A 121,896-nucleotide genomic window follows, 5' to 3' on the forward strand; every position below is an offset into this window, starting at 1 on the left:
GTTGCTGGGGTGACCCAGCACTGACTGCCTAGGGGGCTGTGGATCAGGCCCAGAGAGAGGCCTGGAGAGAGACGCAGGGTCTGATCCACAGCCTCTGTGGCAGCTGTTGATCAGCCGTTGCCTCTCTCTTTCTCTCTGGGCTTCACCAGCAGCCACACATCTGTTTCTCTCTGGGCCTCCACAGGGGCTGCTGATCAGCCCCACCTCTCTAATCAGACCGGAGATAGGCCCAGAGACTCTGACTGACATAGAAACCAACGAATCAGAACCAAATCTGGGTGAAATGAGAGGAGCCAATGGCTGATTAGGATGCGGAGCTTTTGATACTGACTGGCATAGAAACTGACCAATCAGGACCAAATTGGCCGGCAGTGGAAGGCAGTTGGAGGTGAGATCAGGCCGGCAGGGGAGGGCAGTTAGGGGCGATCAGGCAGGCAGGCAGGCAGGTGAGCGGTTAGGAGCCAGGGTTCCCAGATTGCGAGATCAGGCCTAAACTGGCAGTCAGACATCCCCCAAGGGGTCCCCGATTGGAGAGGGTGCAGGCTGGCTGAGGGAACGCCCCCCTCCATGCACAAATTTCGTGCACCAGGCCCCTAGTAAAATATAAAATGGGTGTTTCCTGCATGTCAATAAGCCCTCCTCCAGGCAATGACTCGAGGATCTAAGCTTATTCCATGCTGTGGTTCAACAATTCATCAACAGGCTCACCCACAGAAGAGGAAAGATAATATAGGACCATTTTTAGGAGTTTTTATGTGCCAGCTATGGAAGTGGAACACATTACTTCTTCTCAGAGCTTATTCACTAGAACTCAGCCAACCTACAGCAAATGTGTCCAGGAAGACACAGTCTAATAGCTGTGTGTACCCAAGATGAAAAGGGACAAGTTTTGGGGAACAGCTAGCTATTCCCTGGGAGGGAAGTAAACAAATTATTACCAAATACATCAATTTAAAGGTAGCTGTGAAAAGATTTATAAAGGCATCAGCTCAGAGAACTATAAGATTATATAACAGGGAGACCTTGCTTAATTGGGATCAGGGATCATGAAAGGAGTCCCTGAGGAAGTGACATTTAAGGCAAACACTAAAGATGAAGAGGAGTTGCGATTTGCTAGGAGGAGGGGAAGAGGTTCAAGAAATCAAGGATGAGTTCCTGGATCAGCAGCAAGCAATAGCTGGGAACCAGAAAGAAAAGGCCAATTTAGCTTCTGCTGAGCCCCATTTTTATACCTTTGTCTGCCCTTCTGAAGGAAAAGATATAGTGTGAGTTGGTTCTCAAAACACCATCTAAATAAATATGGTGAATGGCAGCAACCTCAGGTCTTAGTCCTGAATCAGGACACATTCCCCAGGTCTGTCCCATCAAAGCAAGCCTGTATATGTATACTGATATGCTGAGTGGCCAGATTATTATGATCTCTGAACACACAATAATCTGACCACTAATATATATATTAGAGGCTCAGTGCATGAATTCATGCATGGGTGAGGTCTGGCCAGCCTGGCCAGGGAGAGGGGACATGGGCGGTTGGCCGGCCTGCCTGCTGGTTAAACTCCTGGTCAAGGGGACATTTTGCATATTAGCCTTTTATTATAGAAGATATACACTGAGTGGCCAGATTATTATGCATTCAGAGATCATAATAATCTGGCCACTCTGTGTGTGTGTGTGTGTGTGCATGTGTGTGTGTGTGTGTGTGTGTGTGTGTGTGTGTGTGTGTGTGTGTGTACCTAATAAAAGAGTAACATGCTAATTGACTGTACCTTCACGACACCCTCCAGCCAATCAGGAGTGAGTATGCAAATTAACCCAACTAAGATGGCTGGCTAATTTGTATACACAGGCGCTGAGCAGCCAGGGACAAGGTGGGATGCTTGGTCATCGCCATGGCAACGACGCAAGCGTTCCACACCACCCCAGCTGCTCCGGGCCTCTGGGCAGCATGGGAAAGCAGAAAGGCAGCTCTAGGCCAGATCAGAAAGGCTTCTCCAGGCAGAGCGAAGGCAGTGCTGGCAGCCAAGGGAACAAAGACCCATTCTTGCACAAATCTTCATTCATGCATCGGACCACTAGTATAATATATTACATATTAATATCATAAAGGGTAAAGTTTATCTTGAAAGGACAAATTATTTTATCTTAAGAAGAAAATATTTCTAAAATGTTCATCCTGCCCAAAGCAACTTATAGATTCAATGTATTCTCTATCAAAATACCAAGGGTATTTTTCACAGAACTAGAACAAATAATCCTAAAATTTATATGGAACCACAAAACACTCCAAATAGCCACAGCAATCTTGACAAAGAACAAAGTTGGAGGTATGACACTACCTGATATCAAACCATATTACAAGGCTATAGTAATCAAGACAAAGTGGTACTGGCATAAAAGGAGACACATAGATCAATGGGACAGAATAGAGAGCCCACAAATAAACCTATGCCTATTTGGTCAATTAATCTATGACAAAAGAGGCAAGAATATGCAATACAGTAAAGACAGTATATTCAATAAATGGTTTTGAAAAATTAAACAGATACATGTAAAAAATGAAACTAGACATCTTTCTTATACCATATACAAGAATAAACTCAAAATGGATTGAAAACTTAAAACATAAGACCCAAAACCATAAAACTCCTGGAAGAAAATATAGACAGTAAATTCTCTTACATTGCTCTTAGTAATATTTTTTTTCTGATATATCTCCTTGGGCAAGGAAAAGAAAAAATAAAATAAATCAACCAAAGACCTTGTATGCATATATGCATAAACCATGGACACAGATAATAGGGTGCTGAAGGCCTGGGGCAGGGGGCAGGGGCAGGCTGGAGGCAGTCAATGTGGGGAACAGGGGAACATATGTAATACTTTCAACATTAAAGAATTATTTTTTTAAATAGTTTAAAAATAAATAAATTTAAAAATAAAAACAAAATAAAAGTTTTGCACACCAAAGGAAATCAACAAAACCAAAATGGTAGAAGATATTAGCCAATGATGTATCCAATAGCGGGTTAATATCCAACATTTATAAAGAACTCAGACAACTTAACATACACAAAAAACACACAATCCAATTTTAAAATGGGCTGAGGACCTAAATAGACATTTCCCCAAAAAGGCCTTATCAATGGCCAATAGACATATGAAAAGATGCTCAATGTCATTAATCATCAGAAAAATGCAAATTAAAACCACAATGAGCTCTAACCTCACACCTGTCAGAATGGCTATCATCAATAAATCAACCAATTACAAGTGTTGTCGAGGATGTGGAGAAAAGTGAACCCTTGTGTACTGTTGGTGGGATTGCAAATTAGTGCAACCACTGTGGAATACAGTACAGTAAACTGAGATTTTGCAGACCTTGATTTAACAGACAAAATTTCTGCTCCATGTGTCAATATGTGAAAATTAACACCCTGTTAATTTTAAAAAGCTTTTAACCAAGATTTTATTATAATTAAATTAACAGGTTTTTTGTTATTAATTCACTGCTATTTTTAACAAAATTTAGCAAATAGGCCATAGTTGGAAAAAAAACACTGTAGTAATTTTACCAACATAAATATTACACATATATAACTACTAGAGGCCTAGTGCACAAAATTCGTGCATGGGTAGGGTCCCCAGCGGCTGCCGGCTGCCATCCGGGGCCTACCTTCATTCCGTGCCACCCCCTGGTGGTCAGTGCACGTCATAGCAAGCGATCAAACTCCCAAAGGGACACTTTGCATATTAGGCTTTCATATATATAGATAGTCTACATATTTAAATCGCTCGTAAACAACATTCAGGGAATGATTAGCATGTTATCACACCTCATCACATCACTGGTGGTAATTGGTTCTGTAGTTGCTTAGAGTGACTTTCTGCAGCAATTTTGTTGTTGTTGTTGCTGTTAGTCCTTCCTCAAGGATATTATTTCCATTAATTTTTTTTTTTCAGAAAGAGTAGAAGGGAGGGAGGGAAGGAAAGAGACAGAGAGAGAAACAGAGAGACAGAGAGGGAAAGAAAGAGAGAGAAACATAAATGTGAGAGAGACACATCAATTGGGTGCCTCCCACATTCGCACTAACCCAGGTTGGGGATTGAACCTGCAACCCAGGTATGTGCTCTTCACCTGGAATCAAAGCTGAGACCCTTCAGCCAATGTTCAAACCACTGAGCAACACAGTTAGGGCTTCTGCAGCAATTTTAAAGAGAGCCCTTGGATGTTCTCCCTCATGCTAAGCGATGCCCTAGCCCTGTGCATTTGTTTACTCTCAGTGACTGGTGAATGCACATATTTACTAGATCTATTCAGTATAAATTTAAAATTACAGTAATACATCTATAATAATAAAACCACAATATGCTAATTAGACCAGACAGCCGAACGACCTTCCAAACGACCTTCCAGATGAAGCCAAGCCCCTTGCATGAATTTTATGCATCAGGCCTCTAGTATAATAATAATTTCTGTTAATTTATTTTTAGACATACTTAATTTTAATTACACAAATGTGTCTACATAAGTAAAAACAGGTAAACTAACTAACTTGTCAACTTTTTAATATACACATTCAGAAAACCTACTTTGTTATATAATGGACTTTCAGATTTAACAGACACCCCCTTGCCTGAATTAGTTCATTATATTGAAGTTTTACTATATGGCATTTCCCCAAAAAATTAAAAGTAGAACTAGATTATGACCCATCAATTCCACTTCTCAGTATATACCCAAAAATACCCAAAACACTAATTTGAAAAGATATATGAATATCTATGTTCATTGCAGCATTATTTACAGTAGCCAAGATATGGAAGCAACCTAAGTGCCCATCAATAAGACTAAAGGTAATATGGCTACAGGCTCAGTTCCCAATAGGGGGTATGTAGAAGGCAGCCCATCAGTGTTTCTCAACAATGTTTCACTCTGTTAGATATTTCTATCTCTCACTCCCTCTCCCTTGTTCTCTCTCTAAAATCAATAAACATATTTTAAAATAATAATAAAATGAATAAGAAGTAATACAAGCCATGGCCAGGTAGCTTAGTTGGTTACAGCATTTTCTGGATATGTCAAGGTTGTGGGTTCAATCTTTGGTCGAAGGGAAGGGAACATTAAGAAGCAAGCAATGAATGCATAAATTAAATAAGTGGAAAACAAAGCGAGGTCTCTCTGTCCCCCCTCCCTCTCTCTAAAATCAATCAATCAATCAAGGGTAGCACATCTTAGGACAATGGAAACTAAGGAGAAAATAAGCAAATGGGACTGCAGCAAAATAAAAAGCTTCTGCACAGCCAAAGAAGCCATCAACAAAACAAGACAGCCCACTGCATGGGAGATCATATTTGCCAATGTTGCATTCAATAAGGGTTTAAGCTCCAAAATTTATAGGGAACTCATACAACTTAACAAAAGGAAGATAAACAATCCAATCAAAAAAATGGGCAAAGGACCTAAATAGACACTTTTTGAAAGTAGACATACAGAAGGCCAAGAGACATATGAAAAACTAGAGGCCCGGTGCATGAAATTCATGCACGGGGGTGGGGGGTGCCCCTCAGCCCAGCCTGTACCCTCTCCAATCTAGGACCCCTCAAGGGATGTCCTACTACCTGGACATCCCTCTCACAATCCAGGGCTGCTGGCTCCCAACTGCCAGCCTGCCTGCCTTCCTGATTGCCCCTAACCACTTCTGCCTGCCATCCTGACCACCTCCTAACCACTCACCTGCCAGCCTGATTGCCCCTAACTGCCCTCCCCTGCAGGCCTGGTCACCCCTAACTGCCCTCCCCTGCAGGCTTGGTACCCCCCAAATGCTCTCCCCTGAAGGCCCAGTCACCCCCAACTTCCCTCCTCCGCCAACCTGGTCACCCTTAACTGCCTTCCCCTGCAGGCTTGATTGCCCCCAACTTCCCTCCTTTGCAGGCCTGATCCCTCCCAACTGCCCTCCCCTGCTGGCCTGATCACCCACAACTGCCCTCCCTTGCAGACCTGGTCCCTCCCAACTGCCCTCCCCTGCTGGCCATCTTGTGGCGGCCATCTTATGTCCATATGGGGGCAACCATCTTGTGTGTTGGAGTGATGGTCAATTTGCATATTACTTTTTTATTAGACAGGATAGAGGCCTGGTGCATGGGTGGGGGCTGGCTGGTTTGCCCTGAAAGGTGTCCTGGATCAGGGTGGGGGTTCCCTTGGGGCATGGGGTGGCCTGGGCGAGAGGCCTGTGGTGTTTTGAAAGCCAACCTTGCCCCCCAAGCAGAGGCCCTGGTATCTGGGATTTATTTATCTTCTATAATTGAAACTTTGTAGCCTTACGCAGAGGGCAGGGCTGCGGGAGCTTGGCTTCCTCCATCGCCCAGGGCAACTCAAGCCTCCTGCTCTCTCCAGCTCTGTAGCTGCTGCCATTTTTGTTGGATTTATTTGTCTTCTGTAATTAAAACTTTGTAGCCTTGAGTGGAGGCCAGGGCTGCGGGAGCTTGGCTTCCTCCATTGCTGGGGAAACCCAAGCCTCCTTCTTGGTCTGTGGCTGCAGCCATCTTGGTTGGGTTAATTTGCATACTTGCTCCTGATTGGCTGGTGGGCGTGGCTTGTGGTGTGGCAGAGTTGTGGTCAATTTGCATATCACTCTTTTATAAGATAGGGTACTCAAAATCACTAATTATCTGAGAGATGCAAATCAAAACAACAATGAGATACCATGTCACACCTGTCAGAATGGCTATCATCAACAAATCAACACAAGACAAGTGCGGTGAGGATGTGGAGAAAAAGGAACCCCCGTGCACTGCTGGTGGGAATGCAGACTGGTGCAGCCACTGTGGAGAACAGTATGGAGTTTCCTCAAAAAATTAAAAATGGAACTCCCATTTGACCCAGTAATCCCACTTCTAGGAATATATCCCAAGAAAGCAGAAACACCAATCAGAAAGGATATATGCACCCCTCTGTTCAGAGCAGCACAATTTACAATAGCTAAGATTTGGAAACAGCCTAAGTGCCCATCAGTAGATGAGTGGATTAAAAAACTGTGTTACACAATGGAATACTATGCTACTGTAAAAAAGAAGAAATTCTTACCGTTTGCAACAGCATGGAGAGCATTATGCTAAGCAAAATAAGCCAGTCAGAGAAAGATAAATATCACATGATCTCACTCATTTGTGGAATATAATGAACAACCTGAACTGATGAACAAAAATAGATCCAGAGACATAAAAGCATTGAACAGACTGTCCAACCTCAGAGGGAAGGCAGGGGAGGGCAGGTAAGAGAACAACCAAAGGGTTTTTATACATGCATATAAGCATAACCAATGAACACAGACAGTGGGGGGGAGGGGGGAAGGCATGTGCTGGGGGGGTGGGAACAGCCAGGGAGAGGTCAATGGGCGGAAATAGAGACATATGTAATACTTTAAACCAGTGGCCGGCAAACTCATTAGTCAACAGAGCTAAATATCAACAGTACAACGATTGAAATTTCTTTTGAGAGCCAAAATTTTTAAACTTAAACTTCTTCTAACGCCACTTCTTCAAAATAGACTCGCCCAGGCCGTGGTATTTTGTGGAAGAGCCACACTCAAGGGGCCAAAGAGCTGCATGTGGCTCACGAGCCACAGTTTGCCAACCACGGCTTTAAGCAATAAATAATTTTTTAAAAAGAAGAGGTAGCACAATGGAATATTACTCAGCCATAAAAACTAAAATCTTTGTGACAGCATGGATGAACCTAGAGGGTACTATGCTAAATGAAATAAGTTAGACAGAGAAAGACAAATACCATACGATTTCACTTATATGTGAAATCTAAAGAACAAAACAAACAAAATAGAAAGAGATTCATGGATATAGAGAACAGACTGATAGTTGCTATGGGAGGGAAGTTGGGAAGCTGGGTGAAAAAGGTGAAGGAATTAAGAAATACAAATTGGTAGTTGGAAAATAGTCACAGAGATGTGAAGTACAGCACAGGGAATATAGTCAATAATCTATAATAAAAGGGTAATATGCTAATTAGACCAGACAAAGCTGCAGTGGGCAGGGGCTACAGCAGAGAGGGCGGCAGGGGCTGGGGCCAAGGCCCTTGCACGAATTTCGTGCATCAGGCCTCTAGTATTATAATAATTATGTTTGGTGCCAGGTGGCTACTAGAATTATTGGGGTGATCACTTCATAAGTTATATAAAAGTATAATCACTATGCTAAAACTAATATAAAATAATATTGAATTTCAACTGTAATTGAAAAATAAAAAGTGATAATAAAGCAAAAAAGAAGAAAGCATTCATTACATTAGGAATAAAAATACTTACCGAGGTAGACAATGCTGACCAGAACAGATTTTCTCTGATCGCCAGCAAGCAATTCCTCCTTCTGATGTGTGGGCTAGGGACCTGTGGGGAGGAAGTACTGGTACATTAAAAACCTTCAACAGCCCGGCTGGCATGGCTCCGTGGTTGAGCATTGACCTATGAACCTGGAGGTCAGGGTTCAATTCCTGGTCAGGGCACATTCCTGGTTTCAGGCTCAATCCCCAGTGTGGGGCAATGCAGGAGGCAGCTGATCCGTGATTCTCTCTCATCATTGATGTTTCTCTCTCTCTCTCCTTCTCCCTTCCTCTCTGAAATCAATAACATTTTATTTTAAGAAAATCCTTCAACAAACACTTGTTGAATAAATAAATAAGTGAATTTTAAAAAGTATTCTCTAATCTCACCCTGGTAAGTCAATTCCTTTGCACCTTCGTATCTTGGAATATTAATGAGCAATGGTATTTCATCTTTAAACTTTCATTCTCTCTCTAAAAGTTTGATAACAAAGAGTTTCACTCAACCTGAGTGTCCTCATAGGTTTTATTATTGGTGTATTTAAATATCATTTATTCTAAAATAAAATCTTTCTAGGAAGAGGACTTAAACTTGCTCGGGAGTCTTTTGTTCTGTTAACTCTATTCCTTCAGGGGTTGGTTCTTTTCAGCTGTTGTGGAGTTCGTGCTGTCTCTTTCCTAGTGTAGATTTTGGTCACTTGCCTGGTGACTCTTAGTTGCCTGCTCATCTTTATGTTTGAAAATTCCAGCTCTCCTGCCTATTCTATTTGCTATAATTTGACTCAGGAAAGGAATGCTGGCAACTTGATATTTTATATCCACTGACTTAGCCTCAGGGCAAATTAAACCATTGGATCAGCTTAGAATATGCACCAGAACAGAGAGTAAGCCTAACCCAGCCGGCTCCTGTGTTTCTTTCTAAGTAATCACCTTGATAAATGCCCCAGAACTTCCTCCCATTTTTCTGAATCCACGACACTACATTTGGAATTTCCTAAAACTGCCCCAGCTGCGAGCTCATGGTTTCCTCTTGTTTTATTTCTCACTAATCCCGATCTTGTCTGACTCAAATGAATACTTCTAATTTCTATTCACAACACAGTGGGGGAGGGAAGGGGAGAGAGCGGTAATGAAGCAAATGGGGTAAAAAAGTAACAATCAGTGAATCTGGGTAAAGATTTTACAGTGTTCTTTGTACTCTTCTTATTCATGTTAACGTTTCTTTAAATTTGAAATTATTTCCTACTACGAACTTGTTTTTAAGAAGCTGTCTATTGAGGCGATGCCAAGGTCTTCACTGGTCACTAATTTCTCAGGCCACACTAATTCACTGTCCACTCACTGAGTATGGTCTTTATAAAACCACCCCTGAGTCTGACGATTCAAACCAGCAAATATTTTCACTTCTCATCTTAACTAACTCTCAACAGGGTCAGACACCATCGACCATTACTTCCTTCTTGAAACAGATTCCTTAGGGTGCTGTTTCTCACCTTCCTGTCCAGCTGCTCCGGGTCAGGCTTCTGTGCAGCCTGGCCCCTTACCTTACCATTACTTATTGGAGACCCTCGATGCTTGATCTTAGACCCTCTCATCTGTATGTCTGTACTTGTTCTTCTAAGAGACCTCTTACTTGCCCCAAACGTCCATAATGTAAATACACCAACAACTCTCAAATTTCCATTCCCAGACAAAGAGTTTGCATAGCCACTGAATTAACTCAGTATTTCCAAACTGTCCCTTCAAAAGCACTTGAAAATTTTCACATATCCCAAAGTGACCTGTGATCTTTAGAGTCCCCCAAATTCACAAGTGCTTCCACTCTCTATCCAGTTGCATGAGCCAAAATTTTTGGCTTCTCCATCTCAACCACATTCAAAGCCTTGCCAAGTCCTATTCCTTTTATCGTGTATCTTTTGTCTGCATTCATTGCCTCTCCATCTTCAACGCCACACTCCATTTCAGACCTCCCACTATCTCTCCTTGGGATAATTCCATGGGCCTCCTTGCCTCCATTCTTTGCCACCTGTGCAAACTCTACACCCCTGACAGAGTTCTAACTAGCTAATGTGACTGCTTGTCTTCTTCATACTCTATCACCCTCAGGATAAAGCTTTAGGCTGGCATCCACAAGCTTGCATGGTCTGACCCTTTCATTCCCATCTCCACTACTCTAGCCACTCTCCTACCTCTAGCCTTCTGTACATGCTGTCTTCCCCACCGGGAGCTCACTTTCCAAATCCTCTCTTGAGGAACTTCATCTTCCACATATTGGATCAAATGCCACACACACACACACACACACACACACACACACACACACACACACATACACTGTGCTATTAGCTGACTTAATACTCCCAAGAGTCCATGAGCTGCAAAGTTTGTTTCCATTTTACAATTGAAGACACTAAGCCCAGAGACATGAAGGCATTTGCCCAAGGATGCACAGCTTAGCTAGCAATGGCAGGATCAGGGCTGGAACTCAGCTCTGTGGGACCCTAAAATGCCTGTTTTGTATGAGCCAGCAATCCCAGTTCTGGGAGTATACCCAAAAGAATTAAAATCTGGGTTCCAAAAAGATATCTACACTCCCATGTTCATTGAAGCATTATTCACAATAGCCAAGATCTAGAAACAACTAAATGTCCATCAACAGGTGAGTGGATAAAGAAATGAAGGAAATGTGATACATCCACATAATGGAATGTTACTCAGCCTTAAAAAAAAGAAAAGAAAAGAAAAGAAAAGAAAAGAAAAGAAAAGAAAACCCTGCCATATGCAATAACATGGATGAACCTTGAGGACATTATGCTCGGTGAAATAAGCCAGATCAGTTAGGAAAGATGAAGTTCTAGAGACCTGTTGCACAACATTGTGCCTATAGTTAGCAATACTGTACTGGACACTGAACATTTTGTTAAGGCAGATCTCACATTAAGTATCCTTAACACAATTTTTTGTTGTTGTTAATCTTCCGAGGATATTTTTTCCATTGATTTTTAGAGAGAGTGGAAGAGAGGGAGATATGAGGGGAGAGAGAGCGAGAGCGAGAGCGAGAGCGAGAGAGAGAGAGAGAGAGAGAGAGAGAAAGAGAGAGAAATTTGGATGTGAGAGAGACACATCGATTGGTTGCCTCCCAAACACTCCCCGACTGGAATAAGGATTGAACCTGCAACGCATGCCCTTAACTGGGAATTGAACCTAAGACCCTTCAGTGCTCAGGCTGACACTTTAACTATTGACCCACACCGACCAGGGCAACACAATTTATTTATTTATTTTTTTAATCTTTATTGTAGAAAGTATTACATAGCCCCACCCCCACCCCCAAAAAGTCCCCCATTACCCTCTTCCAGCCCTCTCCCTTCTTCCCTCCACCCCAGGCCCTCACCACCCCATTGTCTGTATCCACGGGTTATGTATATATGCATACAAGTACATTGATTGATCTCTTCCCACCCACCCTCACCTGCCTTCCCTCTGAGGTTCAACAGTTTGTTCATGCTTCTATGTCTCTGGGTCCATTTTTGTTCATCAGTTTATTTGGTTCATTACATCCCACATTTGAGTGAAATCATGTGATACTTGTTTTTCTCTGACTGGCTTATTTCGCTTAGCATAATACTCTCCAGGTCCACCCAGGCACACTTTTTTTAAAAAAAAGTATACTCTGCAGGTACATCTCCACTCCTTCCTCACTGGACTGCTGCCAGCTCACACATACTGCCGTGAGAATCTGTGTCTTGATCCACATTCCAATCCTTTAATAAATTCCATAATTTCTAATCCCAGGCCCTGGAAGCCAGAAATGTTTTGAAATCCAGAATTTGCAATGGTAATATGATATATGTCGCATATTGAGAGATAGCGTATACATATACACATATTGGTCTCTGTCCCAGTTCCTGACACAGGGCTCCTAAAGCCTTGTAAATTCCATAGTCATAAGAACACAAGGAGCATCGTTTGGTCCAATGAGGCAACTCTGGGTAGGCTCCTGGGTGACTCCTGGATGGGGGCTGTCACCAGAAAGACCAAGCCATGATTCGAAGCCGGGAAATTTCAGCTTCCCACCCCCTACCCTCCAGAGAGGGGAGAGGAATGGAAATGGAGTTAATAATTGATCGTGCCTATGTGAGGAAGCCTCCATAAAAATACTGACAGCAGGGGGTTCGGGGAGATTCCAAGTTGGCGAACACATCCACACAGGGAAGATGCGACTCCAAACTCCTCAGGAACGGAAGCTCTTGCACTCGGGACCCGGCCAGGCCTCTTCATCTGGCTGTTCACTGAATTCTTTCTCATACCCTTTGATACACTGGTGAATGTAAGTCAGTGTTTCCCTGAGTTCCATGAACACTCATAATTGAACCCAAGAGGGGGTGCTCATTGGAACCTTTGATTTACAGCTGGTTGGTCAGAAGCACAGGTTACATAACCTGGGCTTTCAAGTGGCCTCTGAAGCGGGGGTGGGGGAGGTGGGCGCAGGAGCAACAGTCTTGTGGGACCGAGCCCTTCTGTGGGATCTGATGCTATCTCTCACCAGCTAACTGGTATCAGTATTAGTTGAATTCTTGGACACCCAGCTGGTGTCTAAGAATTGCTTTTTTGGTGTGGGGAAAAACGTCTACGTATTTGGTGATCTGAACTGTCAGAAGCAAAATGTTTTGTGTGGGTAGTCAAGGAGACTTGCAGGAGAGAAACACACACTTAGGAAGAAGTGGGTTTTTCCCAAACAGGAAGGAAAAAACCTGAGAGTTTTAACTTTACACAAATATTAACCCCACCAGGGGTTTCTGGGGCAGCCCCCACAATCCAGCATACTAATACCTCTGCTTTATGAATATTTCGGCTAAGGAATAAAGAAAAACCATAAACTTATTCATATCAGTTCAGTCCATTTGGATTGCCAAAGGAGATTGGGGTGTGGGCAGGGTGTGAAGTATGTCCACACTTCACTTAGCACCTTCTGAGGGCTGTGAGGGAAGGATTTGTTCCAGGCCTGACTCCTTGGCTTGTAGATGGCCGTCTTCACAATCACGTGACAGAATTCTCCGTGTGTGTGTGTGTGTGTGTGTGTGTGTGTGTGTGTGTGTGTGTATCTCCAAATTTCTACTTTTTACAAAGACACCAGTTATATTGGATTAGGATTGAGTCCAATAACATCATTTTAACTTAATTACTTCCGTAAAGATCCTGTCTCCAAATACAGTCACATTTTGAGGTCTTGGGGCTTAGAAATTCAACATATGAATTGAGGGGAGGGCATGGTTCAACCTAAATTTTTATGTATACTATGAGGTCACTGGGAAGTGACCAGGGTTCCAGGAAATCTGGCTCTAGAACTTACACTGTCCACCACTCTACCTGTTATTGGATGTGTGAGTTGGGCTAACCTCCCTGGGCCTCTGTTTTCTTGCCTGTAAAATTAGAATAAAAATAGAATAGTACAGGCACAAGAATAGGCATATAGACCAATGGAACAGAACAGAGACCCCAGAAATTGACCCAAGCCCTACAAGAGCATACAAAGGAGTCAAGACAGACTCTTCAATACATGGTGTTGGACAGATACGTGCAAAAATATGAAACTAGATCACCAACTTACACCATACACAAAAACAAACTCAAAACGGATAAAGGACTTAAATGTAAGACGGGAAACCATAAAAATCTTAGAAGAATCCATAGGCAGCAAAATAGCAGACATATGTCGTAGCAATATCTTTACCTATACAGCTCCTAGGATAATGGAAACTAAGGAGAAAATAAACAAATGGAACTACATCAAAATAAAAAGCTTCTGCACAGCAAAAGAAACCATCAACAAAACAACAAGACCACCCACTGCATGGGAGAACATATTTGCCAATGTTACATCCAATAAGTGTTTAATCTCCAAAATTTATAGGGAACTCATACAACCTAACAAAAGGAAGATAAACGATCCAATCAAAAAATGGGCAAAGGACCTAAATAGACACTTTTTGAAAGTGGACATACAGAAGGCCAAGAGACATATGAAAACATGCTCAAAGCCACTAATCATCCGAGAGATGCAAATCAAAACAACAATGAGATACCATCTCACACCTGTCAGAATGGCTATCATCAACAAATCAACAAATGACAAGTGCTGGCAAGGATGCAGAGAAAAAGGAACCCTCGTGCATTGCTGGTGGGAATGCAGACTGGTGCAGCCACTGTGGAGAACAGTATGGAGTTTCCTCAAAAAATTAAAAATGGAACTCCCATTTGACCCAGTAATCTCACTTCTAGGAATATATCCCAAGAAAGCAGAAACACCAATCAGAAAGGATATATGCACCCCTCTGTTCATAGCAGCACAATTTACAATAGCTAAAATTTGGAAACAGCCTAAGTGCCCATCAGTAGATGAGTGGATTAAAAAACTGTGTTACGCCCTAGCTGGTTGGGCTCAATGGATAGAGCTTCGGCCTGCAGACTGTAGGGTCCCAGATTTGATTCCAGTCAAAGACACATGCCCAGGTTGTGGGCTAGATCCCCACTGGGGGGCGTGCAGGAGGCAGCCGATCAATAATTCTCTCCCATCATTGATGTTTCTATCTCTCTCTCTCCCTCTCCCTTTCTGTCTCTCTTAAAGAAAAAAAATCAATAAAACATTTTTTTAAAAAAAAGCTGTGTTACATCTACACAATGGAATACTACGCTGCTGTAAAAAAGAAAGAACTCTTAACATTTGCAACAGCATAGATGGATCTGTAGAGTAATATGCTAAGTGAAATGAGCCAATCAGAGAGGGGTAAATATCATATGATCTCACTCATTTGTGAAATATAATGAACAACATAAACTGATGAACAAAAATAGATCCAGAGACATAGAAGCATTGAACAGACCGTCAAACCTCAGAGGGAAGGCAGGGGGGGTGAGGAGGGTTAAAAGATCAACCAAAGGACTTGTATCCATGCCTATGAGCATAACCAATGGACACAGACAATGGGGAGGGGGAGCAGGAGTGGGCGGGGAGAGGTCAATGGAGGAAAAAGGAGACATATGTAATACTTTCAACAATAAAGAATTTTTTAAAAAAATAGAATAGTATGCCAAAACCGGTTTGGCTCAGTGGATGGAGCGTTGGCCTGCAGACTGAAAGGTCCCGGGTTCGATTCCGGTCAAGGGCATGTACCTTGGTTGCAGGCACATCCCCAGTAGGGGGTGTGCAGGAGGCAGCTGATTGATGATTCTCTCTCATTGATGTTTCTAACTCTCTATCCCTCTCTCTTCCTCTCTGTAAAAATCAATAAAATATATATATTTTTAAAAAATAGAATAGTACCTTCCTGATGGAGTCCTTGCAAAGCAATTAGTTTCTTGGCCCAGTAAGCAGTAATAAATTCCAACTATGGTTATTGTTACTACTGTAGAATTCCATCTGCATTCCTTGAGTCTTGGTAACATCCTACAGACACTTGGGATCCAAGCACTGTGGGATGCCCTCAGACTAACATAACCCAGAAAATAGGACAGCCTCTCAGATCCCAAAGCCACTAGGAAAGACACCAATGGCCTTGAGGACCTGCATCCTTGGGGACCACTATCTTTTTTTAAAATATATTTTATTGATTTTTTTACAGAGAGGAAGGGAGAGGGAGATAGAGTTAGAAACATCGATGAGAGAGAAACATCGATCAGCTGCCTCCTGCACACTCCCTACTGGGTATGTGCCTGCAACCAAGGTACATGCCCTTAACCAGACTCGAACTTGGGACCCTTGAGTCCACAGGCCGACTCTCTATCCACTGAGCCAAACCAGTTAGGGCAGGGACCACTATCTTAAAAGTCATTTGGCAGCACAGAACAGAACCCTCCCCAGAAGAAAAATCATAGGATGCTGAAGTTTCTCATTGCCCCCAAGGGGAGATACTAGATGTACTGGGTTGAAGTGTCCCCCCAAGATTCATGTCCTCCATGGAACCTCAGATTATGACCCTTTTTGGAAATAGGATCTTTGCAGATGTAATTAAATTGTTTTTTTATTGATTTCAGAGAGGAAGGGAGAAGGAGAGATAGAAACATCAATGATGAGAGAGAACCACTGATCAGCTGCCTCTTGCACGCCCCCCCACTGGGGATCGAGCCCACAACCCGGGCATGTACCCCGACCTGGAATCAAACCCTGACCTCCTGTTTCATAGATTGACACTCAACCACTGAGCTGTAATTAAATTAAGATGAGGTCATACCAGATGAGTGTGGGCCCTACATTCAATATGACTTGTCCTTTCAGGAAGAGAAGAGAAATGAAGACAGAGACACACAGAGCGAAGAAGGCCATTGAAGAGAGAGGCAGAGATTGGAGTAATGCAGCTATGAAGCAAGGAATACTGAGGATTGTGGGCAACTACTGGGAACTGAAAGAGACAGGTAAGGATTCTTCCTTAGAGCCTTTAGAGCAGTGGTTCTCAACCTTTCTAATGCCGCGACCCTTTAATACAGCTCCTCATGTTGTGGTGACCCCCAACCATAAAATTATTTTCGTTGCTACTTCATAACTGTAATTTTGCTACTGTTATGAATCGTAATGTAAATATCTGTGTTTTTCGATGGTCTTAGGCTCTACAGCAGCAGTTCTCAACTTGTGGGTCACGACCCACAGATTGAGAACTGCTAGCAGGGTCGCCCAAGACCATCGGAAAACACAGATATTTACATTATGATTCATAACAGTAGCAAAATTACAGTTATGAAGTAGCAACGAAAATAATTTTATGGTTGGGGGTCACCACAACATGAGGAACTGTATTAAAGGGTCGCGGCATTAGAAAGGTTGAGAACCACTGCGTTAGAGGAAGCATGGTCCTGCTGGCACCTTGATTTTGGACTTCTGGCCTCCAGACTTGGGGGACAATACGTGTCTGTGTTTTGTGTACTCACAACTGTAAACCTACTTTTGTCCCACCCTGTCACAGGGTTTTCCAATAGGCATAGGGCTTCCCATGTCACCAGGAAGGGGCAAGTAGAAAACCTAGGCCCCTCCTCAGTCTCTCCAGGGTTCTGTGGTCTCACCTGTGAATTCCTGTGCATTTTCCTCTACTCTCTCTCTCTTTCTCTCTGCATATGGGCCCTTTCCTGCTTCTCTCTCCCATAGAGGTGCGATTTCCTGACTAAGACTGCCTGTAAGGTCAAGCCCGCCCACTTTGTGGAGATTGGCCCAGCTTGCGGCATGAATCCATCCAATCAGCTGTGCCAAGGGAAGGCATCACCTGGTGCCAAGGGTGTTACTCAATAGGCAACAACCAGTGTAGCCAGACGCTGACCAATCAGATTTGACTGTGGTCCCTGGACCAAGAATTCTGGGGACTACCTTTCCCCACGAATTTTAGGGATGCACCAAGGGTTAAGGCTTTGGATGCTTGGTCACAAGGGCCATCCTAGGGGTCCAAAGGAAGTATCCAGGAATGGGGACTAGGAGTAATGGGTACTTGCCAACCAGTATGGAACTAATTTAGTAATTTAATGCCTAGTATGGCCATACTCATGGGTGTTAGCTCAATGTCAGTTCTGCCCACTCAGGAGAGACAAACCCCTTGAGGAGTAGAAATGGGCCAGGCAAATGCCATTCACCTTCACGTCCACATTTTTGCTGTCCATCCCGCACCCTCCTGTCTGACCACTGCAGACCAAACTCTCCTACCTCTGCCTCACTCACCCCGTCCTTCTTCTTAAGACCAATCAAAGTCTGCTCTGTGGAGACTTCTCTGTCCACCCAGCCCCTTTTGTCCTAGATCTGTAAGGAAAGCCAGGGTCCAGCCAGTTTATATGGACCAGTGCAGAAGTTCTGCATGGTGACAAAATTATGGGGCAGGGAGAACTGGGTAGGTCTGGAGAGAGGGACAGCATGGTGGTGCTGTGTTTTCAACCCATTATCTGATTTTGTAAAGAAGTTGCTCATGTTTTCACAAGCAAGTGAAGTGTGGACATATATCTTTGGTCCGTTTTATCTTAGTCTTTTTTTATTTTAATTGATTTCAGAGAGGAGGGGAGATGAAAGAGAGATAGAAACATCAATGATGAGAATCATTGATTGGCTGCCTCCTGCATGCCCCCTACCTGGGATCAAGCCCACAACCCAGTCATGTGCCCTTGACCAGAATCGAACCCAGGACCCTTCAGTCTACAGGCTGACACTCTATCCACTGAGCCAAACAGGCTAGGGCTTATCTTAGTCTTTAAAAAGAAAATACAATCTACATTACTTGTTTGTCACTTGCACGCAGGGTTGACTATGGGGGGAGGGGATGAAATTGTGTGTCTATTATAAATTTTGTAGGCATAAATGATTGTGTAGGACACCATTTATGAATAAAATAGAGAATACTCTTCATTGCAAATTCTATGTAGTTCATTGATTCTCTACAGAATGCCTAAAACAGTACCTGACACATCATAGATGGTCAAAAGACAAGTTGCACGAATGAAACTCACACAACAAAGAATTCTGCAGACCCCCTAAAGCTACCCCACAAATCCCAAAGGGGGAGGCTAGGAGTGAGTCTTTATTTCTCTTGTACCCATACTCAACCCTGCGTGCAAGGGACAAACAAGTGATGTAGATTGTATTTTCTTTTTAAAGACTAAGATAAGCCCTAGCCAGTTTGGCTCAGTGGATAGAGCGTCGGCCTGTAGACTAAAGGGTCCCGGGTTCAATGCCCGGGTTGCGGGCTCGATTCCCAGCAGGGGGTGTGCAGGAGGCAGCCAATCAATGAGTCTCTCATCATTGATGTTTCTGTCTCTTTTTCCTCTCCCTTCCTCTCTGAAATCAACTAAAGAAATAATAATAATACTAAGATAAAACGGGCCAAAGATGTATGTCCACACTTCACTTGCTTGTGAAAACATGAGCAACTCTTTACAAAATCAGATAACGGTTTGAAAACACTAGATGAAGACTTCCTTGGTATTCACAACATAACAGATAGAGACAAGATGCACTTTTAAGTCTAATCTACTTGTTTAACATCAGTTCCTCCATCACTTTAAGTCTAGATGACCACAGACAATAAAGCAAGCCCTGGCTGGTAGCATTTGCTGATTCCCGTGGCTGATTTTAAGTTACTGGCGTGATGGTACTGAACAGAGCTGGCAAGTGATTTCCTGCAGAACTGTATTCTACAGTATTTCCACCACCCACTTACCATAGAGGAAAATAACCTCAAGATAACCTTAAAATAACCATAATAGTAAAATGGAAAAAATAAATCCTTAAAGCATACAGTAGCTGTGAGTCTCAGATAACACTGTCTGGTGTACAGTAAAAGCTCAGTAACGTCATCATTAAATTTATAAACATTTTATTACCCAGTACCATCCACCATCTCACACTGCCCCCTGGACCAGGCACACCAGGTCACAGACAATCACAGTCACAGTGGCAAACCAGCCTATAAGACGTCAGCTTGGCAAAAGCTGGAGTTTTGGTCTGTTTTGTTCATTGCTGTGTCCTCAACACCTAAAACAGTGCCTCACACATCGTAGATGGTCAAAAGACAAGTTGCATGAATGAAACTCACACAACAAAGAATTCTGCAGACCCCCTAAAGCTACCCCACAAATCCCAAAGGGGGAGGCTAGGAGTGAGTCTTTATTTCTCACATATTAACATAAGTAAGGATTTTTTGAGGTCTGTTTTGCTTGCTGCTGTTTGTTTCTTTGTTTGTTTGTTTGTTTTGGTCTGTTTCTCCAGCCCTGCTGCACAGTACCTCGCCTGGGCATTCAATAAATATAAGTTAAACAGATAAATATGAAGTCCACTGTCTGAGCGCAGGCTCATAATAAATACCAAGGGTTTGACTTGGGGCAGGAGTGATAGAGAGACCAGGAAAGTCCTTGAGGAGGGGGTCAGCAGCCAGAACTCCTGCCCTGCCTGGTGAGGTAGAGAAGCCAGGGCCCATCACCAGAGGCCCCGCGGAAGAAAGGCAGGATTTAGTCTCCCTGCAGCGGGTGGCAACCCCGCCTGCCTCATGAAGGCTGTCCCAAGGGCAGTCCAGCAGGGACCTTGGTGGCCACTCGGTAGAGGCCCAAGACCGTGGCACCTTGCGCAAGCTGCCAGGTGGGGTGCACCCCAGCCGCAGCACTGAGATGGACACCCAGGCGCTGGCCAGCACGCAGGTGCAGCAGGCCACCCCGGAAACCAGCTGCTGAGTGCCGGGCTTCAGAGGATAGAGATGGCAGGTCCAAGGTCAGGGCCAGAGCTGCAGCCTCTGTGCCCAGCGGCTGTAGGTGCAAGGCAATGGAGACAGAGCCAGAGCCAGGTGTGGCCACCACACGTTGCAGTTCCAGGTGCAAGAAGACGTAGTAGATGCCGGCCTCAGACACCACCAGCTCCTGCGTGTGCTCATCGTAGCTCAGGCCGGGTGCCAGGAACACACCTTTCAAGCCAGGGTCACTGTACCAATGCAGGAGCCCTTCGGTCAGCAGTACTGCAAGAGGAGGGAGCGGAGAGGGGTTATTCTGAGCAAGGATGTGGCAGGGGCACAGCCTGGGGAGGGGGTGGAGGGGCTCTGAGGACGGAAGGGTTCTCAGAGGAAGGGAGGGTTTGGGGATGGAGGCAGGAAGGGACAGGAAGAAGGGGGGAGGCTGTCAGGAAGAGGGAGGGGGAGGGGGACTTGGAGAGGGCTGGGGGTGGAAGGAGACACTTCGAGGAACAGATACTTGCAAAAGGGGATGGGGAGGGGGAGTAGGCCTAGGGACTGGGGGGTGAAGGAAGGGGTTTAGAGAAGGAGGTGAGGGGAATGGGACAGCTAGAAGGTGGGGACTCAGAAGGAGGAGGGGGAGGGAAAGTGGGCGGGGTCTCAGGTAGGAGGGAGGTCTCTGGAAGGAAGGAGGGAAGCGAGTGGGAAGGAGAAGGTGAACTTCCCAGAGCCCAGTGTGAGAGACCAGACCAGGATGGGATTTGGGGATCCCGCCCTAGGCCTGAGAGGGTGGGTTTTAGTGGGCAGATGGAAGTCAGCTGAGGAGCAGCGGGAGTCCAGAGAGACAGGTTCAAAGAGGGGAGAAGACAGCTTCCAGAGAGGGAAGGAGTCGAGGGTCCGATTTGGTCAGAAGGAGGCCTCCAGCTCCCGGGACCCTCCCACTTAGTGTCCCCCGGGGGGAGGGACGGGGGGTAGAGGGAAGGCGCAGGACACTCACCATCTCGGGCCACCAGCTGCGCGAACACGCCCACATCCTGAGGAGGACAGGCAGAACGTGAATGGAGGGTCCCCCAACCGCTCCGCAGCCCCCAGAAAAAGGCCCCACCGCGTCTGCGCAGACCTTACGCTCTCCTTTCCCCCTGCTCCAAAAGAGCACCCCAACACCAACGCACAAGCACACCTCAACTTGGGGGCTCAACCGGCCCCAACCCGTGGGGTCCGCAAGGACAGCACCCACCAGGATTCAAGACCGAAAATAAGGGTGGTCCCTCCAGGTGGCCTTGGAACAGGGAGGTCTTGGAAGGAAGGCAGGAGTACCCCAGGGGTCCGGGAGAGAGTCTAGGTTCTCCGGGAGTTAGGGGAAAAGTGCGGGTCCCCTCAAAGGTTCGAAGTGCCCCTCGGGGTCCGCGATGGAGAAAAGGTCCCGCCCTAGGGTGCCGGATGCAGGTGGGGTCTCACGGGGGTAACAAGGCGAGAAGGGGTGCGCCCCCCGAATGTCCTGGATAAAGAAGGGGTGCTTTCAAGGGCTCGGGTGCAGAAGGGGGTCGGCCCGGGGTGCAGGGTAGAGAAGGGGTCCCAAGGAGGGGCGCATCTCACCTGCGGGGAGTCGGGGAGGCGGGCCCGGGCGTCGGGAGGGAGCTCCGGGGGCCTCCAGCCGGGCGCGGGGCTGGGGCCGGGCGAGGCGGGGCCGCGGGGCCGCTCCCAGGCGCGGACGGCGCAGGCGGCGCAGGCGGCCGCGAGCAGCAGCAGCAGCGCGGCGCTCAGCGCCCAGGGCAGCCGGCGGCAGGCGGGGCCGGGCGGCGCGGGCGGCCGCGGGGCCTCGGGGTCCAGGACGGCGTCCGAGCTGGAGCGCATGACCAGCGGCAGGCGGCTAAAACCGGGGTCCCGGGCTCCCCGCTTTATAGTGAACCCGGAAGCCCCGCTTTCCGGGGCGGAGACGGTGGGGATCCCAGCGCCCGCCCCCTCCAGCCAGACTTTCCCTAACTTTCTCTTCTCTGGATCTCATCGCTGGTCTCCTTTCTCTCTCTCTCGCCCTCCCATCTCTGCCCCACTGCTTCTTCTTTCTCCCATGTTCTCTCTCTCTCTCTCTCTCTCTCTCTCTCTCTCTCTCCCTCTCTCTCCCTCTCTCTCCCCCTCCCTCTCTCTCTGCCTCTCTGGATGCCTCTTTGTAATTCTGTATCTCTCTTTTTATCTGTGCGTCTCTGGCCATTTGTCCCTGTGCCCGCTGATTGTCTGCGTTGGGCTGGGTCTCAACTATGGTTCTGTCCCTTATTACGTCTCTGGCTCTCTGGCTCTGACTCTCCCCGTCTCTGTCTCAGTGTCTCTCCCTGTCCTCCCCCTCCTCTCTCCCTCTCTCCCTCTCTCCCTCCCTCTGCCTCTTCTTGCTCTCACTTTCTGAACCTCTTTGTCTCTTTCCCCTCCTTGTCACTCCCACCCAGGTCCCCCAAGGATCCCCTAAATCCAGTATTTCTGCAGAACGGTCAGAGGACAGCCAGGCCTCAGCTGCCTTCTCCTCTGGAGCAAAAACCCCCAGTGGAACCCTGAGTGCCATACTCTGGCCCCCCCTCCCTCTCTCGACTTCTCTGGGACCCTAGCCCTTCCTTGGCCTGCCCCCACCCACCCACCTAGACCGCTTCCTGTCAGGAGCCCCCTCTGGACCCCACAAGCGGAAGGCTGGAGAGTCCAGGTAGAGAAATTCCCCTTGTAGGAAAAGGACACTAGTGAGACAGAGGAAATTCAAATTTCCCTTCACTCAGGCGGGGGTGGGAGGAGGAGCAGAGAAGCTGCCATAACTCAAAACCCAAAAGAGGAAGCAACCCTGGATTGAGAGATGGGAAGAAAGCCCTGCTCTGCCCAGACCAGCGGGTGGACACTGGTCCATCCCTGAGCTGCTCCAGGACTCACTTTCCCAGTGGTCTCAGGCCTGTGCCAGCCGGCCAGGAAATGCGGGGGGGTTTTGGTATAGGATACCACCACGCTGTGCTCGATGTTCTAGCCTTGGGCCTTGCTGGGGAATTACAGAGAGAAAAACCATAATGATACTGGCTCAGGTTAACGCGCAGGTGCTAAATGCTTCCGTTATGTAAACGGTTTATAACGTGTGATGTCCAAACCAACAGCGACAGCATCACCCATGCAAATTCTAGCACCTCGGTCTATCGACACTCTGGGAACGGAAAAAGCCCAGCCGTCAGCCCAGCAATCGGTGTTTGAATGAGGCAACCAGAAGATTCCAGGATTTGCCCGAGTTGGAGAACCCACTGCATTGGACCAAGGTTGTTCCTTCACCCTTGCAGTCCCTCTGACTGGAATGTTCCTTCTCCACATTGGCAGCCAGCCTGGGTTCCCACCATCCTTCCGGGTAAAGGTGATGAACGGGACATCAGCCTTTCCTTTCACTCTTCTGAAACCCCACTGCAGCGACAGTCAGTGATGGTTTTAAAACCCAAAACAAAACGGCTAGCCAGCAGGGTGGAAAGCCAACTATGATTTGCCTCTTGGAATTTCACCAGCACCATCCCCCAAAGTTCAGTTATTGGTGACTCTCACCAGTGCTGAAGGAGGGGGTGATGGGCGGCCACTAAAATAGAAAAGTTTACTGAAAGTCAATTCCCAAAAGAGACATCAGTTTTTCTCCAGTTAACCAAAAAATAAAAGGCCTTTCAAAGCGAGTGGAAACAAGCATTTATTTTAAATAAGAAAGAATAGCTATTCGGGACGCACCAATTCAGGCAGAAAACCAAATAGTCTTTTTCCCACTTAGGATGCAAAGGCAAGGGGTATTTATGAGAAGGGAAGGGGGCCAATTACATCAATAGGCGGAAGGCATTTGTATTGGTACATTTAACATAGTGACGTTAATGCTAAACAGTGTTTTTAATTTTTAGTCCAGTAAGTCATTCTATCTGCTTTCTTTTTAAAATACTTTTTTTTTTATTATTGATTTCAGAGCGGAAAGCAGAGGGAAAGAGAGAAACATCAAATGATGGGAGAGAATCATTGATCAGCTGCCTCCTGCGTGCCCCCCACTGGGGATCGAGCCTGAAACCCAGGCATGTGCCCTGACTGGAATTCGAAGAACCGTGACCTCCTGGTTCATAGGTCAACCCTCAACCACTGAGCCACACCAGCCAGGCTATACCTGCCTTCTTTACAAACAGTTTTTTTGGGGGGAAACAAGGATTCTTAAGCCCAGCCCCAAGGTTATTTGGCCCTTTTTTAACATTCCAAAGGTTTGAGGCATAAGATGTGCACAGAAGTCTCTCTAGCATGGCAGCTCCAGCTCCATTTTGAAGTGGATCCGGTTTTTTTTTGTTTGTTTGTTTGTTTGTTTGTTTTGACACTTCCCATCAGGGTGGGAGAGTATCAGTTTTCTTTTGTCCTCCAAAGATCGGAAATAGCAGTGTTTCTGGTCAGAGGAACAGCAGTTATCGACAGAAGAATCTCTCTCTCTCAACACAGGACTATTGAGCAAACCTGTGAACCTGAATGCAGGCGCTAAAACTTCCCCACCTCAACCCTCGCCCGCCCATCGGGACCCAGGAGATGGGATGATGACAGACCCATCTCTGAGGAATCTGACCGACCAGGAAGAAAGCTTTAAACACACTGAGGCCACAGGGCCCTCCCCTCGATATCACTGCCCTGCCAAGAAGCCAATCTGTTTATTATTAAGCCCTAGCCCACAGCGGGCGACAGCCAACGATTGCCTAAGCTGACAAAAAGAACAAAAAGAGGAATTCAGAGGACTCCAAAGGTCACCATCTCAGACAACCCAAATGAAAGTGCCCCTCCCTCGGCCCTGTTACATCACCCGACAAATTTCCTTACTAGCCCTTTCTGCCATCTAGAATATTCTTGCTTACAATTACTTTCCCCACAAAAGTGTTATCTCCTGAAGAGGAGCATCTTCAATGGCTTGTTTCCAGTCTACCTCTCGTGCCTAGAGAATGACAAGCCTCTGTAATATTTATGGAATGAGTGACTACGTTAATGAATTACAGCAATTAACAGCATCGGCTCTAGAGATCAAAAAACTACAGTCTGAAAACGATGAATTTTTTTTTTGTTTGTTTGATTGTTTTTGCTTTTAAGTGGCTGGTAAAAGTCTAAAGAATAAGCCTATTTCCTGACATACAAATGATATGAAATTCAAATGTCAGTGTCCACCAAGAAACTTCACTGGCACACAGCCACGCTCCTTCATTTACATACTGTCTTATGGCAGCTTTTGCAATCCTACAGCAGAGCTGAGTAGTTGTGACGGAGATCGGCCCACACAGCCAATATTTACTCTCTCTGGACCATTTTAGAAAAAAATTTGCCACCTCAGCCCTCAAGTTTCTTGCTGAGGGCAAGCAGCTTCCCCTCTCCGAGCCTTATTTTTCACATCTGTCAAATGAGAACAATAGTAGACCTCAAAGGGCAGTTGAGAGTGTGCTGTAGGCAGTGACAGGCACTTTACGAGTGGTTCAGAAAAGGTGAGGAGCTGTCAAGCTCGGGCACCTTTTCGGCAACTCTGGCACACCATCATCCCAAGATGTGGCTGCAGAAACTGCCCAAGTTGAAGTCGCTTAACCAAGGCGGCACAGTGGGTGTTCTGAAACCCTCTTCCACACGGAGGGGCTTGGTGTGGCTGTGTTCACTCCCTCCAGGGAGGGGAAACAAAGTCTGGCAGCCTGGGGAAGGCTCAGGCCGCAGCCGGGGAGCACCATGACGTGCAGCTGTGGTTGGGACATCTGAGCCAGACAGCCCCACCCACCATGGAGCTGTGGGCATTACCTTCCTAGTACCTCTGTGCTCAGCTGTGTCCCTGAGGTGAGCGTGGGCCCATTTTCCTCATCTCTAGGGGTAGGGCCTGAATCCTCGTGCTCAACATCATAGGGCTCCAGGGAGGGATGGGGCAGGAAGCAGTAGAAGGGGGGAGCCCCTATCTTCTACCTCTGAGGCCCAACAAACAGGCACCTGCTCTAAGAGGTGTGCCTTAATTTTTTCTAGAAAACCTCATTTCCTTTTCTCTGGGTTTCCCATTGTCCCCATCCCCTGGATGTGGCCTCCCCCAGGGTCAGCTTTTCTGTCCTGGATCCTGTGTGTCCCCCAGGGCAGAGGCAAAGCCTAACAGAGGATGTTAGTGATGTTTGCTGAGTGAGTGTACAAGCCAGTGAGCAATGGACCAAATTGGGGGGGCAGGGGATGTGAATTGAGAAAAAGAGAAAAGGGGGAAGGAAAGAATTAAGAGTGGTAACATGTAGCCAAAACCAGTTTGGCTCAGTGGATAGAGCGTCGGCCTGCGGACTCAAGGGTCCCAGGTTCGATTCCGGTCAAGAGCATGTACCTTGGTTGCGGGCACATCCCCAGTAGGGGGTGTGCAAGAGGCAGCTGATCGATGTTTCTCTCTCATCGATGTTTCTAACTCTCTATCCCTCTCTCTTCCTCTCTGTAAAAAATCAATAAAATATATATATTTTTTAAAAAGAGTAGTAACATGTATTGAAGGAGGAAAGAGGCACAGAGAGGGGAATTGCATTGCCTACGTTAGTCAAGTCTCTCAAAAAGCTGGGTCCCAGATAGGCCAGGAAAACACAGGGCCGGCACATGTGCGCACCTCTCGTATTGTGGAAATGTTGCAAGGCATGGTGATGCAAAACACTGGAGCTTCGCCCTAGCTGGTTTGGCTCAGTGGATAGAGCATTGGCCTGCGGACTGAAGGGTCCTGTGCTCGATTCTAGTCAAGGGCACATGCCCAGGTTGCGGCCTCGATCCCCAGTATGGGGCGTGCGGGAGGCAGCAAATCAATGATTCTCTCTCATCATTGATGTTTCTATTTCTCTCTCCCCTCTCCCTTCCTCTCTGAAATCAATAAAAAATATATTTTAAAACAGCAACAACACTGAAGCTTTGTAGAGTTGGGGTGCATCCCAGGCTACTCTGGGCTTGTGTGTTTCCAATGTGATGATTTGTGTTCAGAGATGAGGAAAAGGGGTTCCATGTGTTCACAGATGTGTTTCTAATTGAGAAACAACAAATAGCACAAGATCCAGACTGTGGGGCTTCATCCCAGCTCTGCCTCCTGGTAGTTGTATGATTTTGAGCAAATTCTTTCACCTCTCTGTTCCTTGCTTTTCCTATCTGGGAAGTGTGGCTAACACCAGTGACCACCTCATAGGATTAGTGTCAAGAACAGGGAATCAGCCCTCACCGGTTTGGCTCAGTGGATAGAGGTCCCAGGTTTGATTCGGGTCAAGGGCATGTACCTTGGTTGCGGGCACATCCCGAGTAGGAGGTGTGCAGGAGGCAGCTGATCGAGGTTTCTCTCTCATCGATGTTTCTAACTCTCTATCCCTCTCACTCTCTGTAAAAAAATCAATAAAATATATATTTTTAAAAAGAATAGGGAATCAGCACAACAAAGTGACAACAAATACATATCTATCAACAAGTGAATCTAAAATCAAATGAATAAAAATCTGATGAACAGAATAAACTGGTGAATGTAATAGAATCAGGGGCGTGGAAATGGAGCGAACTAACAATTCTTGGGGGAAGGGGGTTTAGTGGGGGTGTGGGAAGAGATTGGACAAAGATCTTATAAGCATGTATGCAGTAACTATGGACGCGGACAGTGGGGTGGCGAGGGCCTGGATTGCGGTGGGAGCCGGGTGGAGGGAAGCTATGGGAGGGTGGGGGGGAAGAGGGACATCTGTAATAATCTGAACAATAAAGATTAAGCCGAAACTGGTTTGGCTCAGTGGATAGAGCGTCGGTCTGCGGACTGAAGGGTCCCAGGTTCGGTTCCGGTCAAGGCCATGTACGTTGGTTGCGGGGACATCCCCGGTAGGGGGTGTGCAGGAGGCAGCTGGTCGATATTTCTCTCTCATCGATGTTTCTAGCTCTCTATCCCTCTCCCTTCCTCTCTGTAAAAAATCAATAAAATATTTTAAAAAAAGATTAAAACAAACAAAGAAAAGAAAAACAAAAAATAGGGAATAAAAAAAGAATAGGGAATCAGAATAGCATTAGGCATACAGTAAGCATCATGGTTGCCAAAGGGGCTGACAGTCTGGTAGCTCTGTATGATTGGATGCAGGGGTTGATCTTGTGAATGAACAACCAGGGTCCAAAAATTAGTGCGGACATCTATTGCAAAGATGTTCTGATTAAAATAGCCAAAACAAATCATCGAAAGTGAAATTGTCTGTTATTGTTTGAAAATCAGTTCAGTAATCACAGGTGTGAAGGTTGAGTCATCTCTTTTGGGCTAACAGAAATCTCTCAGGGTTAAAAAATAAAGTGCTACATACCAAATGTGGGGTTTGTTTCAGAGCAGAGGTACATTTGCATACTGCATTTCTGGAAGGTATAAAAGAAATGTGGGATTTGGGCTGAGAGAATTTGGACCTTTTGCTATATGTACTTTCACCCACTGCATTTTTCCATGTGCTACTGTTTGTTTTGGGGTTTTTATATTAAGCACGGAATTGTGGTCAAGTACACACACATACACAAAGAAAGAAACCAGTGGCCTGAACTCTTTTGGAAGGGAAAATTTAGCACCAGTGACATCAAAGACAGGAAATCGTGTTTCCCTGATAAAAATAGAGTAATACAGAAATGGGGAACACCCAGGCAGACCAGAACAGGGCCCCGGGGACCCCTCAGAGGGGCTCCTTGTGAGAAGCCAGCTCATTCTGCTGGGAAGCAAGCCAGCCTGCCCTAGGAAGGAAGTCTCAGCTGGGCTACCACCTGGAAGGGACTCTCCAACTTGCCCTACGGCAACTGCCACTAAGACAGGTACAAGACACCCCTATTGCAGTTATACAAATGAAACGGGCACACAGAGACCTACACAAACTCTCTCTCTCTCTCTCTCTCTCTCTCACACACACACACACACACACACACACATCTGGGCACATATCTATAATTATAGATACACAGGAGCAGCCACCAAAGCTAGCCAACAAGCACACACAGGGACATATCTCATCAAGCACGTGGAGAATAGAACAGTTGCACACACTATCACACACAGACCAAAACAGACATGGAGACACACAAAACAGGCACACTCTGAGACAGATACCCAGAGACAATAATAGATACACAAGAGCAGACACACAAGCTAGCCACCAGCAGACACGAGGACACACTCATGGCCATGGTCACATATACCCACTAAAGCATAGCCTCAGAGAGACTCAAACACTCTCGGGGTGGGCAATCAGAGACACAGCAGGCAAATCTGGAGAGACCAGCAAGACACTTGAAATAAAGACACAAAATGCAAGGGAACACAACCAAAGGAACCCAGGCCTTCCCCACAGTAGAGACCCAGGCTCCATCCTTCAAACCGCCCAAGATCCACCACCTTCTAAAAGGAATCCAGGCTCTCCTTCTGGGTGCCCATCCCTCCCTCGAGGAACCTCAGGGTCCCTTACAAAGGAAGGGCTTAGTGTAGAAGAAGCAACAGGAGAGAGCCTAGGCAATACTCCGCTTTGGCTCTCAGGAAACGTTGGGGGGGGGGGGGGGGGCGGAGAATGAGCCATGGTGGGCTGCTGTCAGCTCACAGCAAAGTCAGAGAAAAGGGGGCCTTGGAGACAGGTTCAGGGTGTGAGCCCCGGGTGAGCTGCTGCTGCCTGTTGCTCCCCTGGTTGAAAGTTTTGTGGGGGCCCTTGGAGTTTAGGAGAGAAAAGTAAAGATGCACGCTTGAGAGGGAAGACAAGCCTGGGCCTGCTCCAGAGAGAGCCGGTTCCGGGGCCCTTTTCTGGTCAGCAGCACCCAGGGAAGGCCGCGGGCGCCCCCTGGTGAACCAGGAGCCACGGTCCAGAGCTGCACGGAGTTGGCGAGGAGAGGGCGTCTAGACTGAAAGGAGGATAAGATGCTTCTGGGTCGTCCGCCTCAAATGCAAGGCCTGCAGAGGAAAGAGAGTGCGGTGAGGGAATAGGGGGACGGTCGCCCGGAGCCGGAACAGGCAGGGTCCTTGGCGCCTAAATAGAGCTGCGTTTAGCAGGAGTGGGACAGAAGACCCTCCCCCGCCCCAGCTCCGCGCAGCTCCTAGACGGGCCGCCCGGTGCTGGGCTGGAACCCGAGAAGACACAGTGAGACCAGAGGCGGATTCCCATTGGTCCGCGCCCGACCAATGAGGCGCCGCGAGGGCACCCGGTAGGGCGGGGCGATCGCTGACTCAGAGGGAAGGATTCCGTCCCGCCCAAAAATGGATCTCGGCCAGAAAATGACCACCGAGGAATCGCCCAAGATGCGGCCTGTCCAGCACAGAGTTATCGCCAACTCCGACGTGACTTTGACCCGCAGGACCCTGAAAAAGGTGGGCCCGCCCCTTCCAGGGTTGACCCGGGTCCCCCCCCCAAGCCCTGCCCACTCCCCAGCCCCGCCTGCTTCCCGTCATTATCTCTAAGCCACGCCCAATTTGACAGCCTCCCCTCCCCCCCCCAGTACCGCCCACTTTCCTGTCATTCTCCCTGGGCCCTGCCCACCTCCCCAGTCAGGTGTCTCTTGCTCACTCTCCTGCCTCACCCACTTTTCTGTTTTCCTTGGTCCAGCACCCTCTCTCCCCAAGCTCCGCCCTTCCATTGACTCCCATCTAAAGTCCTCCCTCCTTTCTTTTTTTTTTTTTTAAATATATTTTATTGATTTTTTTACAGAGAGGACGGGAGAGGGATAGAGAGCCAGAAACACCGATGAGAGAGAAACATCGATCAGCCGCCTCCTGCACATCCCCAACTGGGGATGTGCCCGCAACCAAGGTACATGCCCTTGACCGGAATCGAACCTGGGACCCTTCAGTCCGCAGGCTGACGCTCTGTCTACTGAGCCAAACCAGTCAGGGCCTCCCTCCTTTCTTGGGTTCCACCTTTCCAGAGCCCAAAGCCTTCTTCCCAGTCTGCAATCCATCCCCAACCCTAATCTGACTTCCCTGGGGACTTAGCGGCCGGCGGGTCTGACCATTTTGTCTCATTCCTTTAGGCTCCTCCCCTTGTGTGCCGCCCTGTCTTCTCCCAGGCCCCACCCACACTTCCAAGACCTTTTTTTGTCAAGTTCCTGGTGTGGACGGAGCCTCCTAGCTAACGGAGAGAGAGAGGCCTCAGTTTCCCCAGCCCTGCCCTTCCAAGGGGAAGCCCCCTCCTCTTGGCCGTCTAACTACCGCCCCCAGAGGGACCCTGCCCCTGCCCACGTGGTCTTCACCAGCCCAGCCCGCCTCTTCCCGCCGTAGCCCCGCGGGGCTCCAGAGCTCTAATACCAGTCCCGGTGGGAGCGCCCCCACCCGCCCACCCACCCACCCACAGTCGATACATTTACCACACCGGGTGTTAACGGGCCTTGCCCGACATGGTGATCTGGTTACCAGTGCCTGTGGCTGAGGAACCCGCGCAGATCAGTCCCGTCCCATTCGCTGCCACACTCCACCGCCAAGGTGTTGGTGCCTTTGGACATGCTATGTCTGCTGCGGGGTGAGCCTCCTTCCGCCCACCCCCACCCCCACCCCGCCCTTACCCCCAGCTTTGAGACTCCCATGAGGCTGTGGAGTGGAGGAGGTCTGTCTGCCTGTCTTTCTGTCTTTATCCAAGGGCGGCTAGACTGGAGACTGTGGTGTGTCTTCACATCTGTGCATTCATCAGCGTATTTCTGGGATGTCTGGGTCAATGTGTGTTTGTGTGAACGGGAGAGAAAGGGATTCTACACAAAAGTGACTTCCTGGGTCTGGATGCTGGGGTCAGCAGCTGGCTGTGCGTTTTTTTCTTTTTTTCAGACTTCCATGATTTTATCTTCTCCCTTCAACCATTTTCTTTTTGTCTTTCATGCTGTTTTATGTATTGTATGTCTTTTTATATGGAATGTATTGGGGTGACATTGGTTAATAAAATTATATAGGTTTCAGGTGTATAATTCTATAACACATCTGCTGTATGACTTTTTGAGTTGCATATCTGGGTCCCTCTATATGTCTGGGGGTTGTCTGTGTTATATGTATTTCCATGTGAATGCACGATTCCATGTTTGTGCTCATGCATGTGTATTTGTGTGTGTGCGTACAACTAGGTCTGGCTGTAGAATGTATCTGTGACTCCGTGTGTGTGTGTTTGGGTCTCTGTGTTGTGTGTTGTGGTGTATTGACTTGGGGAAGGTATGGTTATTGTGTCCTATTCATACACTTGGTCTATGGGAGCCTTTTTATGCATCTGGGTTGGGGATGGATCCAATGGTGTTCGTGTAACTCGGTGTGTGTCTGGGTCTATATGGACCTATATTCACAAATATATTGTTACATTTTGTGTCTATGTGTATATCCCAGTGGGCAAAGCTAGTGACTAAAGCCCCCTTGCTGGGGAGGAGAGTCCAGGCGGACACTTTGAGCTCCCAGCCCAGGAAGGGAGTTGGGGGCTGTGAGAGGCTGGGTTCCAACTGCCTAGCTCCACCAAACTACAGTGGGCGAGAGAATGACAGGGTCAAAAGAAGGGTGGCAGGCCTGGCGGCAGGCTCATAGGGTGAATGGGTCTAACAGAGAGCCTGGCACCTGCTGGAGACAGGCCCCCCTGCCCTTCCTGACTTCAAGGTGGTGGTATCAGGGGCCTGGACCCTGCTCACACACATTCACACCAATATCTCCTCGATCAAGCATGTCAAACTCGCAGCCCGCGGGCCACATGCAGCCCACAATGAATATTTTTACGTCCCAGCCAATATAACGGTATGTAAGGAACGTTTTAATAAAAATTTTGTAACTTAATTTTTACAATATCCTCATACATAACTAGAGGCTCGGTACACAAAATTCATGCACGGGGGAGGGGGGTGTCCCTCAACCCAGCCTGTACCCTCTCCAATCTGAGACCCCTCCAGGGATGTCTGACTGCCCTCTCACAATCCAGGACTGCTGGCTCCCAACCGCTCGCCTGCCTGCCTGGTTGCCCCTAACCGCTTCTGCCTGCAAGCCTGATCACCCCCTAACCCCTCCCCTGCCAGCCTGATCAACGCCTACCTGCTCCCCTGCCAGCCCGATTGCCCCTAACTGCCCTCCCCTGCTGGCCTGGTCACCCTTAACTGCCCTCCCTTGCCAGCCTGGTCACTCCCAACTGCCCTCCCCTGCAGGCCTGGTCCCCCACACACACAACTGCCCTCCCTTGCCAGCCTGGTCACTCCCAACTGCCCTCCCCTGCAGGCCTGGTCCCCCCACACACAACTGCCCTCCCCTGCCAGCCTGATCACCCCCAACTGCCCTCCCCTGCAGGCCTGGTCACCCTTAACTGCCCTCCCCTGCCAGCCCAGTTGCCCCTAACTGCTCTCCCCTGCTGGCCTGGTCTCCTGCAACTGCTCTCCCCTGCAGGCCTGGTTCCACCCCCCAACTGTCCTCCCCTGCAGGCCCGGTCACCCCTAACTGCCCTCCCCTGCAGGCCTGGTCGCCCCCTACTGCCCTCCCTTGCAGGCCTGATCGCCCCCAACTACCCTCCCTTGCAGGCCTGCCCCCCCCCAACTGCCCTCCCCTGAAGGCCTGGTCCCCCCCTAACTGCCCTCCCCTGCAGGCCTGGTCCCCCACAACTGCCCTCCCCTGCAAGGTTGGTCCCTCCCAACTGCCCTCCCCTGCAGGCCTGTCTAGCTCCACCAAACTACAGTGGGCGAGAGAATGACAGGGTCAAAAGAAGGGTGGCAGGCCTGGCGGGAGGGCAGTCCCTCCCAACTGCCCTCCTCTGCTGGCCCAGTCACCCCTAACTGCCCTCCCCTGCTGGCTTGTTCACCCACAACTGCCCTCCCCTGCTGGCCATCTTGTGGTGGCCATCTTGTGTCCACATGGGGGCTGCCATCTTATGTGTTGGAGTGATGATCAATTTGCATATTACTCTCTTATTAGATAGGATTTCTCATTTATTTCAGCCCTTTGTATTCAGCATGTCTCTATCAAAATAAATCTACGTTCCTATGAAAATTGAAGCTTTTGTGTTTTTTTGCAGCCCACAGAAACTTACACCTTGTTTATTTGGCCCATGTGAGCCTTTAAGTTTGACATACTTGTCTTAGATCAACCAGCTACAGAGCCATAGAAATAGGCATGAACACACACACACAGATCCCAGACATGGATGTGTGGGTTGTGCACACACCAGCACAACCCACACATCTATGAACACACATGCATAATCTTACATACACCGAGATCACAAAAAAGAGCATATACTCCCACACATGCACCTATGTGCACCACAAACACCTATTCACAGATACATACACATAACATGATATGTGCATGTACCAATTCATGTGTGTCTGCATTCATGTACATCCCAAACACACAGGTGTGCATGCCAGAACAAACCACACACTTCCAAAAAGACATGGTCACATACATAGTCTCATACACACCAAGAAAGACACAAGAAAATTCACAGCCACATAGAATGACACATTCACCAGGAAACATACATCTACATATAATCATACAGCCACACTAGGAAACATACAAGCTCAGAGACATACTCATGTAGTAGGTGACATAGACCTAGATATCCATAAGCACCTACACACACACACACACACACACACATTCACAGATGCAAAGACATGCACACAGCCACAATCATCCTCACATACATCAGGACTGACACAGAAAAAGTGATCCCTTCCACCCTTGTCCCCTCATTATCCTAACTCCTTACCTACCTCATTCACAGGATCCACCCATGAATGAGGATTCTGTCCTCCTCTGGCCTTCTGGCCAGGCCACTCTCCCTACCTTCCCACCTTCCCACCATGTCCATGTTGTGGAGACACGGGGAGGACAAACTGCCCAGAATGCCTAAGGAGAGTAAGCTCAAGTGGCCTGTCCCTGAGTAGGGTCTTCTCTGTCCCCTGCAGTCAGCATCCCCACCAGACTGAGTGAGAGCAGCTTGCTAGTACCCCACATCCAGGTCTTCTTTTGCAATGAAACCACCATCAAATGCACCCTGGTGGTTCATTACATCGCTGAGCACTCATTACCATGGTCTTCTTCACCTCCATCTTCACGGTAAGGGGCTGGCCGCTTTCACCCCATGCAGCAGTGATGTGCCACCGGCAAGCTTCAGCCCTTTTTCTGGCCTAAGACAGGAGGAAGTACCACCTATTTTCCTAATGAAATGGGGAATCTTGCTGCTCGGTGGCATAGAAGAAATCTTTTCCCTGAGGAAAAGGTAAGGCTCACGCCCTGCTGACACAGAATAGGGGAAATGCCCGCCTCTCCGCCTTCAGCATGCAGCAAGAGCGCATCTCCTTCCCTCCAGTGAACAAAGAAGTCCATCTCTTACATGCATAACGCAGGAAGCAATCCTGCCCGCTTTGGGGGCGTTGGGAAACATCCCCCTTTCAAACAGAGGGAACGTCCTGCCTCTTTCTTCTGGTAAAAAGGGAAGTCCTACCATTTTCAGGCATTCAGGAGATCTATTCTTTTCTCCTGGTATAACAGGAAGTCCTGCCCCTTTCGGACATGTGACAAGAAACCCTGCCTATGTCTGACATAAACTAGGCGCCATCCAACCCTTTTCCTGGGTAACAGGAAGTCCCATCGCTTTCAGATCTGGAACTCCAGCCCCTGTCTGAGGTAAAACAGGAGGATGTCCCACCCCTTTGCTTGGTGAAATGGGAAGCCATGCCCCTTGCCTTAGTAAAACAGGAAACCTCGCCCATTTCAGGCACAGGGGCGGGAGAAGGCCCCTGTGTGCTGTGTGTGCGCGCGCGCTATGAAATGAGAAGCCTCCCCTTTTGCCTGGTTTGGTGGGAAACCATATCCTCCTTCCCATATGAAGTGGGATATGCAACCTCTCTGAAAAACAAGGGTTGGAGATTTTCTACTCTTATTGCTCCCCCCACCCCCCCTCCACTTCTCCCCCCTCCACTCCCACCCTGCAGATCAGCCTGGGAGAGATGATCCATGTCCTGGGCCTGCAGCTGAGCTCACCAGCCTTCATGAGCAGCACCTACATGGCCATGATCTACAAGCAACTGGGTACCTTCGTGTTTGGTGGCATGGCCAGCTGGTCCCAGACTGACATTGCCAAGATGACCACCAGTCACCTGAGGCCCCACTTCCTGACTGTGTGCCTGCCCAACCGGGCCTCCTTGGACTGAGAAATTGGCTACATCACAAACCAGACAAGCTGAAGACGTCCTCTATGCCAGGCGAGTGGGCGGCTGGGAAGGAGAACCCAGGAAGAGTCCCCTCACCCCAGCTGCAGCTGATATCGGCCCTCCCCTGCCCATCCCCCAGGAAATCCTTCTGTTCTGAGCACGCCTTTTACGGGATGTATGCCATGGTGCATCTGATGGTGAGTGCTGGCGGGAGACAGGCCACACACCCTGTAAGGTCAGAGAATGCTCCATTGTCCCCCGCCCCCACCCCCACTCCCACCCCATGCTTGGTGCCAGCAGTGCCAGGCACAGCTTCCATGGAGCTTGTGTGTGTGCCCCTGGAGTTGGGAGGGCAAGAATGGGGAGGGCCTCTCTCCTCTTAAGGCTCATTCAGTGTCCCTGTCCCAGAATGGCAAATTCCAGAACCCTGTCTCCTCCTCCCCGCAGCTGGAGACGGCCCGTGCCAGGCTAGGTCCATGCCCAGGGCTAGGTTCCACCAGGAGCGGGTGGAAGGGAAATCAGATCCAGCTGAGGTGTAGGTCCAAAGTTTTGGTAGTGAGGTGGCAGGAGGAGCTGGGGAGAAGGGAGCCCGCTGGGAAACAGGCGATGACCCACAGGCCCAGTGGACAAAGAGAGCACAGATTCTGGTGGTGGGATTGGATTACAAACATAGGAGCCAGCCCAGAGCACCTGGGCACATGGTGGACAGACACAATGACACAGACAGAGACCCAGGCCACGGGGCATGTGACAGTCACATGGATGTTTTCACACCAGCCACCCAGCAACATTTCTTCCTGAAAGACAACCCATTCTGCTGCCAGCCTTTGAACAAGAAAAAGAGCGCGTAACAAAGTAACTGCAGCTTCTGTTTGATAAGAGAACAGGGTCTTTGAAGCTGGATCTATCACAGCCTCAACTGTGTGTAACACTGGGTGAGATCCTCAACTTCCTTCTCAGGCCTCCCGTTTTGCATCTGTAAAATGGGCATGCAAACAGCAACTGCCTCCTAGGGGTGTGGTTTCACGTTAAAACATAAACAAGCTGATACACTCAAAGCACTTAAACCGGGTCTGGCCTAACTGTGACTATTATCTTTAATAATAGGCAAAACAAACCCCAGGGAGGATTGGGGCTGGGGTGTCTGTCAGCAATGCCTCGAGGTACACAGGTGGGGGTAGCAGCGTGGCCCCCCACATGGTGGACAGATCACTCACAAGTAGGCAGCAGGCATTTCCCTGGTGTTGCAGACCTGGTAAAGAAAGGGCAGTCAATTTCATGAGCAAGATGTTCTGGGTCTCCCTGAATTCCCTTGCCCCGAGTATTCCCCAAGTCCCCACACCTGATTTCTCCCAGAAACACGCAACAGCAACTTTCTCATTCAGCCTGCTAATTTCAAGGAAGTAAATTTAACCTATTATTTTAAAATTGGGTTTTTCTTACAGATGCTATAGTATAGGATTATACACTTGAAACCTATATAATTTTATTAGCCAATGTAACCCCAATAAATAGAATTTTTTTTAAAAATGGGTCGTTTTTTGTTTTTGTTTTTTTTCTGTTTTCCATTTCAAAATCAAGAGCTCAACCCCTGCTCTTTGAGAGGTCCCTCCCTGCTGAGCCCCACCTCGCTAGATTGGAGATCTGAGGCTGGCAGGAGGTGGGAGTTCCGGGCCACCACAGGAGCCTACCCATAGGGTCTCACCTGACTGCTTGGGAAATCGTCCCACATCTAACAATTCTCCCAACACCAGTGTGTAATTAATAGCATAAAGCTCTCTTACAATGATGGTGTCAGGGCCACAGCCCATACCCTCTCTAGATGCTGAAATCATTTTCCATCCAAAATGGCAAGATGAATGTCCTACCTCACACCGTGGCCACCCAGGATCAGGCAGGTGGGTGGGCACAGAAACCCAGCCTGGGGTGGATGGGTAGCTACTCTTGGGGCTTCACGGTGCCTGCCCTCCCCGCAGCTCTATGTGCAGGCTGGCTCCTGGGGATGGAGACCCAGCTCCTATGGCTCACCATCCAGCTCCTTTTCTTCTCTCTGGCTCTGTTCAGTGGCTACATCCAGATTTTGGACTCTTGGCACCACCCCTATGATGGGGTCTTTGGATTCCTGCAAGGAGCCTTGATGGCTTCCTGAGTGGCAGGTAATGCCATGGACGCCTGGCTCCCAGGGAGGGTCTGCTTGCCGGGGAGCCATGGGTATACCTGGCATTCTTCACCTCCCAAGAGAGGCCAGCTGGGGAGGCAGCAGCCATGGGGTGCAGATGACATCAGCCCACCTCAAACCCCTCCCCACATCATCCTTGCAGGTTTTCTATATCTCTGGTCTTTTACATCTCCAGCGATGCCAGGTCCCAGCAGCTCCAGGTGCTAGAGGCCACCTGCCCCCTGCTCTCCATTATCTTCCCCCTTGCCCTCCCTCTGTTCCCCCCCCCAACCCCACCCCGAGGGCCATCAGGGACCCCAATGAAGGCCCTGATGCAGAGAAAGGTAGAAGGCGCCCACTGCAGGGCCTGTACTCTCCAGGGAGCTATCCCTTGCCAAGTGGGCTAATCCAGAAAGCTCTGTCTCTCTGGAGGACAGACCACACCCCAAATCAGGCCGGTCCTCGGGGGTGGGAGGGGGGGGGCGGGATGGGGACACACAGGAAACCTGTTTTTTCTAGGGCTGAGACCCAAGTCAGCCCTTTCCAGCAGGACCCCCTCCATTTCTATTTCTAATACATTAAAAATTAAGAAATACCAACACAGCATGTATGAATTTTTTATGTATATTAGCATGGATTGGTGGCCTCCTATTTCAGTCTGGGCACCATGTCTCGGGGACCAATGCTAACAACATCTGCATTGGGTGAGAACCTCAAAAGTTTAAATCGGCTCTGGCCAGTTTGGTTCAGTGGTTAAAGCATTGGCTTGCAGACCAAAGCGTCGCGGGTTTGATTCCCATGTGCAGGAGGCAACCAGTCCATGTGTGAGTACCCTACGTTGGGCTGCCAGTTGCGAGTGACACCCCCCCCCCCCCCCGCCCCACGTCCCACGTGGTTCAAGGTTCACTTTCAGGGTTCGGGCTCTGGAGGAGGCCGAACGCAAATGAAAGAGACTAGAAAGTACTAAATTGCAAATATTGGGGGCCAGGCGGGAGCCCAACTCAAGGGGAAAGACTCCACCCCACTCTGGCCTTGATATCCCTTTTATGAACTGGAGAACATTATGCTAAGTGAAATAAGTCAGTCAGAGAAAGATAAGTATCACATGATCTCACTCATTTGTGGAATATAATGAACAACATAAACTGATGAACAAAAACAGTTCCAGAGACAGTGAAACATCGATCAGACCATCAAACCTCAGAGGGAAGGTAGGGGAGGGTGGGGGAAAAGGGGGAGAGATCAACCAAAGGACTTGTATGCATGCATATAAGCCTAACCAATGGACACAGACACCAGGGGGGTGAGGGCATGAGTGGGGGGGTGGGGGGATAATGGGGGAATAAGGACACATATGTAACACCTTAATCAATAAAGAAATTTATAATAAATTTAAAAAAACTATGAGATACACCCATAGCCTTTAGGCAGGCAATTCCAATAATAGCCAATCAGCAAGAATTTACATAAAACTAAAAGGTGGAAGTTGCTTCAGCTACCATTGTCTCAACTAAACAGTAGGTGATTGGCTCTGACCTTTCAGAGCTTCAAGGTTGACCAGCCTTCCAGGTTCCTTGTCCACACCCCTCTGCTAGTGAAGGCAATGGGCGGCTTCCAACATCCATGTCTCTCTCATATCAAGTCTCTCTCTCTCTCTCTCTCTCTCTCTCTCTCTCTCTCTCTCTCTCTCTCTCTCCCCCCCCACCCCCCCGGAAAAAATAACCTCCGGTAAGGATTTTTAAAAAGTCTAAATCAGCGTTCTCCATCTCATCACTATTGGGTAATTCTTGGCTGCGGGAACCATCCTGTGTATTGTAGGATGTTAAGCAGCATTCCTGGCCTCCACCAACCAGGTGCCAGTAACAGCTTCAAGTTGTAACAGACCAAAAATGTCTCCAGACATCACCAAGTATCCCCTATGGGGCAAAACAACCCTAGCTGAGAATTCCTGCATTAGGGGGTTCCACTGACACCCCTCCCCCAGGAAACTGCATTCCATGCTATTAGCTCACTGAAGTCAGAGAAAAGGGGGCGTTAGAGACAGGATCAGAGGATTAGCCCAGGACAACCTGCCATTGCCAGTTGCTCCCCTGGTTACAAGTCTCATGGAGACCCTTAGCGCTCGGGGGGAGGGGGAGTAAAGATGCACACTTGAGAAGGAAGAAAAGTGTGGACGTGCTCCAGAGCGGGCCCTCCCGGGTCTTTTTCTTGAGAGTTCTTACTTGTTTTCTAAAGGTGGGAATTTTAGGGAGGTCTTAGAGGAAGATCTCAATAAAATATTTATCAGCATTATGCTGACTCACCAACATGAGATTTATTCCCCTGACCTCATTCTTCCTAGGGTGTGGTTGGCACAAATGGCATTAGTTGGATTTCTGTTATCTCTCTCCCTGAGTAGGGTAATTTAAGCTGTTTATCCTCTGGTTGGAGAGAAGTGTAAACCATTTACTCTCCCCCCCCACTCTTTTATTGAATTTATTGGGGTGACATCTTACTAATAAAAGGGTAATATGCTAATTAGACCAGATAGACCGGATGTCTTCCCGATGTCCTTCCGGACAAAGCCATGGTGGTAGGACTGAGGCAGAGGTGGTTAGGGGCAACCAGGGAGGCAGGCAGAGGGGTTAGGGGCGATCAGGCAGGCAGGCAGAGTGGTTAGGGGTGATCAGGCAGGCAGGCAGATGAGCATTTAGGAGCCAACGGTCCCGGATTGTGAGAGGGATGGATGACTGCCAGTTTAGGCCCAATCCCACAACCAGCAGTCGAACATCCCCCAAGGGGTCCCGGATTAGAGAGGGTGTAGGCCGGGCTGAGGGACCCCCTCCCGTGCACAAATTTCGTGCACTGGGCCTCTAACTGACTAATAAAATGATATAGGTTTCAGGTATACAATTCTATAATACATCATCTGTATATTGTACAAGGGCCCAGTGCACAAATTCGTGCACCTTCAAAGGAACTGTGGGCCGAGAGGCTGCAGTAGGCACAGGGGCAGGTCTCAGCCCATCCTCCGCGCCCTCACCCAGCCCCTCCTGCCACAGGCCCACTCCCCCATCCCCTGTCTGCCAGCAGCCCCGCTTCCATCTCTGCTGCTCCCATGTACTGACAGCACCGGCCCCGCTCACACCCGTTGATGGTGTGGAGTGACTGGGGCTGGTGCCAGCAGTGGGTGTGAGCGGCAGCTGCTGCCCCCATCGCTCCTCAGGAGCAGGGGGAGGTGGAGAAGCCCTCATGGGTGATCAGGGCTGCTGATAGTGCCAAGTGATTGGGATCAGCTCTGAGCACCGGCAGCAGATGCCAGCGGCGGCTCCAGTGCTGGCTGTGGGTGTGAGCGCCAGGTGGGACCACTGCATGTGGGAGCAAAGAATTTTCAGTAACCACCAGAGGCTCACCCCAATGACAGCAACCAGCACCCCACCTTGGTCTGGTGCCCCTGCTCACCTGCTCCACTATCCCACCGCAGCCAACACCCACCATGTTCCACCCAACAGGTGCCAGTAACACCCTGGTGGTCAGCACAGGTCATAGCAACCAGTTGTTTGGTTGTTCCGGTTGTTCCGCCGTTCAGCCTATTTGCATATTAGCCTTTTATTATATAGGATTGTGGGTTCACTGCCCTAAGTCAAGTCTCCTTCCATCACAATTTATCCCCCTATACCTACTTCTATCTCCCCCATCCCCTTTTCCCTCTGATTATCACCACACTGCTGTCTGTGTCCATGAGGTTGTAGTTTTTTTTTCCCCTCACCCAAGATTATGGTTTTGTTTTATTTTTTAAATATTTTATATGTTTTCATTGAGTTCAGAGAGAGGGAGAAAGAGAAAGAAACATCAATCAGTTGCCTCCTCCATGCACCCCGACGGGATAACCTGAAACCTAGCTGTGTGCCCTGACTAGGATCTGAAGTCACAACCTTTTGGTGTATGAGACAATGCTCCAACTAACTGAGCCACCCATCCAGGGCCCATTTACTCTTGAGTGTTCTTGGTTAGGGAAGATAGAATTTTGCGACTTACTAGATGGCTGTAAACTGCTTGGTCGTTTAACTATCTGTCTTGGTTTCCCTTTTCCGCTTGTCTTGGCTTACTTATCTGTCTCACTAGGATTCTGTACACATTTAAATGGAATGGAGAGAGGAGGTGACTGACAGAGGCTAGGGGTCAACCTGGTTTATACCATCTGATCCATCAGGAATTTATTCTGGAGTCCAGTTAGCTGGGGGGCTAACTCAATTTTTCCCAGTTAATTAACACAGCAATTGTCAGCACTATTGACATTTGGGCCCAGATGAGTCTTGGGTGAAGGAAGGAGAGAAACTGTCCTATGCACTGTATATGTCTAGCACCATCCCCACACTAGATGCCAGTAGCACACACGCAACTGCCACCCACACATGACAACCACAAGTGTCTCCACATATTGCCAACTGTCCTCTGGAAAGCAGATTGCCCCAGTTGAGAACCACTGGTTAAAACTAGAGGCCATTGGTGAATGTGAAGGACCAGCCACATGGCTGAAGTGGCTGACTCATGGCTGGAAGCCCTAGGAGGCAAGGAGGGAGCTCCTGGATGGCAGAGCTGGAGGCTGCCATCAAAAAGGAGTCTGACCCCGCCAGTGTGACTCGGTAGTTGAGTGTCAACCTATGAACCAGGAGGTCGCCATTTGATTCCTGGTCAGGGCACATGTCCAGGTTTCGGGCTCGATCCCCAGTAGGGGGCGTGCAAGAGGCAGCCAATCTATGATTCTCTCTCATCATTGATGTATCTCTCTCTCTCTCTCTCTCTCTCTCTCTCTCTCTCTCTCTCCCCCCTTCCTCTCTGAAATCAATAAAAATATATTTTTTTAAAAAGCTTCTGCACAGCAAAAGAAACCATCAAAAAAAAAAAATGAAAAGGGAGCCCACAATATGGGAGAACATATTTGGCAATGATACATCTGATGAAGGGTTAATATCCAAAATATATAATGAACCCATACAACTTAACAAAAGGAAGACAATCCAATTAAAAAATGGACAAAGAACCTAAATAGACACTTCTCCAAAGGTGACATACAAGAGACACATGAAAAAATGCTCAAAGGCACTGATCATCAGAGAGATGCAAATTAAAACAACAATGAGGCATCACCTCACACCTGTCAGAATGGCTACCATCAACAAATTAACAAATGACAAGTGCTGGTGAGGATGTGGAGAAAAGGGAGCACTAGTGCACAGCCGGTGGGAATGCAGACTGGTGCAGCCACTATGGAAAACAGTATGGAGTTTCCTCAAAAAATTAAACATGGAACTCCCATTTGACCCAGTGATCCCACTTCTAGGAATATATCCCAAGAAACTTAGAAACACCAATCAGAAAGAATGTATGCACCCCTATGTTCATAGCAACACAATTTACAATAGCTAAGATCTGGAAACATCCCAAGTGCCCATCAGTAGATGAGTGGATAAAAAAGCTGTGGTACGTTTATTTATACCAGGGAATACCATGCAGTAGTAAAAAAGAAGAATCTCTTACCCTTTTGAGACAGCAGGGAGGGACCTGGAGAGTATTATGCTAAGCGAAATAAGTCAGTCAGAGAAAGACAAATATCACATGATCTCACTCATATGTGGAATCTAATGAACAAAATAGATCCAGAGACACAGAAGCATGAAACAGACTACAGAATCTCAGAGGGAAGAAAGGGGTGGGTGGGAAGAGATCAACCAAAGAACTTGTATGCATTTATGCATAACTCATGGAGACAGATAATATGGGGGTGAAGGCAGGGGCAGGGGTGAGCTAGAAGGGTTGAAAAGGGGATAGGGGGACATGTAATACTTTCAACAACAAAGATTTAAAAATAATAACAATAATAATCTTTAAAAGGGGTCTGGCCCTAGCGGTTTTGGCTCACTGGTTAGAGTGTCGGCCCATTTACTGAATGGTGGCAGGTTCAGTTCCAGTCAAGGTCATGTACCTCAGTTGCAGGTTTGATCCCTGCACCGGCAGGGCACATGCGGGAGGCACCAAGGGATGTATCTCTCATATCAATGTTTCTCTCTCTATGTCTCTCCCCCTCCTTTCCACTCCCTATCAAAATCATATCCTCGGTGAGGCTTAACAAAAAAAAAAACAAAAAAAGGATCTGGCCTTCACTTAAGGGACATAACAGGAAGTGTTGTACTGCCCCTGATAACAATTGTAATACTAATAGCTACAATTTATTGTTCACTCTGTGTGAGGGGAAACTGGGGCCAGCTTACTCACTGGGCCATCTCATCTGACATTCCCCGCGGGACTGGGGGGGAGGGGGGGGGCATTCCTGACTGCCTGTCTTGCAGATGAGAAAATTCAGCCAAAGAGGCAAAGCTGCCCGCCCAGGCAAGGTCAGATGGCCAACAGGAAGTGTGAAAGGTAGGGTACTAGCTTGTAATAAATTATAACACCGGAGCAGAGAGGTGCCGATCTGAAGAAAGCAAAGCAGTCCCCACAGCTCGCCATTCCCCCTCCCACTTGAAATCCAGCTCTAAGTCTGAACTCCCTGAAGTTCCAACCCAGGCAAGGCTAGGGTGACCCCGCCTGCTACAAACCCAAGGCCCAGCAGAAGTGTCCAGGGACCTATAAATCCAGGGCCCCCTCCAGCCTCCATCAGCTTCCACAAACATTCCCAGAAAACAGGGAAGGAAAATCTGGTTTTACTGACTATGCAGCTTCAAGTCCTCCAGGAACCTACCGCCCTCTCCCTCTCCAAGGCAAATCGAAACTCGGGAGCCACCAGTTGGAGCCCACAAGGAGTCCTCCCAGTAATTAAAGGGTTCTAGGAATGGTATCTACATGGAACGGTTCGGTCAGAGAAACTGAGGCAGGGCCTCCCGGGCCGGAGTGGGGTGTGGGGTGTAGCACAGGATGTCCCCATGCTTGTTGATCCCTTCCCCCGCCCAATCTCTGCAAAACGCGAGTCGCCAGACCAGGCTGGGGGCGGGGAGCGGCGGGAGTAGAAGGTGCTGAGAGCCCCTGACGGGTCTCCCCGCCAAGGCCCGGGGTGGGGGCGCACGGGCCCTGGAGAGCCCCAGCGCGTACCCCGGGAGGTCTCCAGGTGGCTCGCTCACTCCACCCCCGCCTGCTCTGTCCCAGGGCGGGACCAGGGGGCGGAGCGGGCCGGTGACAGGCTGTGACGCGGGCCCCACCCTTTCTTATAGAGGCACGCGGGGGGACTCGGGCACCGTGTTTCGTCGTCGCTGCCGCCGCCACCGCGTCCACCGCCTGCCCCGCCACCACAGCACCGGGCATCAGCGCCACCGCCACCGCGTCCGCCAGCAGCGCCACCGCCATGCGCGAGATCGTGCACCTGCAGGCCGGCCAGTGCGGCAACCAGATTGGGGCCAAGGTGCGCGGGGAACCGGGCCCCGGGAGGTGGCTGGGAAGAGTGGAGCGGGGCCCTTGAACTCCACGGAGCTCCCCCACCTTGGGCCTTTGGGCGAACGGGGTCTCCAAGAGGCCAGCACCCCAGGGACGGTGACGGGGGGGGGGGGGGGGGGGCGCGGGGGCTGGACCAGGCTGGGAACAAAGAGGCCAATGGGGGTGGGGCCCAGCCTTCTGTCTGCTGGCCACAGCTGGCTTCACAGCTGGCCCACTGTCCCCTGCACACGCACAAAGGGTCCCAGCCTCTCCCGCTGGCTGCAGCCAGGGTGCACTGACACCAGCAGGCTTGGCTGGCGACTCTGCCTCACCCTGCCCCCACCTCTCCCTTCTTGCTGTTTCATCCCTGCCTCCCCACCATGCCTTTAGGCCCCCCATTCACCTTGCTGGGGGACAGGTGGCAGCCAGGGAGGTGGTTGGGGGTCCTGAGCCCAGAAGATGGAGGCCAGGGCAGGCCTGGATCCCCTCTCCCTCTCTGTCGGTTCTTAACATCACCACCACCACCACCACCCCTCTAGTTCTGGGAGGTGATCAGCGATGAGCATGGCATCGACCCCACGGGCACCTACCATGGGGACAGTGACCTGCAGCTGGAGAGAATCAACGTCTACTACAATGAGGCCACAGGTAGGACGCAGGGGCACCTTCTGGAGTGGGGGTGGGAAGGACACGGGGGGACTGCATGCTGGTTCCTGGCCCGCACCCCAGCTGACCTCCATCTGCTTCCCTGCAGGGGGGAATTACGTGCCCAGAGCCGTGCTGGTGGACCTGGAGCCAGGCACCATGGACTCGGTCCGCTCTGGCCCCTTTGGCCAGATCTTTCGGCCTGACAACTTCGTGTTTGGTGAGTGCCAGGCATGGAGGACAGGCAGGGAAGCCCCCTCGCCCCTGTCTCTTCCAAATGCTTAGTGAAAACTCACCACCACGGCCCCTCAGCCCAGCGGGGGAGGCGGATAGGGCAGTCAGGGCTGTGCTGGCGACAGCCTGGCGGACTGTGGGAGCCCAGGGGAGGCAACTGATACAGTGGCAGGGGTGGGTGGGGAGGGTAAGGAAGCCTTCCTGCATGGAAGCCCCGGCTCTGCCACTCCATGCCTTCTACACATATTTACTGAGCACCTACTGCATGCAGGTCCTACTGTATCCCCGGTGGGGGGGGGGGGGGGGGGCGGGGTACACATGAGAACAAAACAGACAAAGCTCTCTTCTCCCCCGGAGCTGGCATCCTGGTGGACGGAGGCAGGATGGCAATATAAGCAAGTAACGCCCAGGCACGGATCCAGTCAGTTGGGTGACTCTGGGCAGTCTCTCTGTGCTTATCTCCTCCTCTTTAAAATAGAGATAAAAAATCTACCTTGCCCTAACCGGTTTGGCTCAGTGGATAGAGGTTTGGCTCAGTGGATAGAGCGTCAGCCTGCGGACTGAAGGGTCCCAGGTTCGATTCCGGTCAAGGGCAAGTACCTTGGTTGCGGGCACATCCCCAGTAGGGGGTGTGCAGGAGGCAGCTGATCGATGTTTCTTTCTCATCGATGTTTCTAACTCTCTATCCCTCTCCCTTCCTCTCTGTAAAAAAAAAAAAAAAATCAATAAAATATATTTTTAAAAAATCTACCTCACAGGCTTGTGTGGCTCAAAGCCATTATCATGTGTAAAGGATTTAGAACAATGCCTAGCACAGAGAAAAAGGTAAATAAGCACTCGTTGTTTTCATGATCATTATTGTTAGTAATGTCTGCGGCCTGAAAGATGATTAGGGCATTGACAGGCAGGGAAGATGTACAAGGCAGCAGGAACAGCCGAAGGGGGAGGGGCAAGGATGGAAGCAGAAAGAACAATGAATAATCGTAACCACAAAATTACAATAATTTGCCCTGGCCTGTTTGGCTCAGTGGATAGAGCATCGGCCTGGGGACTGAAGGATCCCAGGTTCGATTCCCGTCAAGGGCACATGCCTGGGTTGCAGGATCGATCCCCAGTGTGGGGCGTGCGGGAGACAGCCGGTCCATGATTCTCTCTCATCATGGATGTTTCTCTCTCTCTCTCTCTCTCTCTCTCTCTCTCTCTCTCTCTCTCTCTCTCTCCCCTCCCCTCCCCCTTCCTCTCTGAAATCAATTAAAAAATATATATTTTTAAAAAATTACAATGATTTATGTTATCTCTAATAATAATTTTGTTATTATTATTCAACCACTAGGATGGCTGGGGGAGACGCTGGGGAGGCTCTTCCCATAATGCCCGTGTGTCCTTCCCTCTCAGGCCAGTCTGGAGCCGGCAACAACTGGGCCAAGGGCCACTACACGGAGGGCGCGGAGCTGGTAGATGCCGTCCTGGACGTGGTCCGAAAGGAGGCTGAGAGCTGCGACTGCCTGCAGGGCTTCCAGCTGACCCACTCGCTGGGCGGGGGCACGGGGTCCGGGATGGGCACGCTGCTCATCAGCAAGATCCGGGAGGAGTTTCCCGACCGCATCATGAACACCTTCAGCGTGGTGCCCTCGCCCAAGGTGTCGGACACGGTGGTGGAGCCCTACAACGCCACGCTCTCCGTGCACCAGCTGGTGGAGAACACGGACGAGACCTACTGCATCGACAACGAGGCCCTCTACGACATCTGCTTCCGCACCCTCAAGCTGACCACGCCCACCTACGGGGACCTCAACCACCTGGTGTCCGCCACCATGAGCGGCGTCACCACCTGCCTGCGCTTCCCGGGCCAGCTGAACGCCGACCTGCGCAAGCTGGCCGTGAACATGGTGCCCTTCCCGCGCCTGCACTTCTTCATGCCCGGCTTCGCGCCGCTCACCAGCCGCGGCAGCCAGCAGTACCGCGCCCTGACGGTGCCCGAGCTCACCCAGCAGATGTTCGACGCCAAGAACATGATGGCCGCGTGCGACCCGCGCCACGGCCGCTACCTGACGGTGGCCGCCGTGTTCCGGGGCCGCATGTCCATGAAGGAGGTGGACGAGCAGATGCTGAGCGTGCAGAGCAAGAACAGCAGCTACTTCGTGGAGTGGATCCCCAACAACGTGAAGACGGCCGTGTGCGACATCCCGCCGCGGGGCCTGAAGATGGCAGCCACCTTCATCGGCAACAGCACGGCCATCCAGGAGCTGTTCAAGCGCATCTCGGAGCAGTTCACGGCCATGTTCCGGCGCAAGGCCTTCCTGCACTGGTACACGGGCGAGGGCATGGACGAGATGGAGTTCACCGAGGCCGAGAGCAACATGAACGACCTGGTGTCCGAGTACCAGCAGTACCAGGACGCCACGGCCGAGGAGGGCGAGTTTGAGGAAGAGGCCGAGGAGGAGGTGGCCTAGACCATCTCATTCATTCACCCCTGTCTGCCCCCACCCCTGCTGGGCTGCTTACCTTTGACCCCTTAGAGCCCCTCTTGGGCCCCTGAGAGCCCTGCATCATCACCAAGCCTGACTCAACTCTGACCCTCTGACCCTACAACCTTGACTCTTCCCCGATCTCAGCTGACCTTCGACCCCTGAGCCCCACTTTGGCCCACATTTAACTCCAAGAACCCTGTTTCACCGTGACCTCTCCTTTACCTATGACCTTACCCACCACCCCAGTGCACCCCCAGACAAATAAACCCCAGTGTACTTTCGACCCCCTCTCCCTCTGAGCCTCCCTTCACCTCCGACCATGTCTCACCTTTGGCCCCACAAGCCCACCCACCCTCTGACCCCACCTTCTTTCTGGCTTCTGTAATTCCCCTGTTTTATCCCTGAACTCACTCCCCTCAACTCCAACTGACCTTGGCTTTCCAGGGCTGGTGGAGGGCAGCTGTGTAGGGAGAAGCAGCCCTGGAACATGTGGACAAGAGAGGCTGTGCCCCCATCCCTCCCCACCTCCTCCCTCTGACTCACCCTCAATAAATAAATTGTTGTCTTGCCATGTTTCTGCTGAGTGCATTTTCCATCTCCCTGTGGGAAGGCCAACAAGCAAGGGCTCCCCCTAAAGGATGAAGGTGGGTGCTGAAGGGACATCTAATCTGGGGAGGAAGAACGGGGGCAGAAATTGTAGAGTCAGACAGAGGGGCTATGCCACTAACTGTGTGGTGTCGAGTAAGCACTTGTGCTCTCTGATCCTCGATTTGCTCACCTGTAAAATGGGATTGTATATTTCCCCCCATGATCCCCACACACACAAACTCCAGGAATGTTTGTGAGGATTCGAGGAGCTCTTATGGGCACAGAGCCGGGCACAAGGAGTGCTTGGCAATGGAGCTGTTGCCATTTTCTGTGGGGCATCTAGCAAGTATGGAAAGCAGAAGGGGTCTTTAGGGAAGGGCACTGGGGAGATGGCAACCTGGAGCTACCATCCAAGGGACAGTCCTATCAGAGTAACAGTCACTAACTCGGATGGAGCACTTGGAGGTCCTGACATGCCTCATCTCATGTAACTCTCACATGAACCCTGTAAGATCTGAGCCTTTATCTTCTTTCCAACCAAGGTTTAGAGATACAAAGCATATCCATTAGCTTTTCTTGTGTAACTATCCCCAAAAAGTTTAGGGGCTTAAAACAACAACAGTTACTTACTTAGTTCCCAAATCTGTCATTTGGGCAGGGCTTGGAAAGGCAGCTTGTCTCTGCTCCCCTTGGCATCAGCTAGAGAATCTCAACAGAGGGGTTTACTTCAAGGTGGCTCACTCCTATGGCTGCCAAGTTAATGCCAACTATCGTCTGGGGATGCAACAGGGGCAGATAGAATGAGGGCATCAGTACCTCTCCATAGTCTGCTTGGGCTTCCTCACAGCCGTCCCCCAAAGCAAGCATCCCAGGAGAGCAAGCAAAATGCATTGCGTTTTTCTGACCTGCCTGCAGGAGTCACTTGGTGTCCTCTGGACTCCTCGAAGTCGTGTCCATGTTCAAGGGAGTGGTATATAGACTCTACACACACCTCTGGAGTGCAGAGACGCAAGATTCCCTAAGAGCCATCTCACTTAGACAAGTGAGAAAACAAAGACACAGAGAGTGTGGAGATGGCTTCTAAGATGGCCCCAATGATCCCATTTCCTCCATTCATGCCCTTGTGTGACCTCCTCCCCTTGAGAGTGGGCTGGACCTGGCAATGGCTTCTAACCAACAAGTTATGGCAAAGGTGATGAAATGTCCCTTCTGAGATTGGATTACAAAAAGCTGTGCCTTCTGTCTTGACGAACTCCATTGCCTCCTCAGCTTGCTCGAGTTGGTAAAGCAAGCAACATGTTGGGAAGGTTTACATGGCAACGAGCTGAGGGCAGCCTTGGCCAATAGCCAGCAAGGAACTGAGGCCCTCAGTCCAACAATCCACAATGAACCAAATCCTGCCAGCAGTCACATAGGGAGTTTTAAAAGAGCTCCTTCTCTAGCCCTAACCGGTTTGGCTCAGTCGTCGGCCTGTGGACTGAAAGGTCCCAGGTTCGATTCCGGTCCAGGGCATGTACCTTGGTTGCAGGCACATCCCCAGTAGGAGGTGTGCAGGAGGCAGCTGATCAATGTTTCTCTCTCATCGATGTTTCTAACTCTCTATCCCTTTCCCTTCCTCTCTGTAAAAAATCAATAAAATATATTTTTTAAAATTAACAAATAAAAGAGCTCCTTCTCCAGTCAAGTCACAGTGACCTTCTTCATGTGCTCAATCATATCAAGCTTGATTCAAACTCAGGGCCTTTGCACATCCTGTTTCTACTATTTCTTTTCCCCAAATATGTGAATGGCTAGCCACAGCTCAACAGATGCGCTTTATTATAACTGAGACACCCTGTTGTAGAGGGCACAGCTTACCTGGGTCCAGAGTCCTGGTCCCCACAGAAACTGTCAGATCATAAATGTGTATTCTTTCAAACCACTAACTTAGGGACATTTAATACACAGCAATAGTAACTAATACATAGAGATCAAATGACTTGCCTAAGGTCACATAGACACTAAAGAACTGAATCAGGTCTTGAACCCAGGTCTCTCTGTCTCCAAAGTCATTCCCTTAACCACTTACCTGACCTGTCTTTCATAATAACAGAACATATCAAAAGCTTGATTCCCGTTTGAAAGTTTGTCTATGGATCCTTGTGTTTCAACATGACATCTGTATGCCTGTGTGTCTGTCTCTAAGTCTGCAGCTCTAATAGGGTGTGCCCAACTGTGTCTCTCTCCATGCATGTAACGATGTCTGGCTGTGAATCTGACTTGTGGCTGAGGCCTGACCTTGTCTGTCCCTTTGTTACTGCTCTAGCTATGCCTGTGCTCTATGTATTTCTGTCTGTCTTCCGAGTCTGTTTCTCTATCATCTTGCTTGCATTGACAGCTGTGATCTCTGCATGTATGCCCATCTGCCTGTTGCCCTGTCTGGAACTGTTTATGGCTGCATCCTTGTGTTATCTCTCTGCATCTATCACCTGTCTGGGTGAGGACTGCTCCTTGTGTGTTGCCCCTCTGAGCTTGTTGGTTTGTGTCCATGACTGTGGACTGCCTGAATGCCTTGGTATCTTTGTGTTTGTCTACTGTCTGTGACTGTTCTGGTCTGTTTATCTATGTCAATCACTTCCTGGCTGTATGTGTGTTATCTGTCAAGTGTTTGTGCCTGTGTTCTGATTCCGGGGAGTCCTGTGTCCATTCTGCGGCCCAGCTCCCTCTGGTGGTCCGACAAGGAATAGCTGGTGCAGATGGACCAAAGGAAAGAAGAGTTGAGGGAAGAGGAAGTACTTCAGGCAAATTGAATCATGGGCTGCACAGAGAGGGGAAGGCTTGGGTGTGATAGCAGGGACCACACTTGGCCTGGCCTGGCCTGGCAGGATGGGACTCGGGGTCCGGCCTCTGAGTCACCCATTGCCCACCCATCCCGAGGAAGGGCTAGGAGACAGGATGCCTGGTTTTCTCGAAGTGGGTGGGGGCAGGGACCTACCTCCGGGGACGTCACCCATGAAACTTCCTCTCTCAGCCACACAGGAAGCTGAGCCGGCTCAGGGCCCAGGCCCGAGCAAGCACGGGCCCCCAGAACCCTTGGGGAAAGGGCCCCACCGGGCCTGCCCAACAGGGACCATGGAATCCAGAGCTGAGTAAGAACATCCCCTCCTTCATCCTCTAGACCAAGATTCCTAGACCAGGCCTGGGCTGAGGCCAAGGGGAGGGGGGTCTGGGACAGGCTGGGGAGGAGGCCAGAGCCACAGGGGCAGGTGGCCCAAATCAAGGCTGGGCTCAGCTGGCTTAGAATACGGACTCCACTCTCAGACACACTTAGGCCACTTGCAGTCCCTCACCCCTTTCTTTACTCTCTCCCCCCACCCCACCCCTGTGCCTCTATGTGACTAGGTTTGTAATGCTGAGTGAGTACCTCACCTCTTGGCATATCATAGTTTCTGGGTCAGCAGAGTGAGGGAGGACTGTGTGTGCCCCTGTGTGCAAATGCTTGTGCAGGACTTGTATCAACATGAGGGTGAAGTGTTGGGGGTCTCTGGGTGAGGGACAGTGTGTCTGTAGTCAGTCCCACCATCTTCTGTTGTCTCCGGGTTTGCTATCTCTCTCCCTAAGCACAAGTCTCTGCGTCCTTTGTGTAGTGGGCGGAAGCAGGGGACAAGGGAGGTAGGCGTAGTCTGCAGGGCTCACAGAAGTACGAGGGCATGCTGCCCTCTCTCTGGTGTGAAATTTGAGGTCAGCCCCTGAGGCCTCATGAAGTCTCACATACAGAGATGCACAGGCCGGGCCTCTTGCTCTCAAAACCAGAGAGATGTTCACACATCTACCCAGTCACACTCACAGCCACACAAGAAAACATGGACTTATTCACCCTCACACTGGCTTGGCTTGATCACACTGTCACAGTCCTATGACATACACTGGACAGCCTCATCCTTTCAGGCCAACACGAGATAGTATCACAAACACACACACATCTGTATGCTCACACAAGCCATACACACACACACACACACCTTCTCACACAAGTCATGCACACACACACACACACCTGCTCAAGCAAGTTATGCACATACACACACAGTCACACTCCCTCACTCTGCTTCATACTCCCAGTCACACACACACACAATCAACACCATTCCATGCACACCCAGTCGTACAATCTACACAATCACTGCCAAAATCCTTGGGAGTCATGCACACACAGCCGCACAAGTCACACAGGCACACACAGTCACACATGTGCAGATACAACCACAGAAGCAAGTCCATGGACCCACTAAGCCCTTTCCTGTCCCACAGAGGGGGTCCCCCTGCCGTGTTTGACTGGTTCTTCGAAGCAGCCTGCCCGGCCTCCCTGCAGGAGGGTGAGTGGGGGAGGGCTTTGGGGGAGGGGAGTGGAGATGGAAGGTGGAGCCCTGAATGTAGAGGCCTGTTCTCCCTGCAGATCCTCCCATTCTGCGACAGTTCCCCCCAGACTTCAGGGACCAGGTATGCAGGCTGGTTCCTTGCTCCCTTGGGACCAGGGTCAGTCCCCTGGGGAGATTGTGGGGCCCAAAATGAGTGGCCACGCAGTGTGTGCTCTTCTCCACCCCCAGGAAGCTATGCAGATGGTGCCTAAATTCTGCTTCCCTTTCGATGTGGAAAGGTACGGAAGAAAGCAGACATCCAGCCACCTGGAGACCTAAGGACTCAGACACCCAGGGAATCAGGGCCCGAACAACTAGACTGATGGACACAGTCCTAGGAGCACTTGGGGGGGAAGGGCGGGGGAAGGAGCTGGGACCCAGTCTCTGAGCATTTTCCACCTCCAGGGAGCCTCCCAGCCCTGCGGTACAGCATTTCACCTTCGCCCTCACGGACCTGACCGGCACCCGTAGATTTGGTTTCTGCCGTCTAAGGGCCGGTGCCCACAGCTGTCTTTGCATCCTCAGGTGTGGAATATGGGGCAGGGGCTGGGGGGAGCCTCGACCTAGGAGCACTTCATGGAACCCGTATCCTCTCTCTACAGCCACCATCCCTGGTTTGAGGTGTTCTACAAGCTGCTGAACACAGTGGGAGACCTCCTGGCTCAGGACCAAGTGAGACCAGCCCCCCTCTCATTCCGCAGGAATCCTAGCCCCCCCCACACACACACAAGCCCCAAGCCCTGCTCAGAACTCACAGGCCAGACAAGAGCCCTGGGCTCCTCTCAGAACACCCAGCTTGAGCCAAGACCTTCAGAATCCCCAACCTAACTTTTCTTTTCTTTTTTAAAAACATATTTTTATTGATTTCAGAGAGGAAGGGAGAGGGAGAGAGAGATAGAAACATCAATGATGAGAGAGAATCATTAATCGGCTGCCTCCTGCACGCGCCCCACTAGGGATTGAGCCTGCAACCCGGACATGTGCCCTTGACCGGACTCGAACCCGGAACCGGGACCCTTCAGTCCGCAGGCCGACGCTCTATCCACTGAGCCAAACCGGCTAGGGCTCCAACCTACGCTTTGACTCAGACACCTCACCCCCACCCAGGTCTCGGAGGTCGAGGAACTTCTAAGCCTGCTGCAGCGGACCCTGCCAGAAACCCAGGCCTCCGTGGAGCTGGTGAGTAGCTCCGAACCCCTGGGCGTCGGACCCCAGGCGGATGGGGAGGCAGCCCCCCAGCCCTGAGGGCCACACAGACACACCTCTCCCTCAGGGCAGCGGAGTGACGGTCTCCAGTGTGCCCGCCAGGATGCCCCCAGCCCCCGGGAACATCAGGCCGGTGAGCAGGGCTGGGGAGCCTGGAAGGTTGGGCTCCCAGGTGAAGCCAACCCCTGATTGATCGGTCCCCTCGCCAATCTCCCCCTCCCCCTCCCCACCACCACCACCACCACCACCAGCTTTCCTGTTTCGTGGCCCCCGACTCCGGCCGCCTGCCATCCATTCCGGAGAACGTGAGTGGGCTCCTCAGAGGGGGGCGGGAAGAGGCCCCGAAACCCGCAGGGGCTGCCCGGTCCTGCCGTCCCCCGCGCCCAGCGCCCCTCTCTGTCCCTCAGAGGAACCTCACAGAGCTGGTGGTGGCGGTGACCGATGAGAACATCGTGGGGCTGTTCGCGGCGCTCCTGGCCGAGCGGAGGGTCCTGCTCACCGCCAGCAAGCTGAGCACCGTGAGGCGGGGCCAGCCGGGCCGGGCGGGGCCGAGTCCTGGCTTCGTCCCTGGGGGCGGGGCGACGGGGGCCGATTCCTACTCTAACCTCACCCGGCGTCACCCGCGGGCAAAGTCCTGGCTCTGCCCCCTTGGAAGGTCAGGGTTGAGTTGAAGGCTGGCTCCACTCTGGTGGGGGGAGTCAGCGTGGGTAGCGCCGTAGCTGCCGTTTGGAAGCTCCTCTCTGGGAAGGCCGAGCCGGACTCCACCCACTGTGGGCCGGAACAAGCCCGGCCCCGCCCCTCTGGAGGGCGAGCTCGGGGAGCGCTAAATTCTAGCTCGGCCCCGAAGTGGAAGGACCGGGAGGGTGGGTGGCCGTGGAGGCTGCATGCTGGCTCCGCCCCTAGGGCAGGACCAAGGAAGATAGCTTTTAGCCCCGCCTCTTTAGGGATAGGGTCAGTGGAGCGGAGTCGTGGCTCCACCCCTAGAGGCGGGGCTAGGGCGACTCAGTGTTAGCTCCGCCTTGTTGGGGGTGGGGCTAGTGGGCTGAGTCACAGCTCTGCCCCTAGGAAGAGGGATCCTGGAGGATTGCATATTAGCCCCAACCCTAGGACTTGCCCTGAATCGCAGGCCACTCGCAGCCCCTCCCCCTGAGTGAGCACCTCTTACCTGACCTGTCTTTCCTGGCTCCACCTGCTCCAAGCACTGTCATTTGCCAAATTCTAGGTCTCCACCTGATTCCTAAAGGGGTGTGAATTTTCACCTCTTACCCAGCAGCGGGTGGGTAAGGTGAGGTGGGTGGGAAATGGAGCTGGGAGAGGGTTCTTGAACCATCCCAGAGAGGGTTCTTGAAGCTGGGGGCCCAGGCCCTGAATCCACAGTACCCACCCGTCCCCAGCTGACCTCGTGTGTCCACGCGTCCTGTGCCCTCCTGTATCCCATGAGATGGGAGCACGTGCTGATCCCCACGCTGCCGCCGCACCTGCTGGACTACTGCTGGTGAGGGGCGGGGTCTGGGAAGGGGAAGGCGCAGGGCCTGAGGGCCTGGGGGCCTGGGGGCCTGGGCATAGCGCCTGCATGACCCTGCTCCCTTCGGTCGTCCGCAGCGCTCCCATGCCCTACTTCATCGGAGTCCACGCCAGTCTCACAGAGGTCAGTGGGAGCGCCCATGGACGGCAGGGACGGGCGGAGTTCTCCTCCCTCTGCGTCCCCAGATCCCCTCCCCCACCAGGGATCCTCAGACTCTGAGCTGCGGTCCCCCTACCACCCTCCAACATAGAGAGTGCTGGAGAAAGGTCTGGAAGATGTCGTGATGATGAACGTGGACTCCAATATCTTAGAGACGCCTTTCGACGACGTGCAGGCGCTGCCTCCCGACGTGGTCAGTGTCACCCCTCCCACCCTCCCGTCGCGTCTGGGAGAGGGAGGCCCCAAACCCACCCGCTCAGCGCGGCTCCCTTGTCCTCCAGGTGTCCCTGCTGAGGCTGAGGCTAAGAAAGGTCGCGCTGGCCCCAGGAGAAGGGGTGTCCCGTCTTTTCCTCAAAGCCCAGGCACTGCTCTTTGGGGGGTACCGCGATGCGCTGGTCTGCAGCCCGGTGAGCAGGGGGGATGCTGAGGAGGAGGCCTAGTGGACCCTGGAAGATGATATCATTTAGAGTGTTTACTCTAGGCCTCCATTTGCTCATCTGTAAAATGGGATCCAGATAGTACCCAGCCAAACGGATGGCGTGAGTAACATGCTTGGATAGTGCCTGGCACATCATGAGTATCCAAATGCTAGGTTCTACTATTACTATGTCATTTAATGCTCATGACAGTATTATGAGATAGGTGCCATTATGGTCCCATTTTACATGTGAAGAAACTGAGGCTTGGAGAAGTCCTATGGTAGGTGAGTGTTAAACCCAGGACTCTGATCTGCTGACTTTCAAACCCCCTCCCTCAGTTTTCCACTCTTCTATAAAAACTTGAGGGAGGGGGAAATTCTATTATTTAAGTATCTGATGTTCCTGTTGGCTGTGCCTTAACCACACATCTGGAGTCTGCCCATTTCTCCCCATCATCCGTCTCCACCCTGGTCTGGTCCCCATTATTGCTCACCTAGATAAGCGTGCTCGCCTCCCTGATGAGTCCCCTCTCCCCGGTTCCCACCCTCACCCTCATAGTCTGTCCTCCCTGAAGTGGCCAGAAGTCACCTGTGAGCACCCCAGGCAGGTCTCCTCCCTCCTCTTCCCTCTAGGGCTCCCACCTCCCTCTGGGTAAAAGCCCAAATCTTCCCCTTGGCTCACCAGGCCCTGCACAAGAGCAGGCACACAGCAGGCGCTCAATCAACATTTGCTACGTAGATAGATGGTAGAGTAAGGGAGGCAGCTGGTGTCCGGGAGAGCCTCCGGGAGCTCAGGACGAGGATCCTCCCTCCAGGGCCAGCCTGTGACCTTCAGTGAAGAAGCCTTCTTGGCCCAGAAGCCCGGGGCTCCCTTGCAGGCCTTCCACCGGCGGGCAGTGCACCTGCAGCTGTTCAAACAGGTGCGCCGGAGCCCGGGGGCGGGATTGGGACTTGGGGGGCGGGGTCAGCGACGCCGCGCCTGGGTCCTGTGGGCGGGGCTAGAGTCCAGTTGGTCTGGCGGGATCTCCCACTTCAGACTGGGGAGGCAGAACTGAAACTAGGTTTCTTAAAGAGAAGAGCTCCCGTCCTGATTTCCTAAGGGACAAAATCTACTCCTTGGTCCCTGGGGAAATAAGGGTGGGACCAAGTTCCAGGATCAGGGTGGGAGTCTGTGCCAGTCTTCGGGAGTTCTGGGCGTGTCCAGAGTGCGCACCTCCTTTGGGAGGAAGGAGGAGGCAGGCCGGGACTCCGGGGTACCTGGGAGGGGGCTGGAGCGCGATCGGACACCTGGGTTCCCGGAGGAAGGTGGGCTGGACTCCAAGATCCTTCAGCGCGGGCGTGGGTTCTAGGGTCCCTGAAGGTGGGGTCAACCGCTTCCAGGGTCACTGAGAGGTGGGTCGGTCCGAAGTGGCAGAATCTGACTTCCGGGTCCCTGTGAGGGGCGGGGTCTGGTCCCTGATAACAGGTCCTGACCTGGGGCCAGAGGAGACGGTAGGACCTCTGGCTTCCAGAGGTGGGCTCCAGACCTCCTGGGTCCTGGGGGGTGGGCCCCTAGCCGGGTGAGGAACGACTTCTACTTCCTGAGGGCGAGAGGACTCCTAGTCCTTGCATTCAGATGTGACTCTGATCCTTTCTCCCATCCCCAGTTCATTGATGGCCGGCTGGAGAGACTTAACACAGGAGAGGGGTTCTCCGATCTGTTTGAGCAGGAGATCACCTGCAGTGGGGCCTCCTCAGGTGAGCCCTGAATCTAGCCCGGAGTCCCTACCCCAACAGCCCCCCAGCCTGAGCAATGCCTGCCACGACCATACTCTCTCCTCACTCCAGGCACCCTTCGCTCCTACCAGCTCTGGGCAGACAACCTAAAGGTATTGAACACCTGTCTTGTTTATTATTGAATTAATTTAATCTCACAACAGTCCCCACATAGGGTCATCATTTTGCTCATTTATAGAGGTGAAGAAATTGAGGCTCAGAAAGGGAGAAGGGCTTGTCTGGGGTCACACAATCCTGGAGTGAAGCGGGTCCTGGGGTAACACCAGATGCCCAAGCCTCTTTCCCTTGGCATTCTCTCTCCAGAAAGGTGGTGGTGCCTTCCTGCATTCTGTCAAGGCCAAGACCCAACCAACCGTCAGAAACATGTATCGCTCGGTGAGGCTGGGCTACACAGGCCACTTACTGGGGTGACAGGGGACATTTTAACCCCGCACTTAACGTGCACATATTTTGCCCTAGCTGGTTTGGCTCAGTGGATAGTGTCAGCCTGCGGACTGAGGGGTCCAGGGTTCGATTCCGGTCAAGGGCACATGCCTGGGTTGCGGGCTTGATCCCCATTGGGGGAGGTGCAGGAGGCAGCCAATCAATGATTCTCTCTCATCATTGATGTTTCTATCTCTCTCTTCCTCTCTGAAATCAATAAAGATATTTAAAAAAAAATAAAGTGCACATATTTTTATCAACTGAATCAGCAGTTAAACCATTAACAATTTTTCCCACTTTTATTTTCCATTCACTATTCTCATGTTTGTCAGGATTTCTTTCCTATTTAAAATTGACAACCAAGATTCATTGGTGTTTTTTTGTTTGTTTGTTTTGTCCTTCTCAGACACTGCAAACCCCGCTTCTATCCTTGTGGGGGTTTTTCTCCAAGCCCGTTTCCTGGGGCCAACTTCTGTGGCTCCAAATTGTCCATTCAGTTTTATTCTCTACTCGGCTTTTGAACACGGACACATTTTTATGATGTTCTGTTTTTGCCACTCCCCGTTTCATCTGGGGGTTCTTTCCCCCAGGAATATTCCTTTTGTATTAGCCAAGGGGGTGAGAGTTTGTATTGACTCCTTAGGTGATGCATGGGGAATTGTGAATATATTTGTGAGACATAAACATGAATAGATGGCAGACTCCGCTGTTCTAGGGAACGGGGCGGTGGGGGGAAGGGGGGTTGAGTTCTCAAATGTCCGGTGTCAAATCACCTCAAATCTAATTCTTGTGGCTCCTCCATAGGCCAAGAGCGGCTTGAAGGGAGTGCAGACTCTCCTGATGTACAAGGTAAAGCTAATGGCCAATGGGTGGGGGGGATGGGGAAATTGGGCTCCTGGCTCACCCAACCTCTTCCTAGGATAAGGATTCTGGCCTGCAGAGGGGGGGCTCCCTCAGGGCTTTCTCCCTCACCAGTCGCTCAGATCACCTGCAGCAACGTCTGCCTATCACCCAGCACTTTGGACAGGTGAGATGCCCCGCCTCCACCCCAACACACACACACCTGGAATTATCACCAAGTCTTCCACCCATCCTCAGTCTCCATCTAGACAACTTGCCTCCCTCCTCCTGTACCCCATTACCTGCTGCCCGCTTCACACTCACCCTCCTTCACACAACTCCCCTGACTCTAGCTTCTGGGGCCCCACCCCTCCAAACCTGTCCTTTGCAGAACCGGCCCCTTCGCCCCAGCAGGAGACACCGGCAGGAAGAGAGACCTTCTGAGTCCCTGGGGGAGAGGTAAGGCTCAAAGGCAGGAGAGGGGGCAATATTGTAAGTGGGAGGCCAGAACTAATGGGGAAGGTGATCTCCAAATTTCAAACCTGCCAGAGCCACCAGACTGGAGCTGGGGGTTTAGGGCAGATATCTGAGGCTGCCTAACCTCACACAGGACACCCCCTCTGAGCCCTGAGGATACCCAGGACTCCTGGGCAGAGGAAGCTCTGGACAGCAGCTTCCTGGGGTCTGGGGAAGAACTGGATTTGCTGAGTGAGATACTAGACAGTCTGAGCACGGGAGCCACAAGGACGGGCAGCCTGCGGTCCAGCCAGAGCTTAGACTGCTGCCACAGAGAGGACTCGGACAGCTGCCTCAGCCTGGTGAGCCCTCCAGTCCTCTCCCACTGGCCCACCCAACTTGCCACCCCCTCCCCCTCTAAAGTCCAGCAACTTGCTAATCTCCCCAACCCCCATCCAGCCTAGTTTACCAGGAAGACAAAGGTGGCAGCCAGATGAGGAGGACCCCCCAGAATCCTATTCCCAGTCCCTGCCTGCCGGCCTGCCATCTCTGCAAAGCCCCCAGCCTCCAGATACCACAAGGTCCTCAAAGAACCTCACTCCCTCAGAGGCCAGCCAAGAAATCACTTCTTCAACCCAATGGTTAATAGCTTCTGCAGACCCAAGCAGCAGAGGGGACTTCAAATCCTCTCTCACAGAGCCCCATCAACAAACCCCACCTCTCTCCCCGCTCCATGAGGCCGCCGGAGAGCCCAGAGGCGAGGAGAGCTCCTGCTCCCAGCTCTCCACAGTGCCCACCCAGCCCAGCCCTGCAGAGAGCCCCCAACCTCCGCTGCCCACAAAGCCCAACTCAGATATCACCTGGACATCTCAAACCCTTGACTCTACCTCAGATCCCTGTTTCCCAGAGAGCCCCAGAGCCCCTGCTGTGCCCGCCGGCAACTGGCAGGAGCCCCAGGCCAGGAACCGGCCCAGAGTTGCTGAGCTTAAAAAGTGTTTTGAAGGTTAAGGACCAGGCATCTGGAGGAGAAGCCATTCTCTCAATAAAGTCACAAGAGCCCAATGCTGTCTTTTCCTGGTGAGTTTACCTGGGGGCCCTCTCTCTGCTCATAAACCCATCCCATCCAACTTCCCCACTGGCTCCTAAGGGTAGTGAAAAGCCTCCCTTCCAGGAAACCCTCCCAGGCCCTAAGATCCTCGAAACCTTGCAATTCATCCTCCACGGCCTATGAGCCCTGCATTTACCTCCTCCATCTAGGCTAATTTCTGCCTCCACCAGTTCAAAAAAAGGTTTTATTATATCTCACTACCAATTTTACACATATATATATATATATAAAATATGAGCATCCCCACCCTCTCTTGCCCTCAGGGGCAGAGTTTTGAAGCACCTTTTTCCCTTCTACTCTTAAGCCCAGGTTTTGAAGGCTCAGAGTGGGATCCACCTTCCCCCAAGGTCACACAGCAAGGGAGGGAGATGGAGAGAGGAAGGGGACCTAGATGGGCAGGCACCCTTGCACTTTCTCCTTGGAGTCCTGGGGAGCCCGGGCCTCGGTTGCGTGGGAGAACTGAAAGGAAAGGAGAGGGTCATTGTCGGGCCTGTGTGGAGATGGTGCAGCAAGCAGAAAGGCGGGTCCCTAGCACCGGCACCCCCAATTGCAGGCAGAGTCATGCAGAGGCGACATGCTTCGCAGAGCCCGCCCGGCAGGTGCCCCATGGCCCCAAAGTCCAACTGAGCCATCATGGGCTCGTGTCTCGGTGGTGGATGCCGTGTGGGAGCAGGTGCTGGGCAGTCCTGGGTAGTGGTGGTGGTGGTGGTGGCAGACCCCAGCGTTCAGATGAGCCGCTCCTCAGGAGGCAGCTTGAGGTTGGGGGGTGGTGGCGCTCGGGCACCCACCTGCTCCTCACTGCTGGGCCGGTAGGTGCCTTCCGTCTGCCGCTTCTCCCGCAGTTTCCGCACCAGCAGCACCAGCCCCACGGCCAGAAGCAGGGCAGCCAAGAGGGAGAAGACCACAATGATGGCAGTGGTGGCCTCCTTAGACTGCGAGACAGGGGACAGGTGTGACTCCCCTGAATCTGGGGATCCTGTCTACCCCCACCTTAGAAGCATCCAGGGTTCCTAATCCCCCACACACACACACCTGCTCCTTTTGGTGATCTGGTTCCTCTACCCTGATCCCCACCGATCACATTTGGGGCTCCCAGTCCCCCACACCTGCCATGTCTGGAGTCCCCCTTCCAAGCACCTGCCACATCTGGGTTCCTAGCTTTCTCCCCCCCCCCCCCCCCCGCCCCACTCCTCCTGAGAGGCCTATAGGGCTCCTGACCCACTGCACTTGCCACCATTTACTCCCCTCCTGAGGTTCTGGGTCTTCCCCAGTCTGGGCCCCTGGCTCTCCCTAATTGTCAGGTTGATATTCTGGTCTCTCACACTTGGGGTTCTCCAATGCCAACCCCCATCCTGGCCTGCTACCTCTGGGGATCTAGGCCCCTCCACCTGCTACTTGTGGATAGCATCCTGAATAGAATCCCTGCTCCCTTCATGCCATATATACCGCCCCCCCCCCAACTCACCAGGGCCCCATTGAAGCTGGGGTATGGGGTGGTAGTGGTGTTATTCTCAGGTGCAGTGGGTTCCAATGCTGTGGGGAAGTGGTAGAGAGAATAAATGAAGCTCCATCTATCACTCCCATCCTGGCACATCTGCCCCCTTCCTTGGTGATTTCCCCTGCCCTCACCCCCCGTTAGAACTCTGCCCTTCTGACTGTGGGTGCTCTGCACATCGGAGCCAGCTCCCTGCACTGCTACTCTGGCCACCCCCAGCCCAGTGGAGCCCAGCAGTGAGGAATCGGCCCACCGTAGTTTGCAGTTAGCGCTGAGTTGGGGGCTATGACAATGGATGGTGTCGAAGCCCAACTGTCCCCTCCTCTCCCCTCCCCCACCTACCTGGCCTTTTCTTGGCTCTGAAAGATCTGGACAGATCCTGCTTTTCCCCGGAGTATCTATTTAATTCCACTCCCACCCCCATCCCCACCCCAGGCTCTTCAAACTGGAAGAACTGAATGGCTGGGTCCACCCATATGGCCAGCCTGGTCGTCATCCTGGACTCAGAGCCCCAGGCAGGCAGGCCTCCGCCAGGCGCCCAGACAACCCAAAACACCTCAACCACAGAGACTCAGATATGCAGGCCTCCTCTCCCTCCAGCTCATAATTCCACCCCAATCAGGAACTCAGGAATTCTAGACCAACTGCGACCGTCCAAGGAAGGACTTAGGAATTCAAAATCCCCAGCCCTGACCTTGTCGACTGCTGCCCCCAAGGCACTCCATGCCCGCCCCCCAGTTCTTAACCTCTCGGTGTCCCAGGTCCCCAGCGCCCCTGCCGGTACCTACTTTGCCCCCAGACCCGGCCCCAGCGGGCCGGCAGCAGCGGCAGGCCGAGCGCCAGGAGCAGCCCCAGGCTGGGGCTCGCCATGGGCCTGGGGAGAGCGGCTGGTGGCACCAGGGACAGGGCTTCTTGCGCGCCGCTCCTACCGCATCTCGGGCCAGAGGTGCTGACGACTTGGCACCTGCGGGCGGGAGACGGAGAAAGGCCAGGGCGTGGGGGAGGAGGCTTGACCCAGGCGCAGGCCCAGGGGAGGGGCGACCCGCGCCAGGGCACCCCGGAGTCCAGCCCCGCCCCGCCGCCAGAGGTCAGAGATTAAAAATTAACTCGGGGAAGTGCATTCCTAGGCTCTGGAAAGGGAAGCGGGTAGGGAAAGGAGGCGGCAGGTCAACCAGCGCGACCTGCCTCCCTACCTGGCCCCGGCGTCCTTGATCTCCCTCAGGTTCCCGGTCGGATTCCCTCGCTCGAATCCCTCCGTGCGTTCCTCGGTCGCCCGGCCGGACTACACCGGCTCCTCCCGCTCACGTGACCCGGAAAGTTTAGTCACTCACCTGGGAGGGGAGCGCACTTCCGGCTTGTGCACCTGAGCAGCGATGAGGGGGCGGAGCCAGGCGGGAGGTGGGGTCGCGCCTCTCGTGCGCACCTGTAACGGGAACCCAATCCTATAATGCGGAAAAGCAAAAGAGGAGCGGAAGCCAGAGGGAGCTCCCGCGTGCATTGCGGGCCCGTCTGTAAGACCGCACAGGTGTGGAGACACACGAGGCGTGGAGACACGGTGGTATGAGGCACTCCTGTTTGGGGCCGACCCAGATGGGGAGTCCCTAATGGAAAAACACCTGCGCGGTACACACCTGCATGGGAGCAAACGTGTGGAAAAGACATCGGCAAGGACATGTAAGAAACACACCTGTGGGAGACGTCTGCCTTGAATCACATCCATTTGGAGTATAGCTGAATAGAAGCACACCTGTGTGGAAAACAGCTGTACAGAACAGCTGTATTATAACACCTGCCTGCGGCATTCTGGTGTGCGGTTTGAAGACGCGGCTGCATGGCTCACCTGTGGAATGAACAACACTTGGATAAGGAATTTCTGTGTGGAGATGTATTGGCAATACCGGTATGAGACACACCTGCACTTAAGTACACCTGTATGGGACTCAGTTGTACGGAAACAGGCCCATTTGGGTGTAAATGTAACAGGAAAACACCTGTGTGGGTGGGGACGCTGTATAAAGCACTCCTGGGCGGATTTCTGCTGAGAAGCACACCCGTGAGGTGAAGGAAATAGTCTTGTATGAGGAACATCTGCATAGAATGGTGCTCAAATGAGAGAAAGACCTGAGAAGATCTGTATGAGGCACAGCCACATTGAAGCACGGGGGGGGGGGGGGGGGGGGGGCAGCAGGACAGAGGTTTATGTGTACCGAGGCCCATCTGTCAGGGATGTATCTGAAAAAACACCTGTTTGGGGTATCTCCATGGGAAAACATCTGTAACTTCCAGGATAAAGGGCACCTGCAAGGACCACCTTTAAATAAAAGCATCTAGAAGAGGCTTGTTTGTCTGAGACGCGCCTGTTTGAGCACACCTGTTTGGGCAGAAGCTGAGTGGAAACCAGTCCTTATGGCTGTATCTTTGGATCAAGAACGAGGTTAATAAGACGACCTCCTCTTGGGGACTCCAGGGTGAAGAGGGATGGTTAAGGGCAAGTTAATCCCTTTTAGGGTATAGAGTGATGGGTAAGCATCCCAGGTCTGGATAAGTTCTTGCTGTGCCCTTACTGGGCACGTGGACTGGGGAGAGCACCATAGGCTCCTGTTTCCTCATCCGGGAAGCGGGCAAGCCAGTCCCACCTACCTCCTGGGGCTTGGCGAGGAGGACCCGAGAGGTGAGTAAAAGGCCTGGCATGAGCAACGCACTGTGTCCGCGTTAGCTGTTATTCTCATTCGCTGTCTAGTGGCCTGGGCGCCCCTCCCCCTAATGATAAATAGAGAAACTGCGCCCGAAACCAGCGGGAGGGATATTCGGCAGCTGCGTGGGCACGAATAGCTGGGGCCCCGCCTGCTGTGCCCCGCCACCGCGTGCAGGTGCCCAGCCGCGCCTGGGACACTGAGACCCCCTCTCTGCCCGCACCCCACCCAAGGCTGGTCAGGAGAGAGCACTCAGCCCGGCGTCTGGGTGGGGCCGCGGCCCCGGAAGACTGCCAGGCGAGCCCGGGGAGGCGGAGCCCGAGGCTGCCCGGGGTGGGTGGGCAAGGCGGGCCCGGCGGGCAAGGCTCCCGCGGTTCTGGCGAATAGGAAATCGGCTTTGCAGCTGCGCCGCGCGTTGGTCTTCCGTTTCCCGGTCTGAGTGGGGCAGAGAGAGAAGGCGAGCGGGCGGATGCCGGGACGGGCTCTCCGGTGTCTGTGGCCGCGGGGGGGTGTGACGGGAGCGGCGAGCAGACGGAGGGCCACGCGGCGCTGGGCTGGTTCTTGAGCAAGTCTGGCGAAAACGAGACCTTGTTAGGAGAGGGAGGTCAGTGGAAAGAGATGTCGAAGCCCAATCCCTGATATCTCCCTACCTTGCCACCTTGGGCAGAAGGTAAACTGAGGCCCGCAGAGGCGGGACGCTGAACACAGAACGGAGATCACCGATCTAGCTAGCCCTTCTTCCCTCTCCCCAGAATGAACCCCCATGTTCCCTAGGCTGTGCCATCCCCGAGCATCCCCGACAACCCTCCCCACGCCCCCGGCTCCGCCCCAGCTCCTCCCCCAGAGGGTCGGGCAGGCGACGCCGGTTCTGACGCGGGCGGCGACGGCTAGCAGTCCCTGCCTCCGGCCCGTGCCCGAGCCAGGCCGGCAGCGCGGAGGCTGCGGTAGCGGTGGCCGCGGAGCTGGCCCTGTGGGGCCCCGGGGGGGAGGGGGTGCCGCGAAGCCCCGGCTGAGGCCGCCGCTGCCGGGCCTCCCTCCCCCCCGGAGGGCGCCATGCGGGGGGGCCCGGGCGAAGCAGAGCGGCGGCAGCGCTGGGGTCGCCTCTTCGAGGAGCTGGACCGTAACAAGGACGGCCGCGTGGACGTGCAGGAGTTGCGCCAGGGGCTGGCCCGGCTGGGCGGGGGCGACCCGGACCGCGGCGCCCAACAGGTACCCCTGCCAGGCGAGCCGCGCTGGCGCCCCGCGGGCGCTGGGTAACCCGAGACCCTGAATGGAGCGCCGGGAGCCGCCGGGAACTGCCTGTGGCTGGACTCCGGCACCTGTGCCCAACCTGGGCGGCTCTGTTCCCTTCCCTTTGCCCACCCGTGTCCGGGCCTAACAAGTTCACCCTAAACGGGGCTGGGGTCCCCACCCTCGTCCCCACCACCCTCGTCCCCCAGAGGCAGGGGATGTCTTCCCGAGAAGAGAGTCTGGTCTGCTTTCCTGCCCCGAACACACTCTAGGGTCAACTCTGCCCAGCCCAAGACATACCCTGCTCCCATCCCCCGGAGACACGCTCTCCCCTTCCCCCTCCTCTGGGCCACCACTGCCCTCCCCACCAGTTGCCCCAGCCTCTTTGTTTACATTCCTGCCCTTTCCCAGACCTGGCTCAGTGCCCCAGGCTGTCCCAGCCAGGGACCCAGTCCTGGCCGAGGCCACCTCCCCTGTGGATGCACCTATCAAAGCATGAACTTGCCCCCTAGGCCAATGCAGGTGTCCCAGCACCTGTAGCCCCAGATGCTACTGGGGTGGCTCGGTAGCATCCTGACACCTCCAGTCCAACCTTCCACTTTCCAGCGGGAAAGCACAGGCCCCATGGCCGCTCAGCTTGGACCTGTCTCCGCCCCACATTGCCCAGAGCTGTCTCTAAGGGGAGCTGCTGAAACTGCCTTAGGGCCAGGTTTTTGTAAGACGGCTGGGAGGACAGGCTTTCAGAGACCAGAGCCCAGTGCTACCTCCCACTTCCCAACTCCGTAACCTTGAATGAGTTACTTGACCTTGGAGAACCTCAGTTTGCTGTCCGGGAAAACTGGACAACCGCTATCCACCTCAGAGCCCTACTGTGGCCTTGGACAGCTTGCTGACGGAGGGAGGGGTGAATGCCCCTGTCCCTGCCCTCTAGGCACCAGGGGCCCTGGGTTCCTGGGACATGCGCTGGCTATGCCCGCTCCAGATGGGGAGCAGACTCTTAGAGATCCCTCTGTCCCTTCCCCCCTGCCAGGGCCTCTCCCCAGAGGGTGGTGCTGACCCAGATGGCGGGCTGGACCTTGAAGAGTTTACCCAATACCTGCAGGAGCGGGAACAGCGCCTGCTGCTTCTTTTCCACAGTCTGGATCGGAATCAGGATGGTAAGGCCCAGGGATGGGGCTGTGGGAGCCCGGGAGACGCCAATGGGCATAGAACTGGTGATGCCAGGAGGAGGGGTAAGGCCCGCTTCTCCCTGATGACTCACAGGCTATTTTGGGAACCCTCCTCACCCCCAGCTAGGTGGTTTGGGGCCCAGCCAGCCCATCAAACCTTCTCTTCCCGGAGTGCGACCCCTATTATTTACCCTTAGATTTTTTAAAGGGACAAAGATCCCGCCTATTGCTCCTGGATTCCCTATGGAACAGAGACCCTCCTCCCCATAGTATCTTCTAGGTCTCCAATATCACCTCTTGGTCCTCTATGGTGTAGGGAGCCCCGTAATTGCCCCTACATTCACATCTTTTTTTTTAAATATGTTTTATTGATTTTTTACAGAGAGGAAGAGAGAGGAATAGAGAGTTAGAAATATCTATGATAGAGAAACATCGATCAGCTGCCTCTTGCACAAACCCTACTGGGGATGTGCCCGCAACCAAGGTACATGCCCTTGACCGGAATCAAACCTGGGACCCCTCAGTCCGCAGGCCGACGCTCTATCCACTGAGCCAAACTGGTTTCGGCTACATTCACATCTTCATTTATTTGTGGATCAGAGGATCCCCCAACATTGCCCAGTCCCACTTCTCTGATCCCAGTGGGGCAGGGATTCTCCAACCCTGCCACAAACTTCACCCAGGTTTCTGGATCCCCTGGTCTTGCTAAACCACTCCCATTTCAAACTACCCTGCTCCTCGGTCCCAGGGCCCCCCTCCCCCACACATACACCCTTCCCCACCTTGGTTCCCAGGTCACATCGATGTCTCTGAGATCCAGCAGAGTTTCCGAGCTCTGGGCATTTCTATCTCTCTGGAGCAGGCACAGAAAATTCTACACAGGTGAGTAGTTGGGGTCCAAAATCCCAGGTAACTCTGGCCCCTGGGGTCCCTTGATTACCTCGAGCCTCTGGGCCCCAGACCAAGTACCAGGGTGGTCGGAGCTGAGAAGTTGAGCTTTGGAGTCAAGTCCATCTTGAGCCAGTTGCTTCACCTCTCTGAGCCTCAGTTTCCCCCACTGTAAAATGGCCAGCTCTCAGTGCAGTCGAGCTTGGCCTACCCCCAAATCCAACCAGAACCTCATTCCAACCCACCCCCCAGCATCAGGCACTGATTCTATCCCACCCCCCAGCATGGACCGTGATGGCACTATGACTATCGACTGGCAGGAATGGCGTGACCACTTCCTGTTGCATTCATTGGAGAACATGGAAGACGTGCTCTACTTCTGGAAGCATTCCACGGTGAGGTGGGGGTGGCTTTCCTCCTCCCCTGGGGGCCTAGCTCAGGTCTCCCCAGGGCACGGAGGAGCTGGGTCAGGATGCTCTAGAACAGTGATGGCGAACCTATGACACGCGTGTCAGCACTGACACGCGTAGCCATTTCTGATGACACCTGGCTGCTGAGGCGGCCGCATGCCGAGGATGAAACATTTGCTGCTCCTGAGGATGAAACATTTGCGAAATAATGTTTTTTCCTCAAAGTGACACACTACCGAGGTATGCTCAGTTTTTTGGCGAAGTTTGACACACCAAGCTCAAAAGGTTGCCCATCACTGCTCTAGAAGGAGGAGCCACTGGGAGCAGCCAAGGAAGGAGACTCTGCTTCTCTTTCCCTCCATTCAGAACTGGGGGGCTGTGGATCCATTTGGGGAGGTCTCTGCAATCTGATTGGAGCCCTTGAGACTTCCTGAGGGGCCTCTGGGAGGAGGCGGTGGGTATTGGGAGCGCAGGGAGGAAAGAGCTTACCAAATAGGGCACCTAGCCTCCTACCCTCAACCCACGCTGCTCCCCTTCTGGTTTTTAAATGCCTCAATTAAGGATTCTGCTGCTGAAAAGACAAGAAGCCACTGCCTCCGGAGGTTCCAATGGGATCCACGGGAATTGGGGAGGGGTGCTCTAGGTTGCCATTTCCTGGGGGTTGAGAGGGGGGATTCCTGAACAATGTTTCTGGTAGGAACTTAATGCATTTGGAAGGGATCCATTTGTGGGATATGGTGAGGTCTTCTTGGGAGGTCCAGAAATTCACGAGGGGATTCATGGAGGGGCTTGGTTGGGAAGTTTATAGGAGGACTCTAGAGGAGGGGTTATCTCTGTGGAAGAAATCGCTGTGGGATTTGGTGAGAGCTAGGGAGGGATCTGCTAGGCGCCTTATATGAGAGGTCCCCTGTAGGATCTTGTGTGGCCCTGGAAGAATCTTCTGGAATCCTTATGTGGGAGAACCTTGAGTGGGATCCTTCAGAGGGATCCGATTGGCTCTGGAGGGATCTTTATGTGGCAAATCTTTCAATGGGATTTGGTCAAAGTCCCCAAGGAGGGATATTTAGGATCTTACATGGGAAACGGACGACTGACTTGGATGTTTTGGTGGGATCTGGTAGGGTTCACCTGGGCTCTCCAAGATTTATTGGTGGACTGTTTGGGTGTCTGAGGATTCTTGGAGACACCCCTGTTTAGAGCTGTGTTACTTCTCTCCACCCCTGCATCCTCAGGTCCTGGACATTGGCGAGTGCCTGACTATCCCTGATGAGTTTTCAGAGCAGGAGAAGCTGACCGGCATGTGGTGGAAGCAGCTGGTGGCCGGTGCAGTGGCGGGCGCCGTGTCACGGACAGGCACAGCCCCTCTGGACCGCCTCAAGGTCTTCATGCAGGTAAGGGGCCCCGGAGAGATGCACCCTCTTCCTGAGACCTGGGCCCCTGGAAGGGACTGCAAAGTCACCTTGTCTCCCTGCATAGGTCCATTCCTCCAAGACCAACCAGCTGAACATCCTTGGGGGCCTACGGAACATGATCCAAGAGGGGGGCGTGCTCTCTCTATGGCGTGGCAACGGGATCAATGTGCTCAAGATTGCACCTGAGTCAGCTATCAAGTTCATGGCCTATGAGCAGGTGGGGGCAATTGTGGGGAGGCATGAGTTAGGATTCACAGGATTGGCTTGGGGGCAGGGGATGTCTGCAGGTCCCCAGGAGTGCACACCTGTTCCCCTGCATGATGCCCATGACAGGAGGACAGTAAAGGGGCGGTCCAAGTGCATGGAAAGCTCACCCCCTGAGGTCCTGCCCACCGCTGTGTCTCCCACCCTCAGTTCAAGCGGGCCATTCGGGGACAGCAGGAGACACTGCATGTGCAGGAGCGCTTTGTGGCTGGATCCTTGGCTGGTGCCACAGCCCAAACCATCATTTATCCCATGGAGGTGAGAAGGGGGGACCCTGACTGAGGCCCCATTGCTGGGTGGGGAGGCCTGCAATAATCATTTCTCTTCTTGGTGTGATAAACGTTGGGATTATAACTTTGCCTCTCCCTGACTCAGACTGTAGCTCACTACAGCAGTGCTGTTTCATGTCTAGTCTCTCTGGGAACTGCAATTTGAGATATGACATCTGGGGATGGTGGTGTTGGCTGTAACTGTTTAGACAGCCATTGTGGGAGAAGCCATTTTATGGATATACCTCTTCTAAGGATGTTGATTTCCAAAATGCTTGTTCCCAAGGGTATCATTTCTAGGTAAACCTGTTTTCAGAGAAATCATTTTAGGTTTTAGGTTGTGTAGTGCGTCAGGTAGGATTCTGAGTGATGGAAAACTCAAATCACATAAGTGAAGTCTAAAGGTGAGCGGTTCAGTGCTGGCATGTGGCTTCAAAGTGTTAGAGACCCAGGCTCCTTCCCACTATCTTGTTGTTCCACCACCTCCACATGTCGCATACACCTTGTGGACAAAAATGACTTCTTGCTCCAGTCATCACATCCACATTCCAACCAAGAAGGAAGAATAGACAAAGAAAAGAACATCTCCCTGCCTTTAAGGATGCTTTTCGAAAGTTACACATACCTCTTCTCCTTCTGCTTCTGTTTCATTGGCTACGGCTGAATCACATGGCCCTACGCCTAGGGAAACTGAGAAATGTAGTCTTTATTTCTAAAGGCTATGGACCATAATTTCCTGAAAATTACGGTTTCTTTTATTAAGGGAGAAGGCACCATGATATTGGAAGACTGTTAGCAGTGGCTGCCACATGTAACCATTTTTAAGTATAGAGATTAGAGATAGCAGAAGATTCTAGAGAAAGCGGGTTTTTAAATTCACTTATTCTCAGGGTTTCTCCTTCCAGGAGTAGCTATTTATAGTTATCTTCATTCCTGGATGTAGTGATTCCAGAGGCAACTTTCCAGGGATAACCGGGTTCTCCTCAGGTACTAAAGACACGGCTGACCCTTCGCCGGACGGGCCAGTACAAGGGGCTGTTGGACTGTGCATGGCGGATCATGGAGCGAGAAGGGCCCCGTGCCTTCTACCATGGCTACCTGCCCAACGTGCTGGGCATCATTCCCTACGCGGGCATCGACCTGGCCGTCTACGAGGTCTGTGGCAGCCTGCCTCTCTCTCCTTTCTTCTTCCCTCTGGGATCTGCCCACGGGCCACCCATTCCTGTGGGGCTGACTCAGTTGACCTCCAGAACCAGGGGAGACAATCCTGGGGTAGAGAAGCACCATGGACCTGGGGATCCTGGGGAACCCTTTCAGGCATGAGATATCCTCACTCTTTCACTTACCACTGCAGTTCGGCCTTCCGGGGTCTCAGGACACATGATAGTCGGGACCCATTCCAGCTCATAGAATTATGAGAGCAGGCGAAGATGAGCTTCAGAGGTGCCCGTTTTGCCCCAAAGCTTGTCTTAGACCCAGCCTATATCTCCAGGCCAATGTCTTTTTCAGAGCCTGCCATTTCAACATCTGTGTCACCATAAAATCCACGCCCTGTGACCAGCATCTTAGTACCTTTATCAGGAAAGGCAAGAACGGAGTTTATTTTTTTTTAATATATTTTTATTGATTTCAGAGAGGAAGGGGGAGGGAGAGAGAGATAGAAACATCAATGATGAGAGAGAATCATCAATCAGCTGCCTCCTGCACACACCCCCACTGGGAATGGAGCCTGCAACCTGGGCATATGCCCTGACCGGGAATTGAACCAGTAACCTCTTGGTTCCTGGATCAACGCTCAACTGCTGAGCCACATCCGGCTAGGCAAGAATAGGGAGTTTTGCTGTTTCTCTTCCACAAGCCTCATCCATTGCTTTTACCTTTTCCTGGTGGGATCACCAGGTTCTCCCTAGTTAGCACAGCCCCAGGTGTTCCCAGACATCCCACAAAGTCTTTGTATCCAGGGAAGGGTCAACTTCATGGGTACACAACCATGCACCCCGACTCAGAAGGGCTCCTCGCTTGGTTCAAAGCTTTGCTGTTGCCATCTTGACATTCCTAAAAATTATTGAACAGGAATCTTGCATATTTTTATTTTGTACTGGGCCCTGCAAATTATGGAGCTGGACCTGATCTAAGATCCTCTCTATCTGCCATCCGTACCTGTCCTCCCAGCACCCAGCATCTATGGAGTTAAATAAGACATGGCCAGTACTTACTCATATATTCATTCATGCATGCATTTGCTTAAGCAGCCATATTTGCTGGGCACTGGGCAGGCTGCTCTATCAAAGGAGAAAAACACAGCCCTTGCCCTCCTGGAAATCACTTCAACAAACTAGGAAGCCAGTCAACCCACAAACAAGTAATTTTAGATCCTGATGCACTCTCAGAAAATAATAAAGCTGGCTACTATGTAATCCAAAGTAGCAATGGACAAAAGGGCAGGTCTGGGAATGTCTAAGGAGAGGGAGAGAAACATCGATATGAGAGCAGAACATCAATTGGCTGCCTCCTGCATGCCCCCTACTGGGGATCAAGCCCACAGCCTGGGCCTGGGCCTGGGCCCTGACTGGGAATCAACTGGCAAACTTTCGGTGCACAGGACAACATCAACCAACTGAGTCACACTGGCCAGGGCTTCTCTGACTCTTACAAGGACCCTTGTGATGACATTGAACCAACCTGAATACTCTGGGATCATCTCCCATCTCAAGGTCCTTAACTTAATCCCATTGCAAAGTCCCTTTTGCCACGTAAGGTTCCATATTCACAGGATCCAGGGACTAGAGGGGCCATCATTCCATATACCATAAAAGGTAGAGGTGGAGACTGAGTGAGAGGGTGCAGATAAAATGATTGTGTTGCATTTAGGGGTACAAAGTGCTGAGCTAGCTGTCATGGGATATAGCGAGGTCTCTGAAGCCAAGGCCCTAAGTGTCACCCACCTTCAACCCACCCTATTCCCCTCTTCACCCCAGACCCTGAAGAACCGGTGGCTCCAGCAATATAGCCACGACTCGGCTGACCCGGGCATCCTCGTGCTCCTGGCCTGTGGCACTATCTCCAGCACTTGTGGCCAGATAGCCAGTTACCCCCTGGCCCTGATCCGGACCCGTATGCAGGCCCAAGGTGAGGCCTGGGTGGGAGGATGGGTGGAAAGGTCTCACAATTTGGGTCCCACCTCCACTTCCCCAGCTCTTCCTCCTGGGTAGGTAGAATCCCAGGCTGGAATACTCCTGGATTCGGATGGCCCAACCAATTCCCAACCTTTCTCTGGGCCTCAGTGTACCCACATTGGAATGGGAGCCCTTTGCCCGAACTAGGAGAGCGGATGCAGTGAGAGCTGGAAGAGCCCTAGCAATCTTAGTTGGGAGGTCACTTGGTAGACTTCAGCGTATTTGGGCTGGTAATTCGAGACCTAATTTGCAAGGCTGGGTTAATGAGGAAAGGTGAGGAACGGGTTAAGGAGGGGCAGGGCCAGGCTGGTTATCCTTTTGTGTTTCTCTGTATTTTTCTTTCACGGGCTCTTTCCTTGATTTCCCCTACTACCCCTGAATCTATTTTGAGAATTTCCCAGGAAATTTTAGCGTTTGTGTTCCATGATTTTCACTGGAGGATTGATTATCAGGGCATAAGACAGATGTAGTTCACAGGCTGGAGAGGAAGAAAGATGCCGAATAAGCCATTCCACAATCGAGTATGGATTTAGGGTTGAATAAAGGGGGAAAGGAGCCTGACTTAGACTGGGGCGCCCAGGAGGGCTTCCATGAAGAACTGGCGTTAGAATGGAGGTTGCAAGGATGAGTAAGAGTTCGCTGGGAGAAGCGGGTGCGAATCACTCCAGGAAGAGGACACTACTGTGCCCTCTCCCACTACACACACTCATACCTGCTCTGTTTTGAATAGTCCCCAAACTTGGGCCCTCCAGGTTGAAGTGAAAAGGTGAACAGTCCATTCCAAGGCCAGTAGAAGTCCTGACTCTTGAGTGGTAGGTCCTGCTGTTAGTCTCACCTTCCTTTATCCTGCTGTAACTGCCACCTGGCCCAGCCCTGAGGGGTGGGAGGGGGAAGGGAGAGGGGGACCTTTGACCTGACCTGGCCGCTACCCCTCCCAGCCTCCATCGAGGGCGCCCCCCAGCTCTCCATGATGGGTCTGCTCCGTCACATCCTGTCCCAGGAGGGCATACCAGGCCTCTACAGGGGCATCGCCCCCAACTTCATGAAGGTTATCCCAGCTGTGAGCATCTCCTATGTGGTCTACGAGAACATGAAGCAGGCTCTGGGGGTCACATCCAGGTGAGGGACCCAGAGCCGCCCTCACTAAGATTCCTCACCTCAATCATGATGACCCCTACACCTCAACCACTGGAGACTAATGGCCCAGCCAATGGATCCCACTCAAACCACAGGATCCCTATACTTCATCCTCTGGGTTCTGCATCCCACATCCCACCTACTGGATCCCATGTTTCCCTGTCTTCCTTCCCCTCCCCGCACCCCCCACCCCGCCACATACAATGGGTCCTAGACCTCCATGTCTTAACCACTGGATCCCCCACAACTCATCTAATGAATCCTGAAACCCTAACCACAGGAGCACATATCCCTATATCTAAGCACCCAGACCCCAGCTCCCTCAGACACCAGATCCAGTGTCCTCCTACAGCACTAGATCACAGATCCCCAGCCCCACTGGCAGATTCCAGACCTCCACGCTCCAATCCCTGGATTCCCAAGCTTGGCCACTGGATCCTGAATATTAAGAAACCTCAGCCACCAGCTCCTGGCCATGTAATGCCCAGATCCTGGGGCCCCCACTACTGGATCCTAGATCCCCTCATTCCAGCCAGTGGATTCCTGACTCCCTTTACCTTATTGGGTCCCAGATCCCTCTGCTTTGACTGCCAGATCCCTACATTTAAAGCACTACACCCTCAGCCCCTAGCCCACGGGATTCCAGATCCACAAGCCCTGAGACACCGGCTCCTGGCTCCTAAAACCACAATCACGAGAGCCCAGTGGCAGAGTGCCTGGGTCCTGGCAACTGCAGCTGTTGGCTCTCTAATCCCTTCACGCAGGCCCTGGATACTGAAACTCCACCCACAGGAAACAGACCCTGACACTCCCAGGCACTGGATCCCACCTCCTTAGCCCCTGGATTCTGACCTGAATCCTCCCAGACACTGGCTCAGATCCCACATCTAGATCCCAGTAGGCTAATCACAGCAAAATGGCCCCATATGTCCCCTAACCCAGACACGCATGAGAGCCCAGAGACCTTCCCCACCACAACACGGACCTGGGAGCCTGTAGGAACTTCATGTCCTGGCCTGCTGGCTCCAGAAAACACATGGGACTTGTTCAATGTCCTGATATGGCCAGATGCCCCTCTCACGCCTTGCACAGACACTGGATCCCCCCCACTTCCCCAGCATGGCCATACCTCTAGGCCCTATGGGGACCCTGCTCCCTCCAATGCTCCCCCCAACCCTCTGCAGCGTCTTCCACTCCACACCTTATGAGCCGATAACTCCCAGAGCCTGGGTGCTCTGGAGGGTCCCGCTGCTCTTTCTTGGGGGCTGGCAGTGAGGCAATCTGAGGTGGGGGACACATTAAAGGGACCTCCCCCCAGCCTCAGCACTACCAGCCTCTCCTCGGGCTTCAGAGGTGGAAGCCAAGAGCGGGTTTGTCTACACAGACCATCCTTCTGATCATGCAAAACGAATCAACCCCCCAGAACTCACTCCAGGTCTACTTTCCTATGGAGAACAGCAGACATTCCCTCCCTCCCCCACAACCCCCAACTAACCCAAGCCCCAACACCCCCATATACATTCTGCACTTTATGGTTGGATTCTTAATTGGGGGACCCCTTCCTCTACTCCTCCCAAGTCCTTGGAGAACCCCATTAAAGGACTACAGAAGAGGAACCACTGTTTGTGGTGGGTAAAGGACCTCCCCAGCACTTCCACCTCTCCCCACCTATGCCATGCCCCACATCCCTGCCTGTATGTGTTATTTCAAAGCAAAAGAACAAAAGGAATACATTTCTAAGCTCTTTTCATTGTGGTTTTTACCGCAAGGGGCGGGTGGAGGTGGGACACCCTCAAACTACCCACAGGAAAAGGACATGAACCATCTTCCATCACTCACAGCTGGAGGAGACCAAGAAATGACTCCGTTGAGCCTCAGCTTCCACATCTGTAAAGTGGGGCAAGGAGAAGTCCATATGCAGGAGCCCTTCTAATCATTTTCATGTTCCTAATTACACAAGTGTATGCGTTTCCTGGGGCCGTCATAACAAGTTACCACAAATGGGGCTTAAAACAACACATTTTAGATTGATATATTTGTATTGTGGTAAAATACACATAGCATAAAATTTACCACTTCCATCATTTTTTTAAAGTATAGACTGCTTCATGAATCTGTGTGTCATCCTTGTGCATGGGGCCATGCTAATCTCTGTATCATTCCAGTTTTAGTGCCTGTGCTGCTAAAGCGAGCACACCATTTTAATCATGTTTAAGTGTACAGTTCAGTGGTATTAAATGCATCCACACTGTTGTGCAACCATCCCCACCATCCATCTCCAGAACTTTCTTATCTTCCCAAATGGACACTCTGTCCCCATTACACACTCACTCCCCTCCCCACAGCCCCTGGCTCCCACCATCTACTTTCTGTCTCTGAATCTGACTCTAGGGACCTCCTGTGAGTGGAATCACACAGTATGTGTCCTTTTTCTCCGGGTTATTTCACTGAGCATGATGTCCTCTGAATTTATCTATGTTGCACTATGTGTCAGAATTTACTTCCTTTTGAAGGCTGAGTAATATTCCATTGTCTGGATGCTCCATTCATCCATCAGTAGACACTTGGATTTTTCCCACCTTTTGGCTATCATGAATAAAAACAACAGAAATTTATGGAGGGGGGTCAATGGGGGATGGGGAAAGGGGGACATCTGTAATACTTTCAACAATAAAGAAATTTTTAAAAACACAAAAACAGAAATTTATTCTCTCACAGTTCTGGAGGGTAGACGTCCGAAATCAAGGTGTTGGCATGCTTATACTCCCTCTGAAGACTCCAGGGGAGACCCTTCTTTGCCTCTTCCAGCTTCTGCTGGCTGCCAGCAATCCTTGGTGTTCCTTGGCTTGTAGACCCAGCATTCCACTTTCTCCCTGTCTTTCCATGTCCCAACTCTCCTGTGTGGACAGTGATAGTCACCCTCCAAGATGTTCCCCAATGATTTCTGCCTCTAGTATTCGCATTCTTGTGTAATCCCCTCTCTCACTGTACCAAGGTGAGTTTGTTTGGGCCAGAGAATACAGCAGAATTGACGGTACAGTATATCACGTCCAGGATTAGATCATAAGTGAACTGCAGCTACTATCTTGTTCGCATTTTAAGCTGCTGTGGTGTGTTTGTGTTGGGGGGGAAGAGGGTAATTATGTAGCAGTAGCTCATTGATACATACGCACATCCACAGATATGATTTTCCACATACTCAAGTAAGGGATCAAACCTTGCTAACTTCTGTATTTTTACTTCCTTTGAACTATGTCCTTAGCATCAATTCCCGGGAGTGGGTCAAAGGATATTGCTATCTCGGAGTCATGCCACCAGAAAAATCGTTATGTAATATACACAGCTTTCAACAAGGAATTAGCACTACCAGTGTTCCTACCACCATGCTTGCATAGAGTGTCAGCATTTTAAGTTTATTTAATTGGACCAGTTAACATCCATTTTTGTGTCTGCATTCTTATATCCCATGATGCTATGGCTGGGATTTAGGAGGCTCTGCAACTGACATGCAGTGTGGCACCAGACAGGCTTCTTTTCTCTTTCTAAGCCTCAGTTTCCCCGCCTACAAAATAAAGGGGTGTTTTGGTTTTTTTTTTGTGGGGGGGGGGAGGATGGAGATGCCCTCAAAGAACTTGGGAGGATGGAGATGCCCTCGATGAAGACTCTTGTTGGATCCTACTGACAACACTATCTGGTAGAGTTTATCATTACTTCCAATTTCCAGATGGGGAAACTGAAGCTCAGAGATGTAAGGTGGGTTCTCCAAAGTCACACAGCAAGAAGTGTATGATGTGAGATCCAAACTCAGGTCTTCCTGATTCCAAATCTATTCCTGTCTTTTTTTGGAGATCAACTGTGTCCCTCTCCCCCAAGCTCCAGAGCTGTCCCATTCTCTCTCACTTTCATCTCCTGTTGCCATGACAATGAAACACTGTATTAGTTTCCTATGGCTGCTGTAACAAATGACACCAAACAGCACGAATGTATTATATTGGAGGGCAGAAACATGACATGGATCTCTCTGGGATAAAATTAAGCTGTCGTCAGGGCTGGCTCCTTCTGGAGCCTCCAGGCATTTTCCAGCTTCTAAAGGTCGCCTGCATTCCATGGCTGGTGGCCCTCCCACCATCCTCAAAGCCAGCAATGAAGTCTTTCTCACATTGTATGACTCCAACACCAACTGTTCTGGCTCCCTCTTCCGTTTAAGGACTCATGAAAGTGCCTTGGGCCCATTTGGTTGATCCAGAATTATCTGTCCATCCCCCTATCAGTTGATTAGTAACCTAAATTCCATTTGCAAATGTAACACACACACACACCCCGCTCCCCCCCACCTCATGTAACATAACATATTCACAGGTTTAGAGGGATGAGCAGAGTGAGGGGAGACCCTCACTCTGCCCACCCTATCCACCTAGGTCACAAGGGCCTTTGTGACCTCATGATCCCCGGGACCCAAATTTACAAGACAAATTTACAACCTCCCACATGATTGCTGGTAGGCAAACCTCTTGCCAGGCATCTGAACCTCAATGTCCTGACTCTCTAGCTGCCATGGTCGTGAAACCTGAGGACGCCCAGAACCCTTGCTCAAGGATCCAGACCCTATTTAAGAGGGTCAAGGCCTTATTCACCAAAGCTTCGCCCCCACCTCTACCCCCGTCCCCACCTCCACCTGTCTTCTGGAACCCAGGCTGTACTCACGTGTATGGATATGTGTTTGGGCATGTGAGTCAAAAGGACCTGGAGCACCTCACATCACAGCAGGTGAGATACAGGTCACCCAGTGTCTCCAGCCAAAACTTCAGGGGGAGAAAGCCATACTGCCCACCCCTCTACATGGTCCACTTCCCTCCAAGCAGACCTAGAATTTCATCCTGAAGCCGTGGGGACCAGGGTGGGCCTTTCACCAGGAGGGGGTTCTGGAGATGTGTCTGGTTCCAGCCTGGCTGAGCATGGGCAGCAGCTGGGTCTGCCCTGCAGGTGCTTGACACAGGAGAGCAGTTGATGGTGCCCATGGATGTCCTGGAAGTGGATAACGCGGGAGCCTTGTGGAAGTTCCTGCTCTCAGGAGCCATGGCTGGGGCAGTGTCTCGCACTGGCACGGCCCCCCTGGACCGTGCCAAGGTGTACATGCAGGTGCGTGTGGGTGGGAGGCCATGGCGCTGAAGCCATTGGGGTAGTGATGGACAGAAATGGAGCTGATGGAGCTCAGGATGGGGGTGGGAGGGCAGAACTGGAAGCAGGGAGGAGGGTGGGATGGTTGAATGGAAATGGAGAAGGGGTTTGAATTGGGGATGACGATGGAGCTGATGTGAATGTGAAACTGATGGAGTGTGTTTGGGCATGTGAGTAAAAACGACCTGGGGCACCTCCCATCACCTCCTATCCATGGAGCTGACTTGGGGAAGGAATTGAGAGAATGGTACCAGGGACAGGGTTGGGTTTGGGAATCAGGGATTGAGGATGGGAGTCTTTGAAGATAAAGTAGGATTGGAGAGGAGAGGAAGATGGATGAGATGGAAATGTGGCTCCGTGTGGGGTCTGGGTCTGCATTGGGTTAGAGAATTCTAGGACCATCCAGGGAAGGATTTGGAGAAGGAATGGGAATATGGGAGGGGTTGTGTGACTGGGGACAGGATGGGCTTGAGTTCCAAGATGGGATGGGGATGAAGATAGGGTGAAGGACTTCTCACAGGTCCAGGGACCTCTCTACCGCAGGTCTACTCCTCCAAGACGAACTTCATGAATCTACTGGGGGGACTACGAAGCATGGTCCAAGAGGGGGGCTTCCGTTCCCTATGGCGGGGCAATGGTATCAACATACTCAAGATAGCCCCCGAGTACGCCATCAAGTTCTCCGTCTTTGAACAGGTGGGGGATGGTCTGCTTTCCCCAGTCCCACCCTTAAGTCCTCACCTCTCCTATACCACCACCACTTCCCCAAAGCTCAGATCACTATCCAAGACGTTCACCCTCCAGTCCTCTCCCTCCGCATGGGTTTCAGGTAGAAAGACGATTAGTTATTCGCTCTTGCTCTTCTCTCCTGTCCTAGTGTAAGAATTATTTTTGTGGCGTGCATGGGTCCCCACCCTTTCAGGAACGTCTCCTTGCTGGCTCTCTGGCTGTGGCCACCTCCCAGACGCTCATCAACCCCATGGAGGTAAGAGAATAGCTGACCCATAGAAGATGAAAATTAGTTGCCAGCTGCAACTGCTTCCTCCTCCCCACTTTTCCGTCATGTAAGATACATATCCAACTTTTAAAAATATTTTTTAATTGATTTCAGAGAGGAAAGAAGAGGGAGAGAGACAGAAATATCAATGATAAGAATCATTGATGGGCTGCCTCCTGCATGCTCCCTACTGGGGATGTAGCCCAAAACCCCGGACATGTGCCCCAACCGGAAATCAAACTGTGACCTCCTGGTTCATAAGTACATGCTCAACCAGAGCCACACCAGCCAGGCTCATATCAGACTTTTATTCCAGATGGCTACCTGGTCACCTCAACACTATTTATTGAATGAATCCCATCCGTTCTTCCCCAGTGATCGGAGATGCCACCTTTTTAATTTACAAAATTCTTGTATATATTTGGGTTTATTTCTGGCCTTTCTCCTCTTGTTGCTCTGGTGTCTGTTCATGCTCTACTATCTTTTAATTTTTTAATTTCTTTATTGATTAAGGAATTGCATATGTGTCCTTATCCCCCCACTATTAATTTTTTTTAATGAATAGACTTTATTTTGTAAAGCAGTTTTAGGTTGACAAAAAATTTGAGCAGAAAGTACAGAGAGTTCTCATATACTTCTCCCCACAAATACAAACTTTCTACTATTATTCATGTCTTGCATTTGGGCAGGACATTGGTTACAACTGATGAGCCATATGGATACATTATTTTAAACTAAAGTCCATAGTTGACATTAGGGTTCACTCTTGGTGTTGAACATTCTATAGGTTTTAACAAATGTATACTGATTTGTGTCCACCACTACAGTATCATACAGAATAGTTCCACTGCCCTAAAAAAGCTACTCTACCTATTCACCCTACCTCCTTCCCTGAATCCCTGGCAAACACTGATCATTTTACTGTCTATATAGTTTTATGTTTTCTCATTCTCCATGCTTCTCTCTTTCATCAGTTTTTCAGGCTATTATTCTCTGTTGATTTTTCTATATAAAATTAGATGCAATTTGTCCAGCTCAAAAGACAGAATCAACTATTGTTTTTGTTTGTTTTTAACTTAGATGGTGTTCAATTCATAAACAATATTTATATGATGTTGAGTCTATGTATCCAGGAACATATTCATCAGTCCTTTAGTGGTCTTTAAATTTTCTTAAAATATAATTCCTACACCCAGAAATCAATGGCATTTTCATACACCAATAATGAATTCTCAGAAAGAGAAAACTAAACAAACAATCCCATTTACCACTGCAACAAAAAAATTAAGAGACTTAGGAATAAACTTAACGAAGGAGGTAAAAGATTTGTACTTGGAAAACTACAGAACAATGAAAAAGAGATAAAGGAAGATATAAACAAATGGAAGAATATACCATGTTCATGGATTGGTGGAATTAACATCATTAAAATGACCATACTACCCAAGGCAATCTACAGATTCAATGCCATCCCTATTAAATTACCAGTGGCATATTTCACAGATCTAGAACAAATACTCCAGAGATTAAAAATGGCAGCAGAGTAAGTGGATGCTACACGGATATGCTCCCAGGAACAAACTGGAATAACAACTATAATACAGGAAAAACTTCCCGAATAATCAACGAAAGACTTGCAGGAGAGAACCCTAATACCAGAGGACCCAAAGTGGAGACCACATGGAGACTGGTAGGAGGGGCAGAGGGGTGAAAGGGCTGGCCAGGCACCTACAGAAAGCAGCTGAAGTTCCAGAGAGAAATCTTAGCTGTTGCCACTGAAAACTCTGAGATTTAATCCCCAAGCTGGGCCCCGCAGCAGAGAGCACCACAACTGAGAAGGGCACCCACATAATATCTGGCTGTGAAAAGCAGCAGAGTTGCTATCTGCCAGGAAGAGACTGCTGAAAATTCAGGCACCCTCTTAAAGGGCCAACACACAAAATTCTCTGTGGAGCCACCCACCTTGTGCTCTGGCAGAGGGAGGGCGGAGTGGACTGGAGCTGTATGAACAGAAGCCAGGATTGGGGGCTCCAGGGGATACAGCTCAGAAGGCAGACATCCCCAGTTTCCTGGGCTGAGTCATTGGCTCACACAGCAGAGTCATTTGCTCACACAGACGTTTGCCTTGCCTCGGGGGAAGACAGTTGACCCACCCTATTGAAAAACTCTTTGCCCTGAGGCCACTTCAGAGACTAAAAATAACAATTAGCCTCCAGGCAGAAGCAACTGCTCCATCCTGTTCAAAAACACTCTTGCCACACCTGAGGATGATTGCCTGGGGCAATTCAAGTCAGAATCCTACCAGTCTGTAGGCAGAGGTGGTCTCTGGAGGCTTTGAATCTCTGCCTGATCTAATTAGGCAGAAACAGCATTTGACACTGTCCTGTACTAGAGACTGAGAGACATAGAGGATCTACCTAATACATAGTCACAAACCCATACAGATAGCCAAAATGAGGAGACACAGAACAAATACTCCAAAAATTTATATGGAACCAAAAAAGACCCCGAATGGCTGCAGCAATCTTGAGAAAGTTTGATCACAACACCAGATATCAAGTTATACTACAAATCCACTGTAATCAAAACAGCCTGGTACTGGCACAAGAACAGGCATATAGATCAATGGAATAGAACAGACACCCCAGAAATTGACCCAAGCCATTGTGCTCAATTAATATTTGACAAAGGAGGCAAGAGCATACAATGGAGTCAAGACAGTCTCTTCAATAAATGGTATTGGGAAAATTGGGCAAATACATGCCAAAAAAAATGAATCTAGACCACCAACTTACACCATATACAAGAATAATCTCAAAATGGATAAAAAACTTAAATGTAAGTTGTGAAACCATAAAAATTCTAGAAGAAACCATAGGCAGAAAAATCACAAACATCTCTTGTAGCAATATGTTTGTGGATACATGTCCTAGGCAGTGGTCGGCAAACTCATTAGTCAACAGAGCCAAATATCAACAGTACAACGATTGAAATTTCTTTTGAGAGCCAAATTTTTTAAACTTAAACTTCTTCTAACGCCACTTCTTCAAAATAGACTCGCCCAGGCCGTGGTATTTTGTGGAAGAGCCACACTCAAGGGGCCAAAGAGCCGCATGTGGCTCGCGAGCCGCAGTTTGCCGACCACAGTCCTAGGGCAAAGGAAACTAAAGAGAAAATAAACAAATGGGATTACATCAAAATAAAAAGCTTCTGCACAGCAAAGGAAACCATCAATAAAATAAAAAGGGAGCCCACTGAATGGGAGAACATATTTGTCAATGACACATTTGATAAAGGGTTAATATCCAAAATATAAGGAACTCATAGAACTTAACAAAAGGAAGACAAGCAGTCCAAGTAAAAAATGGACAAAGGACCTAGAGACTTCTCCAAAGCGAACATGCAGATGGCCAAGAGACATATGAAAAAATGTTCAAAGTCACTGATCATCAGAGAGATGAAAATTAAAATGACAATGAGGTATCACCTCACACCTGTCAGAATGGCTACCATCAACAAATCAACAAATGACAAGTGCTGGAGAGGATGTGGAGAAAAGGGAACCCTAGTACACTGCTGGTGGGAATGCAGACTGGTGCAGCCATTATGGAAAACAGTAAGGAGTTTCCTCAAAAAATTAAGTATGGAACTGCCATTTGACCCAGTGATCCCACTTCTAGGAATATATTCCAAGAAACCCAAAATACCAATCAGAAAGAATGTATGCACCTCTATGTTCATAGCAGTACAATTTACAACAGCTAAGATCTGGAAACAGCCCAAGTGCCCATCAGTAGATGAGTGGATAATAAAGCTGTGGTATATTTACACCATGGAATACTATGCAGAAGTAAAAAAAAAGAAGGATCTCTTACCCTTTGAGATAGCATGGAGGGACCTGGAGAATATTATGCTAAGAGAAATAAGCCAGTCAGAGAAAGGCAAGTATTACATGATCTCACTCATAATGAACAAAACAAACTGTTGAACAAAATAGATCCAGACAGAAACATGGAACAGGGTGTCAAATCCCAGAGGGAAGGTGGGAGTGGGGGTGGGTGAGTGGGAGGGAAGAGATCAACCAAAGAACTTGTATGCATATATGCATTACCCAAGGACACAGACAATAGAGTTGTGAAGGTCTGGGGCAGAGGGCGGGGCAGGTTAGAAGGGGTCAAGGCGGAAAAAGGGGGACATATGTAATACTTTCAACAATAAAGATTTAAATATATACGTATATATAATTCTTGCCCTCATCTGGTTAAGCTTTTAAAATATTTTTTTTTCTTTATTGATTAAGGTATTACATATGTGTCCTTATCTCCCCATTGCACACCCCCCACCCCGCCACCCTCCTGGTTAAGTTTTTTTCAAAGTGTATTCATTTTCACTGGCTGTGTATCAAATTACCACAGACTCAATGAGCTTAAAATAATTCTCACCCCAGTATATTTTTCCACTCATTTTTAGAGAGAATAAAAGGGAGGGAGGGAGGGAGGGAGGGAGGGAGGGCGGGAGGGAGGGTGAGTGAGTTTGGTTGCCTGCCTCTCACATGTGCCCTAACCAGGGATGGGGATCAAACCTGTGATCCAGGTACATGCACTTGACTGAGAATCGAACCTATGACCCTTTGGTGTGAGGGTGGACACTCTAACCACTGAGTCACACCAGCCAGGGCTAAAATTATAGATTTTTTAAAAATGTCATTGGTTCTGTGGGTCATGCCTGGGCACTGGCTAGTGAGGTCATCTGTGCAGGGTTTCATCAGGTGGAAATCAAGGTGTCAGCTGGCTACCAACGAACTCACCTGAGGCCCCTCTACCAAGCTTCCTGGTTGTTGGCAGGATTCAGTTGTTTAAGGTTGTAGAAGCTAACCATGTGGTCCTCTCTATAACAGTTTGCTTGTTTCAGACCAACAGAGAGTATCTCTGATGAGTCCAGTTTTTCTACTTCTGTCTCTGGTAATAGACCTCTTTTAAAGGACTTGCCTGATTAGGTCAGGCCCATCCTGGACAATTTCTCCTGATTAATTTAAAGTCAACTGCTTAGAGGCCTTTATTACATCTGCAAAATCCCGTTACCTTTGTCATTACCATGTAACATGGTCAGGAGAGTGACATCTCATTGTGTTCACAGGTGGGGGAGTATGCAGGGAAGGCATGAATCTTGAGGACCACCTTAGAATTTTGCCTAACACACTTGGTGTTCTGTTGTTTGTGTAATTGTAGAGTTGCCAATATTTTGATGTTGGGGCATTTCATAAAAATTCCTATTTCTGGCTCTTTCAGAAAATTGGCAGATCTGGCCACCTGGATGGGGCCTGCACTCCCAAGGCACTACGTTTGGCTGGTGCTAAGTGCAAGCTGCCACATACCCCACTTGGCTCATGTCACTTCCCTTCCCCTCTTGGCCTCTGTCAGCACTTGAACTTTTGAACCCAGGGTTGAGAGCAAACACAGGCCAAGGAATGGGACAGGGAGCTCTGGGTTTGACACCCAGCTTTGCACATTCCTGAGCAGTTTCCTCATTTGTAGATGGGGACAATGGCCACTGCTGAGGGTCAGTGAGAGGATTAAATCAAATGAGCTGCCTCATTCCTCACCCTCCCCAGGTGCTGAAGACTCGGCTGACCCTGCGCCGAACAGGCCAATACAAGGGGTTGCTGGATTGTGCCAGGCAGATCCTGGAGCAGGAGGGCACCCGCGCTCTTTACCGTGGCTACCTGCCCAACATGCTCGGCATCATCCCTTATGCCTGTACCGACCTGGCTGTCTATGAGGTATGGGTCCCTCAGAGAGGGTGGCAGTGGTGAACCCAGGCCGTAGCAAGCTTCCTCCTGTCCCCCTTTCTCTTGCAGATACTCAGGTGCTTCTGGCTGAAGTCAGGCAGAGACATGGCGGACCCTAGTGGCCTGGTCAGTCTCATGTCAGTGACGCTGTCCACAACCTGTGGTCAGATGGCCAGTTACCCACTGACTTTGGTGCGCACCAGGATGCAGGCTCAAGGTCAGCCTGGCCCTAGTGGCCACTGTGTATGGCTCTCCCCCCTTGGCCCTCCACCAACCCTCTGAACTTTCTCATATCCCCAAACTCCCACATCTGATCTTGACCAACTTCACTGACCCCCGAACCCACCAAGACTTTACACTGACCTCCAAATCTGATCCCAGCCCTCAAATTACTTCTACAAATGACTAAAATGAACATCCCATCTTCCAAACGATTATCACAAGCTCTCCCCCCACCCCTTGACAAATATGACCCAGGCCCCCATACTGACCTCAAGACATATATCTCCCAAATGACCTAACTTCTCCAAGTCAGATCCAGTCCTCAACTGGCTCCAAAAGTCAAAATGGTTCCTAAATTCACCAAATCTGACCCTTAGATGTCCCAAAATTCATAACCACTTCCCCCACAACCCTGGAAACTCCCCAAATGTGATGCTCTCAAATGGACTCTCAAACATCCAAGTGGGTCCTTAGCCAACCCCCTTCACCTTTAAAAAAATCTCCCCAAACTATTCCTGAGCACACTCCCCAAAATCTCTAGATCTTAGAAGTTCCCTCCCAAATAGGCTTGAATGTTTACTAAGATGTTCCCAAAAAGGAAATCTGAAAATTCCTGCCCAAATTGCTCTCCCAAACTGATCGATTTTCTCTAAAAGTCTTCTTTCCAACTGACCCCCAAACCCCTGCCCTGGCTCCAATCCCCATCCCCCAACATTCCTGTGCCCCCCCCCCCACCTCCCCCCACTGCGGAGGCCAGCTTATCTCTGAGGCCCTGAGATTGTTCCTGTCCCTGCAGACACTGTGGAGGGTTCAAACCCCACCATGTGTGGAGTCTTCCAGCGGATCCTGGCCCAGCAGGGCTGGCCAGGGCTATACCGAGGTATGACCCCCACATTACTGAAGGTGCTGCCGGCAGGTGGCATCAGCTATGTGGTGTACGAAGCCATGAAGAAGACCCTGGGTGTATAGACAATGAGCTAAGCCACACACCCTGGGCAGAAATGGGCAGGAGGATCCAATGTCCCCTGGCCCCAAAGAGCTCTCCAGGCTCCGGCCACAGGGAAGTTTTTTTCAGGAAAAGCAGACTGGGGGTCTGGGTCAGAAGATGCTCTCCAGGATGCAGCCTGAAACTATTATGGACTCCAGTTTGGCTCATAGTGGTCTGTCCTGGTTCCAGGGCAAAATGGTGAACATGGAGTCAAACCCGGAATAAAATGATGGTTTCTGCTAGACATGTCTGGGATATCTGGGTCGAGGAGGGGAGCTGGGGACCTAAATACTTGGGTCCAAGAGAGGAGCTGAGTATCTGCACTCCCTGGGTCACCGAGAGGGTCTGGGTACCTCAGACCTCTCGGTCCTGAATGGGAAAGATGGATAATGCCTGCGTCCAGTGAAGCTTGGATCCTGGGACCTAGTGTGAAGCAGATGTGGGGTGTGGAATTAGGGTCTGGGATCCCTCAGTGCTGGGAGGGAACCATGGGCCAAACCCGTTAGCTCAGGAGGGGAGCTGGTTCCATGAATCCCGGAAGAGAAGGGCTTCTAGAGTCACGGGCGGAGAAAGGAGATGGGGTTACAGGGGAATCCCTGGGTTTCCTCCTGCTCTCAGGCCACTTCAACTCCAGAAGCACCCGACCTCCAAGGCCTCAAGCAAACCACGTGCCTGGCCTACCCGGCCAGGCTCCCGGGCGCTAACCCTGACGTCAGGCCCGAATTCCGGCAGCCAGTCGCTATTGCGTATGTACGCTGCCACTCATTCCCCCTTCCACTAATCCCCTCTCGCCGTCTGGTAGCAGGCTCCGCCCCAATGCTGCTGCGATCCCACTGGTTCCCACTAATACTGGGCACCTTTACTTCATTGCCATTTGTCTGGAGCGGTGTCAGTCACCTAACACCTGCCCCCGTCTCTCAGCCATTGGCTTAGAAGTCAAAGCTGGAAAAGGATTATGGTTAACATGAAAAGCCAGTCCAAACCCAAGCGCATCACCCAGAACTCGTAAGGGATTGGATTAAATTGACTGCCAATCTTTACCAGAACCGCCTTCCGCGTGTACTCATTGGCTTGTGTTCAAAGGATCAATTTGCTAGGCTCCTCCTTCCTGTACGCTTGACTCTTCCGAGCGGTCAATCGGTTCTGAAGCCGCCCAGCGATTCTGGAACTCCGCTTCATTGGGCCAACCTAGCGCCGGCAGCCAGCAGCGCATTGCCTCCGAGAGCCGTCAGTCACATAGCGCCTCCTACCCAATGCCTTTCGCACCACTCCGATTGGTCGCTTGACCACAGAGCCCTTGATTGGTGTCCGGGGAGCGGCAGCTACTTCCTATTGGCCCGGTCCTGCCGTCCGTCACGGCGGCGGGAGGGGGAAGCCCCCCCCATCGTCTTCCCAGCCGCTGGGTTCCCAGAGTGCTCCGCGGCCGTGTAGAGCGAGGCCTTGTTCCCGCGTTGAGCCGCCGCCGCTGCTGCTGCCACCGCCTCCTCCTCCTCAGCTTCAGCAGCCGCGCCAGGCCCGGCCCCGCCGCGCCATGTCGGACTACAGCACGGGAGGACCCCCGCCCGGGCCGCCGCCGACCGCCGGCGGGGGCGGGGGATCCGGGGGCGCCGGGGGAGGCCCTCCACCGGGCCCGCCAGGCGCAGGGGACCGAGGCGGCGGGGGCCCGGGCGGAGGGTCGTCCGGGGGCCCTTCGCAGCCCTCAGGCGGGGGTGGCCCGGGAATTCGCAAGGACGCCTTCGCCGACGCCGTGCAGCGGGCCCGCCAGGTGAGGAGGCCGCGGGCCTGAGGGGCGCGCGCTCAGGCGGGGGAGGGGGCGGGGTCACGTGCGCGCGCGCACCGGGTCGCGAGTAAGGGGGCGCCGTGGCCGCCGCGGGGTCACGTGGAGCAGTAAGCTGGGGCCTGGGCCGCCCCACGCGCCTCGAGTGGGGTCCCCCACGGGTGACCCTTGCAGGGGGAAGGGGCGTCCGGGGGAGTCCCAAAAGCGGTCCCTGGGTGTGCAGGGGCCCCCGAGTGCTGGGGATACCTCTGCCCCGCCTTAGGGTACGCGAAAGCATGCTCCACTGTTCTGGAAGGAAAGGGTGCACCTTCCCGGATTGATCTTACTTGGCCCCCACCGCCCCGTCAGGGCACAGAACTGTTTGCCCTCAACCCAGCCCCGTTTCAGCCCGCTCCCCAGGAAGAAGGGACTTTGGGGAAAAGAAGTCCTTCCTCTTGAGTATGGAAAGGGGACCCTTTTGCTGCCCGAGCGGCCAAGCACTTAAGTGAACTGGGGAGGGTGGGCATAGGAGCTGGCTCTTTGATCTTCCGGTTGCTTGAAAGCGTGGTCTGTATCTTTTTGAGAAAGAGAGGAGGATCCCAACCAGTTTTTTGAGTCTTGATGACAACATGGAGGTGACACATGCTGTGGCGGGACTAACCTCCCCAGAGCCTGGCGAGGAGGAGGCCCATAGAATGGGAGGACTTTGCCACCCTTTCCGGAAGCCAGACCCCAACCCCGGGTAATTCCGGTGCCTCCAGGGCAGGGTAGGAGGTCCCGTTAGGTGACCGCCCTGCTCCGCCCAGTGTGCTCTGAGGCTTTCTCACTTCAGTGTTTTAATGTGCACTTACATCTGCTGGCCCACTGAGCTGTCTTGATTGAGCAGCTGTAACTGGGGGAGTTGGTGCTGTGTGCTGTCTGTTGGGGTGGGTTAAGGCCCCATCTGGACAACCCAAAAGCTTTGGCTCAAAGTGTTAAATAGTAGAGAAGTGAAAAGATAGATACTTAGTTTTTGGTTTGTGTTTCTTTGGAAAACTTGTAATACTTCCACAAACAGAATCTGGTGTTAGGTTTGTTGGATAGGGGTTTATTTGAAGTTGCTCTTCATGTGGCTAAATTGTAACATGTGCTCCAAAAGGGTCTTTTGTTTTCCTTAAATGAAGATTTCAGGTGCCTTGGAGCAAAAAATTCCCTGAGATTTGTTTCACAAATGCTAAGGTTCTGAGGGTGAGGGAGATAATACTCTTCAGCATCCCAGAAGAACCCGGCTACATTGTGGAGATGACCTGAGAGGACCCTCAGTGGCACTGAGCTTCTGTTCCTTTTACCCTCCAGAACAAGTTAGTGTGGGTTACAGTCTGGCCACAAACAATTTAGGACCAAATCCCATGGAGGAAGGGAGTTAACTGTTGAACTCTGAGGCCTTAGGTGAAAATTCCTTCTAGAATGTCTTAACCATCAAGTTCTTCCCTAAATTAGGGGGAACCTGACTCTCAGTCCAAACAGCAAGACGAGAGAACAGGAGAGATTCCGAGAAGTTGATCTAAGCCCAACGGAGGTTGCTTTTTGGTGCTAATACTTCTCTGCTTACAACTTCATTTCTAGATCGCAGCCAAAATTGGAGGCGACGCTGCTACAACAGTGAATAACAGCACTCCTGATTTTGGTTTTGGGGGCCAAAAGAGGCAGTTGGAAGATGGAGGTAACTACTTGCTGGGAAGGAGGATACAGAGTGAGGTGCCTTTGTTTGAATGTGGTTCAGAGTGGGGGGGAGGGCAGCCTGCTGCTGTTCAGTCTTTTAAAACCTCAGCAATCCCAGCTTTGTTCATTCTTTTTGTTGGGCCACCATCCTGAGGTATCAGGTGGCTGAGAGAAGAGCAGATTGACTGGCTGGGTCCAAGTTGTAAGTTCTCAAGATTGTTTCTCCCCTTCTGGTAGGCTGGGGAAATGCTGGTACTGTTATTGAGGCCCCACATAAGTAAAGCTTGACTGGCCCTGGGTGGCCAGCAAGTTCTTTCAACCAGAACCCTGCTGCCCAAGGCAGGTCTGATCCTTAGCTGGAAGGATTCAGATGCTACTATCATTGCTTCCCTGTAATAAGGGCTTTTTTACTCTTGGTGCTGGTGACAGGATTGATGAAGACTGGCTTGACTTAGGGATTGGTCTCTCCTGTCTCTGCTCTGATTTTGGTGGGTAGCAAAAGGGGGGATAGTTTGCCAGGATGTGTGACACCAGCATCAGATTTAAGGAGTCTGTGGGTGAGTGGGTGGGTGCTGCATCTGACATCCTCTCTCTTTCACAGACCAACCAGAGAGCAAGAAACTGGCCTCTCAGGGAGACTGTAAGTCCGTTGGGTAATGCGGGCAGAGGGCAACTTCAGGGTCTTAGGAGGAGGTTTGGAGCTGGGGGCACTGCGCACCTGTCCTTTATGGAGGCTCTAAGTGTTCTTCATCTGGGATTCATGATCTTTGGGGTTCCTATAGCCCCCGGAAATCGAGGCGGAAATACCCAATGCCTGTGCTGTTGTGAGCAGGGTCCATGATGCTCCAGTGCTCAGGAGGGCTTAGACTGGAATAGTGTTAGTCACTCCCATGTAGGTAGGAGCACCTGGGGTCAATGGTGTTCTGGGTTCCAGAGAGAAGCCACGCCAATCTTTCCTTTGGATTTTCTCTCTGTAGCCATCAGTTCTCAACTTGGACCCATCCATCCTCCCCCCAGGTAAGTTGTGATTTGGAGAAAATGTTGTTTGTCTGTCAGCTGTCTCTGGCCTTTCTTACTGTCTTGAGGGAGAACTCTCTCTGGGAGCCCTGCACCATTTAGGGCTGGTCCACCAAAGAGTGGACTCAGAGGTAGAAGGTGCTGCCTTTATCCCTGTACTTACCTGTCTTCAAGGCTGGAGGTAGGAGAGGGTTGTGGCATTTCACTGTAATGGCAGAATGGTGATTTCTGCACCATGGTGCTTCCTTTGTTGGGGTGGGGACTCTCCAGAAGCACACACATCTGTCTTCCTAGAAAAGACTGGTTTTCTCATCCATCCTCTGCAAATGCTTATTCCCTGAGAGCTGATGGAGCCCTGTGGGGGGGGGGGGGGGGTTCCCTACCTTATTTCCTCCCCGACCCACCCCATGACTTCAATGAATCTGACATAGAATCCTTTGTGAAAGACCACATTATTTCTTTTTATTTTTTTAGTGGGCCAGCATTTTTGTAAAATACAATAAAAATGATTTGCTAGGAAAATGAAATTTAAAAGGTGCAAAATTATTCCTTTGTTTGTTTTTAAAGTCAACCGTTATAAATCAACTTTTATCAGATTGCTATAAAAATGTCCAGGTGCTCATTCTCCCCCTGAGTTAGGGACAGCACTGGTCCAGGGGCCACTCTGCCTCAGAACAGGCCTTTCATGGCCCGGGCGGGGAAACTTGGCCTCAAGAAATGGAGTGACCTGCTGTGGGGCGAGAGATGCCCAGCCTCCTGCTGCTAGATTTTGCATAGGCTTTTGAGGTCTTGGTCCCATCATAGGAAGCAGGGTCAGAGGCCAGAAACATCGGGGGCCCTTTTCTCTAGGGAGACCCTTTGCTTTCCCATTTGAGACTGACCTTCATTGTTTCTTTGCAGGACATCAATGACAGAGGAGTACAGGGTCCCAGACGGCATGGTAGGACTAAGTGAGTGTGGGTCACTATGCTCTGGGGTATCTATTATATCCACAGCCCCACCCTGGGACAGTGTCCTGGAAGCCCCTGGCAACCCAGAACCCTCTGGTCTGAAAGGGCTTCCCCTATTAACCTGTTATTTCTGGACTGGAAGAACGGTCATCGCCCCTTCTGAATATTCACGTGGCCCCACCACCACCTCATTTACTTGGTGCTGGCTCCTTCCGTCAGCTCTGCTTTTCTTTTTCTTTTTTATTCCATTTTAAAGTAACTCACTTTTCTCCTTTCTTCGCCACCTAGTCATTGGCAGAGGAGGTGAACAGATTAATAAAATCCAGCAAGATTCAGGCTGCAAAGTCCAGATCTCTCCAGGTATGAGTGAGCCAGTTTTGCGCCAGAATGAATGCAGGGGCTGCGCTCTTTGCACTTTAGTATTCCTTTCACTTTTAACTTGACTGATAGATATGAAACATATTTGTTTATATTATTTATTGAGTCTTCTATGTGCCAGGCTCAGTGAAGTATCTCCAGTGTAGAGCACCACAGGGTGTAGCTGTGACTTTTGTTTTCATTTTATGGGTGGGGGGAGAGCTGAAGGGGAAGATCTAGAATTGAACACAGGGTGCCACATTCCAGGTCTGCTGTGAACCATTATGTTAAGTTGCCACCTAAACTAAACATCTAGTAGAAACCAGAGGGTATATGGGAAGAAGGAAGGTGCATTAGAAAGAAAAGCTTTGAGGGTGGGCCTGGGTTTGAATCCCAATTCTGCCTGCTCCTCTGTAGGAGTCTGCTTCTGAGGCCTTGTTCTAGCAGAGTGGAGTTTGTTGACTAGAGGGTGTGCATGTGATCATTAGTGGTGGCAAAAATGGCCCAGGGTTTGGACCTTCCAGAACCTGCCTCTCCTACCTCACCTTTTCCCCTAAAAGTTCTGTCTCCCTTGTTGGACTTGAAGCTTCCTGACCTTGGCCTTGCATAGGGCAGCCTCCCAGGTGTTTGGGGGGGTGGGGGGTAAATTGATTTGTCAGGCTGCTGAATGGTGGCAAAAGTGGCTGGTGATTGTTCTGGAAGTTTTCTCATCTCCACTAAAAGCCTTTCCAGGATTGGCAGGTCTGGAAAGGCACTGACCCTATCTCCTCTTCTCTCCAGACAGTGGTGGCCTCCCTGAGCGCAGTGTGTCCTTGACAGGAGCCCCAGAATCTGTCCAGTAAGTGCCTGGCTGGGCCTGTCATTGTGATGGTAGTGGGCAGAAGTCCTCTTGATCCCTTTGAAAATTGGGGGTGACTCCCACACTATGTCCTTACAGCCTAGCCCCAGGGACCGTAGTACTTTCTTCCTCATCATCTGTCAAATGCATGTGTTGGGAGTCACCTTCTTTGCTTTGAGCTTGGGGCGCCGGGGGGGGGGAGGGGAGGGGTGTTGCCAGGCCAGTACTCTTTCAAGTGACAGCACCCCATTCTTCCCCTTCCCAGGAAAGCAAAGATGATGCTGGATGACATCGTCTCCCGGGGTCGTGGGGGCCCCCCAGGACAGTTCCATGATAACGCCAACGGGGGCCAGAATGGCACAGTGCAGGAGATTATGATCCCCGCAGGGAAGGCTGGCCTTGTCATCGGGAAAGGCGGGGAAACCATTAAACAGCTACAGGTGAGGGAGTGGAGACAGAAGGTTCCTTCCATCCCAAGAAAGTTTCCATTCTGTATCTGGTCTGCACACCACCCCCACCCCCAGCTGCTTTCCCAGTCTTTTATCCTTTTTGATCATGGACCCTGCCCCAAATTCATTAGTCGCCAGAAAGTTATTTGCAAGTCGTACACTGACAGTCGACATTGGTTTTAAAGGAACGTGCTGGAGTAAAGATGATTTTAATTCAAGATGGTTCCCAGAATACAAATGTTGACAAGCCCCTTCGGATCATTGGGGATCCTTACAAAGTGCAGGTGAGTATGCCCTGCAATGGTGGTGATAGTGGGTTTTAGAGAAGTGAGAGCTGGTGGGCTCTCTGGAGATTTGAATAAAAGTGGAGAGGTTTTCAAAAGCACTGGCTTTGAAGTCATCCCAGGGTTCATGTTCTTGTGTTGAATTCTCCCTTCAACAATGGTTTGTACATGAGCAAGTGGCCTAACTGATCCTCCATTTTCTCATCTGGAAAATGGAGTTGCTGGCCATGCCTGCCTCTCAGGGTGGCAAATACAGAGCTCAGCACCTGTGTGTCAGTCCTTAGCTTAAGTCTGTGACCCCTTGGTTTATGGGAGGCTGGGGGTGCAGTGGGGCAGCAGGGCTTGCCATGTGCACCATGCCCTGTGTCTTTTCAGCAAGCCTGTGAGATGGTGATGGACATCCTCCGGGAGCGTGACCAGGGCGGCTTTGGGGACCGGAATGAGTATGGATCCCGGATTGGCGGCGGCATTGATGTGAGTGCGGGCTTACCCCAGGAGATGGAGGGCTATGTGGGAGGTGAGGGCCTCCTTATGTCCAGTGGGCAGCAAAGCTGTGGGGACAGAGCTCAGCTGACCCTCTCTCTGCGTCTCCCTCAGGTGCCAGTGCCTAGGCATTCTGTTGGCGTGGTCATTGGCCGGAGCGGAGAGATGATTAAGAAGATCCAGAATGATGCCGGTGTGCGGATCCAGTTTAAACAAGGTCAGGGCCAAGTCGTGTGGATGTGTAAGCCAGTGCTGTCCTCTTAAGATCAACCTGAGTGTCCACTGTGGGCAGCTTGGCACCATGCTTAGCATGCTGTGCCTCTTTACTCCTGGATCTTGTCTTTCTCCTCTGTGGGACAGTCCTGTGAGAGAGTTGGTGATGGGCAGACTTTCTGTGTTTTCCTCGGCTATCAAATATATATCATCCCTCTTGCCCACCAGTAGCCTATCTTGACAAGGCAGCCTGGGTAACTTGGGCACTCTGGGCTGGATCAAATCACTGACCCAACTCTGGGCTCCTGCCAAGCCTGTGAGAGTCTGATGGCAGGTCTGTGGGGCGAAGGGACCTCTTTCCTGCTTTTCAGAAATTTGTTGTTCTTGGTTCTATAAAATGCATCCGTTAGTTCTGGGGGTTCTAATTGCAGAAAGAAGCCTCAGCTACCTCCCTGCCCAGCTGGTCAATTTTCTTCTCTGGGGACATGGGGCCTGCCTGCCTCCTTCCTCACTCCTGAGTACGTGGAGTGAGGCGAGCGGCACTGAGTCTGAGATGTCTCAGACACCTAGCTTGGCACAGTACTGCCCTGAGAAGGTGTGGTGGTTTGGAGTTGTGCTTCTCTTTTAAATCATGTCTCCGCTCTCTGGATGCTGGCCTCAGATGATGGGACAGGTCCCGAGAAGATAGCTCACATAATGGGGCCCCCAGACCGATGCGAGCATGCGGCGCGGATTATCAATGACCTCCTCCAGAGCCTTAGGGTAGGTGGCATGGAGTAGGTGGGACGAGCTGGTGGGGGCAGAGGGATGGGCCTGGCTTCCTACATTTATTCTTCATCTCCCTGTCTTGCAGAGTGGTCCCCCAGGTCCTCCAGGGGGTCCTGGCATGCCCCCAGGGGGTCGTGGCCGAGGAAGGGGCCAAGGCAACTGGGGCCCACCTGGTGGGGAGATGACCTTCTCCATCCCCACTCACAAGTGTGGGCTAGTCATCGGCCGAGGTGAGGAGGCCTCTCCTTGCCTTTCGTCCCTCACACACTCTTTCCTTCCACCCTTCCTTCACTGCCTATGTCCCCTGCAGGTGGCGAGAACGTGAAAGCCATAAACCAGCAGACAGGCGCCTTCGTAGAGATCTCCCGGCAATTGCCGCCCAATGGGGACCCCAACTTTAAACTGTTTATTATCCGGGGCTCACCCCAGCAGATTGATCACGCCAAGCAGCTCATCGAGGAGAAGATTGAGGTGGGCTCATGGAGGGCTCTGGGGGCCTAGGCCTGGCTCCTGACTCCCACCCACTGACCTTGTCACATTCTCCTTCCAGGGTCCCCTCTGTCCAGTTGGACCAGGCCCAGGAGGACCAGGCCCTGCCGGCCCCATGGGGCCCTTCAATCCTGGGCCCTTCAATCAGGGGCCACCAGGGGCTCCCCCTCAGTGAGTACTCTTCAGCTGCCTGGGATTTGTGGCATGGCTGTCAATATGCTGGCAAGAAATTGACGGGCCCTGTTTCCATTTACCACCAAAAGGTCCATCCTCATCTTTCAGAAGCAATGATAAGATGCAGTAGGTGTTGACCTTGGTCTTCACCCCATGCATGTTAATTTTGGGGTACTTTGTTTCATAGCCTGGGTCCTATGCATTTAGTTGTCTCACATCTTTCCTTGGGCCTTCTTCCTACTAGCCCATCCCTACCCTGCAAAGGAGCAGCCCCTGCTCATGTGTTCCCCGTCTTTCTCATCCTACAGTGCCGGGGGTCCCCCTCCTCACCAGTACCCACCCCAGGGTTGGGGCAACACCTACCCCCAGTGGCAACCACCTGCTCCTCATGACCCGAGTAAGTAAGGCTACCCATTTGAGGGGCAGCGCAGGGTTTGGGCCCAGGATTGGCTTTCTGTGTCAACCCTCAGCCTGCACTGCCCTTCTCTTGCAGATAAAGCCGCCGCAGCCGCCGCAGACCCCAACGCAGCCTGGGCCGCCTACTACTCACACTACTACCAGCAGCCCCCAGGCCCCGTGCCCGGCCCCGCACCTGCACCCGCAGCCCCACCTGCCCAGGGCGAGCCCCCTCAGCCCCCACCTGCTGGCCAGTCAGACTACACTAAGGCCTGGGAAGAGTATTACAAAAAGATTGGTGAGTGTGTGGGCTGCTGCATGGGCTCAGATCAGCCAGAGGGGCAGAAGAGGGCAGCTTGGTCCCCTTGCTGTCTTCTGACCTTGGTGCCCGCCTCCTGCAGGCCAGCAGCCGCAGCAGCCTGGAGCTCCCCCACAGCAGGACTACACAAAGGCCTGGGAGGAGTACTACAAGAAGCAGGGTGAGTTACACAAAAAAAGAGTCACAGTGATGCAAGTACAGTATAGGGAATGTAGTCATTGTTATGAATTTGTACCATGACTTAGTATGCTGATCACATCCTAAGGAATTTAAATGGCGAATCACTTATACACTTGGAACTAATATAACATTGTATATAAGTTGTACTTCAACATAATTTTTTTTTTAAAGCAGGCTGAACTGGTGGGGCCTGAGGCAAGGCAGGGCCAGGTCCACTCTCTTGCCCAGCCACACTCACCCTCTTCTCCCCGACAGCTCAAGTGGCCACTGGAGGGGGTCCAGGAGCTCCCCCAGGCTCCCAGCCAGACTATAGTGCCGCCTGGGCTGAATACTACCGACAGCAAGCCGCTTACTACGGACAGACCCCAGGTCCTGGTGGCCCCCAGCCTCCACCCACACAGCAGGGACAGCAGCAGGCAAGTGGGAATTGCCACCCTCCTCCTCCTCCTTTTTCCTTCCAACCCCCAGCCACCGTCCATCCTGCCTTAGTGGGTAGCGCCGGAAATCCCTTCCCCTGCGGGGTGTGTCCTTGATGCCTGCAGCGGGGGCCGTGTGGCTGGAGGTCTCCGGGAGTCCCCATGAGCCAGGGGAAGTGTGCGCTGGGTCCAGAGGTTAAAGAAGAGGCCTCCCTCCGTCGGCTCGCTTGTTCCTGTGTAATGCTGTCGTGATGCTGGGGGAGAGTGCGAGACAGATAAAAGGTGGAACTGTTGAACTGGTGGGTAGTCCTGGGGGTGGGGCAGCCCGGGCAATGCACTTTGGTCACCATCCTGGCTGCTAACTCAAAATCTGGCCACTTGGGAAGAAAATGGATATTTTTCCCTTCTGCATTACTTTTTTGGCTTTTGTTCTTTTTGTTTTTAAACCCACGATCTTCTCCCCGACGGTGTCCAAGTGACTGTTTGCAGGCAGCCCCAGTGTGGGGTGGCCCTGGCTCCAGCAGGGACGCAGGGAGCCTGCAAAGGGGATCGGCCCCCCTGGGCTCGGCCTCTGCTCTCACGCCCGTGTCTGTGTCCCGGTCTTGTCTGTGAAGTGGGCATGATGATCGCTGCCACGTTCCAACCTACCTCACAGGGGTGTTGTGGGGACACCGTGATCTCTGAGATTGTTCATGTTGTGATGCGCCGGGAGCCACCCACCACCTTCTCCTTTGCAGACCCTGACTTTGCTTCTCTTTCTCCCGCGGCCCCTGCTTCTCTCCTTCTTGCCTTTGTGTCGCTCTTTCTCCTCCTCCATCAAGGAGCCAGTCTAACTTCAGCTGAGTCCCTGGAGCACTTGACTAGAGACAGTTACAGACACATCCTGCTAGCCACTGGCTTGGGAGAGGGGCTTCCTGGCCCCCTCCTTACTATCCCCGTCTTCCGCCTCTGCCTGCCCCTCCCCGTAGTGACCAATTCCTATCTCTTCCCTCTCCGCAGGCTCAATGAATCGAATGAATGTGAACTACTTCATCTGTGAAAATTCTTTTATTATTTGTTTTGTTTGGGGCTTATTTTTTGGTGTGTTTTTTTTTTTTCTTTTTTTTTCCCCTCCATTTGTTAGGCGAGAGAGCGATGGCTGACATGGGGGCGGGGTGCAGGGGAGCCCTCTCTGTGAGTGGCTTGGAGATCATGCCTGGCTCTCACTCTCTCGCTCATTCTGTGTCTCACATCCTTTCTTTTTCTTTCAAAATTGGGATCCTTCATGTTGAGCCAGCCATAGAAGATAGCGAGAATTAAATCTCTGCCAAAAAAAAATTTTTTTAATAAGAAACACAATAAGTGAAACAAAACCTATAAAATTATATATATATATAAAAATCTCTATATCCCACCCCCAGTCTTCCCTAAAACTGCTTCTTTCCAGGAAAACAACTTATTTTCTCCCCTGCCACCCTTGGCCCTCTTCATGTTTTTAAAATAAACTTATAAAAAGGAAAAAAAGTCACTCTTGCTTTTTTTTTTTTTTTTTAGTTAGAGTTGGAACATTCCTTGGACCAGGTATTGATATTGCAGGGAACCCCACACACACACACACCCTGCCCTACATCAGTCGAGCCCCTCAGCCTCTGCTCCTCTCGCTCCTCCTCCTGCCCTAGCTCGCTTCTCGCAGCCCTCCCCTCCCGCGTTCCTTCTCCCAGGACTGGTCTGTCATGTTTCATCTGTTCAAGAGGACATTGAAACTGAAAACAAATTGAGAACAAAACAAAACAAAAAAAAAATTGTATGGCAGTTTTTACTTTTTATCGCTCGTTTTTAACTTCACAAATAAATGATAACAAAACTTCCCCATGTCTGCTGGGTGCCGTCTCTCTTTCTCTGTTCCCCACCTGCCCCCATAGAATTTTGAAGCAGATGTTTGTTCTTTATAGATGTTGTAAAGCCTGATAACGGTGATTGGAAATCACAAGCTTTGTGTTGTGTTTTTTTTGTTGGTTTTTTTTTTTAAGAAAACAAATATAAAATAGTTTCAGCAGGCACGTTGTACTTTCCTATAACTTTTCTTCCCCTACCCCCATTTTTTTCTTTTTCTTTTTTGTTAAATAAAGTGCTTTTTGTCTAAAAATGTGCTGGCCGCAGTTGTGTTTTTTAGAGGAACAAGGCTTGGCTAATGAGAGTGGGGTACTAGCCCCACCCAAAAACTCTACCCTCTGATTTTGTTTTGGGAGGAAAAGGCCACATCCCTGTGGGTGCACCCTGTTCTTTCCTCTGGGAACTTGGGTAGCAAAGCACCAGGATGATCCCCAGGGGCTTGCGTTCCCATGGATGCGGCCTGCCTCACCAGAATCAGCCTGGCCTTGGTACATGTGCTCTCATTAGAGAACCGAGGTGGAAACCTATTCTGTCTATGGAAATTGCACCAATTCGAGTGCTTGGTGGCAGGCCATGGCCTCCCAAGGATGACAGGAGATGGGAGAGTAAATTAAGGCGCTACTTGACCTGTCTGGTCCAGGGACAGTCATCTTGCACACGGTATAGCAGGAGTGTTCCATTTGGATTTATGGTTGACTGTTAACTTAAAATTATCAGGTCTCACCTTCTGAATCTGATTGCCTGGGTCCAGAGGCTTAAGTGGCAATACCAAGCAGAGGCCAGCAACAGTGCTGCCTCTAGGTGGGACCACTCACAGCCCTGTGACCTTCCACATTTGTTAGGAACTAGTCCCTGTAGGAGTCGATGGCCTCCACAAAGCCCACCTTGTAGCACAGAGGGCCAGAAGAGAGATGCTATTGCTCTAGGGTCACATGGACAGGTTAGATTAGAACCCTGGGCTCGCCTTGCACACTGCACTCCCTTAGCCCTGTGCTGGTACTAGGATGAGGGAGAATCAGCCTCCAACCCCCTGCCATCTCACTACAGGCTTGCAATGGCAGCAGCGCTTAGCAAAGTTTTCTGTAGCTTTTGTCAAGGTCTAGAGGAGTGGGAGAAAAGGAGTCAGTTCTAAGTCACAGCTGCACTATTGCCCTCCACCCCATAGACAAGGGCAAAACAATTTTACAGGCCTCTTTTTTTTTTATTAAATATATCTATTGATTTCAGAGAGGAAGGGAGAGGGAGACAGAAACATCAATGATGAGAGAATCATTGATCGGCTGCCTCCTGCACACCCCCTACTGGTGATCAAGCCTGCAACCCAGGCATGTGTTCCCCTGACCGGATTAGAATCCAGGACCCTTCAGTCCACAGGCTGATGCTTGAGCCACTGAGACAAACCAGCTAGGGCCAACCCTTTGTTTTATTTTCCAATGAAAAGAATCAGAAGGGGCCGTCCTAGGACTAGTGAGGGAAATGGGTCAGGAAGGCTGGGTTAAAACAAGATTTCATGTTCTGGCTGGTCACTCAGCCACACAAGCTATACGGAGATGCTGTCCCTTCAAATAGGACATAGGGAAGGAGGTGTGAGGAATCACCCACCCACCAGGCCTCCCATCCCATCCTTGGTCACAGCTAGTTCCATAGGCATTGCTGTCCCTTCCTTTGGCCTCATCGCGTATTCCTACCTCAGTCAGTGATGGAAACATCACCAAAGGTCCCTGTTTTCATAACAATGCAAAGTACAGGAATTGTGTGGGTCACTTTGAGAATTGGCTTTGGCAAACAGCTAGAGTGTGTTTACGCAATCACAGGTTTCAAAAAACAACAACAACAATACTGGAGGAGAACCAAGATGGCAGGGTAGGTAAATGCCTGTACTCACCACCTCCTACAACCACATCAAAATTACAACTAAGATACAGAACAACCATCATTCAGAACTGCCTGAAAGCTGACTGAATGGAAGTCCTACAACTAGAGAAGTAAAAAAGAAAGCACACTGAGACTAGTAGGAGGGGCAGAGGCACGGAATGGGCTGGTTCGACACCCACGTGTGCCATTTTTTTATTGGGGAGGGAGACTGTCCCTGCAGAGGCCTCCCATGAGGAGGAAGGGGTCCAAGCCCCACACCAGACCCCCAATCCAGGGTTCCAGAATGGGGAAGAGAAGTCCCCATAACTTCGTGCTGTAAAATCAGCAGGGATTATGGCTGAGTGGCATGGAGGCTGCTGGAGATCCAAGTGTTCCTCTTACAGGGCCGGCGCACAAACTTACTCAGACTCAAACCCTCTGAACTCCAGCGCCAGGCAGCTTTGGGAGTCACAGACACATATGAAGAGGAACTGGATTGGGCAGGAACTCGGGGATGGCTTTCTCCCAGACAGGGGTGCTCACAGCGGTCATTGTTCCTATGCTGGGACCTCCCCTGTGACAGGGCTGACTAGCAGCCATATCTGAGTCTTCATCAGCCTGGTTTACACTGTTCTGCCCTGATAATTCCCTGAGACACTACCCCATCCAATTTGCAGCCCCACCCAAGCTGTTTGCAGCAGCTTTTTCATATGAATGGCTTGTCCTAGCTCAGGCTTTAGACTTCGCTAAAATCTCTCAAACAAGCTGCAGTTGATGTCAGCATACTCCAAACCGATCAATAAAAGGCCCAAGACCTGGCACTAGCACCAGCATGCCTTGCCTCACAACTGAGCCTCACCTGGGCACTTCCAAACCCAATACAAATAGCAGGCATCTGCAGATATCTCTGTAGGTTCTGCTGAGTGGCCCCAGGCAGTGGCTGACTTTGCGCCTCCCTGGAGGCCCCAGAGCCAGGGCACCCGGTGGACAGCTTCAGACCATACTAGATTACAAGTCTATTTATCCACAAGCAACACACCCAAGGGGAAGACTCAGGGAGCACCAAAGCCCCACTGAAGCAAGTCCTACTCCACAGGAGTGTTTCCTGCACAGCAGCTCTCCCACTGTAGTCGCAGCTAGTCCTCACAGCCAATTGGCCTGGAGGCCAATTCCTCCCAGGAACACCAACAGCAATCACGGCTCAACTACAAAACTGCACACAGCCCACACAGGGGTACACCTACAGTGCCCAGCTCAGGTGACTGGGGAGGCTGAACCACTGGGCCCTAGAGGAAACCTACTATACAGGCCACTTTACCAATTCCAGGAGATGTGGCAGCTCTACCTAATACAGAGAAACAAACACAGGGAAGCAGCCAAAATGGGGAGGTAAAGAAACGTGTCATAAATGAAAGAAATGGAAGTAAGCAAACTACTGGACACAGAGTTCAAAACCATGGTTATAGAGTTACTCATGGGACTTAGTGAGACTTTCAAGGATCTCAGTGGGAATGTCAAAAACATGAAAAAAGACCAGTCAGAAATTAAGCCTACACTAACTGAAATAAAGAATAATTTACAGGGATTCAACAGTAAAGTAGAGGGTGCTGAGAATCAAATCAACGATTTGGAATACAAGGAAGCAAAAAACATCCAATCAGAAGAGCAAAAAGAAAAAAGAATCCAAAAAATATGAAGATAGTGTAAGGGGCCTCTGGGACAACTTCAAGCATACCAACATTCTCATCATGAGGGTGCTGGAAGGAGAAGACGGAGTCTAAAATATTGAAAACCTACTTCAAGAAATAATGACAGAAAACTTTCCCTACCTGGTAAAAGAAATAAACTTACAAGTCCAGGAAGCACAGAGAGTCCCAAACAACAGGAACCCAAAGAGGCACACACCAAGACATCATAATTAAAACGCCAAGGGTTAAACATAAAGAGAGAATCTTAAAAGCAGCAAGAGAAAAGCAGTTAGTTACCTAGAAGGGAGTGCCCATATGACTGCCAGCTGATTTCTCAACAGAAACTTTGTAAGCCAGAAGGGAGTGGCAAGAAATATTCAAAGTGATGAATAGCAAGGACCTACAACTGAGATTATTCTACCCAGCAAAGCTATTATTTATTTATTTATTTATTTATTTATTTATTTATTTATAATATTTTTATTTATTTCAGAGAGGAAAGGAGAGGGCAAGAGAGATAAAAACATCAATGATGACAGAGAATCATTGATCGACTGCCTCCTGCACACTCCCTACTGGGGATTGAGCCCACAACCTGGGCATGTGCCCTTGATGGGAATTGAACCCAGGATCCTTCAGTCCACAGGCCGACATTCTATCCACTGAGCCAAACCAGCTAGGGCAGCAAAGCTATCATTTAGAATTGAAGGTTACATAAAGAGCTTCACAGACAAGAAAAAGCTAAAGGAGTTCATCACCACCAAACCAGTATTACATGAAATGTTAAAGGGTATTCTTTAAGAAGAGGAAGAAGAAAAAATATATATATGAACAATAAAATTGCAATAAATACATACCTATGAACAAGAAATGTAATGAACAAAATAAACTGGTGAATAAAATAGAATCAGAGTCATGGAAACATGGAACAGACTGAAGAATCTCAGAGGGAAGTGGGGGTGAGGGAGTGGGAAGAGATTAACCAAAGATCTTATCTGCATGTATGCATTATTTATGGACATAGACAATAAGGTGATAAAGGCCTGGGGTGGAGTGGGAACCGAGTAGAAGGGGGCACTGGGGGGAGGAGGGGGGAGAGGGACATCTGTAATGCTCTCAACAATAAAGATTTTTAAAAATATATTTCAGAGAGGAAGGGAAAGAGATAGAGAGTTAGAAACATCGATGAGAGAGAAACATCGATCAGCTGCCTCCTGCACACCCCCTACTGGGGATGTGCCTGCAACCAAGGTACATGCCCTTAACCGGAATCGAACCTGGGACCCTTGAGTCCACAGGCCGACGCTCTATCCACTGAGCAAAACCGGTTAGGGCTAAAGATTTTATTTAAGCTAAAACAAAACAAAACAAAACTATGAAAGAAGATATTGATGGGAATTTTACAATGGTCTCTATCTGAGGCTATGGATTGTTTAGTGATGCCAGAACCAAATAGCAAAGATTGGGTGATTCAAACAACAGAAATTATATTTTCTCATAGTTCTGAAGTTCTGCAAGTCCAAAATCAAGGTGTCAGCAGGGTCAGTTTCCCCCAAGCCTCTCTCCTTGGCCTGTAGATGCTGTATTCTCCCTGTGTCCTTAGTGGTCTTTCCTCTGTGTGTGTCTTATGTCCTGATTTCTTCTTATAAGGGCACAAGTCAGATTGGATTAGCCACCACCTAAATGACTTAATTTGAACTTAACCACCTCTTTAAAGACGCTGTCTCCAAATACAGTCACATTCTGCTGAAACCGGTTTGGCTCAGTGGATAGAGCGTCGGCCTGCGGACTGAGAGGTCCCAGGTTCGATTCCGGTCAAGGGCATGTACCTTGGTTGCAGGCACATCCCCAGTAGGGGGTGTGCAGAAGGCAGCTGATCGATGTTTCTCTCTCATCAGTGTTTCTAACTCTCCCCCTCCCTTCCTCTCTGTAAAAAATCAATAAAATATATTAAAAAGAAAATACAGTCACATTCTGAGGTGGTAGAGGTTAGGACCTCAACATAGGATTGGGCGGCACAATTCAGGTCAAGACAGACCCCCTACTAAGAGTGTGGCAAACAGGCAAGAAGGAGCCTGCTGAAATAACCACATTGCTCTACACCAAACTCACTGATTCATGTACCAGTAAATAGGGGAGGAAGCAGACGGTTGAGGGAGAGAGGATCACAGCCCGGGGTGGCAGAATTGGACAGAAAAAGAACTTTCCTGCTGGTCCCAAGCCAGGGGCATCTCCCATAACAACTGGTACAAGCACTGCAAGGCGGGGGCAAGAGAAAGCCCCCCACAAGAAGGGAAAATAGGAGCTGGCGCCTGTCGCATACACATAGTCCGCATGCGGGGAGGCAGCAAGAAGTACTGTGCCTGAGGCCGGACGCGGGCAACTTCTAGGGCACCAAGTGTTGTACCCACCACGTAAGGATTATTGATGTTGTCTACAATGCATCCAACAACAAACTGGTCCCCACCAAGATCCTGATAAAGAGCTGCCTCATTCATGCTCATTGCTAGCGGACCAGACCGACAGTGGTACAAGTCCCACTGTGCACTGCACCCGAGCCGCAAGAAAGGGACTAGGCTTTAGGCTCCTGAGGAGGAAGCGATTTTAAACAAAAAAAACAAAGAAAATTCAAAAGAAAGAGGATGAAAAGGCAATGAATGCCAAAATCAGCAGTCTCCTCGAGGAGCAGCTCCAGCAGGGTGAGCTTGTGTGCTTCGCTTCAAGACCAGGCCGGAGTGGTCAGGCAGGGGGCTATGCGCGGAGGGCAAGGGGCTGGAGTTCTAGCTGAGGAAAATCAAGGCCCAGAAAGGCAAGTGAATTCCCCTCCCTCCTATCTTAGCTCATGCAATAAAGGTGTTTATTGTTCTAAAAAAGAAGAAAAAGAAAAAGAACTCTGCAAGCACAATACACTCTGTTTCCCCCACTTTCTCAAGTCCACCTCCTGCGGCCCAGTGAACATTCAGGGACCTGACTCCTCTTAATGCATTTAAACAAGAAACCAACTATGGCAAAGAGACAGCTAAGCATGCACACCATCTGCTACAAGTTCACATCGATGCCAATGAAGTACTCTTGAAAAACAATCTGAGTCCTGAACCAGAGTCTAGACACACTACCAACTTATAGGAAATATAGAGAAGAACGTGGTAGGAAAAAAATGACTTTGCAATCATCAAAATCCACACTGTGCCAAATAAAAAGAACCAGAAAACCGGCTTCTTCCATAAATAAAATTGCAAGGAAACAAAAGCAACAGAAGGAGCACCCATAGATGAAAAAGCATGTCAGAGACATAGCAACCAGTTGCAGTGGGTAAACCTTACTTGAATCCTGATCAAAACAGCCCTGGTCAGGTAGCTCAGTTGATTAGAGCATCATCCCCTATACACCAAGGTTGTGGGTTTGATCCCTGGTCAGGGCACATACAAGTATCAACCAATGAATTCATAAATAAGTAGAACAACAAATCACTATTTCTTTCTCTCCCTTCCTCTCTCTCTCTAGAATCAATAGATAAAAATTTTTTAAAAAGAAGGTGGGCCCTAGCTGGTTTGGCTCAGTGGATAGAGCATCAGCCTGCGGACTGAAGGGTCCTGGGTTTGATTCCAGTCCAGGGCTCATGCCTGGGTTGCAGGCTTGATCCCCAGTAGGGGGTGTGCAGGAGGCAGCCGATCAATGATTCTCCCTCATCATTGATATTTCTATCTCTCCCTCTCCCTTTCTGAAATAAAAAATATATATTTAAATATATGCATATTTAAAAAACAATAAATCATGTCCTTGGGTGAGGATTAAAAAAAAAAAAAGAATGATGACATCTAACCCTCACCACACTGTTGCTGAAGGTCCAGCTGCTCTCCCCTTTTACAGATGAGGACACAGAGGCTCAGGGCAACAAAACAGCGCTGAGGTGGGGAGCTCCCACAGGGCCTTTTCCAGAAGTTTGTCTCAGTGTATCCTCTTCTTCCCTTTACCCCTGCACACATGAACTCGCACCCTGGGCACCAGGAGCCCCTGCAGCATACCTGCTAGGTGCTGCCTTGAGTCTCCTGCCGCAGCAGCTGGTCCAGCCCCACGTGGCAGAACCCATAATTAGTTGCCATGTTATTTTTTTAAAAAGTTTTTATTGATTTTTAAAGAGAAAGGGAAAGAGAGAGACACATTGATGAGAGAAACATTGTTGGCTGTCTCCTGCATGCCCCTAATGGGGATCGAGCCCACAATCCTGGCATGTGCGGCAAGACCGAGAACTGAACCAGTGACCTCTTGATTCATGGGTCGACTCTCAACCACTGAGCCACACTGGCTGGGCAGTCACCATGTTTTTGCACTGCGTCCCTTTGTCACAGCCTGGGCCACCCATCACAAAGATGGGGAGACTTGAGGATGTCTGTGGTGCCCAGAAAGACAGAGGGAGAGTAGCTGGTGCCTGTAGAGCTGTATCCACAGCTCAGTGCATGTCCTTGGGCTGATACCAGACACAGGTCTGGTGGCAAACCCGCTTTTGTCCTAGGATGACATCTGAGGGTGGGTATTCAGGCCCAGTGGTGTATCCAGGCATAGCATGCATTACTGCTGCTGTGGATTCTGTGGATAAGGATGTGAACCAGAGCCGGTTAGGCCCCTTGCATGCAGCATCTCCTTAAAGCGTCATAATAACTCTATCATCCCATTTTACAGTTGAGGAAACTGTGGCTCAGATAGGGGGAAGGGACTTGTCCATCCCCCAGACTCATCCCATATCACCCTCCCCTTCCTTCACTCTTGTCTAGCCTGCTGGTTTCCTTTCTGTCCCTTAAACTGCCAAGCTCATTCCCCCCATTCCTGTTCCCTCCATCTGGGAAATCCCTGCGTCAGCGCTTTCAGGTCGAAACCCACTCATCCCTGTGTTGGAACGCAATTTCCACAGCAATGATCAGTGATGACTTTGTTTTTTCTTTTTTTGCTTCCCAGCCAGTGTACACCATGAGGGCAAGGACTATACCTGTCTCACTTGTCCCTATATTTCTAGTAGTTTACAGTTCCTGACATAACAGCTATGAGTGAGGAGCCTATGGGGTGTTGTAGTTTATGATGCAATTTTAGTGTCCTGCTTTCCCTCTGCCTTTGCTTGGCCAACTCCTAAGCAACCCGAAAGGCCCAGCTTAAACCTCCCCTCTTCTCTAAGCCTCCAGAGCCCGTTCTGCTTTTTCTGTGACATCTCCTGAGTTGTAGGCACCGTTTTTCTAAGACGGTCTCCTCGACTACACTGTGATCTCCCAGAGGACAGGGAGCTGGTTTGACTCAGTTACGGTGGACCGCCCTGAACCCGGCACAGCAGATGCTCAAGTGGACTAACGAATGGCTGATCTGTGAGCATGCTCAGTTGTGTTACTACTGTGTTGTGTGCGAGGAGCGTGTGCACACCTGATCAAGTGTGGTGGGGTACCTGCACCTCCCTCCTGCCCTCCATAGCCTCCTTCCCTTCCCCCAGTAAGCCTGCCACCCCCACGATGTTACCGTTCTCCTGGGGCCTCAGGGGTCTGCCCATCGGGGGCAGCTTGGACTAGGACAGACCCGTCCTGCCAGGGGCCTGGGGGGTGATCGCGCCCCATCTCAGCTCTGGCCCTGACCTCTTCCGGCTCGTCTCAACTTCACCAGGGCACCTGGCCCAATCACTTAGCAAGATGATGGTGTGTCTCTCCCCACGCCCCGGGGCGGGGAGAAGAAATGAACTCCAAAGAGGTAGCGGTGCCGCGGCTGCGTGCTGTGACTGAGGCTTCGGTTGCTATGGTGACGCGGCCTCCTGGAACTCACTTCCGTAGTGGGGCGGGGCAGCCCTAGGCTTGGAGAGTCCGTGAGGGTGCCTGGTTTCTCCTTCCCCTCCCAGAATGCCCCGCTGCCTTTTGCGTGCTGGCGTCACGTAAGGACGTGCTTACGTCACGAGCGGAGCACCCGCATTATATAAAGCGGTCAGCGGCTGTAGGAACTCCAGAAGGTAGTTACCTCTGACCCAGGCTGGTTCTCTGCTCCGAAAGGCACCAGGAGGCTAGGTGACAACTCACTGAGGTCCCGGGGCAAAGGCGGAGGCTGCGGTCGTGACGCGGTCCGCGGGAGAGTGTCTCAGGTTAGGCGCAGGCGCAGATGTGTTAGGAGCGGCCACTGAGCAGACCCAGCAGCGCTTCCGGGTAGTTTTACTCAGGATCGGTGGCACCTCGGACTTGGGGTCTTCATTCGGGGCCAAAGACCGGATCCCGCGAAGGCGGCTTTCCCCGGTGTGAGGGTCGCGGACCGCAGGAGAGGCGAAAAGAACACGGATTGGACCAGACCCGAACCACCGACCCTTGCCCATGGCGGCCTTCGTAAGTATGAGGCGGGGTCCAGGGGTTCCGACGGCCTCAGCCTTCAGTCCCTCACTCGCCGTCCCGCTTTTTCTCCGCGCAGGGCCCTGGCAGCCAGAATGTCACTGAGTATGTGGTTCGAGTTCCCAAGTAAGTCTTAACTCCCCCTCCCACCCTTCCCCCTCCCCTAACAATTAAAACCTTTAAGAGCCTCTAGGCATGCCAGGCGCTGCCTTGCCTGTGATTCATCCTCCAGACTGGCAGCGACTTGGGGGCAGGGCTGGGATTGAGCTGAGGACTCTCTGGGGTATCACTGTTTTTTGAGCGGAATGAATGAATGAGTACATTAATATGCAAGCGATGCAGCCCCTGGCCTAACATTCCCTCTGCCAGGAATGCCTTTTCCCCAGCTGTGACTGCTGGTGGATTCTTGTTGATCCCCAAAACCAGTTCCAGTATTTTCCTCCTCCAGGAAGCATTCTCTGCTTGCCCTCCCTCCTGCCTAGGGCTGAGTTCCCGATTATTCATCTTGGTCCCCCTAAATCTTTGTACCTTTTTCTGCATGGGTTGAGAGTATGGATCTGGCTTCCCTGACAGACTTGGGACCTCTGGGATGTTTTAAGGGTCCTCAGCATTGCCTGTGACAAAGGGCTGAACCCGGGAAGGTTTGTTGAATGATGGATTGAGCGGTACCTTCTTGATCGTTCCAGAAATACAACCAAAAAATATAACATCATGGCCTTCAATGCAGCTGATAAAGTCAACTTCTCTACTTGGAATCAGGTCAGTCCCGGTTCGGAGGGGAATGAGAATTGATTGTGAATGTCGTGGCTGTGACAGTAACTAAGTTTGTTTCCTCAGTGCTTCCCCAGTGGAGATAAGTGACAACTAAAGTACAGGTTGAGCTGCTGGGCTCTGAGTAAAACTTGTCAGGCCCTGCAGGAAGCCTTCTCCTGAAAGGAGAACATTTAGAAATTGTGCCCACTGATGGGCATTTTGGGCCTAGATTTTTCTGGGCAAAAGAGGAGGCTACATCCTACAGATGGTCTCAGAGTCCCCACTGTAAGGGCTTTGGGAGTTGTCTGAGTCCGTTGGGGCTGCTCTAACAGAACATCATATAAACAACAGCCATTTATTACTCACAGCTCAGGAGGCTGAAAGTCCAAGATTAAGGCACCAGCAGATTTGGTGTCTGGAAAGATCCGCTTTCTAGTTCATAGGCAGCACTCTTCTCGCTGTGTCCTCTAGGAAGGGGCAAGGGAACTCTCTGGGACCCTTTGGTATAAGGGCTCCACCCTCATGATAAAATCACCTCCCAAGATACCATCCACAGTGTTAGGTTTCAACATATGCATTTTGGGACGGAGATACAAACATTCAGTCTATAGCAGAAACCATTAAGGGTTTTACATGGGGGTTTTGTAAAGTGATCTGGCTGCTGTAGGGTGGAGGGCAGATGAAGCAGGGTAGAGGTGACAGCTGTGGTTCTGGTGAGCAATGATGGGGCTTTGGAGCAAACAGGTGATGAGAAATGATTGAACTATAGTGGGTTTTGTTGATGGATTGGATATTGAGGGGTGAGGGCCAGGGCAGAATTATAAACGTACATTTTAAAATAGTATCTACTGTTAAATTGTCCAGAGATTAAAATTTGGAAAACCTCAGCCTTTAATGGCTTCTGAATTCATGGGGCAGTCCAGAGTCGAATGCAGAGAGAGGAAGGCCAATTCCAAGCAGGTTTTCTTTTTTCTTTTTTTAATATATTTTTATTAATTTCAGAGAGGAAGGAAGAGGGAGAGATAAAAACAACAATGATGCGAGAGAATCATTGATTGACTGCCTCCTGCATGCCCCCTACTGGGGATTGAGCCTGCAACTCAAGCATGTGCCCTGACAGTGAATCAGAACCGTGGCCACTGAGCCACGCCAGCCAGGCAAGCAGGTTGTTTTCATTGTTGCTGTTTTTTGTTAATCCTCACCTGAGGATATTTTTCCATTGATTTTTTTTAGGGAGAGTGAAAGAGAGAGGGTAAGACAGAGAAACATTGAAGTGAGAGAAACACTTCAATTAGTTGCCTCCTGCTTGAGCCCTGACCAGGGCCCCGGGCCAGGGAGGAGCCTGCATCCAAGGTATGTGCCCTGGACTGGAATTGAACCAGGGACCCTTTGGTCTGCAGAACGACACTCTATCCACTGAGCCAAACTGGCTAGGGCTCATTGTTGTTTCTGTTTTACTACCACTATGAACTTACTGTGGTTTTTTTTTTCATTTTCATTTGGAAATAATTTCAAACTTTCAAAAAGCTGCACAAATAGACATAGTACAAAGCTTGCCCTTATCCCTTCACTCACATTCACTGAGCGCCGACTTTCTGCTTTTGTTTTGCCGAGCAAGAAGTTGACTTGGAGTGTCTGTAGCTCAGCTTGGAGAGAATAAAGGGTATTCTTAGGGGTAGGGGCACAGCCTGAGCAAAGGCAGGTGCCTTGATGAGAGATTTTGTTTCCTGCTTCCCCCACCCTGTTCCCCCAGGCCCGGCTAGAGCGAGATCTGAGCAACAAGAAGATTTACCAAGAGGAGGAGATGCCTGAGTCAGGTGCAGGCAGTGAGTTTAACCGCAAGCTTCGGGAGGAGGCTCGGAGGAAGAAGTACGGCATTGTCCTCAAGGAGTTCCGACCGGAGGACCAGCCCTGGCTGCTCCGAGTCAATGGCAAGTCGGGCAGGAAGTAAGTGGTGATGGCAGCAGGTGCCCACCCTCCTCTTCCCTCATGCCCTCACTTTGTGGGGTGTTCTCTCAGAACTTGTATGCCCCATATGCACAGTGCAGGTGACAGCATGTCCTCCATCATGGGGTTTTATTTTATTATTTATTTATTCATTCTATTTTTTAACATATACACTGAGTGGCCAGATTATTATGATCTCTGAATATATAATAATCTGGCCACTCAGTGTATATCCTATATAATAAAAGGCTGATATACAATTTGTCCCCTCAACCAGGAGTTCGACCAGCAGGCAGGCCGGCCAACCGCCCATGTCCCCTCCCCCTGGCCAGGCTGGCCGGACCCCACCCATGCACGAATTCATGCACCAGGCCACTAATATAATATATATACTGAGTGGCCTGATTATTATATATTCAGAGATCATAATAATCTGGCTACTCATTGTATATATTTTATTGTTAGTATTACAGATGTCTCCCATTTTACCCTCCTTTACCCACCTCGGCCCAGCCCTACCCACTCCCTCCCAAGGTCTTCACCACCCTGTTGCCCATGTCTGGGGCTCTGCATATAAGTTCTTTGGTTTATCTCTTTTATGGGATTTTATTTTTAAAGGTAAATCAAGTTGGTGCTTGTGTAAGAGTCCTAAGGGCACCTGCCCTGTTCATATACATCCAGGGGCCACCTTGAAGGTGGTAAGCAGGGAAGGGGCACTCTAACGTTGCCTGGACTTTTGTGTGGGAAGTTGCCTCCTGCATGAGCCCTGACCAGTGTAAGGGCAGAAGCCAGGAGGAGGCTTGCAGTGGTTCAGGCCCAAGGAGCAGCCTGGAGGCAGATCAGAGGGGTCTGACTGCAGGGCCTGTGCTCTTCAGGTTATCTAACATTTCCTTCCTTGAAAGGACCATGATATGTAAAATGGGGGAAGCCGTGAGCCCGCTCTGCAGGGTGAGGAGCACTGGCCCTGCTTTCCAGATTTGGAAATCAAGGCTCAGACAGTTCAAGAGCTAGCCCAAAGCCTCCCAGCCTCTGATTTTGCTCAGAGAAGCCAGGTGGCTCTGTAGAAGGGACAGGCCTCGGGGCATGGTGGGCCAGGGCGGGTCTCTCTGGACACAGGCTGTGACCATGGCTCTTTGCAGGTTCAAGGGTATAAAGAAGGGAGGTGTGACAGAGAACACGTCCTACTATATCTTCACCCAGTGCCCTGATGGGGCTTTTGAAGCTTTCCCAGTCCACAACTGGTACAACTTCACGCCGTTGGCCCGGCACCGTACGCTCACTGCTGAAGAAGCCGAGGAGGAGTGGGAGAGGTGAGTAAGGCTGGGAGGGAAGCAGGATGCAGACAGTGTTGTCTCTCAGCTTCACCAGTGTAGAGCCAAAATATTGGAAATGAGGTAGGTCACCATAACTTTATGCCCAACTGGGAGGTGGGGACTCAGAGATGACCAAGCCAGACCCCACCAGGCCCTGAGGGGCTCTCATTCCAGTGGGGAGACATAAACCAAACCATCAGGGATGTACAGGGTCCTGTGAGGGCTAAGGAGTTGGTGACCTAGAGCAGGGCAGGGTGTCCCTGGATGCCTTGAGTTTCCCCAGGCAGGAGGTCTAGGCTGGATCAACTGCAGATATCTGTTGCCTGAGATGGGTCTTGTTATGGCCTTTGTTTTGAAATCTATTTTGTCTGATATAAATATTGCTACCCCAGCTTTTTTTTCCCCATTTCTGTTTGCATGAAATACCTTTTTCCATCCCTTTACTTCAAATAAATAAATAAATAAATAAATAATGATATTGATTTCAGAGAAGAAGGGAGAAGGGAGAGGGAAAGAGACAGAAACATCAATGATGAGAGAGAATCATTGATAGGCTGCCTTCTGCATGCCCCCCACTGGAGACTGAGCCTGAAACCTGGGCATGTGCTCTGACTGAGAATTGAACCTTGACCTCCTGGTTCATAGGTTGACGTTCAACCACTGAGCCATGCCGGCCAGGCACCTTTGCCATTTTAATTTTGTTGTGCCTTTGTGTGGACCTGAAATTGGTCTTGAGCTGAGAGAGGTGCTGGGATGCCAACACCACACCAACACCTTCTCCTTGAGAGCTCAGAGCAGAGGGAACTGAAAAGGGGTCAGCTCTCCATGTGATTTTAGGGTGTCCATGTTATGTGTGAGTCCCCTGGGGTCAGATCATCCCTCTTATCACCTAACTCATGTCTGTGGTTCCCTTCTGGGGAACATCCAGTGAAGTGCAGGGAGGAGACCTATTCCCTGGAGGAGGGCCTGGAGCCAGGCCTGTTATCAGACCCCAGCGTACCCCTTACCTCTGCCTGCAGGAGAAACAAAGTCCTGAACCACTTCAGCATCATGCAGCAGCGGCGGCTCAAAGACCAGGACCAGGACGAGGAGGATGAGGAGAAGGATAAGCGTGGCCGCAAAAAGCCCAGTGAGCTGCGCATCCACGACCTGGAAGACGACCTGGAGATGTCGTCTGATGACAGCGAGGCCAGCGGCGAGGAGGGTGAGCCTGGGCAGAGCCTCGCCTGGTGGCTGGGGTGTTCGGCACAGCTGCCTAAGTCGTGCTTGAGTCTTGCTTTATAAAGGTAGTTGAGTGACAACACAGAGTGATTAATGCCACTGAAAAAAACAGTTTACAGTTTTCTGGGAGATGAGAGGCAGGCACAACATGCCAAGCAGGGCCACTTGGGGAAGCACCAGAATGAGCAGGAGGCAGAAATGAGTGATGGCCCCTGGCCGGTGTGGTTCAGTTGGTTGAGCATCATTCCATGCACTGAAAGGTCTCCAGTTCAATTCCCAGTCAGGGCACATGCCCAAGTTGCAGGCTTGATCTGTGGTTGGGGTGCATGTGGATTGATGTTTCTCATATCAATGTTTCCATCTCTCTCTTCCCCCCAAAAAAACAAAGAAACATTTAAAAAAAAGATATGATGGGATGGACTTTATCGAGGTTTCCAAGGGAAAGACAGGCAGGGCAGGAGATTACTTAGGATCCACCGGTTTGAAGCATTCCAGGGGGCTCTGGGCTCCAAGGGTGATTTAGTGCAGAGGACAGTGGCCCTCAGTGTGAGATTAGAGAAAGGCTGTGGCCAGGGGGTAGAGATCCCAGATTGGTTTGGTTTGCACATGACAGGTGTTTCCCCGAGGCAAGCCCTTTGCTTTCTCCAAGAACTGGCCAGCCCTGGTCATCTCTCCCCTTTGTCAAGGCCTGAGGTGTCCCAGTGTCCTTGAATATGCAAATCACGATGAGTGCTCAGCCCCCCACCACTTCCCCAGGTGGTGGCAAAGCCCCCAAGGCCAAGAAGAAGGCACCGATGACTAAGGGAGGCCGGAAGAAGAAGAAGAAGAAGGGGTCAGATGATGAGGCCTTTGAGGACAGTGACGATGGGGACTTTGAGGGCCAGGAGGTGGACTACATGTCTGATGGCTCCAGGTGAGGCAAGCGGGAGGCCGGTGTGAGACCCTGGGACAGCTGGAGGAAGAGCTCACTCACCCTCTCTCACTCTCTGTCTTACAGCAGTTCTGAAGAGCCGGAGGGCAAGCCCAAGGTCACCCAGCAGGAGGAGGGCCCCAAGGGCGTGGATGAGCGGAGCGAAAGCAGCGAGGAGAGTGAGGAGGAGAAGCCCCCTGAGGAGGACAAGGAGGAGGAGGAGGAGAAGAAGGCACCCACACCACAAGAGAAGAAGCGGAAGAGAGGTGGGCTTGGCTGTCTAGGCTTCTGTCCCCGCTGCCCCCTACTAGACCCCCTTATCTGAGATAGAGCTGAGGGTGGGAGTGGGTGCCTCTCATCCCGACAGCTCTTCTGTCCCCATACAGACAGCAGTGATGAGTCTGACAGCTCAGAAGAGAGTGACATTGACAGTGAGGCCTCCTCAGCTCTCTTCATGGCGGTACGGCCCAGCCAGGGTTGGGAGGAGGGACATCAGCCCTGGTGTCTGTTTCCAGACTCACATCCCCAATCCTAAAATTTGCAGAAAAAGAAGACTCCCCCCAAGAGAGAGCGGAAGCCATCGGGGGGCAGCTCAAGGGGCAATAGCCGGCCAGGCACACCCAGCACAGAGAGTGGCAACACCTCCTCCACCCTTCGAGCAGCTGCCAGCAAACTGGAGCAAGGTGAGTGGCCTTCCCGTCCCACTTGACCTCTTGACCTCTGTTCTTGTGTGCACTGAGCGTCAGGATCTGAGGCCAGATCAAGGGGCAGAAACCTATCTGCCCGAGCCCCTTGTATCCATAATCTAAGCACCACCCAGCCTGGGGTCTCCCGACATTCACATTTCTAATATCCGGCCCTGCCTCTGCTCTCACAGGAAAGCGGACAAATGAGACGACAGCAGCTAAGCGGTTGCGGCTGGACAGTGGACCCCAGAGCCTGTCTGGGAAGTCGACCCCTCAGCCCCAATCTGGGAAGTCAACCCCCAGCAGTGGGTAAGTTGGTGAGGACAGCAGGGACAGAATGGGGACCACTGGGAAGGAGGGCCACCCACTAATTCCCCACTCTCCACTGCGCTCCTCAGTGATGTGCAGGTGACTGAGGACGCTGTGCGCCGCTACCTGACACGGAAGCCCATGACCACGAAAGACCTGCTGAAAAAGTTCCAGACCAAGAAGACAGGGCTGAGTAGCGAGCAGACAGTGAATGTGCTTGCCCAGATCCTCAAACGTCTAAACCCTGAGCGTAAGATGATCAATGACAAGATGCACTTCTCCCTCAAGGAGTGAGGGGCTGACCCCCACCCTTTTGCCCAATAAATAAGCTCGTCTCCAGAAGTTCATGCGCTCTTGAATTCCACATACTCATTGCTGTGGGTCCAACTGTCCACTTGTCACCCTTCTCCCTGAATCCCAGGCCCCAGCATTAATAAGTTGGAAAAACCTAAGCAGCATTCTTCTCAATTTACTTCTCTTATTCTCCCCCACTCCTCCTTCTAGAACCTTGAGATGTCTCTTAGAACTTATTTTGCACATGGGGTGATTTCTTCAAGTCTGTCTTCCACTTTGTCAGTTATCTCTTCAGCTGTTTCTTTTTCTGATCGGCTGGTCTGTTGTGTGTTGTTGTTTTTTAAATTTTATATTTTTATTGATTTCAGAGAGGAAGGGAGAGGGAGAGAGAGAAACAAAATGATGAGAATCATTGATCGGCTGCCTCCTGCATGCCCCGTACTGGGGATTGAACCAGCAACCCCGGGCATGTGCCCTTGACTGGAATCAAACCCGGGACCCTTCAGTCTGCAGGCTAACGCTCTACCCACTGAGCCAAACTGGCTAGGGCTAGTTTAAAATGTTTTTATTGATTTTAGAGAAAGAAAAACATTGATTGGTTGCCTCTTGTGCACACCCCAATGGGGGACCAACACTGCAACCTGGATGTGTGCTCTGACTGCGAATCAAACTGGCAATCCCCTGGCGCACAGGATGATGCTCAACCAACTGAGCCACACTGGCCAGGGCAGCTGGTCTGTTTTGAGTGTTTTGTCCTTAATGTGTGTGTTTTTTAAATATATTTTTATTGATTTCAGAGAGAGAGAGAAATATCAATGATGAGAATCATTGATTGGCTGCCTCCTACACACCCCACACTGGGGATCAAGCCTGCAACCCGGGCATGTCCCCTGACTTGGAATCGAACTATGACCTCCTGGTTCATAGGTTGATGCTCAACCACTAAGCCACGCAGGCTGGACTGTCCTAAATGTTTTTCATTCTTTTCACATTTTTATTTTAAGCATCTTGTCTGACAGTTTTCATCAGACACATCAGCACCTGAAGCTCACAGGCTTCCTGTTCTATCTTCTGACTACTCTTCATGATTGATTGATTGTAATCTTGGACAGGGAAGCTGGTGGCCAGCTTCGGGCTCTGTGGGACTCCTGGATGGTCTACAGGCCAGTCCTTGTGAATGGTTTTTGCCTTTGCTCCCACCAGGTGCCCCACGAGTCCCAGCCTGAGCCCATTTGGGATGGTTCTCAGCTCAGGACTCTGTCCCTACATGACAGTGAAAACCCAAATCCCTTTTATTGCTGATGGCACCTTTTTCAGCTTTCCAGTGATGTTTCTGGGGCTTTCCTTTCTCACAAGTTGGTTATGCATTTATTTTTTCCAGCATTGCTAGGTGTTCTGTAGTGGGAGGACTGTTCAATTTCATAGACAATAATGCTGCTGGAAATGAAATTTGGCAGCAGGTGCTACTTTTGAACCCCTATCCCAAGTGATCCAGATTTCTGTCTTGCCCTCGGCTGGAAACTGCAGGTGGAAAACTTCCCCACCCAGTTCCACAGGACCTTGGCTGTCAAATGGGAATGCCTGAGATGTCAGGCTAATTCCTAGGAATGTCCCAGGTTGGTCCAACCTTCCTCCCCATACTTCCGCCAGGCCTTTTTGGGGCAGCAGGAAAGATGCTCTCACCCTTTGCACTGGGATTTTTACCCCTATACTCACGACCAAGGACTGTGACCTAAAGCCTTTAGCCTCAGTGGTTAGGAGCAGGGGCCTTGTGTTCCACAGAACCTGGGTTCAAATTCTGCCTGTGTATAATTCTGGGTGACTTTGGACTACTTCTGAAAGTAGTCTTGCCCTGACCGGTTTGGCTCAGTGGATAGAGCGTCGGCCTGCGGACTCAGGGGTCCCAGGTTCGATTCCAGTCAAGGGCATGTACCTTGGTTGCGGGCACATCCCCAGTGGGGAGTGTGCAGGAGGCAGCTGATTGATGTTTCTCTCTCATTGATGTTTCTAACTCTCTCTCCCTCTCCCTTCCTCTCTATAAAAAATCAATAAAATATATATTTTTTAAAAGAAAGTAGTCTCACTAGGCACTGCAATAAGAACCACACCAAATTAGTGAAGCAATCCCCTGTGTGTGGATTTCCGGTCATTTCTGATCTTTTGCTGATAGAAAGCAGCAAATAGCCCT

At 50.8% G+C, this 121,896-nt stretch overlaps 8 protein-coding genes across 10 annotated transcripts; 6 read left to right on the forward strand and 2 right to left on the reverse strand.

Annotated features, from left to right (window-relative positions):
- Positions 1-19,691: 19,691 nt before the first annotated feature.
- On the reverse strand, positions 19,692-22,362 carry TNFSF9 (TNF superfamily member 9; the record flags this gene model as incomplete). The annotated part of the gene is made up of 3 exons (XM_079773309.1): positions 19,692-20,796; positions 21,506-21,542; positions 22,105-22,362. The coding sequence occupies 3 exons, from the start codon at positions 22,360-22,362 to the stop codon at positions 20,336-20,338; spliced, it is 756 nt and encodes a 251-aa protein (XP_079629435.1). The 3' UTR covers positions 19,692-20,335.
- Positions 22,363-45,749: 23,387 nt separating this feature from the next.
- On the forward strand, positions 45,750-49,914 carry TUBB4A (tubulin beta 4A class IVa). Its single transcript, XM_079771810.1, has 4 exons — positions 45,750-46,154; positions 46,705-46,813; positions 46,920-47,030; positions 48,440-49,914. Exons 1-4 carry the CDS (start codon positions 46,098-46,100, stop codon positions 49,495-49,497), a joined length of 1,335 nt encoding a protein of 444 aa, XP_079627936.1. The 5' UTR covers positions 45,750-46,097; the 3' UTR covers positions 49,498-49,914.
- Positions 49,915-51,262: 1,348 nt separating this feature from the next.
- On the forward strand, positions 51,263-62,368 carry DENND1C (DENN domain containing 1C). Of its 2 annotated transcripts, XM_079771808.1 has the most exons (23): positions 51,263-53,231; positions 54,394-54,458; positions 54,539-54,582; positions 54,690-54,739; positions 54,906-55,025; positions 55,103-55,172; positions 55,608-55,679; positions 55,774-55,839; positions 55,958-56,011; positions 56,114-56,224; positions 57,101-57,201; positions 57,309-57,354; positions 57,482-57,583; positions 57,672-57,797; positions 58,624-58,728; positions 59,455-59,545; positions 59,636-59,676; positions 59,888-59,959; positions 60,812-60,856; positions 60,927-61,034; positions 61,239-61,306; positions 61,458-61,665; positions 61,763-62,368. In XM_079771808.1, the coding sequence occupies exons 1-23, from the start codon at positions 52,969-52,971 to the stop codon at positions 62,309-62,311; spliced, it is 2,577 nt and encodes an 858-aa protein (XP_079627934.1). In that variant the 5' UTR covers positions 51,263-52,968; the 3' UTR covers positions 62,312-62,368. The 2 variants fall into 2 exon arrangements, with proteins under 2 accessions (XP_079627934.1, XP_079627933.1); XM_079771807.1 differs by lacking the exon at positions 51,263-53,231 and having other exon boundaries at positions 53,500-54,458.
- A 246-nt stretch (positions 62,369-62,614) lies between these two features.
- On the reverse strand, positions 62,615-65,641 carry CRB3 (crumbs cell polarity complex component 3). 2 transcript variants are annotated; one of them, XM_079771812.1, is made up of 6 exons: positions 65,594-65,641; positions 65,238-65,329; positions 64,695-64,870; positions 63,877-63,944; positions 63,200-63,343; positions 62,615-62,870 (listed from the first exon to the last, which is right to left on the reverse strand). In XM_079771812.1, the coding sequence occupies exons 1-6, from the start codon at positions 65,624-65,626 to the stop codon at positions 62,799-62,801; spliced, it is 585 nt and encodes a 194-aa protein (XP_079627938.1). In that variant the 5' UTR covers positions 65,627-65,641; the 3' UTR covers positions 62,615-62,798. The 2 variants fall into 2 exon arrangements, with proteins under 2 accessions (XP_079627938.1, XP_079627937.1); XM_079771811.1 differs by having other exon boundaries at positions 65,238-65,610.
- A 467-nt stretch (positions 65,642-66,108) lies between these two features.
- SLC25A23 (solute carrier family 25 member 23) lies at positions 66,109-77,184 on the forward strand. The gene is made up of 10 exons (XM_079771809.1): positions 66,109-67,808; positions 68,860-68,986; positions 69,793-69,880; positions 70,170-70,281; positions 71,529-71,687; positions 71,773-71,925; positions 72,123-72,230; positions 73,229-73,396; positions 75,220-75,370; positions 76,356-77,184. Exons 1-10 carry the CDS (start codon positions 67,653-67,655, stop codon positions 76,538-76,540), a joined length of 1,407 nt encoding a protein of 468 aa, XP_079627935.1. The 5' UTR covers positions 66,109-67,652; the 3' UTR covers positions 76,541-77,184.
- Positions 77,185-81,062: 3,878 nt separating this feature from the next.
- On the forward strand, positions 81,063-89,708 carry SLC25A41 (solute carrier family 25 member 41; the record flags this gene model as incomplete). The annotated part of the gene is made up of 7 exons (XM_079773378.1): positions 81,063-81,321; positions 81,538-81,693; positions 82,276-82,428; positions 82,610-82,717; positions 88,341-88,508; positions 88,587-88,734; positions 89,536-89,708. The coding sequence occupies exons 1-7, from the start codon at positions 81,109-81,111 to the stop codon at positions 89,706-89,708; spliced, it is 1,119 nt and encodes a 372-aa protein (XP_079629504.1). The 5' UTR covers positions 81,063-81,108.
- A 1,435-nt stretch (positions 89,709-91,143) lies between these two features.
- Positions 91,144-102,363, forward strand: KHSRP (KH-type splicing regulatory protein). Its single transcript, XM_079771438.1, has 19 exons — positions 91,144-91,492; positions 93,089-93,185; positions 93,786-93,824; positions 94,162-94,201; positions 95,102-95,151; positions 95,440-95,511; positions 96,289-96,346; positions 96,612-96,786; positions 96,981-97,079; positions 97,455-97,553; positions 97,677-97,779; positions 98,437-98,537; positions 98,629-98,773; positions 98,854-99,014; positions 99,094-99,203; positions 99,515-99,603; positions 99,700-99,900; positions 100,004-100,081; positions 100,357-102,363. Exons 1-19 carry the CDS (start codon positions 91,259-91,261, stop codon positions 100,632-100,634), a joined length of 2,229 nt encoding a protein of 742 aa, XP_079627564.1. The 5' UTR covers positions 91,144-91,258; the 3' UTR covers positions 100,635-102,363.
- A 9,484-nt stretch (positions 102,364-111,847) lies between these two features.
- On the forward strand, positions 111,848-121,688 carry GTF2F1 (general transcription factor IIF subunit 1). Its single transcript, XM_079772607.1, has 12 exons — positions 111,848-112,272; positions 112,355-112,401; positions 112,962-113,034; positions 114,782-114,975; positions 116,115-116,285; positions 117,308-117,492; positions 118,266-118,422; positions 118,507-118,685; positions 118,806-118,879; positions 118,964-119,102; positions 119,297-119,414; positions 119,504-121,688. Exons 1-12 carry the CDS (start codon positions 112,261-112,263, stop codon positions 119,706-119,708), a joined length of 1,554 nt encoding a protein of 517 aa, XP_079628733.1. The 5' UTR covers positions 111,848-112,260; the 3' UTR covers positions 119,709-121,688.
- Positions 121,689-121,896: the final 208 nt, after the last annotated feature.

The sequence above is a fragment of the Cnephaeus nilssonii genome, assembly GCF_951640355.1.
Source record: "Cnephaeus nilssonii genome assembly, chromosome: 5".
Lineage (NCBI taxonomy): Eukaryota > Metazoa > Chordata > Mammalia > Chiroptera > Vespertilionidae > Cnephaeus > Cnephaeus nilssonii.

What these genes read in the sequence shown, in the direction of transcription:
- TUBB4A (XM_079771810.1), top strand. Translation starts at nt 46,098, where the DNA reads ATGCGCGAGATCGTGCACCTGCAGGCCGGCCAGTGCGGCAACCAGATT. An exon ending in GCAACCAGATTGGGGCCAAG is followed by an intron (nt 46,155 to 46,704) that starts GTGCGCGGGGAA and finishes CCACCCCTCTAG; the next exon opens with TTCTGGGAGGTGATCAGCGA. An exon ending in CTACTACAATGAGGCCACAG is followed by an intron (nt 46,814 to 46,919) that starts GTAGGACGCAGG and finishes GCTTCCCTGCAG; the next exon opens with GGGGGAATTACGTGCCCAGA.
- DENND1C (XM_079771807.1), top strand. Translation starts at nt 53,999, where the DNA reads ATGACATACACTGGACAGCCTCATCCTTTCAGGCCAACACGAGATAGT. An exon ending in CCCGGCCTCCCTGCAGGAGG is followed by an intron (nt 54,459 to 54,538) that starts GTGAGTGGGGGA and finishes TTCTCCCTGCAG; the next exon opens with ATCCTCCCATTCTGCGACAG. An exon ending in CCGCCAGCAAGCTGAGCACC is followed by an intron (nt 56,225 to 57,100) that starts GTGAGGCGGGGC and finishes ACCCGTCCCCAG; the next exon opens with CTGACCTCGTGTGTCCACGC.
- CRB3 (XM_079771811.1), bottom strand. Translation starts at nt 65,404, where the DNA reads ATGCACGCGGGAGCTCCCTCTGGCTTCCGCTCCTCTTTTGCTTTTCCG. An exon ending in GGGCCGGGTCTGGGGGCAAA is followed by an intron (nt 63,945 to 64,694) that starts GTAGGTACCGGC and finishes ACTTCCCCACAG; the next exon opens with CATTGGAACCCACTGCACCT. An exon ending in CCAGCTTCAATGGGGCCCTG is followed by an intron (nt 63,344 to 63,876) that starts GTGAGTTGGGGG and finishes CCTGTCTCGCAG; the next exon opens with TCTAAGGAGGCCACCACTGC.
- SLC25A23 (XM_079771809.1), top strand. Translation starts at nt 67,653, where the DNA reads ATGCGGGGGGGCCCGGGCGAAGCAGAGCGGCGGCAGCGCTGGGGTCGC. An exon ending in TCTGGATCGGAATCAGGATG is followed by an intron (nt 68,987 to 69,792) that starts GTAAGGCCCAGG and finishes CTTGGTTCCCAG; the next exon opens with GTCACATCGATGTCTCTGAG. An exon ending in TCGACCTGGCCGTCTACGAG is followed by an intron (nt 73,397 to 75,219) that starts GTCTGTGGCAGC and finishes TCTTCACCCCAG; the next exon opens with ACCCTGAAGAACCGGTGGCT.
- KHSRP (XM_079771438.1), top strand. Translation starts at nt 91,259, where the DNA reads ATGTCGGACTACAGCACGGGAGGACCCCCGCCCGGGCCGCCGCCGACC. An exon ending in GGAGCCCCAGAATCTGTCCA is followed by an intron (nt 96,347 to 96,611) that starts GTAAGTGCCTGG and finishes TCCCCTTCCCAG; the next exon opens with GAAAGCAAAGATGATGCTGG. An exon ending in AAACCATTAAACAGCTACAG is followed by an intron (nt 96,787 to 96,980) that starts GTGAGGGAGTGG and finishes TTGGTTTTAAAG; the next exon opens with GAACGTGCTGGAGTAAAGAT.
- GTF2F1 (XM_079772607.1), top strand. An exon ending in ACTTCTCTACTTGGAATCAG is followed by an intron (nt 113,035 to 114,781) that starts GTCAGTCCCGGT and finishes CTGTTCCCCCAG; the next exon opens with GCCCGGCTAGAGCGAGATCT. An exon ending in AAGTCAACCCCCAGCAGTGG is followed by an intron (nt 119,415 to 119,503) that starts GTAAGTTGGTGA and finishes TGCGCTCCTCAG; the next exon opens with TGATGTGCAGGTGACTGAGG.